Raw genomic sequence first — 123,362 nt, forward strand, 5'->3', positions numbered from 1 at the left:
TGAGGTTGGATTTGATTATTGTTCTAGGCACCGATCGTCATGACGCCTTGATGTGTTGTGCTAGGGAGTTGTTGGGCGAACTCCAGGTGAGTGGGCAGTTGTTCTCTATTTATACCTATATACTATTGATTTTCCCAGAAATTGAATTTATATGAAAGTATGTTTTAAAAATGCCATGCATGCATATTGTGAATTATATGAATTGATAATTGATGCATATATATATGTGAATTGGTGTTGTGGACGCACAGGTGAGTATCAGGTGAGTTTTATGTTATTCATGTGAATCATTGATGATGTGAATTGTGTTGAGAGCTCATAACATGCACCCCTGGTGTTAGTGCTTGTATTATTCACCCGCACCGCACGCTCACCTTGGATCCAAGTAGGTGCATGTCGTACAGACCATGAGAGGGTTCCGACATGCTAGTCGTACAGACCACTAGAGGTGGTTCCGACTAGTAGGTGACCTTAGATTATGTGCACAGATGATTGATGAGAGAAGCACTAGAGCGTATTATTACACCATTCTTGTCGTATAGACTACTTCAAGTAGTTCCGACTTATGTACAGAATAGCGTCGTACAGGTCACCTTGGTGACTCCGGTTGGATTGGATATTGAGCTATAGAATTAACCGTACAGGACCAACTGCAGGGTTTCCGATTGATTCCTTATGTCACCTGTTATATTGATGCATCCATATTCTGTTTTTGACATTGTAGCATGGCATACTTTCTAGTTTTGATAAAGATTGATGATTTGAGATATTTGAAGGTTTATGTTATTATGTTATTTTCTAGGAAAGTATACAGGTTTTACAGCGAGGGGTTAGAAATGTTTTAAATGAAATGTTTTCGAAAAACTTTGTTTTACTGACCCACTCAATTTTGTTTTGCGCCCCTCCAGGTTCTAGATAGCAGAGCTTTGGTGGCGACGAGGAATCCAACGGTGTTCTGACAGAATTCACAAAAGTAGGACTCAGCCTCGGGTGTTTCATCTTAGTAATTGTATTTTTTAAAGCTTCCGAACTGTGTAAATGGTTACGTCACTCTCACGTGACGGCCAACATGCCCTCCTTCGGGATGGGGTGTGTCATATATGATGGATAAATTGGAAAGCATCTGTGTGAGAATGGCATACCGGCGTGCATGATAAGGTGATATTTTTTGTTTGGCGTTAAGGTTGATGTGTAGTGCGGTACTTTATGAGTTTTGTTAAAAGTATTTTACAAAAAAGTTTTAGAGCTTGACGAATGGTGAACTTCGAATGGTTTGAATCCTATTGAGAGTACATAGGCAGTCTAATAAGGAGGTTAGATGCAGCCATAAAGTAAACGAAAAATTACTTTGAAATTTGATTCTCGTGTTGTGATTTGCCATATCCCGGAGGCGAGGTATGTAAGATGTACGAGTATTTGGTGACGTCACATGTCGATCCTAAACGTATGTCGAGATCGGGGCGTGACATGCCCAAGTTAGGTTTGTATCATTTTCTTGACAATTTAACAATTATTAACAATATGAAAGAAATAAAAGATCTTGTATATGCTTATAAGTAGTTTAACTACTTATTATATCATCAATTAGTTTTATAGTGATCTTAATTTCTTTATGGTAGATTGTTCCATGTATGAAGCTCCACATCACTTAATTTATGTTATCCACATGTTAGACTTAAAAATTCATCATAAATGAAGAAGCGTGTTAAGAGCATACATAAATCCCTCATAAAATTTGCTAATTAATATTATGGTGATACCTCAATAATATTATATCATATGATACATTATGCCACGTTAATATCATAATATGAATTAACATTCAAAATCTAATAAAATACTGTAGGAAATTTTAATACGCCAGTACGTACAAGCCTATATCCTGTTCCACTAACAAATATAACAATCATTAAATGACAAGTGTCATAACCTTGCCCTTCCATACTCTTATCACCTACCAGGAACACTTTCCACAAACGTGTTTTCAGGCTTATATCCAATTTAATTCATTTTCTTTCAGTCTAGTTTCCTATATTAGCTAGGAAAACCTACACCTTCATCCAACAAAAAGCAATTTAACTTTGTAAGAAAATTTCCATGGGGAGGACTGGATTGTTTGATCTTGAAAGGCACTTCGCCTTCTATGGAGCATATCACAGCAACCCGGTTAACGTTTTGCTACACACTTTCTTAGTATGGCCATTAATCTTCACTCTTGATGTTCTTCTCAACTTCACACCACCTCTCTATAATTTCCCATCTGGGTTAAACTATCACGGTTTCGAATTGAATGTCGGGTTGGTTTTGACTTTGATGTATGCTATCGTTTGTGTCAAATTGGACAAGAAAGCTGGGTCCTTGGCAGCTTTGCTATTGTTTCTCACCAGGGTTGGAGCCAGTGTTCATGGGCTGGGTTTTGCTAAGTCATGGAAGCTTGTTCTTGCTGTTCAGGCTTTCTGCTGGCCTGCACTGCTCATAGGCCATGGCGTTTTTGAGAAACGAATACCAGGTCTTGCAGACAGCTTTTTTGAAGGATTTATGGAGCCGTACTATGTGTTGCTTGAGTTTCTTCAATCAGCCTTTGGCTATGAACCCTATCCAGGGTTTAATAAGAGCGTGAAAGAAAAGATTGAAGCTGATATCAAATCGTGGAAGGTGATCAAGAATCAAAAGAAACTCTCCTGATTAGCCTAATGAAATGTAGTGAAATGGAGCCGGAGGCCCTTTCTCTCTCGCACAGAAACCACCCCAAATTCCCTGCTCTTCACCCGACTCCTTCCTTTAGTTGGGGTCACCTCCTTGACCTTCCCCCTTTCCTTCTCCTCTCCAGCCCGCTACCCCCTCCCTTAATTCCTCCTCCTTCCTCCCTTCTTATCTGCCCCCCTTCCTCTTATTTCTTTCCAGCCCCACTCCTTTCCGTCCCCTCTCTTTAGTTTTTCCGGTAATCCTCCTTTATGTCTAGTTTTCTTGAGTTTGTCTCAACCTTGCTGGGCTTGTTTCAGATATGGGCTTTTATGCCCCTTTCTTCATCCATTGCTTCTCCTCATCGCCAGTCCTCCACCACCGACCTTGACTACTTGGCCCATCGCGTGTCTTCCATCGGTGGCACACTTTGGAGTTTGATTGTTGTTAAAGTACTTTTAGCACTATTTGATATGATCATGAGAGCGCTTTTTGCATGGGGCTCGTTCACTTCCTTTTTCCGTTTATCCAACTTGTTCGTGGAATCTTCTTCTTGAGGGTCATGGAGGATTGGCGATGACAGTGCAGCTGTTGTGGTGGAGGCAGCAGCCTTCTAGGTCTAGGGCTTTGGTTGTTGTGGGCTTGCTATTTTTGAGCATTTGTGTTGTATTTCTTTTTAGGCTATGCTTGTTTATGGACTGCTTTTGGGCTTTTTATTTTTGTCAAGTACATCTAATTTGCACCAATTATGCTTTATTAACTTTACGAATGTACTCTTTTGGTGTTAATATGTTTCAACGCTACTTGAAATTTTAATTCTCTTGCCAGATATTGCTCGGTTTCTTGGGATATTTACTTTCAATTTTTAATAAAAAAAAATACAAGAAGACCGCTTATTTAGACCATATAGACACCTAATATGTTAAACGACACGTGCCTAACAACTAATTAATTCACTAAAATTGTTTTAATTTTTTGGACGAAGATTTATTAAATGTTCATATAAAGTTGCATGTTGTACAATTCATAAGTTAATTCATCAAAAAAGCAAGCTGCTGAAGATGGATTGCATAATTGAATCTACCTTCCTCTTTTGTTTTTTGTGCAAACGTATGCATAATTGCCATTAGAAAGTGACCAATTAAATTAATAAATATAATAATAGAAAAAGTTATTAAAGTGTTTTTAATTAAGCATGAGTGTCATTCAGAGACTTCTTTTTTTTTTACCAAGACGTGACCAATTAAATTAATTAATGGGCTATTATACAAAATAATCCTTGAGGTTTGTATGATCAATAGAAATTGTCCTTATAATTTAAAATCAATAGAAATTGTTCTTTAGATTGTCCACCATCCATGAATTTGGTCATTCCGTTCAGTGGCAGAGCCAGGATTTCGGGTTAGGAGGGGCCTCTCACAAATATTAAAAAAAAATTAAATCGATAGTAGTTACAAAACTGTTAACCAAAACATCATAGTATGTATAAAGTAACCAAAATTCAAAATAACATAGCATTGATAATATTACATATTCCCAATAATTAAAATAATTATCCTCGACGAGTTTTCATATTTTGAAACCGTTGCATGATAGCCTCGTCCTCTATACTATTAAAAATATCATTTTCAATATAAGCAACCAAACAATCGTTCATCAACAAATCACTCATTCGATTGCGTAAGGTGTTCTTAACAATGTTCATAGCAGAAAAGACTCGCTCTACACTTGCTGTTGCAACCGGTAAGATGAGTGCCAGTGTCAAAAGCAAGTACACTAACGGGTAAGTATGATCTTTCTTGGTTCCAACCATCTTTTGTGCAAGATCACTAATTCCTTTCAAATCTGCAAACTCACTATTAGAGGTCATGTCCTAAATATAATTCTCAAGCTGTTCTTTGAGTAATTCAAGATCGTGCTCTGAAAAATCACTTGAGACGCATCAATTTTTCTTTGTCAAAGGCAGAGAAAGAATTACTTGGACTTAAACATGCCACACAAAGAAGTAGTTCAGTATTCTTCTCAGTAAATCGATCATTTAACTCAGTGAGTTGTTTATCTATGACATCGGTGAATAAATCAACTAGATAATGGTGCACGTTTGTGATGGGATGAGCTTTTCGTTTTGGTCGCTCTCCACTCGTAAAAATATCATCCATGCTAGGAATTTTAATACGATTCTTGTCACGAAAGGATGAAACTTCATCAAATAAGGATTCCCAACCACTTTCTCGCATCCTTTGCAATCTTCCTTTGCATATATTGACCAAGTTCATTGCATTCACAATATCTTAATCATTCTTTTGCAATGTCTGTGATAAATCGTTTGTGATCCCCAAAACCTTTTTCATCAAGTGTAGACCAAAAATAAAGTAAGTGTAGACCAAAAATAAAGTTGAAAGATTGAAAAAAAGTCAATAGAACCTTTGCTTCAAATTTTTGTTCAGAACTTGTTCCATCTTTTCTTACAATCTCAAGCACTTCTATCGTTGATGAGAACATGTGAGCCAAGCTGATTAAACAATTATAGTGAGAGCTCCATCACATGTCACTAGCCCGCTTAAGAGTAGTTTCTTGATTCAAATCTTGTCCACTTGAAAGCTCGTTATTTTCTAGTGCTTCCAAAACTACATGAGCATGTTTCTCTCTAAGAATATCACGACGCTTAGAAGATGCCACCATAACATTCACCATAGAAGAAACCATAGTAAAGAGATCTCCAATTTCTGAATTTTTTTTTTTTTTTTGCCACTACTACTAGAGCTAATTGAAGTTGATGAGCAAAACAATGAACATAAAAGGCAGACTCATTCTCATTTAAAATTAGTGCTTTAAGGCCATTGAACTCACCTTGCATATTACTTGCCCCATCATAGCCTTGCCCACGCAATTTTGATATGCTCAATCCATGTCTAGAAAAGAAATCATCAATGGCGAACTTGAGTGAGGAAGCTTTAGTATCTGCAACATGCTCAATACCTACAAAGCGCTCTATCACATGACCCTTATCCACAAAGCGCAATACAATGGCCATTTGCTCATTTGAAGACTTGTCTCGTGATTCATCAACAAGAATGGAAAATAAAGAATCATTAATATCACTAGTGATTGCACTGATGATTTCATATGAAATAGCACTTGAGATGTCCTTCTGAATATCAGGTGATGTCAATTTCAAATTTTCAGGAGCATTTTCTAGTGTGACAGCCTTTATACCCTCATTATAATGACGTAGCCATCGTAGAATTTCAAGAAAGTTTCCTTGGTTGAGTGAATTTTCAGATTCATCATGCCCACGAAATGGAAGACCTTGTTGTAAGAGCATTCTACTAACACCAACTGATGCACCTAATCGAGTTCGATAATCAATTCGATCTTGGTCAGTTTGTTTTGAGATAACTGTTTCAATATGTTGCTTTTGGTTTAATAAGGCTTCACAGTTTCTCCAAGCATTATTATGAGAACTATTAGGTCCTCCAACATGAATTTCTAGTTTCTTCTTGCACTTCCAATTCTTGAATCCGACTCCAACAAAAGTATCCCCACCAGATTGATCTCCAATATCAGGTTTGAAGAGATAACAACATAAACAATAGGCAGCATCATGTGATGTGCTATACTCCAACCAATTAGGAAACTGAGTAAACCAAGCAGGATTGAACCTTCTAGGCTTTGTCCCAAAATTTGTGTAGGGAAATGTATGGTTTTTTGGCTGACAAGGTTTATTTTGGAGATCGGCTCTTCGAACTTGGTCTTGAACATTAGGATGATAACTCAAAATCGGTCTACGCAATCCAGGATCATATTGGAGAGTTTCCGAGTTAATTTTCATAGAATCCACGCAAGTTTGTTTTGAACTACTTTCATTGTTCTTTGGACTCTTTGGAGACGGTTCTAATATCTCAAGTTGTGTTTTTCTTTTGAAATATCTTTCCATAACTGAAAAGTTAAAAAACATAGATTGACTAACTTTAAATTAAAAGAAATATGAACATATATGCTAATTTTACAAACTAAAACAAATTAGGCAATAGTTAAGAGAAATTGCAAGACATCAATTTAATCATAATTTATAAACAAAAAATTGTAACAGCAATTGAGAGTAAAATACATACTTTGGGTTGTTGACCAATTAACTAAACTTCAATGTCTTTTTTGGATGGAATGATGGAATAATGGAATTCTTTAATCTGCAAAAATAAAATATTATTTGTTAAATTAATTTACAATTGTAGATAACAACATATATGAATTAATTGAAAATGACAACTTTGGAGATTCGAAGTTTATATCTTTGAGGATCATGGAAATTGAATTATTGAAGACTAATAGACTGATAGAAGACTGATTGAAGACTGTGACATGTTATAGATGAGAGAAACAGCAAGGTTGTGTACTACGGGAGGGATCTGACGGATGAGAAAGCCCAATTCGATCAACGTGATCATAAAAATTACATGATGAACGGCAAAGAACTGAAAGCCAATGCTGCTTCATGCAGGGGCCTCTTTAAAGTTCATGACTCTTTCTCTTTAAAGTTCATGTACTGTTCCTGACTATTTTTTTTTCAGACTAGCAACAGTCGGCTAGGGCTAGAAACTTAAAGAGTAAAAAAATACTAATTTTTAGTATTGGGAAAAGGAATGGAAGTGTTGGAAGTTGGAATAGGTAGGCTTTAGGGTTAGATTAGATTACATAAAAATCCTTAAAATATTTAAAGAGGGCCGGATATTTTGTCTAGAAAATTGGAATGGTTTAAGTGAAAGAGTCATGAAAAAGTGATAAAAATAATTAAAATAATAAGTAGTACTATTTTTTTTTTATAAACAAAAGCAGGATAGACCTAGGACTACTGTGGTCCTATGGTCCCTCAGCCTCTGCTTCCGTTAAAAACTCTTTAGGCAATTTTCAAAGCTTCGTAACTCAATCGATTTTTAACTAAATTCAACCCATAATATATCAAAATGAAGATAAGAAAGTGTAGAATAAGATTATACCTATTTGGAAGCCCAATGATTGCCGGAGATAGCCGAAAAATAGCCTAAAAGGTGACTGGTCTGAGGGAAAACTGGAAAACTGGAAAACTCGTAGGAAACTGGGTAAACTTTAAACATTCATAACTTCTTCAATACTCAACGAAATTGAGTGATTCAAAAGAAAAAACCATACTTCTTGACGAGACGAATAGGATGATATCTTTCTTAACTACTAACTCGCCGTGGTTTGGCCAGAAAACTGCTCGTAAGTGGCTAACGCAAAAATAGTTAGCCACTTTCGAGTCGTTGTCCAACCAAATCTCGGCGAGTTAGTCTTCAAAAAATATACCATGCTCTTCATCTCATCGATAAGTATGATTTTTTTTTAATCACTCGATTTCGTTGAGTATTGAAGAAGTTATGAACGTTTAAAGTTTACCTAGTTTCCAGCGAGTTTTCCAGTTTTCCCGGACCTGTCACCTTTCAGGCTATTTTCTGGCTATCTCTGGTAATCAGTGGGCTTCCAAATGGTATAATATTGTTCTACACTTTCTTATCTTCATTTTGATATATTATGAGTCGAATTTGGTTAAGAATCAACTGAGTTACAAAGCTTTGAAAATTGCCCAAAGAGTTTTTAACGGAATGACCAAAATCATGGATGATGAACAATCTCGGAGACCATTTCTATTGATTTTAAATCTCAGGAACCATTTCTATTGATCATGCAATTCTCAGGGACTATTTTGTATAATAAGCCTTAATTAATATAATAATAGAAATAAAGTTTTTTTAATTAAGCATGAATGTTGTTTGTAACATACTTGACTAATCCTGAAACTACCAAGCACCGGTCAACGTTATACCGTCAAGGACCCAGAAGAGTTTCCCTCCAACCAAGAGGCCAATCACAACACAACACAACACAACACATGCCAACACCAAGAGGCCAATCACAAAGCGACACGTGTCAACATCAAAGGCCAATTACAGCATGACACGTGTCACGGCCAAAACAAAGCTATAAACTCTCTTCTATAAAAAGAGATCATTCTCCCACAATAATCCTGAATGTCATTTGTACTAAATCATTCACTAGTACTCACTAAATGAGAGCTTGAACTTATGTACTTGTGTAACCCTTCACAATTAATGAGAACTCTTCTACTCCGTGGACGTAGCCAATCTGGGTGAACCACGTACATCTTATGTTTGCTTCCCTGTCTCTATCCATTTACATACTTATCCACACTAGTGACCAAAGCAATCTAGTGAAGGTCACAAACTTAACACTTTCTGTTGTACCAAAGTCCTCGCCGATTTTGTGCATCAACATTTGGCGCCGTTTATGGGAAACGCACTTATTCCTACTCTCTTCAGTTTTGTCAAGCTGGTTTCCACCATTGATACACTCTCTTTTAACCAAGCATCCCTCTCTAACATGGGGAACGAAAGAAGCTATAGCACACAGAACGACACCCCAATCGCGCCTGCTCTATGAGGCTAGGCATTCAAACACACGAGCTCATCATCTTCGTGGAAGTCAACCATCAACTAGGTGCCCCCCAACATGGAGGGTCATCTGCCTTCAACATGGATATTCTTGACGAGGAGTGAGCTATTCATCGAAATGTCGATCAACATGAGACTTCTCTCAATCCAGCTGCTTCGACCTGAAGTATGAGAAGTGGAGGAAGACACCTTCTTGCAGAATGAATGGAATGATCAAGAGCCGGTTACCATGATTGTCGAGACTTCCTAAGATATCGACGAAAAAAATCTATCCACATAGGCTCAAGGATCGAAGACCCAAGAGTCATCGAAGAGCTCGGTCCTCTACCACAACGTAGGCGAACGCCTAATCCAAGAAAGGAACCACATGCCTTGGAAGGACAAGAAGGTGAAGGAGACTCGGGGGACTTCGAAACGGCACGTCTAGAAAGCCAGTACGGTGAATCTAAGAACAAGCCACATGCCTTTAACCAAACTCTCATACTTCCAAGGGATGAGGAAAACTTACGAATGAGAGTTCTAATGATGCCTGACTCTATTCAGGACCCTCTTATCCTGCATCTCCTCAAAGAGGTGAACAGGCTAAAGGTCGAGCGTTATGTCTAAATCCCTGACTGGATCAACCAAGGCTCGACCCTCTCACAAGGAGGATCCTCGACACCCCCTTCAAGCGAAGACAAAACAAAAGCTTGGTTTACAACTCTATACTGGAAGGGAAGACCCGATTGAACACGTTAACCTCTTTAAGTCCACCATGGCATATCGGATGCACACCGACAAATAGCAATGTCTTCTCTTCCCTTCCACCCTCTCTGGATGAGCTCTAAACTGGTATTGTCGTCTTCCACCTGAGACAGTAGACTCATTTAAGGAACTAAGAAAATTGTTTGTCTCTCAACACATCTTCCAGACTGATCGCTTACATTCTACAGATAACTTATACACTATTCGCCAGAAGCCGGACGAGTCACTACGAGAGTATGCCGGTTGCTTCAGCCATTGCGCTGAAGCAGATGACAAGACCGCTCTCAAAGCCTTCACGACAGACCTACATGGTTGTTTCTTCAAGTACATGATCAATGCCAACACTTGGAAGACTTACTCTAAGGTGATGGCACAGGCTTACAACCACGCATTCGCCGAAGCAAAGACATACCAAAAGAACCCCCATATGGTTAACCCCTATCAACAAGTGGGAAGTGGAAGTTAAGTTTTACCAAGTGAGGAGATCTTGGCCATTCAGACACCCATTGCATCATCTTCTGCCTCATTTAGCTACTCGTTAAGTCACCAAATGTATTTGTCTCTTGGTAAGAGGAAGAATTTTTACTCTCAGCAAGCCCATTACAACAAGAGGGATAAAAATTCATATCAAGACAACCAGAGGTGAACGTACCGTCGACTATTATGACTATGGGGCCAAGCCTCACTCTTTCAAAGTGGAAGACTAGGTACTGAAAGAAATGTTATTATAAAAAGGCATACACATTACAAATGTTTTGACCCTCAACCGCTTAAGATCTTTTGTCACACAAGCCATTCGGCAAATATTTAAAGAATAGGGAATTCAGACAACTTCTTCTGAGTCTTTTGCATTCCTAGTACTGGAACACTTGGTCTACGCTGATCTACCTTTATACTCCAACTCAGAACTTCAACTTTCGTACTTTGACACAAAGTATGTGATACTAAGTGTTACAACCAACATGGTTCACATATCGAAAGCATGGATCCCTTCATGCATAGCAAAACATTCATAAGGATCACTCATGTCAATCAACATAAACATCATACATTCCAACACATTCATACATAAACATTATACATTCCAACACATCCATACATAAGCCAATTGTGCTTCAAAAGGGTTCAACATACTTTGTGTCATTCAACACTTGCTACAATGTACCTCGACACCTTGCCATTATTCTCACCAACTAGGTGATAAAGGAATTCACCTTCGTGCCACCAACCAAATGATGAAATGTACAACTCGTACTCTAATATTATTTGGCAACTTGCCACTCTTATCACCAACTAGGTGAAGAAGGAACTCATCTTCGTGCCACCAACCAGGTGATGAAATGTGATGAAAGGTGATGAAGGAACTTACCTTCGTACCATCAACCAAGTGATGAAAGCAACTCACCATTCATTCCACCAACTAGAAGACGAGTAGTACAACTTGTACATGTGAACTCCTAGCATTCACAAATAATCAAAAACCCTCAAGCTTTACAACTCAACTAGGGGAGCACTCATGCCTAACAAAAGTTATAGTCACCAACAAAGTCTTATTGCAAGCCTACAACAACTTCAGTGTATGGTATACGAAAATCAAACTCTTCTGCCCTCTTGCATCTGCTTTAGACATTTATCTTCTGTAACAATGCAAACACTACAACTCGTAGAAAGCTTCACACACTCTTGATCAAGACTGTTCAAAGCAAATTCAATTTATATGGTTCATCCAAACCTTCGACTACTACAAGGTGTGGCTTGCGTCACAATCTCTTGCTCAACAATGAGGAAGCAAAATTTGTATATGTTGTCTCTCCCACATTTTCAAATTTCTAGTTTACTCAAAAAAAACAAAAAAAAAAGAAATTGGGAAATTCAACAACTTCAACAAATGAAGGGCAACTACAATTCTCAAAAGCTTCACACACTCTTGATCAAGATAGTGTGAAGCAAAATCAATTCATGGTACCCAACAAAGCTTCAACCTTAAAGCTTCACCACAAAAGCTTCACCAACAAAAGCTTCAACAAATGGAAGGCAACTACAATTCTTAAAAGCTTCACACACTCTTGATCAAGATAGTGTGAAGCAAAATCAGTTCATGGTACCCAACAAAGCTTCACCACAAAAGCTTCAACAAATGGAGGGCAACTACAATTCTCAAAAGCTTCACACACTCTTGATCAAGATACTGTGAAGCAAAATCAATTCATGATACCCAACAAAGCTTCAACTTCAAAGCTTTATCTACAAAGCTTCAACACAAAAGCATCACCACAAAAGCTTCAACAAATGAAGGGCAACTACAAATGCCAAAAGCTTCACACACTCTAATCAAGATAGTGTGAAGCAACATCAATTCATGGTACCCAACAAAAGCTTCAACTCCAAAGTTTCACCTACAAAGCTTCAACACAAAAGTTTCACCTACAAAGCTTCAACTCCAAAGCTTCACCTACAAAAGCTTCAACATCAAAGCTTCACCTACAAAACTTCACCTACAAAGCTTCAACACCAAAGCTTCACCTACAAAGCTTCAACATCAAAGCTTCACCTACAAAGCTTCAATTCCAAAGCTTCACCTACAAAAGCTTCAACTCCAAAGTTTCACCTACAAAGCTTCAACATCAAAGCTTCACCTACAAAAGCTTCAACTCCAAAGCTTCACCTACAAAGCTTCAACATAAAAGCTTCAACATAAAAGCTTCAACTTCAAAGCTTCACCTACAAAGTTTCACCTACAAAGCTTTAACTCCAAAGCTTCACCTACAAAAGCTTCAACTCCAAAGCTTCACCTACAAAAGCTTCAACTCCAAAGTTTCACCTACAAAGCTTCAACACAAAAGCTTCACCTACAAAGCTTCAACTCCAAAGCTTCACCTACAAAAGCTTCAACACCAAAGCTTCACCTACAAAGCTTCAACACCAAAGCTTCACCCATAAAAGCTTAAAAAAGTATATATATATTTTCGAAAATTCGAAAACTCGAAAGAAAAAAAAAATGAGAGCCTAAGCCTCCCCTTCTATGTGCCTAACAACTTTCATAACAAATGTACATGAAATAGGAGTTTTGAGCTACCACTTAGAAAGGAAAATTGTGAAGTTTTGTTACCTTGGAAACTTGGCTACTAGCAAGACACCTCCTTCATCAACTCCCTCGACCGGAGACTTGGGGGACTCCTACCATATGCTACTACACCTCGGTACTTGGAAGTTTCACGATTACTCAGTGACTTGGATCTTTTAAGTCTCCAACCGAGAAGTTTTCCTCACTCGAGAAATTAAGAGAGCACTACCTCAACCTACATGCATCACTCACAAAGCTTCAACATACAAGTTTCTTGGTGTATTTAACACAATACGTTGAAATGAGGTAAGGATTATTTATTGATCTCTCCGATAAGTTACAAATATACACATATACATGAATCAAAATAAACAAACAAAAGGGAGCCTTCACAAATGTTGCTCATGAGAGGTCTCAGCAGTCGGCAAAGCCCCAGAAAGAAGAGGCACCAGAGGGTGATCATTTAGAGCCTCAGTACTGGGTAGAACCCTAGAAGGAAGACGCACCGAAAGTTGATCATTTGGAGCTTCATTACGTGGTACAGCCTCAAAAGATGAAGGCAATAAATGCCTTTGGAACAAACCCATAAACCTCTGATGATAAAGTAAAATCTGACCATCAGATTCTTGCAACTGGTCAAGCTTCCTCTTTATGTTTATAACATAGTCATGTGCTAGCCTATGCAACTGTTTATTCTCATGCTTGGGCCCTCTGATCTCCTGTTTGAGACTTATCACTTCAGCCGCCAATGATTCAACTTGGCGAGTTTGAGCAAATAGGCGTTGGGCTATATTAGACACAGAACCTGCACACTGAACACTAAGAGCCAGATAATCCTTAACAGCCAACTCATCAGACCGTTTGGAAAGTAGTTTGTTATCTCTAGGAGTGAGAAGATTCCTGGCCACCACCTCAACAATAATATCATTATTCATCAAAGAGTCCCCAATGGTAAGAGGACTAGTAGGGGATAAGAAGGATTGGCACCATATGTTGTCTTGAGGAGACATTGCTGCCTCTTCACCAAAGTTCAAGTCAAAACGACGGTCGGATGGGCCAAACATTTTAAAAAATGATGAAGCAAAAATGAGTCCATTAAATCTCTGAAGTACAAAAATTAAGGGAAAATTCCTACAAGCAATAACTCTATGAACGTACTTCTTGCACACAATTGGTGCCCCTATAAAAGAAAGGGCAACACAGCCGCTTGTTCAAAAATCGAAGAGACACCACTTTCCGGATTTCGAGAAGCGAATTTTCCTGAGTAAAATCTGTTGACAATCTCCACACGCAACATCAGCTCCTCGGGTACCACATATAATTTTGCCAAAGATCTCTGACAAAGTTTAGACATATAAATTTTGAAGGTCCAACTACCCTACATTTACCCACAAGGGTAAAAGAACATCACCACTGCTTGATAACTGGAAAGTCCCTATGTGTGTCAACCTCCATGCTCCGTGGCAAGGCAGACTGGCAAAAATGCCTAACATTTACTCACATCGAGAAAACACTCCCAACAGGATTACTTGCTCAAAATCAAAGAGGCACCACTCCCCGAATCTCGAGAGCCAAACTCCCACCAGGATTGCTTTCTCAAAAATCGAAGAGGCACCACTCTCTAAATCTCGAAAGCCAAATCCCCAATAGGATTGCTTGTTCAAAAACTGAAGAGGCACAGTTCTCCGAACTTCGAGAGCCAGATTTCCTTGGATAAATTATCTGTAATCTTCACACCAACATCAGCTTTCCAAATACCACAGACCACTTTTTCAAAGTACTCTAACAAAGTTAAAACACGTGAAACTTACAGCTCCTACTACATTGCCATGACCAAGAAGGGTAAAGAAATAGCATTACTACTTGTTAGGGAAACTCCTATATAAGTCGACCTACATCCTCCACGGACAGGAAGATTTGCAAAAATGCTCAACCCTTCCTCATATCTGAGAGGGAACTCCCAACGAAGCCTCTCAAAATACTCAGCTTTCTTCATCCCAATAATACCTCTGCAAACCAGCCATACCAGAGCAAGAGTATCTCATATCATCAGGATCAAAAGCAAGAGTATTTCATATCATGTTTTTCCCCTGTCTTTTCCTTTGCCTTTGTTCTTACCTGCAAGACAATGAGAAAGAGAGCAATCAGTCAACACTTGGAATCAAGCTTCCAGTCAGGAACTGACTGCATGGAACCCCTTGCCTGATTACTTACCTGGCATTGCTCTCGAGTACTCATCTTCAACATCTTGTGCTTCCAGAAAAGATACCACATCTGCCTGAGGAACAGATAGGGCAAGTGAGAAGGATACAAGAAAGCATGTGGAGATAAGCACAACAGAACACATGCCGATTCATCTATTACTTTATCAACAGCAAAAGTATTCCATATCATCAAGGTCGAATGCACTCTTGATTTGATAGACTTGTTTTGACCCTCAAATTCTTAAGTCGGCATTATACTCTGGAGGAAACCAGAAAACCCTTCAGCCTAGTTCAAGAATAAGCCTGTGGAAAGTTACTTCTTCAAAAGTAAAAGTATTTCATATCATCTCTTCTACATGTCCTTTTCTTTGTCCTTGTTAATGTCTACAGAACAAGGAGAAGGAGAACAATCAGCCGGAACACAAGATCAAACTTTCGATCTGAGATTGACTGCTTGGAACTCTGATTGCTTACTTTGTCTGTCACCTCTTTTAGCAGATTTCCTCCCTTCGAGACTTGGGGGACTCCTACTATAGGGTTTGTATCACGTTTGACCAAGCCCGAAACTACAAGTAAGCTTCAAGTGAAATTGATACATTACCTTGTGCATCTCCATCGGTTAAAGATATCACCCTTGGATTGAGGAAAAGTACTTCCAGAAAAGATGACACATCTACTTATGAGACAGATAAGGCAAGTGAAAACGATACCACACTTCAGTACTTAGAAGTCTTGTGATTACTCAGGGGCTTGGATCTTGCAAGTCCCCAACCGAGGAGCTTCCCTCACTCGGGAACTTAAGGGAGCACTGTTTGTACCATACTTGACCAATCCAGAAACTACCAAGCACCGGTCAACGTTATACCGTCAAGGACCCAGAAGAGTTTCCCTCCAACCAGGAGGCCAATCACAGTGCAACACGTGTCAACACCAAAAGGCCAATTACAGGGCGACACGTGTCAACATCAAAGACCAATCACAGCATGACACGTGTCAAGGCCAAAACAAAGCTAGAAACTCTCTTCTATAAAAAGAGATCATTCTCCCATAATAATCCCGAATGTCATTTGTACTAAATCATTCACTAGTACTCACTAAATGAGAGTTTGAACCTATGTACTTGTGTAAACCCTTCACAATTAATGAGAACTCCTCTACTCCGTGGACGTAGCCAATCTAGATGAACCACGTACATCTTTTGTTTGCTTCCCTGTCTCTATCCATTTACATACTTATCCACACTAGTGACCAGAGCAATCTAGCGAATGTCACAAACATAACACTTTCTGTTGTACCAAAGTCCTTGCCGATTTTGTGCATCAACAAATGTTATTCAAAAACTATTTTTACCATGACTAATACAGTAATATTAGTATTAGAGAGTGACCAATTAAATGAATTAATATAATATAATAGAAAAACTTACAAAAGTTGTTCTAATTAAGCAGGAGAAGGGTCATTCTTTTACTAAAGTAAAAGGTACATCATTTCACCAAAAATGTAGGAAGAAGCTTCGTTAAGCAGGAACATAAACTTCAATTGGTCAACACCATCAAGGGTGTTGGTAATTTTCTTCATCTCCTTCACATTGTCTTGCTTTTCTTGCTTCAGTCGAAGGCCGTTATCTCATCACCAAAGACACAGGCAAAAGCTCTCATAAGCTGGAAGAACAGCTTTGCTTCACCACCACCTGCTCTCAATTCATGGTCTCTTACAAACCTCAACAACCTCTACAACTGGACTGCCATTCTTTGCTACCACAACACCAAAACAGTTGCCGAAGTAGACCTGTCCAACTTCAACGTCGCATCGACGCTAAGCCGATTCAACTTCACGGTATTTCTCAATCTCACCCGCTTCAACCTCAATGACAACAGATTCACAGGGCCGATACCATTTGCCATCGGCAACATCACCAAGCTCACAATCTTGGACTTTGGCAACAACTTTTTTGCATAAGAAATATCTGCAGAGATTGGCAAGTTAGCTGACCTGGAGTATCTAAGTTTCTTCAGCAACAATCTCAACGGTAGAATTCCTTATCAGCTAAGCAATCTCAAAAAGGTAAAGTGTTTGCTCTTTGGAGGAAACTACTTGAGAATTCTTGACAGCTCCAAGTTTTCAAGCATGCCTTCATTGACGTACCTCGACCTTTTTCTAAACTTTGTAGTCTCAGAATTCCCAGCGTTCATAGTTAAATGTTCAAACTTGGTGTTCTTGGACTTGTCTGAAAATTATTTTAGTGGCCAAATTCCAGAACTTCTATTTACAAATCTAGGGAAGCTTGAGTATCTCAATCTCACTAGTAACGTATTCCACGAACCATTGCCATCAAACCTTCCCAACCTTAAGCGCCTTCATGTAGGATAGAACCTATTCAGTGGCCAAATTCCTGATGATATTGGTTTAATGTCCGGACTTCAACATATTGACCTATCTCAAAATTCCCTTGAAGGGAAAATTCCATCGTCAATAGGCCAACTCAGGCAACTTCAATACCTTGATGTTGGTGAGAATAACTTAAAACTCTTCAATCCTCTTTGAGCTTGGTTTTTGTACCAACCTCGCCTATTTGGTCCTGGCTTCAAATTCCCTCGCCGGGAAACTGCCTCTCTCTTTGTCCAATCTGAACAACATTGTTCAATTGAGTTTAAGTAATAATCTATTCACTGGTCCAGTCCAGCCTTCTCTAATCTCCAATTGGACTGAAATTGTCGATTTCCAACTTCAATCTAATAACTTCAGTGGGAATATCCCAGCAGAAATCGGTCTCTTGACAAAACTCATAATCCTTTATCTCTACCAAAATAATTTCTTTGTAGCAGTTCCCCCGGAGATTGGAAACTTGAAAGATTTGATCGATTTGGATTTATCAGAAAACCAGCTATCGGGGCCAATTCCTATTACCTTTTGGAATCTTACAAATCTCCAAAGCTTGCAGCTCTTCAACAACAATCTCAACGGGACAATCTCCCCAGAGATTGGAAACATGAAGTCATTGGTTACCTTTGATGTCAACACAAACCAATTGCTGGGGGAACTACCACATAACATTTCTTTCCTCCGTAACTTGGAGGCTTTTTCTGTGTTCTCCAACAATTTATCAGGAAGCATTCCGAGTGATTTCGGGATGTACAGTCCTAAGTTGACATATGTTTGCTTCTCCAACAACAGATTCTCCGGAGAACTGCCACAGGAGTTGTGCAGTGGATTTGCTTTGCAAGTTTTCACAGTGAACAATAATAGTCTCATAGAATCTTTGCCCGAGTGCTTGAGGAATTGTTCGGCATTGTCTAGAGTCAGGTTTGATGGGAACCAATATACCGGGAACATTACAAATGCATTTGGAGTTCATCCCAGTCTCGAATTCATTGCTCTTTCCGACAATTAGTTTGTTGGTACACTCACACCATAGTGGGGAAAATGCATAAGCATCACGAATATGCTTATGGGTAGAAATAAAATTTCGGGTTCAATCCCACCTGAGCTCGGACAAATGACACAACTGCAGTTCCTAAACTTGAGCCAGAACCACATGACTGGAGAAATACCGGCACAGATTGGTAACCTACTCTTGAGTTACAACTTGGACCTTAGCAGCAATTCTTTCTCCGGAGAGAAACCTTCAGACTTGGAACAGCTCGCATATTTAAAGGTTCTCAATGTCTCACACAACCATCTCTCAGGGGAAATCCCCGCAACAGTTCTAAAAATGGTTAGTGTAGATACGTATGACTTTTCTTATAACAACTTGATAGGTCCAATCCCAAGTTGTGTCATTCTCCTAAAGGCAACAGCCAATTCTTTTGTTGGAAACTCTGGATTGATAAAAGATATGAAGCGACTAACCAGTGCATGCAAGTCCTCCAAAAAAACACCATTATCGTAATTGTTGCATTCCTATCATCGTTTGGTCTCGAAGTGGCTGCAACTGGATTTGCTTTCTTTCTTATGCATCGCAGAAGATCCAAGTACCATCCCAATGAAATACAAATTACTCAGAACTAAGAGAGTTTTGAGTCAACTATATTGCAAGAGGAACTGAAATTTACATTTAGGGAAGTTGTGAAGGCCGTAGAGGATTTTCATGAGAAGTACTGCATTGGAAAAGAAGGGTTTGGAAAGGTATACAAGGCAGAGTTGGAATCAGGCCAAGTTTTTGCAGCTAAGAGACTTAACATGTCAGACTCTAATGACATTCTAGCAATCAATCTCCAAAGTTTTCAGAATGAAATTCGAACTTTGAAAAATCTCTGGCATCACAATATCATCAGGCTATATGGATTTTTTTCAAGGAGGGGCTGCATATTCTTGCTTTATGAACATCTGGAGAAAGGCAGCTTGGGAAAAGCATTGCATGGGGTTAAAGGGGTTAATGAACTTGGCTGGGCAATGAGGATCAAAATTGTGCAAGGACTTGCCCATGCACTCTCTTACATGCACCATGACTGCTCTCCACCAATTGTGCACCTGTGGTGTAACTGTCAACAATGTATTGGTAGAGCAGGATTTCGAGCCCCGACTCTCAGATTTTGGAACAGCAAGATTGTTGAGTACTGATTCATCTAATTAGACCAACGTTGCTAGCTCAATTGGGTACATGGCACCAGGTAATGTAACAATCTAAGTTTTGCAATTGTTTTCGTTTGGTGACTGAGATAGGTTGAGACGATTTTCTATTTACAGTCCCCGACATGTCATCCTGCATTGAAAGAATCAATATCATTGCAACATGTTCAAACAGCTAATTTTCTTCGATTTTTCTTTATGTGCAAAACTTGCATTCACTATGCGAGTCACTGATGAGTGTGATGTATATAGTTTTGGAGTGCTAGCACTAGAAGTCTTGATGGGAAGGCACCCAGGGGATATGCTAGAGTCCCGGCTACTAGAATCATCAAAATCGTTAAACGACAATGCAGAATTGTTTTTGAAGGATTTGTTGGACCGATGGCTGGAGCCTCCAACGAATGAATTGGCAAAGGTGGCGGTGCTGGTGATGAGTTTAGCCATGGCTTGTATACGTACAAGTCCTGGGTCTCGACCCACAATGCTTTTTCTGTCTCAAAAGCTATCAGCTCAGAGACTGCCTTGCCTTTCTGAACCGTTTGGTACGATAACCATCAACAAACTAATGGGGTTACACAAGTAGAAGAAAGAGTTCAAATGGTTTGAGAATTTTATATGTTTAAGAGAAACTTAGTAATCCCGTATCAATACTTTGTTTGATGAAATATATCTTGTGAGTGTGGTTTCCACACGTAGTTCCTAAACTCTACACTTTTCAACCATACACAACCATAAAAGAAAAGGCTAACACTCGACTCCATGGTGTGTTTCGTTGGTCAGTATACGAAGGCAAGCCCTGAGTCTCGAGTTCGATCAACAGTGCTTTTCGTTGCACAGAAACTGGCAACTCAACCCCTGCATTGCCTGCCTGAACCATTTGGTTTGCTGAGCTAAAAAGGTCGTACCCAGTGCACAAGGCTCCCGCTTTACGCAGGGTCTGGGAGAGATGAATGTCGGCTAGCCTTACCCCCATTTATGGAAAGGCTGCTCCCAAATTTGGTTTGCTGAGCTAATGGAATAAAATTAGGTTGAACTATAAACTTTGTATTAAGCTGATTTTTTCCAAAAGTTTAAAAATGTCGCAAGTTCGAATTCTCTACCCCGCGAATAAAAGAACACATTCATCAATCAGGCAACGCACATGATCAAAGTCAATGCTTATGTAATAGAAATCCTAAAAGAAAACGTATTAGTTTATATAATTAGTTAATTGAGATTTTCCTCCTTTTGTACAGCATGAAGATTACGGCATATAATTTGATTTTTTTTTTCTTATTTGTTATCAGAGATACTAAATAGTAGGAAAAAACTAAATAACAAGGCAAAAAGAAGATTTTATTTTCTGAATTTTATTGGTAAATTTGTTAATATCTGCTAACTAAATTGTTAATTTGGGACGTGAGATTTGGACCTTGAGCCCAAGTAAAAACGAGTGCTCCATCCAGCCCACTCTTAAGAAAAATGCGGGAGCCAACAGATCTATTTGGCGGGAAGCAACGGGTCACGCCGGTGTCAGCTCATCTTTCCCGCCATAGAATCCCCCATAAATACCTAAAACCCCCAAAATTCCCCACTGCTTCTTCTTCTCCTCCTCTGTGACTACGACCCCTCAAGATCTCACCTTTTCGATTCCGAATCCCGCATTTCTCTTTATCTCGGCAATGAGTTCCTCGCAAACCCTCAGATCCAGGACACCCAGAAGCCGGGAAAAGAAAGCCCTAAACCCAAATCCCCCAAAAGTCTCAGGCAACGATGCACTGAGCACCCAGACCCCTCAGAAGCCCGAAACACTCAACCGCCGTGCTCGAAACGCCAACTTTGCACTCTCCATAGGAGACATCAGAAGGGCGGCCGCCAAAAGCGTCGGCGAGTCGACCCAGAAGCAACGGACGGACCAGATCGATCATCGGGGGGAGGAAACCCCGAAGAAGACTCGTGTCAGCCGCCAGGAGAAGCTACCCGAAAAGTAAGGCTTCAAATTTTGGTTGTGGCATATCTGTTTGTGATTTTGGTCCTCCATTTCTGGGTGGATTTTGATTTGTGGGTTGGCTAATTTATGTGCTTATTTATTTATTTATGCAGATTTGAGATCTTGGGTGAGTTTTTCAATGGCTTGGACACTTCGATTCGGTTGTTGCGGTTGAGGGGATTAAAGCCCAGTTTCAGCAACATTTGTCCCCAAATCGAGTGTTTAACGGATAGGTATTGTCTTTTGTTTGGTTGCTGAGAAAATGAAATTGATCGTTTTTATCTCGATTTTCAGTAGATTCACATATGCTATTGCTTAAAGAAATTTTCTTTTTTATTTGAGTGTTTGGTTGCTGGGAAAATGAAATTAGGCTATTGTAAAAGATGGTCTTGTTTTTTATCTCAATTTTTAGGGGATTCACATATGGTTTTTTTTTTTCAATTCTTTTTAATTGACTGTTTGGTTGCTGAGAAAATGAAATTAGGCTAATTATAGAAATTGATCCTTTTTTTCTAATCGATTTATAGGAGGTTTACACACGGTCACTTGGCTCAGCTGAAGTTTGTTTTACCTGAGGCGATTGAGATAAAGAAAGTGCTTATTAAGGATGAGAGGACCAGTTGTCTAAAGCCGGATCTTCATGTCACCATCAATGCTGATGCATTGGAGAGCGATGGCAAGTCGAAACCTGAAGGTGGAGGGAGTATGCATTTGAGGAAGGCATTTCGTAAACGGCTTGCTGATCTTTCAAAATACCATCCTGAGGTATCCTCAAAACTCAGTTTCTGATATAGAATTACTAATATGTTTAATTTGTTGAGTGTTCTTTGTAATTTTTGTGTTAAAGATGTTCTTTGTAATTTTAAACGATGGTAATCTGGGAAATTATTGGTGTTCAAGGTTTTCTCCTTATCAATTTAACAATCTATTTCTTGAGCTACTTTCTGAATAACATGTGGTCTAACAATGCTTAATATGTTTTCAGGATTATGACATTCCAGAAGAAATTCTCCCCCAACCATTTGGTCGTACGAAGCAAGATATGCTATCAGACACGGTCAAGCTTCCCTTGTCATCGTCTCTTGGTGAAGTATTGACTGATGCAAAAAGCTGCCTTCAGGGTGATGATATTTCAGAACCAAAACTCCATACTGCTTGTGCTTCATCGTGTGGCCAAGTGCCTTTAACTCCAACTAAAGCCATGGACGCCGTAGAAAATCATGATGATTTGCCCACAAAAAGTGCTAGCATTCAATCGACTCCAGCAAAGCTTGCTTCAACTCCAGCCAGGTTGAGGACTGAAACGCCTGCATTGCAGCCTCCAAGGCGATGCTATATGAGCCCAGATCATAATTCTACTAGCTCACCGAATAAGTTGGTTAGGCGTCCTCCACGCACCAGGTCCTTGAAATTCGACACGCCTGTGAAGAATAAAAATGTTGAGGATGAATTTCCTGATAGGAGTGACGGATCAAACGATAATGACATTCACGATATTCTTCCAGACGATCTTTTGCAATCGGTATGTCTATCTTGAAATCTTCGTTCTTGTTTCCTCATTGAGCACGTCTTATATATCTGAATCTTGGTTTGGTTCTTTTACCATTAATTATGGAATCATGTGTTGCAAACAAACATGACAAACACATGATCAGAAAGCTTTCTGAAAAGTGGCTTATGCTAAAATGGTGTAGCTTATTTTAACGAACTTTCCAGCCCGAAATGTGTTTTTGTGCGCCCCCATTTTGTTTGAAATAGATGCATTTAATTGTGCATAAACTAGTCCCAAAAGTTATTAAGAACCATGTCATAATTGAAACATTTACACGGTTGGACTCGAAGATAATCAACTGTAAATTCTGAGACGTATCCATATATCTTTATGCAGCTTAGAGAGAAGGAGAAAAAGGCAATAGAGGAGCGAGATCCGGCCATCTCCCAAGCAAAGAGGCGGCAACAGATGATTTCCAGCCTACCTAAGCTCTTCAACTCGATTCATTTTCTACTACAGTCCATGAACCGTTCTGTTATCACAAAAGAGGAGCTTGTGCACAAGATCATTTGGACCAATTTCGATATTGTTGACAGAAGTAAGTCACTAACCAAAAGCAGATACTATTTCTCCGAAGGCTTATGGCGAACCTAACTCTTTTCTTGTTCTTTCTGCAGAGGAAGTTCAAGAGCAGCTAAACTTGTTGCTAGAGCTGGTTCCCGATTGGATTTCTGAGAAGAAGATAGCATCTGAAGCTGATTTGCTAATGATCCAGTAAGTTTCTTCATATTTACAAGCAGAAATTATGTGCGTTCTAGTGGAAATGCATTCATCTTCTGTTGAAAAGATTAAAAACCTGATAGACTTGTCTAACTTCATTACTCACGTCTCTTGCAGCATTAATAAGATGTCGAATCCTGAGTCAATACGTGCACGGCTTGAAGTGGCAAGGTGAGCTAAGAGCTGGGGTATGCAAGGTTTTTTGATAATTTAGTTGTTCGTGTAAAGGGCATCTGGGTAGCCTAAGCATGTAATTAGAATCAAGGGTTCTTCCGGTAAAGTTATTCAACGTGATTGTATGAATATTTATTACTATGATTGCCTTTTTCTGCTTGCGGCGTTGTTCGAATAAATGCTAAAATTTTCTGCAAGCTACATAATATGCTGCATCACAACCTGATTGATTGTGGAAGTTTTCAATAGTCATCCCGAAGAGGCTTCTCTTTCTCTTTAGCAACGACGTTGGTGACATCAAATGTCGGCAAATGCAGTGGTTGAAGAAAAGAGAAATCGTGCAGGTGGAGCCTCACATATCTTCGTCGGCAAATGCTCTGCTTTTTGCAACCCAGAGTTCCCAATCAGAAGAATCTCCTCCTCAAAAAAGTGCCAACGCCACCGGTTACCGACCGTTCAACCACGAAGGCGGCCTAGACCCACATTATCCGCCTAAACCCTAACCCATACTACCAATAGCTTGAATGCAACAAGCTTAATAAACTCAAAAAGAAAAGAAAAAAAAATTGAGTAATCCAAACAGAAACATAAACCACCATCAACATTACCCACAGTGGAAAACAAGATAGCAACATCAAATTCCTAGCATATCACAACTGAATAAAACTAAAGCAGCACTGGGAAGAACTATCATCAATACCGACAGTGATTAGTATGTTCAATAGAAACCATGAGAGAGAGAGAGGATGGAGTGGAAAGGGGAAGAGGAGACTCCAAAATTATCAAGCGCGCACAATATAAGCAACCTAGATATTAAATTCTGAAACTTTCAAGAAGAATTTACTACTACTAGAATGTATTGGCACTTCTAGCAGAACTAGTGCTGCCAACTACCACCAAGAATCAAGCAATCCAACCAGTCCCAGGACACTTCAACTCTTTTCGTGCATAAGCTCTCAGACTGGGGAATAGATCGCATGCATGAGGGATTCCTGTGAAAGAAATTTCAAAATCTCTTGATTCTTTGATGTTAGGCCTGCCTGGACTGAGAACCACCGTAACCACCGGCGGCCTGTGAAGGGTCAGATCTCCACGATGCATTAGAGTACCCTGAATTACCATTGGTGTCGCCATAGCCACTCCCCATGTAACCACCACGAGCCCCTTGTTGCTCTCCACCGCTAGCACTACCACCAGAGTTGCTTGTTGGAGTACTCCCACCATACCCACCAGGATAAGAAGAGTAACTGCCGCCATAATTTCCATAGCCATAACCTTGATTTCCATAACCAGAAACCCCACTTGGGGATTGACCCCTAGGAGCAGGAGCACCACTTCCACCGGGGGTACTCCAAGGAGCTGCAGCCCCATAGCCAGTCGCACCATACCCAGGAGTTTGGTTGCTCCAAGCACTTTTCAAGGCACCAGGCACCCCACTAACATAGCCAACATTGGGGGCATTTGGATTCCCATACGATCCTGCAGGACCACCAAAACCAGTATTGGCACTTCCATAACCTCCATAACCAACCCCTGTATTTGCTGCTCCATAACCATAACCTGGTGCACCATAGCCAGAATATGGAGGGAAACCGCCTGCTGTAGTTTGAAGCTGCACATATCTATTGCCATCAACCCGACCATCAAATGCGTTTGTACTGGTCCCAGAGTTACTGTAACCTTGATATCCCCCACCACGGCCCCCACCACCAGGATTTGCATCTTTAGGTAGCGCTCGCTTTACCTCTACAAGTTTACCATTCAACTCATGGTAGTTCTTTTGTAGTACTCTATCAACTGCATCTTCAGTGTCAAATGTTATGAAACCAAAACCACGAGGTCGTTGAGTATTTTGGTCATACATTATTACTACATCTGTCACGGTACCATAATTTTCAAAGAATTGACGAAATCCATCTTCTGTCAGTGTAGAAGGCAATCCACCAACAAATATTTTCTTGGTCCTAAAATTTCCTCCCCCTCCAGAGCTCCTGGTGGTATTAAAGTTTCCACTTCTATTGGATGTCTGCTGTTCTTCTCTTGATAAAGCCCTTTTTGCCTCAACCTGTGTAATCAAAGTGGAACCTTTAACAAACAAAGGGACAAACAGATGTACAGATAAGGCAAAGATATACAATAAAGTAGCATATATGCTTGTTCATAAGGGGCAAGGAAGAACCCAATAAAGTAGCACAAATCAGCTCAAAAATTTTAGTAAGAACACAATAAAGTAGCGCTTAAACCTCTAATAATCTACAAGTAAATCACTTTGAGATTTAAAGTTAAACGTCATATTTGGAAATCTTACAATTGAAAACCATGTCAAGAATGAAAGATATTCAACCTCCCCACATGTCCAATTTTACAAAGTTTCCAACATATACCATCAAACCATGCCTAGAAGAATACACTCATCCATTTAAATCAACGGTAAGTTGGTGTTGTCAAGCATCATACTTTTCAGGTAAATTACTGACATTACATGTGACGACTTATCATGTGTTTCCCTGAAGGACATTACGTGTATAAATGTGCATCAATGAGCATCCAGAACACAGATGCAGATAATAATACAAAATCCCCATTGAAAATCAGAAAAATGTGCAACCTTGTCGACCAAAATAGTGGGTTGCAAACATTACGTCTTATAAAATATGTCATGTAAACAAAATCATTTCTAACGGACTAGATAATCGAAGGCAATTATGTTCTCTCCCTAATGAACTTGGTGTTCATCAGCCAAAGAAATCTATGCACTCAATAAGATAACCGCACTGCAAGTACATTGTATAAAAATCACCACATGGAGCTTAAAAACCAACAAAATTACAAGCCAAAATAACCGATTCCGGAGTCCCTCCCGGATAGCAGATGCAATCCCAACTTAAAATCAGCATTACCCAGTACGCATTGCAACCCCAAGAATGCAAGAACACTCAAAAGAAGCTAAAGAACATATAAGCAACAACAACCCATGAAAAGTAACATCAAAATTAGCCAAACCCACAACACATTTTGGCACGATATCGAAATCCCGGAACGCAAAAATCTCAAAACCAAATAAAGAAACCAAGTAAAATTAGCGGCGAAAGTGAAATGCAGGGTAAAATTGGTAGAGGGGAAAAGTGTTGAGTGTGACTGACCAGTCGGCCGTCAATGGTGTGCTTGTCGTTGAGGACCCGGTCGAGCAGAGAGGGGTCGGAGAAGACGACGAAGCCAAAGCCTCTGGGACGGCCGGTGACCTTGTCACGCATGATGACGGTCTGGGTGACGTCACCGTACTGGTTGAAGTAGTCGGCTAGCTTGTCCTCGTTGGTGTCCCATGCCAGTCCTCCTATGAACAGCTTGCCTTCGTCCGAGTCCATCTCTAGAGAGAGGGAGAGATAGAGAGAGAAAGAGAGAGGGGGGAGGACGAAGGACGAAGGAGGAGGGAAGGGCTGCTGCCTAGGGTTTGTTTCAAAACGACACCGAATTGAGAACGTGGGAAGTGGAATGTCACTACGAGGGTGCCCTGTAATTTGTACAAATATATTGAGTGGGGAAAAGAATTCAACATGGGGTGGTGGCGCAGTTGGCTAGCGCGTAGGTCTCATAGCTTCTGAGTGATCCTGAGGTCGAGAGTTCGAGCCTCTCTCACCCCAAAAACCCTTTCTTTTTTTTTTCGTAGACTTGTGAAGTAGTATGTTTGTTAGGTTGGTTGGAAATCGAACTGTGGCCAAACTAAAACAACTACCAAATCACGTATTGAACTATCGGCAGTGCAGGAGAAACACATTTTGTCTTGCATCAGAAAAACTTGGTGGTGTCCGTCCCCCCTTGGAAGTTCAACTCAATTTCTTAACGCCGTGTTTTTCAGAGAAACAAATTTTGTAGCGGATGCTATAACTAACTTTCAGACATGGCGGAGTGGATGGAACTTATGCATGATTTCAAGCCCACTTAGTAAAAACACAATCCATAATTTCAAGCAAGTCTCTTTGATTAAACCAAATATTACAACAGGCAAGCATCACACAGAAAACAAAGTCATAATTCACAAAAGAATTAAAAGAATAGACATCACCATCAACGGACGATAACAATCACAAACCAATCTTGTTTCCGTAATTAAGAAAAAGAATCTCATCAATCATATTCAGCAGCACCTCCTTTGTTCAAAGCTCTTTCCAACCTTGTCTCGAATGGGGTACAATGCCAATTCACTCTCCCGTCAAGACCTAATCGAAGGAGCCTCACAAATACCTATCTGTATTTGCTGGTTGAGTTTGGTATTCCTTTGAAAGATGAGGCACCCAAACTCTTAGCAGCGGGAGGAGGAGCTCTGTGATTCCAGTATGTTCCAACAGACCCTATTATGGCCATCTCGTCAGGGCTTCTACTCGGTGACTTCCTTGGTGAAGATGAGGCTGGAAATTGTCTGAGCTCTTCAACAGTTAATGCACCTAAAATTGGTCTATCTTGATGGCTTCTTGCTGAGTTTGATCCATGGGAAGTGCTTTTCTCAGGCGTGAAGGTGTCTAAAGCAGTTGTGCTGGCCTTGTTAACTGGCGTATGTTCTGATGAAACCAACCAGTTCGAGAGGCTAGCATCAACTGCCAATTCTTGGTTGGGATTCTTTGATTGCTTCTTGTCTTGATCAGCTTTTGTTTTAAAGCTCAAACTTGGCTCTGAACTGAACGAAATCCGAGGTTCTTGATCCTGTGTGAAATTCTCTTTCTGAGGTTTCATCAGTGGTGTCCCTTTGGCTTTGACAGCTTTCCATTGTGTAAGATTCTCAACTGGGTTTAGCACCGAATGAACATAACCACTCCTATCGCGCGCATTGTGGTTCAACCCACCTGGTTTCATCGGCATTGGACTATCAAAATCCTCAGTCATTAATCGAGGAGTAGAAACCCCTCTATTTGATTCTACAATTTCATCTTCATACTCTAGTTCCCCATCATCGTCATCATAATCATCCTCATCTTCATCATCCAGATCACTGTACTCATCATAGTCTAACGCTTCGTCTTCATCATCGCTATCCCTGCAATTTTGGTACCGATGGTTAGGAGGGTATGACCCTGAGCTGGAAGTGACCGAACTATCTTCAGAGGAAGACTTAGATTGGCACGGTTTTTCCAAATTCTTCCCCTCCTCCTCCTTCCCATTCTCTTTACTATCCAACAAAGGATCCGTAGCTTCGTTGGTCGAAACATGCTCGTAGGTCTTAACATTCGAATCAAAAGTAACTTTCTTTCGAGTACTGAAGCTCAGTTGCTCCACTGGCTTATCCCTACAGACCATAAACTCATAACTTCAATTCGATGTCAAAAACCCCAAAAAAATGAAGCGTAATTCAAAAACCAAACAGATGCAATTACATTCAAAGAAAACAGTTGAGTGATAAACAAAAAATTAAGAGGCAATTGAACCCAAAAAAAAAAAAAAAAAAACCATGAGATCCAATCGCTCACCGGACTTCTTCCAATGCCGGGCTAATAGGTTTTTCCTCAACCTCCGGTGCAGAAGAGAGAGCAGATTTCACAGGCTCGAAACTTGTATGTCTCTGTCAAAAACAAAGACTAATTGAGAAGAAACACAAACAAAAATCTTGAACTTCAACACTTTTTCCGGAATTAAACAATTAAATGAAATCGAATAAAAAAACAAAAAACCCCACTAAACTAAGCCTAAATTCATCAAAAAAAAAAAAATGTATCGGTTTTACTCAGAACTCACTGGTCTGTTTACAAACTAGAACCCCAGAAATGAAACAGTAAGGAATCAATTTTCTTTCCTAGAATTTTCTCGGGAACCAAACAGAGTGAAACGCAAACTTACATGGTCTCGGTGGTGAACCCTGTACCTCAGATTCCTCCTGCGCTTTTTGTCTTTGGAAGAACCAAAACATTCAAGAAAGCAACCCATGATTTTTCTCTCTTTCCTTCCTCTGGGTCTCTCAAAGATTGCGTCTTTCTGCAAAAGAAGAAGGATTTGGGTTCTGGGTTTTCATAATTTCAAATCTCCATCTTTCCCACTAAAGAGAGAGTCAGAGAGAGGGCCGTTGGGGTTGGAAAGTAAAGAACTAGGGGAGAAGGGAAAGGGACAAACGGTCATAAACTTTCGATGGATCTGGGGCTTTTTTGGAGGGACCAGATCATCTGCCTGTTTCTTTAACGTGCACCCCTGAGATTTCTTGGACTGCTGGATTTAAAAGTCTTGGACAGTCTTGTAGGGAGAAAAACATGCAGACGATCCAAATTCTTTATGTAGGGTGGCCCCCTCCCCCAGGTTCTTTAATTTTCGAGAAAAGGGAAGTGACCGTTAGGGGATTTCGTCTGTGAATGATTACCCAGCCTGGAAAAAACTTGGGGTTTTTTATTTCACATAATCTGTACCGTTCATCGCTGAAACGTTGGTTGACTGTGGGTCCTACATCTCCAAGTATGACCAAATAGTTTAGTAAAATTAGAGTGACTGACTTGCAAAAGGTTTCAATTCCTTTTGTCTTTTTGTTTTGTTTAAGACCATCTCCAATCCTTGGTCGACATGCCCACATGGATGAGGCCATGCTGGTTTGTCTGTTTGGTGCATCGCTCACGCGCGCACGTCGCAACCCCTCGTCTAGCGTTCAAGCACCGAGTTTCACTCTTACTGGTGGGGCCCACACCATTTTCTGGGCTAAATATGGCAGGAATCTGACATTTTTTCAAGTTTTAGGTTCTAACTTCAAATTAGAACTAGGCTTGGAATGGATTGGGGGGAATAGAAGGGAAATTATAGATTTTAAACCATGGGTTGGAGTTGGTCTAATAACCAAAAGAATTTGGTAAACCAATTTTTTCATGAGTTGGAAGTTGCAAGATTACACAAGGGCTGTGAAGTTTAGAACTGACCACTCCTCTTCATTGAGGTAAAATCCCAATGACGTATCTTAGTCATTTCCAATTTTGATTAACGAACTCTCGTTATACGCTTTGTCATAATCTATAATCTTTTATTTTCGTAATGACCATTTTAAAGAAGTGTAAAATGAGGTCTTCCAAAAACATTGTTCAAATTGCAACGATCCGACATATTTCTAAGCTTTATCAGCAACAAAATCAATAACGTAGTTAGTAAATCGGGTACAAATAGTTTCATTTTCTAGCAAAAAGCCTTAGTGATCAACGCTAGCATTGCGTTAATTGCAGGTTTCTTGCCAAAAGCGGCCGTAAAGAGCAGACCAACCTCGCCGTGGATGCTATGTCCGGTGACACAATGCTAGTAGAGCAACATTTGTACCAAAGAGGAACACTTTCTTTCAAACAATGCACAACCCTAGACAGAAGCATAGGACCCAATTTTGAGATCCCTCCGGCGTGTGCTGATAAGCCTCGTGGTCTAGGATCGTTTCTCCGTTCCATGGATCCGGCACTACACAAAGAACCCTGGAGGGTTCACATTGCTGATAAGCCTTGTGTTGCAAGTTTTGATCACGATCACAGCTTGGTTGGCTGGAAGAAAGAGACTGAGTGTCATAAGAGAACAACTATTTGGGAAAAGGGACACACTTTCCCTCACAATTTGCTGGGAATTGCTGATTCCTTTGTCTGCAGAAGAATACAAATCTTTAAAGGCATCTGAATCACTTTCGTAGAGACATCGGAGAAAATGCCGTAGAGAATGCATAAAACTAGCTACAAACTGAAATCTACATTTGGGACGTCAACATCTTATCAAACAGGTCCCTATCCAAGCACAATACTACTAATACAATGTACCACAGACTATTGCATTGCATGTTTTGTCAACAGACAAAAGGCTGTAACTTGCATCTCGCAATTGATTCCAAGAGCCATGTGTGACCGATGATTTGTGATCCAATTTTTGCAGCTATATCCTGGGCCTCATTTGACCGTTGCCAAAGGATCGAAACTTCTTCCCCCAACTTACATCCTTCTGGTGGGTCGAGGTTGTACACAACTAGCGTCCTTGAAGCAGTCTGTTCAAGACAACTTCGTTCCAGCACTTCTTCTGAGCTGTTGAAAACTGTGCCTCCTGCTGCAATGATCAAATCTTGAAGATCTTCCTTTCTATCCAGTACAAAATCACCAGCAAAATAGAAACTCAAACCATTAAAGAGCTTTGGATCCTGCAAAGGAAATAATCCAATAACTAAGATCAAGTAGTCACCAAAGAGTTGCATAATTGAATCCAAAACTAAAAGGAAGGTGCTCGAAGTTGACCATATAGCGTTAAGCATGGTAATGGAGAAGCACATAATGACATTATTTAAGTTTAATTCATACAATCTGACTTTGCACCCTCTATTTCCTTTTCCTAATCTGAACATTATAATTTGAAAATGCATAAACTGCCAACTGACTTCTTGATGAAATGATTGTCTTATATTTATGACATGGTATCGTAAATAAAAAAAAGATTATCGGGCAGACATTTTAGTTGGACAGATGTATCAATGAAGGTGGTCATGCACAAATTATTCATCAGAGGAACTTACGTTGTTTGTTGCCCGAAGCCTGCCAGTTTTTGGGCCATCACAGCATCCGTAGTTATCAAGACTAACTTCATATGGTTCTTCATTCACATGATCTGTGGCTTCCATGCATGCTTTTACCCCTACACCCATCAATAAACAGAAAACAAAGGAAAGACAGGTTAAGTGATAAAAATCAATTATTAAAACAACTCAGTTAAAAAAGTGTATTTTTTTTTTCAAACACTGGACGTAATTTAGTCAAATAGTCATTCGTAAAAATGTAATTGAAGCAACAAGAATATCTGGGTATAGCTTACAGTCAATTTTCAGAATCCATCTTCCAGCCAAAATGGCCATGCAAGTTTTGAATGTCCTCACATATGCACCATCCCCATCCAGGGCTGCAATCACATGTGTAACATCTGGTCTCCAGGTCTTGGACACAGTTGCACCAATCTTCTCGGCAAACTTGATTAAAAGAAGCTGCACCATTCAGAGAAAATATATAAGTTTCTGATACAGCAAGGGAGACCTCTAGATCTATGCCCAAAACCCAGCCTTAGTTCTACAGTCCATCTCAACAATATTCTCGTAAATGTTATTCATCATGAGATAGCCTTTACGCACTACAACCAGCATAGTTTCTTAATTAAATCACAGATTACCATATTCCTCAATTCTTGTTTACATGCAGATATATATAGAGAAAGTGAAAACAAATTAATAATTTGACCACAACCAGGTCAACAAAAGCCAAGTAAAGGAAGGATCAATATTATTGGAGAGATATTGTCTACGATTATCCAAAGACAACTCTCCAAGTCTAAATAACACGAAACCAAGTGACTAATAAGAGGAGAAATTCTTTTCAAATTAACCTTCTCTTCAGAAGACAAACCGGATGGGCACATGATCCATTGATTCACTTTATCTAGAACTTCCACACTGTTAGATGGCGGACACATTCTGTGGATAAAAGGTCATACCCAGTGCACAAAGCTCCCGCTTTACGCAGGGTCTGGGAGAGGTGAATGTCGGCTAGCCTTACCCCCATTTTATGGAAGGATCAATATTATTGGAGAGATATTGTCTACGATTATCCAAAGACAACTCTCCAAGTCTAAATAACACGAAACCAAGTGACTAATAAGAGGAGAAATTCTTTTCAAATTAACCTTCTCTTCAGAAGACAAACCGGATGGGCACATGATCCATTGATTCACTTTATCTAGAACTTCCACACTGTTAGATGGCGGACACATTCTGTGGATAATGAGGGAAAATCAGACATCAAATTAAACCTTGAAAGAAAGAAGTAATATCCAACTGCAATATTACTGAGAAAAAAATATACTTTCCAAGCCTTGTCTTTGTACAAACAATAGTGAATAAATCTTGAAGAGCCAAGAGTTAAATATAGGGACCAAAACACAGGAAAACTGCTTCAATAAGAGAATGATGTCTTACTTGGGCTTCCCATAATTTGACTTCTCACTGGGAAATTTAGTTGAACAATGAGCTGGACAGAGCAGCAGAAAGTTTTCCTGTACAATGTTCAAAAGGACAGCGTTAACTATTACTTAAGGCTTAACTGACATTGGCCACCAAAACAAAATATATTAAATAATCTAAAAGGCTGTAATAAACAAAAGCACACGAGAAACAAATTGATTACAAATATATGCTACTACTTGTAAAAGAAGAGAATAGATACCTTGTCCCAACGACATTTAGAAATTTCAATCGCACAGGTAACATGATAGCTTCTCCGGCAGGACTTCACAAAGCATCCCAAAGCTGCTCCCTTTAGCCCACATTTGGTGCATTTTAGCTTCGCACCCCTTAACACTTCTGCCTTCAATCTCTTTACATTTTCACCTTCAAAATACACTTGCGGTGCCCTGCATTTCAAAATCCATAATATATTTATCTAGTAGCACATAGGTGACTAACAACAAATAGGTCAAAGTAAAATAATAATCATGTTATTGAATAGGCAAAAGTGAAATAACAATAATGTTCCTACAGAATCAGCCCAAAAATACCAAAAACAGAAAGTAATGTAGGTTCCATAATACTGCACTTTATATTGAATAACAAATTCGATGAAAACAACTAGTTGAAAAAGTTATTATTGCTAAAATAGTAACTTAATGCCATTGACTGTGATGGGCTGAAATATATTATTAAGTCAAAAGGTCAGTATAGAGGAATTTTTGTCTTTATTTATATAAATTTGTTTCATTTTATATGCACAGGAAACATAGCATACATTACACTCGTCTTTGAAAATACAAATATTTTCCGTATATTGAAAAGTACACAGAAAATCAAGAGTATCTTCAGAAACAAAATATTCATACATGTACTATACATATTGCTAACTATGCTAGACCAAAAGTATCATCATTACTGCTTGAACATACCAATCAATGCATATTTTGTGAACATGTATAACATTTGAAGCATTTGCCTCATCTCCCTCTACCATTCTCTCTTTAGAATAATGCAACATTGGCCCTGTAACCTGAAATATTTCATCAATTCAATTTAGCCATATGTTACAAACTTACCATGTTACAAAAAGACACAAAGACTAACATATCAAAAGAGCAACTAACCACTGAGATTGTGGAAGACTGGCAAAATGCACAAATTGTTCTCTTTGTGAATGATTCATTAGGAGCTGTACTGAACTTATATTCGAGCTCAGAATAAGTTTCTGAAACTGGCTCATACTTTATTTTCTTTCTTAAATGACCATCAATTTCAGTTGCACAACTATCATGCCTTTTCTGCCCTACTCTACTATCATCAATGTTGCTGATCGATCTCCTGACCAAAGAATTTTCTGAAATCTGAAGAAAGCAGAACATAAGAAAAAATATACAAATAATCTCATTATAAGACAGTAACACAATATATGGTATTAGTAAATTTCGAAACTATTAAAACCTTACTTGCTCACAGCGCCGACCACAGCTATCATTATCTGAACATTTGGCATCACCAAATGAAGGAGGACTGTTGGGCAATGACTGTGCTGCATGATTCATATCTCTTTCTACAGTCATGCACTCTTCGAGTCCACCAGCTCTTATATGAGAACTCGGTAGTTGTGAATTGGGATTTCCCAATCCACTTCTAGCAAAATCCAATACCTTGCCATTAGCATCTATTGGCATGCTACAGTTTTTTACTTTGCCATTCTTGCCAACTCCATCAGCAACAGAACGATTTAGACTACAAGGAGCCCAAACTCGTTCATGAGCACTCGACGAATAGATGGAATGTCCACTGTTTGAATTACCGCCTTGGTCATTGTCAAATGGTTCTTTAGCAATTGTGCCAGCAAAACTGATATTAGGCGAAATGGGGTTTTGTTCCAAAATGGTTCTAACATCTGCATTGATCAAATCAATCCACACAAAAAGATAAAACATTAGTGTCCGCATAGAGCTTAAACACCAAATTAACTTCCAAATAAGTGTGTTTACATATTAAGTTTGTACCAGAAGAAACGGGCTGCAACAAATTGGTGCAGAAAGACGCATCCAAGCTTTTATAGATGGCTACTATGTTTTCCATGAATGGCACAGGCCTGAGATCTGTCAGTCCACAAAACCATTGCATCAGAAATAAAATTCATTAGCTTTAATTACTTGTTTCCATAATAAACTGCTTTGGGAGTTTCTAAATTAATTTCCGAGCAATAACCCCCACCAAAAACGACTATTTCAGGCTGAAATAAAACTAAGTTTCTCTTCGCAAAAAAAAAAAATTTAAAAAAAAAAAAAAAAAAAACTAGCTTTCAATCATTAAACCCTAATCAAAGGCGGCCAAAGATATACCTCGATCCGCAACCTCAGCTTTACAAACAGGGCAACTCGAACTGGGTATGCAGGAACTGCAACCAATTCAAAATCCCAGTACAGATAAAACGCTAAAGTAAGAATCTTGAGAGAGAAAACGATCAAGTTATTAGGAGTAAAAAAAATAAGAGGAGAGAGAGAGAGAAGACGCACTTGCAGAAAATGTGATTGCATGGAAGTAATGTCGGCCGATTAAGCAAATTCAAGCTGAAATCACCAATAAAAACACAGAAAACGATAACCCATTTCCTATAAACCACGTTTGCTTCAAATAAATCAAAATAAAATTCGAAAACGTGAAAATTTGAGGAAAAAAAAGTGAAATGAAATTTAGGGAATCGAATCGAACCAGAGCGGGCACTTGAGCTCGAGGCCCAGTTTCTGAAAATGAAGAACCCACGGGTTCATCGTCGACCTGGTACTGCTACTGTCGCTGCACTTAGGGTTAGGGTTAGGGTCCGCCATTGAAACGAAGGTTCGGAAACTCAGAGAGCGTTGCATAGAAAACTCTAAAGTGAGCCCTTCAGAAGGAGCTTGGAGTATTTATGAGATGTCGTTTCAGGTGGTGTGATGGAGTGGCGGAGGACACGTGGACGGTGTTGATTTGTTAGGGGAAGAGGGAATGGGCGGGGTATAGATTTGAGTCAAACGCTGACCTTTCAAAGCTCGCGCGCTTTTCCAGATTTGGTTTTTAAAGACTCCCGCCTGCGCTGGGAATTGGATCCTCTCCGAGTCAAGAGTACATTTTTGCTCATCATCATTTAGTGTGATATATGATCATTATCTTATTTATAATTATTAAATGAGTTTAAATTTTGAAATTTGTGCTTATTCACTACACGAATCTCGAAATTCAAACTCATCTAACTGTAATTAATAGGATGGTGAGCATACACCACACTAAATGGTAATGAGCAAAAATGCTTCCTCGAGGCAAACCTTGGGAATCCTCCTGACCCAATAACACAGACGGTTAGATTTTGATCAAACGGTTATAATTATTATAATTTTTAGAGAGGTCTCTTTGTTTGTAGCTGTTTGATCAAAATTCAACTGCTTGTATTAATAGGTTAGGAGGATCTCGAGGGTTTTTCTCGAAGAGAATCCAATTCCCCTGCGTTGTTTGATATTACCAACATTTTGACCTTTTCGTTTACTAGTCAATTGTCACCGAGATATATACTTCTCGCGAGATGAATGGAATTGAATCAGAATTGATATGTATGATTGTTTTTCATCATTATAGTAAAACTTCTCGTGCAACAGTCATTCATACAAGACTAATGATGATGTAATATTATTTTATGAGTTAAAAAACGTTGCAATCGAAATTTTTTTTTCTTTATCATATTTTAAAAAATATTTATTCGATTTAAATTAATCAAATTAACCGTTCATCATAATAATGATTGCAATTTATGATCATGACTAAACAATTTTCAAATTAAATAAGTATTTATGTAGATCTTTAAATAATAATAATTTGTATATAAAATAATTGCCTCATCATCATTTAAAAAATAAATGATTTTTTGCATGTAAGAAGTTCAGTATTACTATATAAGATGAGAGATTTCTTTTCAAAACGCTTTTTTATACAACAATATTAACACTAAATGTGAATAAATAAAATAATATCGAATTTATCATTACAAACTTGGATCATTGTATATTTGCAAAAGCACTTTTCGCCAAAAGCGGTCAGTTCTACATGCACATTCTAGATCAGGAGCACGACGTCGTTTGGGGTAAGAAACAGGGTGAAGCAGAAAGAAAGGGCCAATAGGCAAAAGGAGCTTTCAACTCCCAAACTCCCCAAATCCAATAAAACGACGGAGAGTTGCGATTTCCCTCTTTCCAAACCTTCAAACGGCAATGAGAGCACCGTCTTACAACCACCACGTCACGGCGTTTCTTCTCCTCCTCCTCCTTCTTCCTCCACTCTTCCATGGCGTCGGAGGAGACTGGAGCGGCGACTACTCCAAACTCTCCGGTATTATAATCCCCGGCTTGGCCTCCACGCAGCTCCGCGCCTGGTCGATCCTCGACTGCCCTTACTCTCCTCTCGATTTCAACCCTCTCGATTTGGTCTGGCTCGACACAACCAAAGTCCGTCTCTCTCTCTCTCTCTCTCTCTCTCTCTCTCTCTCTGCTTTTGATTTTCCGAAAGCTCCGGTTTCTTCAAATTTCTGATGATTCTTGTGCGTTGCAGCTTCTCTCCGCCGTGAACTGCTGGCTGAAATGTATGCTTCTCGACCAGTACAACCAAACGGATCACCCGCAATGCAAGTCCCGGCCCGATAGCGGCCTTTCGGCCATCACGGAGCTCGATCCTGGCTACATAACAGGCAAATGCATTTCTGAATCATATTTTCAAGCTCGTTGCTTTGTTTATTTTCTTAATCTTTTCGGAACAGGTCCGCTTTCTTCGGTGTGGAAAGAATGGGTGAAATGGTGTATTGAATTCGGAATCGAGGCAAATGCAATCATTGCTGTGCCGTACGACTGGAGGCTGTCGCCGTCTAAGCTCGAGGAGCGAGACCTTTACTTTCACAAGCTAAAGTTTGTATTTTTATCTGAAGTTCATGCTGTTTTTACTACTTATTTTATGTTCTTCTATGAATTCTTCGTTTCGTTACTTCCACATTGATACAATAACCAGAAGTGTTAGTGTCAAATGATGTTCATATGCTAACTTGTTAATTATGCTTGGACTTTTCATCATGTGAAAAAAAAAAAAATTAAAAATGCAGATTAACATTTGAAACGGCACTGAAACTTCGAGGAGGGCCCTCGGTAGTGTTTGCCCATTCGCTAGGGAATCATGTCTTCCGCTACTTTTTGGAATGGTTAAAGCTGGAAATTGCACCAAAACATTATATCCAATGGCTGGATGAGCACATTCATGCCTATTTTGCCGTTGGTACGGTTGGTTTGCATCAAAATCTGTTTACTTTGAAAGTTTTGTTGCTTAGAATGATGTGTTATATTTATCTAGTTTGTTTTGTTGACTTTGTTCCAGGAGCTCCACTTCTTGGTGCAGTCGAGGCAGTCAAAGGAACACTTTCTGGATTAACATTTGGCCTTCCTATTTCTGAGGTACCCTTTTTTGCTCGTTGATAAACATCCTCAAAAATAGTTTGTTTATTTTTCTTTTTTCTTTACTCCTCCAAGATGGAATTGTAGCTTTTGTTTTACTTTTTATTTAAGTATTTGCTAATGGCTTATGGAAAAAATTGAACAAACCAATTGTTGTTTTTTCAGTCATTACGCTTCAGATATGTAAATACATGTAAGAATTCCCAAAATTATATCATCTTGATCATGCTCTGTAAACTCAAAGGGAAATAAATGCATATGACAATCAGTTAAAATCACTTTTCATGCCGATCTTGTTTGGAAATGGTGGATATTCATGATAATTTCTTTTAGATGCAGTTTCATGTTGTAACATGGTTCATGTTATATATGTTTCCGATTATCAGGGCACAGCTCGGTTGATGGTCAATTCATTTGCTTCCACGTTATGGATGTTGCCATTTTCAAAGTATTGCAGGGCAGATAATACATACTGGAAACATTTCTCTGCGGATATCAGGGACAAGAGTGGTCATCATAATTATCACTGTGATGACAGGGAATTTCACTTTAACTTTTCTGGATGGCCAACAAATATTATCAATATTGAAATTCCTTCAATCCCTGGTAAAATTTTGATCATGATGCATTTTTTTTGGTTGCGATGTTGTTTTTCATAGGTACTCTATGTTGACAGGATTTGGAGCGTATCCATCAGTTACAGAAATAGCTGAGGCTAACTTGTCTAGCATAGAATGTGGACTTCCTACCCAATTGTCTTTCTCTGCTCGCGAAATATCAGATGGGACCTTTTTCAACGCAATAGAGGATTATGACCCGGACATGAAGAGGATTTTGCATCAATTAAAGAAGTGAGTAGTTTGATATATAATCATAATGAAGTATCATTTTGCTTGCTTGTTTTTCTGACATTGGATGCCTTTGTGTAACAACTTTTGTTGTTCGTGTTGCTGGGTCGAAACTTAATCCTTTACAACTTCTAGACTTCAGTTTCTTTGTGTTAGTGGCATGAATTTCAAGTTGTCTTCAATAGTTTCATTGATTAGTTAACTTAGTGTTCCAGTACCTAGGGTAGGCAACACCATTAAATTCCATTGGCAAAGGACACCTTTTGCCACACAATATGTAGTTCTTTTTCATTGTATATCCTTATTTTCTTTTCCAATATTTTACCGGGTAGACATCAAAGATTACGCTATCTTGACTGTAGTTCCCGGGTTCTGTATGGATAAATGATCTCTGTTATGCATGTTGCCCCTTAACTTTCTGCTTCTATTAAAATAAAATTAAAAAAATTAAAAAAAAAGTTTTGACCTTTTTGCAAGCATATAAAATGTTGTTGTCTGTCTCAGCTTTCCAACTGCACTGTTTTTTCAGGTTATATCATGATGATCCAGTTTTAAATCCGCTTTCACCATGGGACAGGCCACCTCTAAAAAATATATTTTGTATCTACGGAACAGACTTGAAAACTGAGGTATATTTTCCATGTCATAGTGAATAGTATATTTCTTTTTGTCATGACTGAAGCAACTTCACATAATTGGCGTTCTTGTTTGTTTTTTGTTGTTGGTTTCCTATCAAAGTAGTGAATTTGGAAATATAACGTTTGTGTGCTTTGTTTCATAGTATTTTCCATGCTTGAAAGAATTATATTTTATTATTACCAAGTCATATTTGCTTATAAGATGCACTTGCTGCTACTCTTCAGATTCATTATTCAATAGGTTTTAACAACAATAAGAAAAGCTGCTAGATTCTATTCATCCTAAGATATCTTTTTCTTATGACTAGGGATATGTTGGTGCCTGTTCTACATTTAGCTGGTAACGGTGTTGTGGTGAATGATAGTTTTGGTATCTTGGCATGGAAAAACAGGTTGGTTACTATTTTGCACCAAGTGGCAAGCCCTACCCTGATAATTGGATCATTACCGATGTGATTTATGAGCTTGAAGGTTCCTTGTTCTCAAGGTAAGTTTCCTCCTTATTTTATTATTTCCATACTACACACAAGTACACCTGGTACATCTATGTCACTTGAATAAATTTACTGCAAACGCATCATCAAATGTGATATGTACTTAACTGGTAGATCTCTTTCTCCTTCTGTATGGGTCTATGTGGTAAAACATCACGAGGTGTTGACTTTATCGCATAAGCGAAGCACATGGAGATCAACATATTATTATTTCTCTATCTGTCAATTACCTAATTATTGTACAAATGGTGTTTTGAAAAATGGCATACGTTCAGAGTGTTACATTCCTATATGAAAACTCTACAGTTGATAATTCCATATTCTTTTAGGTCAGGGAATCTTGTCGATGGAAATGCAGGAGCTTCAAGCGGGGATGAGACTGTGAGTTAAAACTTCTTTAATGGTTCAAGTTAGATTCTCCTGCTTCATTATTGTTTTCTTAGTCTGGTTTTGGAATAGCATACTCAGCATTTTGGAAACACGATATTTAACAGGTCCCGTACCATTCTCTTTCTTGGTGCAAGAATTGGCTTGGACCAAAAGTAAACATAACTAGAGCTCCTCAGGTATTTGTCTCTCCTTTGAGTTTATTGCATATGAGTTTGTCTGAAATAACTCATTTCATTTGTCTGTTTAGGAAAAGAAAATGAGAATATTCATCAGTAAGTTTGATGTGCCTCTTCACCGGTAAAGTGGCCTTGTATGTGAGTTTTTATTATTCGTTTTCTCAATGTTGTAGTCGGAGCATGATGGTTCTGATGTGCAAGTGGAGTCGAACGTGGAACATCATCATGAAGAAGATATATTGCCCAACATGACAAGGTTGCCAAGGGTCAAGTACATAACTTTCTATGAAGATTCTGAAAGTATACCGGGAAAAAGGACGGCAGTCTGGGAGATAGATAAAGGTTTCCAGTTTCCACTCTCTTGTAATTATTCTATGATTATTTGTTGCATATAAATAAGAGTTCTTGTTTAATTTACCATCTTTGGTAACACTATCTTAATGTAGCGAATCATAGGAACATTGTTAGATCCCCGGTTTTAATGAGAGAGTTGTGGCTTCAAATGTGGCATGATATCCATCCCGATGCGAAATCAACATTTGTTACTAAAGGTGAATGCTTCTTCTCTTCTTCGCCTTCTGTCTCCTCCTCCCTTCGAGCAGTGTTGCTGTCTTTCTGACTTATAAAATCTGCAACAGCCAAGCGTGGACCTTTGAGGGATGAGGACTGTTATTGGGATTATGGAAAAGCTCGATGTGCATGGACAGATTACTGTGAATATAGGTTTGTTGTTTTATAAACTCACAAGTCTTTTCCAAAAGTTTAAGTTTTCCTTTTCACCCCTTAATTTTCAAGCTTGATGATGCAGATACCTTTTCGGAGATGTCCATTTAGGACAGAGCTGTAGGTTGAAGAATTCTTCAGCAGATCTTCTTTCGCATTATTTGTAGATTAGGAGGTATCTCTTTCTTCTTTATCTTCTCTCTAAAAGATTAGTTCTGCATAAGTCACACTATACCCCTGTATCATTGTTGTCCTACAATTTTAACGTCGAATGTATTATTTACTATAACCTTAACTATTCTGATGATATTTTCAAGATTGGAGGCGCATACCGTTCACATATGAGTGGTCTCATTTGTCTCCCGAAAAACTCTCAACAGTAGAGCAATTCCCTTTTGTATCAAGCAAAGTCGGGACTGCATCTCAGATCTCCAGAAGGCTTGATGATTTTGTTGGTAGAACCTAACTCGGCGCCTCAGCTTTGTCTTCAGTCGATTTTTGCAGCTGGAGGACTGCACTGCTGAATCTAATTTGCTCGCCGCTCAGCGCTCCCAAACTCTCTCACGCTGTATACTTTTATTTTGTGCTCAACCTAGTCTGTTATGAGATTCTTGCCAATAAATGTGTTTTGTTTACTCGTATTACTACTAAATCACGTACGGATAAAGACGTTTGGAACTAGAGTATGTCGATCTTCGAGATCCACTGAACTAGGTGATAACATTTGCATTTACAGAATACAATGTCATTCTTCTGCATTTTGTATGTACGTGTTGGAAAATTTTCTCGAAATGTGATGGTTTGGGGGCGGATTTTGTACCTTTAAATCCATAAACGTTATCTTGAAGCCTTTCAAGTAACTAGAAATCCTTGTTGAACATTTGCTTAGTTGAGAAGAACTCAAGCGAAGAAAACTCATTCTCTTCTGCCGTATTTCGTTTAACTTCGAGTATTCCGAACGATACTTTCATGACATCCCGGAGAAAAACAAGGACGGGTTCAAAGTTCAAACAGCAATGGTATGCAAAATTCTACATTTGTGTCACAAGCCACAGGAAACAGAACAATAATCCAGTTTTACATTTGTATCAATCACCCCTACAAGGAAAACGCTTATATAACAAAGATGTGTGGTTCATGGATGAAAGAAAATTAGAAAAATAGGGGGGTAAAAAGGAAGAAATAAATCTAAAGATGCCGGATCTTCCGAAAGATTTCAGCTATCTGCCCCTTTTGATCTCGAAGGAGTATTGAAGTTCCATATGGCATCTCCTGTCATCGTCTTCAAACTGCATAAAATTGAAACGGAGAAGAAACATCAATACATATTTTGTTGTACTACTGAAACCCTAGTGATATTTCGACTGATGTCACCACTGCAGAATTAAGAGATCTCAGAATAGGCACATCTCCTCCTTCTAGTCGAAACGTGAATGAACAAGCCGTTGATTGTTAATCGAAATATAAAAGAAAGAACAAGGTTTGATATTATTTACACAGTTTTCAATCTCAAATTGAGCTCGCTGCACGAAAATGCGCTTTGCTGAATAAACACATGTACTAACTGCCACGCACCTTAAGCTTTGCTGCATATATGCCCCTTGCAAGCAACCCAGATGGAGTGGTCTCCTCTTCCAAAGTGTGCACATATGGTTCTTTGTTAGGAGCAAACGTACCCAACATTCCTTTGCTCTGATCGACTGACAAATAAGAGAGTAAAAAAAATTGGTATAACAGTTAGCATACAAGATGATAAAACCTAATCCCAGGTGGTGCAAATGAGCATTCTATGCTTGACTAGTCTTACCTCCTTCTACATTAGCATGTTGTTAACATATTTCAGTAGTATAATTACGTTACTGCCTTTAAGGTTTAGCCAAAAGTTTCATATGCTTTCAACCGTCTCTATTGCGCTTAAACTTCTAGACAAGATGATAACACACTATTAACTACCTTGAAGTCCTCCCTTCCACACTGTGTTGGAGTAGATAAGGCCAGAAACAATGTTGTGCAGAACGCTAAATGTTAGCTTAAGGCGATATTGAGATCCCTCTTGCAATGTAAACAGGACACGGTTGATCTGATTTTCTGCAACAGGTAAAGGAGTAGTGATTTCCCCAAAGTCATCAGAGATGATTCCGATGGAGTGAAATTTGACTTCAGGTTCCATTTGGCCTAATCAAAGTCCAAACAAAAGACTCTTAGAAAAAACATCAGACAACAGATTCAAAAACCACAACAAAGTAGCTGTGGAATAAAGAAACGAGTATCAAAGAAACACGAAAAACAAACCATTCAAATCGCTTTCCATTTCCAAGCAACCGAGCAGTTTCTCTTTCCACCTCCTTAAGCTTTCATCATCCTGTCCAGCCAAGTAGCTTCAAACTTGAATTGGTAAACTCCAAACACTTGGATTTTCCATTTCACACAAACTAACTAATTGATCTAATTGGATTGGACATAACTGAGATTAAAAATTCAAAAAATGCTTGGGCAATGGCAGGGGTCACACATTCAGAAAGCTAAGAAAATGAGATCAGAAAAAAGTAAAGACCATTTTCTTTTCTTTTTCTGCATTTTCTGAGATACCAAACACAACCATCATTTGAGTTCCAAGAAAATTCCCAAAGAACCCATTACGCATATTCAATCAAACAATAATACAAACCCAAATTCTTTACCAAAAGAGAGAAGAATCAAGAGAGTACCTTGTCTTTCTCAATCTGTTCCTTGAGAGAAACCAAAGGCCCAGGAACAAAACCAGCAGCAGCAGCAACCTCATTACTCTTATCATCTTCTTCCTCTTCTTCTCCCCCAGCATCACAAAAAGCACTCAGCTTTTCAGCCATTTCCTTCTGCTTTTCTTGTCTTCCTCTTCCATGATCACTTAGAGCCCCAGCTGATGAAAACCCACCTGACGATGATGCCCCTGCTTCATCTGCCCTCTTCCCTCCCTCCATCTCTCTCTCTCTCTCTCTCTCTCTCTCCCCCCCCCCTGTCCCCAGACTGAGACACACAGGGAGCGGCAGTCAAAAGAGTAAACAATGACAGAAAAAAGGAAGGGATTATGATTGAAATGGGGGCAATAAATACGTATAAAGTCGTATATACTGTCTGTTCACTGGACCGATTTACACAGACAAACCTCCAACAAGAGAGAGCTGCTAAATTCATGTTGTCTTATATAAAAAGCTAGAAAATTAAAATATTATTTTTTTACCCACTATTATTCCTAAAATAACCATATATATATAATTAAAGATAAATTTCTCTTAAAAAAGAATATAAACAAATACTATTACTCTCATCTAAAAGCCAAAAAAAAAAAAAAAAAGCCGTTTCCTTTCCAAATTCCAATTGGGGTGGGAATGAAGAATTCTGGGTTTTCGTTCTTTGCTTTTCCCCTTTTGTTTTCTTTTTCATATGCATTTTTCATTTTTGCCACATATGTTGGAGATTCTCTTGCTTTGTTGCACATTTTTACTTTCTGGGTTCGTTCTAGTTGTTTTATTTTATTTCAATTACATGTCAATGCCTTTTTGTATTGTCATAAACTCATTAAAAAACAAATTTACTGTATGACAGCAGTATGCAACAAGTGAAACTTACTTCAACTTCAATTCTAACTTAACACATGTGGATTCCAAAGGAAAACTCATTAAAAAAACAAATTTACCCTAACCTAATGAAAACGAATTCCAGGAATTCTTATAGGAAAACGTGAAACAAATTGCACCCTAACCTAATGCAAATTCAAATAAATAGTCACAGAGCTGTGCTTCAATTGTATGATGTTGACAAATCAAGACGATCCACATAAAATAATCTTTTACCTCTTCGACGGAAACATAATCATCTACTTCTTCCATAGAAAAGTCATCTTCTAAGTTCATTTTTTTTGCTTTATATGAAATGAAAGGAAATGGGAATGATAAGTTAGGGTTTAAGAGAGACAGTTTCTAAACATAGCGTGAGAGTTATCACATCCCAACTTTTCTTTTTTCTTTTTTATATAAAAAAAAAGTAATGCAAAAGGGGGTAACTAAGGTCCTTATTAGTCATTTTACAAATGGACAAATTTGTAATTAAAAATTTCATAAAAATGTGTGTGGGAAGATAAGACATTGGGGTGGGAATAACAACTCTCTCCAACAAAAAGAAACATATCTACGTAATGTCCTCTTTACCCACCTAAGTTAGGGCACTATTTGTCACATCCGGACCTGGGCTCGACTCTCCTGTAATACGATATTGTCCGCTTTGGGCTCCGACCACATCCTTACGGTTTTGTTTATGGGAACTCACACGAGCAGAACTTCTCAGTGGGTCACCCATCCTGGGAACGCTCTGGCCCATTCTCGTTTAACTTCGGACTTCCTACGAAACTCGAAGCTAGTGAGCTCCCAAAATATCTCGTGCCAAAGGAGATGAGTATGTACATATAAGGCATAGAGGATCCACTCCCCTAGACGACGTGGGATCTAACACTATTGGCTTTTGACCGTTTTATTTGTGTTTTCAATTAAATCTAAAGAAAACTAATGAAAATGGCTTGAAAACTTTGAGTTTTAATGATAAGGACAAAATAAAAGGTAAAGTGAATAGTACCAAGATTGACTTTTTAGTGTAAAAATATGGTTTTTCGTTAAAGTGAACAGTACCGGGTCGTTTTCATTAAAGTTCCCTTAAATCTATTTCGCAATATTTTTCTCGTGCAAGTCTGATGATTATTTTGGAGTGTCAATCATAACACTTTCATCAACAAAACTGCACACTACGCTTTATTCTTCTTCTCCCAATCCCAAAAAAAAAAAAAAAAAAAAAAAAAAAACTTTGTAATCGAACTACTGCTAGTGTAAAGTCAATATATGTGTGATGTGCTTTTCTTTCATTGTTTATCTTTTGACATATCATGCGTTTTACAACACATAAAGAATAAAAAATGAACGAATCCCTCATTAAAATCAATTATCTAACATTTGAACAACTAGGTATCATTACAAAGGAAAAACTTTTACCCGCTACATGAGCAATCTCTATTCGTAACTTTCTTGGATTCCAAATAAGTAAGATGCGATGAAACTGAGTTGAAAAGAGAAATGAGTTGGCTGGCATATACCAAAAATAAGAAAAAAGAGATTTGTGTTTAATGGGCTTCTGAGAAAGAACTGACCTACAATACCGAACAGGATGAGGCAACCGTTAGGCCTTGAATTCTATAGTTGGGTTAATCTACTAATCCGGCTTTTAGCCTCTTTTTGGTCCAGTTAATAGAATGAGGATCCTCTTTGTGAACATTCCAGATATCCTTCAATCATGTATGTTCATCGTGCAGCCAGTTTTCGTCAGGTACTATTTATGTTCAATTTTAAATATAAAAAAATTTAAGGTAATCTCTGACCGCACGATATACAATGAAATGACATGATTGGAGGATCTCCAGGACCCTCACAAAAAAGATCCGAAAAGGATCCTCATTCCAGTTAATAATATTTGTTACATATACAATAATATTTATATGAAGAAGGAGAGGTTTTGGGCTAAGAAAATAAGGCTAAATAGCCAAAATGGTCGCTGAGATTTGCATAACTCATCACTTTGGTCCCTAACATTTCAAATCGATAAAAGTGGTCACTGAGATTGTCCACCATCCATCATTTTGGTCATTCCGTTAAGTGTCCCGGAGTTCTTGGCCGGAAGTTTGGTCAATTTTCAAAGTTTCGTAACTCAATCGTTTCTTAACCAAATTCAACTCATAATATATCAAAATAAAGATAGGAAAGAGTAGAACAAGATTATACCTATTTGGAAGCCCAATGGCGGCCGGAGATGGCAGTAAAATAGCCTCAAAGTTGACTGGTCCGAGGGAAAACTGGAAAACTCACCGAAAACTGGAGAAACTTTAAACGTTCATAACTTCTTCAATACTCAACAAAATCAAGTGATTCAAAAACGAAAATCATACTTCTCGATGAGAGGAAGAGAATGGTACCTTGAAGAAGCCTAAATCACCGTGGTTTGGCCGGAAAACATCTTGAAAGTGCTAACTTGAGACCAAAACAGCCACTTTCGAGTCGTTTTCCGGCCAAACCACAACGATTTAGCCATCGAAAAAGGTATCATTCTCTTCATCTCGTCGAGAAGTATGATTTTCATTTTTGAATCACTTGATTGCGTTGAGTATTGAAGAAGTTATGAACGTTTAAAATTTACCCAGTTTCTGGCGAGTTTTCCAGTTTTCCTTCGGACCAGTCAACTTTGAGGCTATTTTCCTGCTATCTCCGGCAGTCATTGGGCTTCCAAATAGGTATAATCGTATTCTACACTTTCCTATCTTCATTTTGATATATTATGGGTTGAATTTGGTTAAGAAATGATTGAGTTACGAAGCTTTGAAAATTGCCCAAACTTCCAGCCAAGAGTTCCGGGACACTTAACGGAGTTTTTAACGGAATGACCAAAGTGATGGATGGTGGACAATCTCAGGGACCGCTTTTATCGATTTGAAATGTTAGGGACCAAAGTGATGAGTTATGCAAATCTCAATGACCATTTTGGCTATTTAGCTAGAAAATAATGTACACAATCATAATAATTTAGTTTTGAACTCGCCACTCTCTATAAGAGTTAAATTTAATATCTCTCACTCGCAAGCAGAGACGAATACTGCTACAAATGATGTATTTATGTATAAATTAGACAACCTAATTCTTTAACACTTGCAAATTTTTAGTGGTGAATCAAGTATTGAACCACAAAATGAACAAGCATATTTATCTTATCTTATTAATTTGGTTACAATTATAGAACATAATTAACAGTTTGGAGTGTTCCTCTTTTTTGTTTTTTTTTTGTTTTTTGTTTTTTTTTGAAAGCTGGGGCATATATATTTCAAATTGGATAAAACTCCATGGGAACCAATACAAAAAGGCTGGGAAGCAAAACACCAGCAAATGAGACAAAAAACAAAGGGCTGGGAAAGACTCCAGCACATGACAGCATTAGTTACAACTTTCAGACAGTAGGACATCAAGAATGTGATAGAACGCCACTTCAACCTTTAGTCAAATGCAAGATATACTAACAAGAACACTAATACAATCAAATATTCATTCATCATTTGCATCCGCACACGTCTCAGCTTATATAGCTGGTTGCAAGCTAAAGAAATCCAACTCAACAATTGACACTTGGCTAACTAAGTGATGCCACTTGGCATCCTAACAGAATGACATCAAGTGGTTCCGCGAACTTTGAGCAATCACATGAAGAGGAGAGGGCGTAACGTGCAAAATGGTGAGCAGCTAACCCATGTTAAGTTGGCGATAAGCATGGGCAAGTTCGTTAACAATAAGCAAACCTTAATATTTTGGCCTAACTTTTGAAAGAATGTATGCTCACAAATGATTCACAATGCATGGATTAACTTAAACCATTCCTACAATTATCACCCATCGTACGTACGTAATCTCTTTCTTATCTTAGTTAAGTTGCCTAATAAATACATGATTAGGATAAGGCAGTAGTTACATACCTAATCAAATATTTTTAGGCTTTAGCTCCATACCATGATGTGTGATCAAGAAGATTAAACTCAAAGATAACCATTTTAGTACGTTTTCTGAGAGTAATTACTGATGATTTGTAGCCTAATAGGCTAATACACAATACACTTGGCAGCCGTATGTGGGATGCTAAAATAAAATGAACAACCCAAAAAAACCCTATGTGGGAAAATCTTTTGCATCAGTTAATGACCTAATCTTAGTGATTTTGCATGCCTTCCCAATAAACTATAACTAAAACTAAGTTAAAATTTTTATAGATATCGGAAATACAAGTTATGTAGTGTATACCAATCTACACGTTCTAAATTCTAATCATGACATAGTTGATATCTTTAGAGTATATTCATAAAATATAAAAATAAATAAAAATTTACTGAATTAAATTATTATAATTTGAGTTAAATAATAACATCACATGTTCTTATTCCGGATACATTGAAGAATTCTTCCTTGAAGAAGAGAAAAGGTCACAAGGGTTTTCTTGGACACTAGCTAAGAACAAACTTTGAAGGTCAAAAGTAGAAAAAAGAAGTGCCAAAATTTTGTTGCAGGTGTGTTTTCTATTACAAATTAATCCAAACCTATCCCTCAACATTCCAACAAGTCGGTAAACATCTGACGACAACTCGGGTTTTTGTGAGGCTATCATTGCTTAAAGGAGGCAGATTGTCTGCCCTGTTATGGTGCTATTTTCATCTTCTTTTATTTGTGCGGTCACGGTTAAGTTACGTCAATATTTTATATTTTTATTGTTTTTGTTTATTATCTCTATTAATATAAAATGTTGATGTGGCTTAATTGTGACCGCACAAATAAGAAGAAATAAGAAGAGCGTCATAACAGTAGGGCAAACAATCTACCTCCTTGCTTAAACCGCATGCTTCTGCACATTCAATCAGGACACGTAGACACCATGAACAAAAGTGTTCTCCTTTAGGAGAGAAACTTTTATATATATATATATATATATATATATATAGATATATGACAAATTCACCATCACGTGCCTCAATTTAATACTACATTATCATGTGAAAAAAAAAAAACTCGTATATAACAATGTATTATTGAATATAGAACATGAAGTTACATTGAACTCTTCATGTGAATCTTTCTTCTCTTTTACAATTATAGCTGCTAAACCCGTAAAACTTTTGGATAAAAACCAAAACAGCAGGGCAGAAAACCCTATAACAAATACAATGAACCAAATTTTCTTCGATGTCGTGAACAACCAAACATACCGGCAATCTAATCAATCCCCCTGGAGGCTAGTGCATGATATAAATGTGGATGCTTCACCTGTTAAGAGTTGTCCTACATCGGTGAGGGATAATGTTTGCTATGTGCTTATATAATCTTGGGCTACTTCTCATATTGCTAATTGGTTTTATATTGGAACCCCAATTTCATCATGGTATCAGACCGGATTGTCCTCATGTGAAGCCAAACGGCCACACGCGCTCCACGTCACCTAGTTGTTGTCAACGTGTAGGCTTGAAAATCCACCACACGTGCGGGAGCATGTTGAGAGTTGTCCCACATCGGTGAGGGACAATGTTTGCTATGTGCTTATATAATCTTGGGCTACTTCTCATATTGCCAATTGGTTTTATGGAGGAACTCCAATTTCATCATCACCTTTATTTTATTAAATTAATGTTTCATTTGGCTATATCTTATTCTTTACGTGACCCTTAAGCCAATTCAAAGCTCTAGAAATAAAGCACAAGATTTACACTTTTTATAATCGAAAATGTATTTTCTCATCATTTCGTGGTGTGTTCAAAATTCAAATAAACACGCAAGGTGTAAGCACATATGCATTTGAAAAGTGGATAACGTACGTTTGCATGGTGACATGCATGAGCCGTCCCTTTGAGATAGCAAAGGGTTATACCATGCCATGATCTAGAAAGAAAACATACACGATAGAAATATATTTGAATTCAAAAAAACTATTTGGACCATTCCGAGCAAGTCTATCTAAATAGCAATAGCATCACTCTATATTATTGCAGTTCTTATTAAGAGTGTGTATAATATTGTACTTGTATCCAAAACAACAATCCTGGCTATTTTTACATATTCAATATAAAGTTCCAATACGATCACTGATTGATTAATTGGTATCAAGTACAATACTTCTGCATCTCTCTTAAAAAACATCAACAATGCATTACGTGTTGTAGATTGTTATCAGAGTCGGCCCTGGCCCAGTGTCACCAGGGCGACCGCTTGAGGTCCAAAAAAACGAGTGGCACCAAAAAAAAATTAAGTTGGTTCATATATGTATAAGGTTTTGTTTTATTCTTGATATATAGTAAACGCTCATATTAAATAGCAATATGTTTTAGATGACAGGGTGGTTTTATTTGGTTTTTCCGTGCCCACCTAGGTTTAATTCCCTCTCTCAACATAAAGGGGTAGTTTCCCTTCTATTTTATTCATGTCTACTTTAAATAACAAACAAACATTAATTAGCTTATTAAATGTGGCATTTTCAGTAGTCGTTTTTTGTTTTCAGTTTGAATTAACTCGCAAAATCATGTTCAAGTTTGTCTAAATATAAATTTAGGTTTTTTATATTTGTTGATAATCTTTTCATGGTTAAGTAATAAACTTGTGATCATTATCTTTTTATTGAACGAAGTATTGTTGACAATCCAAAAATATCATCCTACACTTCTTTGTATAATTTTTTCCTTATGATTTTATATATTTGGAATGAACCGCAACTTTTCATGAGCGCTCGAAAAACAAAAACATAGTTGAATTACTATGTGCCCTTTGGTAGTAGCAATTTGTTGTTTTCATTTGTTGCTTACATATAGAAATTAGAGATCTTAAATATGAAAAATTCATTTCAAAAGTTTCATAATGTGCAAGTAGCTTGTAGATCAGTTAGTTAAAAGTGTTCAGCTTGTCACTCAATGACTCGTTTTCAAATTTCCTCACCGTATTTCTGATGAGTTTAGTGTAAATTACCCTATCATTTGTCAAAAAAGTCATAATGTGAAAAAGGTCTATTTTCTTTAATATTCAATGTACAACATACAAATACTAAGATAAATAATTATTTTATGTGAAGTTATGTTAGGGCATATTTTTCAATGTCGCCTAGGGCCTCATAAAACTCAGGATAGGCCTTGATTGTTATATATGGTACTAAACAAAAGTTTCCAAAATACAAAGTTTAAAAAGATTCAAGTGGAATTTTGAAGAATTTTAAAAGTATTATAAATTTTGATAACCCCTCGAGTTGATTAATTGCGGGGGATGTGGTCATCATGACCGCTATGGTAGTTCATGGAGCAACCTACTTGTTCCCCCACTTATGATTGACGCATTTTTACTGTATGAACATCATAATCAGAACCGTTCGTTCTCTTTGTCATCATCGAAAGATCATATATGCAAAAACTCATTAAATTGAGAGATTTTTTTAGCCATTCATATGTATCATACAAATAGACGGTTCATCATAAGGATGCTACTTGTTACCAAAAACATTGATTGGTTTGACATATATGGATGGGTAAACAATCTCCAAATGGAATATTTTTTTTAGATATGATATTTCGATGATGATAAAGAGAATGAACGGGTCAAATAATAATGTTCATATGGTGAAGATGCGTAAATCATAAGTGAAGGGACAAGTTGGTTCCCTATGGAGGACACAAGCATTATTCGTTTTTAGGTGTATTCAATTAGAATTGTAAATGAATCTATAAAAGTTCAGGAATATTCAGTCAGAATGTTAAACAAGCTTATAGAACTCCATACAAATTCAGGTGTATTAATCAATTAAAATTTTAAAGGATTTTATAAAAGTCAACAGAAATCTGAGTGTATTCAAAGAAGATTTTGAAAAAGTCTAAGAAAGTTAGAGTGTATTGATCAGTAATAATTTGATTTTAAAGAATTTTAAAATGATACATTTTAGTAAATTTGAAGGAATTTCATAGAGTATTTAACCCTTAATAAATCATACTTCTGTAAAGTCCATTAAAAAACTCCATCAACTTTCATAAATTGAAACATTTTTAAATCCATAAAAGTTGAACCGAATCTATTTTCATATATTATTTTATACATGCAACGACTTACGTTGTAACATAAGGGATGCAATGCATGGCGCAGAAAGTCATAGAGTCGGCAAAGACATCATTTCGTCTGAATCTCTCATGTCCGAGAACCCATACCTCAAGAGCCCAAGACGACACAATACACAACAATCACCGTCAATACCCTTCTCTTCCGCTGCCTATAAATACCAATGGAAATCCCACGACATTCTCACCAAATCATCATCACTTGAACACACCAATCCTTACACTTCTAGCTACAATTCTAAGTTTCCATTTTCCAACATCCCATCACATTGTTCAAAAATATCATCAGCCTCGAGTTAGGGTTTATTATCCTTCGTGACCCTCCTTTTAGTATTTGGTTCTTTTTGAAAGACGATTTGTTAGGTGTTTCTAGGCCTCTAGCCATCTTGTATCTCACCAAAAAAAAATATATTACCAGCTGTTTACACCAAATTAAATAGTAAAAAGAAAGCATCAATGGCTTTAAAAACACAGTTGTTGTGGTCATTTGTTGTTGTTTTTGTTGTTTCCTTCAGTACAACTTCATGTTCTGGTAGTAGTTTCCAGGAGGTCAACGCGCTTCATAGTTACGTTGACCATGTTGATGATAAAGAGTCCGGCTATAATTCTAGGGCTTATCCTTCATACACGGACACCATAGAAGGTTTAAAGGTCATGGAATTGATCAGGCCAAGAACTCAGCTCTTCAGTTCAAGGAAGCTCAACACAATCACCGGTGGGATAGCAACATCATCAGCTCCGGCCAAAACCATTAGCGTCGACGATTTTGGAGCTAAAGGGAATGGTGCTGATGACACACAGGTAAACAACAGATGATGGACTCATAGGCTTAATAATATTAGAATATTAGAATATTCATATGGTGATGCTAACTATAACAACATTTCTGGTCACATTTCTGTTTTATGAAAGATGTGTCCATAATGTTTGGTACAAATTAATAGTACTATTATTATTTGGACCGAACTCATTATTATTTATTGAGTAAATGTGATACAAATAACATTACTTAAGCGTTTAATTTGGTTGAACCAAAAGTTTAAAGTTTATGTATGAATATAATATTGTTTAATTTTTTGTATGTGTTGGTTTAGGCATTTGTGAAGGCATGGAAGGCAGCTTGTTCTTCCAGTGGAGCTATGGTTCTTGTGGTACCACAGAAGAACTATCTTGTTAGGCCGATTGAATTCTCAGGCCCATGCAAATCTCAACTTACACTGCAGGTAATAATTAATTCGGATCATCTATGTAATTATCTTTAAATGTAATTCCGGACTATAAACTTTGACGATTATATAATAATTAATATTGCTTAATATTTGGAAAAATTCAGATTTATGGAACCATAGAAGCATCAGAAGACCGATCAATCTACAAAGACATAGACCACTGGCTCATCTTTGACAATGTCCAAAACTTGCTAGTTGTTGGTCCTGGAACCATCAATGGCAATGGAAACATCTGGTGGAAAAACTCATGCAAAATAAAACCTCAGGTACGTTCTAATTAAACAAATAATTAGCTCTCACTAATACTAACCCTGTACTAATTACAATCTCTTTCATTGATTTACAGCCCCCTTGCGGTACATACGCCCCCACGGTACGTGTACATACGTACTCTAATCTGAATATGTATGTGCATTTTAATTAATTAAGCACCATTATTTCTGGAACTAATTAAAATTTGTACATGTAATGTGCAGGCTGTGACCTTCAACAGGTGCAATAACTTGGTGGTGAAGAATCTGAATATCCAAGACGCACAACAAATCCATGTCATATTCCAAAACTGCATCAACGTTCAAGCTTCCTGTCTCACGGTAACTGCACCAGAGGACAGCCCTAATACGGACGGAATTCATGTGACAAATACCCAGAACATCACTATCTCGAGCTCGGTTATAGGAACAGGTGTGACAAATAGTTCATGATGCTTTCAAAAGTCATCATTTTGGTCTCTCGCGTTTGATAAATACATATGATCGATCAAACACATTAAGATAAAAAAACTAAACCATATTATGCATAAAATTAACAATCTTATGGTTTCTAATTTGTATTGTGAAGGTGATGACTGTATTTCTATTGTGAGTGGGTCCCAAAGAGTTCAAGCCACAGACATTACTTGTGGACCAGGCCATGGAATCAGGTAATTTCCAACCCTAGTCTCCAAATTGTTCGACAAATCATCCTAAATTCCTCTTGTCAACATATTATTAATGTTTTTTATGTCAAGAAAAGTGCGGGATGACTTTTTATAGTGTCAATAACAGCTGATTAGTAAATATACCAATATATATTAACGGCTGTTTTAATTTTGTGATCAGTATTGGTAGCTTGGGAGAAGACGGCTCAGAAGATCATGTTTCAGGAGTATTTGTGAATGGAGCTAAGCTTTCAGGAACCTCCAATGGACTCCGGATCAAGACGTGGAAGGGAGGCTCAGGCAGTGCAACCAACATTGTTTTCCAGAATGTGCAAATGAACGATGTCACCAACCCCATCATCATCGACCAGAACTACTGTGACCACAAAACCAAAGATTGCAAACAACAGGTAATTAATTAATTTAACTAGTTCTTACGCGTTTCGTTAATTAGTCCCCAGACAAACCTTAATCACTTCTTGATCGTTTATTTCGTTATGGCAGAAATCGGCGGTCCAAGTGAAAAATGTGTTGTACCAAAACATAAGAGGAACGAGTGCTTCCGGCGACGCGATAACGTTGAACTGCAGCCAAAGTGTTCCTTGTCAGGGGATCGTGCTGCAAAGTGTTCAACTGCAGAATGGAAGAGCTGAATGCAACAATGTTCAGCCTGCTTACAAAGGAGTTGTCTCCCCTAGATGTTAAAACCTAGGGTTCATAATTATGGGCATTGTGAAATAGATTATGCAATTCTTGTACCAATTAGCACATAAATAATTGTTTGTTTGTAATATTTATGTTTAATTTGGCATTGTACATAAACATATTCATAAATAAAAAGATGCAACTTTTATAGACTCGGAGTTACAAATGACAATTTCATCGAGTAACAGAACGACCATTTCTACATTGTTGGAAGAAGTCCCGAGTTCAAATATTATGAACAACAGATGTGGTAAAAACATAGAAAACAAAAAAAAAAGTTCCAAGTCGTCTTGGCCCGACTAGCCTAACCCCAGCAAACCTCTCCCCGAAATATAGCCTTCCAACCAAGGTTTCTCCAGAGACTCCATAAGGCTCGAACCAAAGATGATATGAAAATTAGGTATATTAAAGAATATACGAAAAGTTACAACTATAGTATTAAGACAGCATTGGGAAAAGAAATCTTTTTGCGTGCCAAAGTGTATAAAATCGTTACTATATTTCGGTTGCGGCCGGGATTCCTTATATCTATATTTGTATCCGGCCGTATGACAGAGCCTGAGAATGGTTAACTCAACCAAATCCGAGATCGGATTTTCATTTTCATCATCTAAGAGGAAGTATGTGGATGGGGGAGAAGTTTGAAGTTGACAGAAATGAAAGGTTTGCACAAATGTAGGTGTGGCTATCTGAAGGGTTCAACGGGAGCAGACTCTTCGAGAGAGAGTGCAGCCTTAAAACATTCAGCAGCCTCTAATGAAGAAGATGGCGTACCCTGAGATTTGTACAGTAGACCAAGGTTATACCACGCAGAATGGTTCGTTCTATCAATACTTAGTGCATGCATCAGAAGGCTTCGGACAACTGTGTGAGAGTGGTGTGAGCTATCGCCAAGACGTCTGAGGACAGCAGCCATAGAGATCAAGCTTGGTACATGGGAGGGGTCGATATCCAGAGCTTCTGAATAGGCTCTTAGAGATTCTTTATAGAGGCATTTCTTTTCATAAAGTAAACCTGCAAAATCCACGAAGTTCTACATGATTAGCACAACACAGCAGCAGAAGTTTCCGCAAACACAAATGTGCATAAATCCATCTATTTCTTTCTCAATTGTTAATGCTTTAAAACCAAGATAACAAATTATTTAGTGAGGGATCTAATCCTTCCTAGACAAGGAAAATAGAGCACTGTGATACATCAAGAAATTGATTGGAAGAAAAAAGAACACAAACCCGGTGATTGTCTGAATTTACCTGTGGCGTGGCATCTGTTGGCAGAGAAAGCACGTCTGCCTTTAGATTTGGAAAGACAAGCCCCCGCGTCACGCCATTGTGAGAGATTTATATAAAAATATGCCAGATCATTCCATATTTCCAAGTCCAACCTTCCAGGTAAATTTCCGGTACTCTGTCATTAACAAAAACAAAAGAAGATTAAATGCAGCGGAACAATATTATCTGAAATCTTATCAATGCAAGCTAAGGCTAAGCTAACAAAAACTGTGTTTAGAAAACAGATGCATAATTATCCCAACGTTAATGTCAGTGTATCAAAAGAAAACAACTTCATGACCAGACACTCGCATCCTAATCTGAGGACAAGATTTATACACCTACTTCTCCTATTCCTTTCAATGAAAACAAAAGCTTCATCAAAATTTGTAACATGAATATGATATTTCAACTTAATCTTTATTCCCTTTCCTGCTCTCATCACATCAAGGTCCCAGCATCCTAACTGGTTATAAAACCCTTAAAACTATCATATGGTCAGAGATTCACGAGTAGTAATGACACAATCAGAATAATTTCAGTATCGAAAGTAAATGAAAAAAAAATATTCACTCCCCAAACCGTCGTAGAGATAAAAAAGGGAAACCCTATCTTTCATATAGTTTGACTCCAAACGCGTAAAGTAATCAAACAATGTACCTCTGGGGGCTTCTTCCCGTAACCAAAGCTTTTATTCTGAACTTGAACAAAAGCGAGAAGCTGAGTATAGGTTGCAATTGCATTTTTGAACTGACCCTGCGCAATTTGAAGTTTGGCTTTGGTTCTCAGTAGTTCTCCTTGTTCCCATTTCCCTGTCTGATCCAAAGCAGCCTCTATGATCGTTTCAGCATCCACAAACCGTTTCTGAGCTGATAGTATTCTGCTCAACAATAACCAACCTCTAATATTACAACCACCTTCCAGCTTTAGCATTTTCTTTGCACAATCAAGTGCAGCATCCAACTTTCTCTGCTCGGCATATTCCAGGCTGAGATGATAAAGAGCAATAGGGTCACTCATTGTCATTCTCCCAGCAGTTTCCAAGGCCTGAAGTGCCTCATCCTGTCTTGTCACTCTCTCAAAATCAGCAACTGCTGATTTAGAATGCACAGAAAGTGATATGCCCAACAAACAAGTGGCGGTACATTTCAAATGATCACATTTACCATCCAAACTTTCAAGGGCTCTGCGAGCAAATCCTACCCCTTCTTCTGCATGACTGGGACTGGGATTTTCCCCACATATCTTCGATGCCAATAACAAAGCTGGAAAACACATTGGATCCTCGCTCTTACTCAACAATTTCCTCAGTAGATCTAAGGCAGCTGAATCCTCGCCTGCTCCATAGTAGCAGAGAGCTAGTTTGTAAAATATTTCTTTCCTATCCATAAACCCAGGGAGTAGTTCTTCAACTTGATTAGCTAAAGCCATGGTATCCCCTGCTACAGACAGAGCAAAAGAAAGATGGTCCAAGATTGATGGATCCCACTGAATTCTTCGAAGAGAAGCTTTTCTAAGTAGTATCATTAGCAGAAGAATAGCTTCTTCTAAACTGTTTTTGGGTACAAATGAACTGTCCATTTGGAAGCGTAGGTTTGGGGGGCTTCCTTCACACCCACTATACAGAAGCAAAACAGCGAAGTCCTTCTGAATCTTTGCAGTAGTTTCTACCTCGAGGTTCCAGTGATGGAGTAGAGCCTGTCGGTAAGACAAGATAGCTTCATGCGGACAATCAGACAATTTCCACAATTCTGGGAGCAACTCGACACTCTTGCTTATGATCTCCTGCAATTTACAGTCAGCGCCAAAGTTTTGAGGCAAGCCATCTGGAAGTGAAGATTCAACAATGTCCAGAACAACTTTGCAAGACTGAGCAGCTTCTGCAAGAATAATTAAAAATATACATAAGCCATGCAATGATGGCCTAATTATCAACTTAAGTTCACAGATTCCATCGTTCATTTTACCCGTCCTAAGTAGAACATTCAAGATAATGTTGAAGCATAACAGAACATCATTTGAACTGAATTGGTAACAACTAACAACGTTACAAAATGTCTGAAAAAAAAGATTTATGCTCTTACAAAATAAATACATACTGATTTTCAAAATGACCAAAATTTAAACACCTCACATGTGAGCGGGTTAAAATTAAATACATCCTCACAGCAACCAAGATTCTGCAAACAAGAATGAAAAATCTGTAAATCAGCTTAATACCTTTAAACCTCCCAAGAGCTTCCAATGATTTTGCTTTGAGATATATTGCTTCCAGAAGTAAAGTGACGGCATTCATAGACAGTGGCGGGGTAGAAAAACTTTGAGAGCGCCTTTTACGACGCTCACCTCCTCTGGCAAGGGTGATTTTTATCTTCGGAGTCAATGCACCAATATCTATTCCTTCAAATACATGTAAAGCAGCTTCTATGTTTCCTTTTTGATATTCGTATCTTCCTAATAGCGCTCTTGCTTCCTGAAAATTCAAATTTTAGCTTTAAGATAAACAAACAACTTCCAAGGTCACCATTAAAAAGGTTTGCATAACCACAGATAGGCAGGTTCTAGAGTAAACACACCTCATAGTTCAAACAACCACTCTCACGCAGAGATGATTCAGCTTCTTCTATATTGCCAGTATGTGGTTTCTTTGTAGCCTCCCCAGCTCGCGACGAAGACTCACTTAATTTATCATCCTTGGTTGCCAGGGATTCATTTTCCCAAGGAACCATTTCATCCGCCGCTCTTAATTGCTCTCCCGAACGGAAACACTTCATTACCTTTCCAAATTCCCACGAAGGTTTACCCCTCCTCCTCGTTTCACTACTACTCCTCCTCATAACGCTTCACTTTGCTCCAAAATCTTCAACCACCAAAACCACCACCAACAGTAACTCAGAAACTTTTATACGCAAAATCGAAACATGCCCGTTACAACAGTTAACTTATAACTATTTTTTTAGTACACAATTATCTATTAGATCATGATCAAATTCAGATAACCATCAATCACGCAATAAAACACTAAACCTTGAACTTTCGCGCATAATTATGAGAATCACAACTAACTAATACTGCATATAACCACATTTCCAACAGTGGAAAAAATAATATATGTTTACAAATCAAAATTAACAGAAAGAAAACACATAAATTCAGCAAAAATCAATACCAAGACCCTCACTTTATCGCTCGCCATACAAAAATACCAATCAAAGCAAAACCCCCATTAAATCCCACTTCAAAAATTCCAACAGCCTCGTCCAATTCCTGCCACCACCCACAAAAAACCTCAAAAAGCACCATCCAAAATCCGAAAATTCAAGATAAATTGCAAACACCACAGCAAAAACGACAACCCCAAACCCTAGAAACCGATTGAACAACCTTGAATTATATAAAACCCCAATCAAAAAAGCAATCAATTAACCAATCAAGCAATCACCTTTTGTTTTTGCAAAGCAGAAAAGCAGAGGAGGCCAACGCATTAATCATCATACTACAACAATTTTTTCTTTCCAATTCCCTGTCTACCCTCCTGATCGCTTGCTTCGGAGTGTGATTTGGGGAGACGAGGGCATTGTATGTTTTGAATTGGAAGCGTGAGGTTGAAGATTGAAGATTCTGCTGAGGGGTTAAGAAATTGAGGGATTTGGAATAAAGAAATTAAAAAAAAAGTTGGGGGTTTTGGGAAATTGGGAAATTCTTCGTCCTTTCGGGACCCGCCGGTGTAGAATCTATCTTACTTTTTACCAAGGTGGTTGAGGTTCGTTGTTCACCACGTGGAAAAAACGGCTCCCGGAGTTGGCTTCACTCATTGTCTTTAACTCGTATTGTCGAACGTATATTTAACGTACCATCCGCAATGTGATAATCGTGTTTGGAGGTAAGGGTCCATTTGGTGGGTCGGATATAATTGAGTTTTCAGAATAGAAATAAATTTGCAGAGACTTATGAGAGAGGATTTTGACCGATAAGTTAGATAACTTATTCTATTATGAATTTATAAACTATCGTGTTTGATCATGTCTATATCATATTTTAATCTAACAAACAACAAATTGAACTCAAGTACATTTTAATCGTCACAACCTATATCACACAGCCCACCAGATGGCGCCTAAATCTCACATAAGGAAGTCAAACCCTGCTTAATAATTTAATTACGAATTTTTATTTTGAAATTGAACTTTTCAATTAAAATGTTTTTTTTTTTTTTTTGAAATGAAATTCAATTAATTTACTCTCTAAAAATAGGAGTTGCACTTCAATTTAGTCATTTCGTTACATTTTCGTTATTTATTTTGTTAGTGCGTGTTGATGTGGCATAGTGTGGAACCCACAAGTTAAGAGATTTCTAAGGTGCTCGGAACATGGTCGGAAGTGTAATAATTCAATTGGTTGTAAACTTGAAAAAAGAAATTTCAATCAATTATGTTATTACACTTTAATGTACCCAACCGTGTTCTTGTACACGAAAAAAAAATTCTCCACAAGTTTAAAAATATGATGCCAACTAGATTATACAAAAATAGTTATATATTTTATATTTTTTTATTCTAAATCTACAAAAACAAAATTTAAAAAAGAAAAAGAAAAATAAGAAGTTGTTGAAGCAATGGAGGCGCAATGAAGTTACATCCAATTCAAATCAAATTGACACATTCTTCAAAAAAAAAAGGGGTGTGCTATCCACACACCCCAAATTACTTCTAACACACTCTTGTTAATTTATATCCGTTGATCTTCTTCAATTCATCCGATCCGACGGTCGAAAATTAGAATGGTGTGTGAGAAGTAAAATGGGGTGTGTGGATATCACATCCCAAAAAAAAATATAAAAGCAACAGCATCTCACTAGCTACAAGAAGCAGCAGTGCAACACCGAATATGTTGAGGAGGAGAGCTTAGAGAGAGACACGGTGGCCGATTCGGGGAAGGAAGAAGATGAGCTCAAACTTTCTGTTTGTTTTTAATTTTTGTACAAATATTTGGTAAGACGCAAGAGTAGCACTTTTGTTTTATTTTAAATAATTTTTTTACTTGTGGGCCCCACATGTAGCCACATTAACACACTATCAGAGTAAATACGGTGAAGGACGAACCAAATTGATGTGCAGCACCTATTTTTTAGGGATTAAATTGATCTATTTTCAATTTCATAGATAATTTTGATTATTAAAATGTTCAATTTCAGTGATCAAAGGTTATAAAAATATGTGTAATTAATTATAAGCACTGTTTTAAACATGGAGTAGGATTCTCTTTCCTTTTTTTTTCCCTCCCCTCTTATTTAAACAGTCACGGTTAAGCCATGTCAATATCTTATATTATTTTTTTATAGAAAGAGAAAGACAAAATAAAAAATGTGAGAGATGGGGATGGAAAGAAATGAAAAGATGATGGGAGAGAATCCTAGTTCTTTAAACATCTCTGTCTAACGATGCATAGGCCCCACTTAGGCTAGGGGGCTTGTTACTATCCTAATTAATCTTTAAGCATTTGAAAATTAAGAAATGATGCCTAGACTTACTTAGATGCACGCATACCTCGCTTAGGCACCTGTCTAGGTCACGGCTCTCACTTAGACAAAACATAAATAACTTTTATTTTGTATTTTATTTTCTTTATTGAATTGTGAGAGACTTGTTAAATACTTGGATGAACATTTATTATATGTTTGTTCCCATGTTTTCAATTTTTTCTAATACTTTGTATTCTATATGTCATTCTACATAGCAATTTACCCATCCCAATACAATTGTATAATTTTTGTAAGTATAAATAGACACTTATTTATACTATATATTAAATTTACTTAAATCCGTATAGACCTCGTCTAGCCACCTAGGTGCTAGGCCTCAACCCGAAGGTAGACTAACTTCTTTAAAAACCTTGATTATAGACTTATTCTTCTATTACCAATTAATTTTAAGTTAGAAGTCGCAATATAATATTGTATGAGAATAAACGATATATGTGTTGAATCTAACCACCACGTGCCCTTACAACACCTAATATATGTTATCGACATGTTGAAATAATGTAACAAGTGAGGAAGTTTGTTGATTGTATGAATTCCATCAACTTGAAAACAATATATGTAACATCCCATATACTTACAAATAAGTAGTAATCAGCTCAAATTCGAATTTTCAACAACGACACGTAGTGTTTGTTCCAAATTATATTATTTTGAATAGGGTTACATCCTAATGACGACTTAACACTAATTTGACTTCTCAAGCACTATCAACTTCTTCTTCTTTTCTTTTTCTTTTTTTAATTTGAGCAAGCAATTGTGGTTTGCTACACCTTAATCTAAGAGGCGGGAATGCCTTATTAACCGAGGGTTTGGAGTGTGTTTAACCTCAACACGAGATGGTAATGAATCTATAGCCTCTTTGACTTAAATCTCTATACAACCAATGTCGTGCTTAATTACAAGTCCACCCTATAGTATAAACTTAAGACTATGGTTTTTTTAATTTTAAACCAAACTTATTTTCAATCATTCGCTAAATGAAAAATTTATGGAAACTAACTGCTTTTTAGTCTATTTATACTTTTTCTCTCAAATGTGTTGAAAAGATGTTATAAGTTCGAAACTTCTCGTCCTTTTTTTTTATTAAAAAAAGTTCAAGTCAATAAATTAAAATAAATTCCTATTTACAATTACAGAATAACCTAACCATTCATTATTTGTGTTACCATGTCATATTTATTAATTTCAATTCATGTATGTTAATGTATCCCAAGTTCTAAGTCAAATAATACTTTTATGTGAAACTTTCTTAATGAATAATGTGAACATTTAGTACTACGGCCTACTGGTATTCCTCTTCACTTGTAAGTGAAAGATCTTAGATTCGATTTTCACCAAATGCGAATTTGAATCACATTATTATTAGTCCGTTGTGAGGCATATCCCACTCCTACACCTCCTTAGTATAGATAGTATCGTTTGTTAAAAAAAGAAAAAAAGAAATTGCCTTAGCTCGCTGGTTCAAATCTAGTAGGTCAGATAAGTTTCGGTACATATAATTTTTTTGCATGTAGTCAAGTATTCTAGTGGATTAGGTGTTGGCTATTTACTCATGCATCCCAGATTTGAAACTCCTCATTTTTCTTAAATTATTATAATAGTTTCGAACTTTTCTCCCACCCTAATAATACTAAAATTTTAAATAGAAAAAAAAACCTAATCATATTCCAAGTTGGACTAGCCCATTTCACAATTTTATATAAAAGCCACCAAAGGTGTGTTAAGTAAGCATGGAATTGTGTGAGGCAAGAGAAAAAAGTCTAAACTTTAAGAGTGCATTGCACTTACAAAAAGTCATAGCAAAGTTTATTTTCTTCCGCAACAAGTCTACACCTAAGATTTTGTTACAAGTGAGATCAAAGGGGATTCGAAATCCGATCTTGTGTATAGAGGTAAATACTATCTACTCTTAGAGCTCGATACTTTCGTTGTAAAGATCAGATTTAATTGGACTTAACTACGTTATCCATGTCATTTTATCGTATTCAGTTATAGTATCACTAATAAAAATCAAAGGGGATTCGAACTCCGATCTTGTATAAAGAGACAAATACTATCTACTATTTGAGTTCGGCACCCTCATTGTAAGAGTCAGATTTAATCGGACTTAACTACGCTATTCAACTATTTTATTGTATCCAATTATAGTATCACTAATAATAAATATTTTTCTCAATGGGATGTAAATCCTTTGCCACATCGGATCCGGTTAGTGAAAACATTTATAGACAAAATGAAATATAGTTTGGTGGTGTGGCACGCAAACTTACATTATTGGGGCTAAACAGGATTCTAATCTAAACTTGGTTTCTGACCTGCCAACCCCTAACCTCCATATAAACCTAGGGGCACTTTCGTCATTCTATCCATCCAGGCATTCTCGTAGTTTCGCTGGAAAATCATGGGCAATCTTTCAACTCCACATCTATAAATATAGAGAACCCACCCCCTCCTTCCACTCCGCTCTATTCCATTTGTTTCCTCTCCTCTCCTCTCCTCTCTCTCTCTCTCTCTCTCTCTCTCTCCCACTCTCTCGCTCTCTTCCCTGCGACAATCTTTCTCCAGATTCCGGCCACTTTCCGTACGGCCTCACCTCTCCAACCCAAATCTTTTCTTCTTTTTCTTCCTTTTAATTTATAATTTTAATTTATTTATTTGGTGGGTCCTGAATTTTTCCTAATTTCCTCTTTTATCCCAGAGTCAGTTTCCTTTTTACTGTGAAGTTACCGTTTACCCCCCTTGATCCTGACGTTTTGGTTTTTACTCGCCAAACATTTTTATTTTCAATCGCATTTATTATCCTTTCATTTTTTTCTTCCTTGGGTTTTTGGTGCGCGTTTTTCATGAACTGCTGCTGCACACGTGGCATGCACCCGGATTGCCATCATCATGAACACCAAAACGATGCGTTTGCCACCTCGTCGGATTTCGACGACCAATGCGTCAAATAATACCAACAACAACAACAACAACAAGCGCAAGGAGAAGGAGAGTGGCTTCGACGCGCTCCAGAAGACCAAGACGCTCAAGCCGGCCCCACCGCACCAAGCCAAGCCGTCCCAGCTGGCCCCACCGCCCGGTCAGCTCCTGGCTGGCTATCTGGCGCACGAGTTCCTCACCAAGGGCACCCTCCTCGGGCAGCCGTGGGACCCGTCCCGAGCCGAGCCGGCTCCTTCGGGCGTCAGCAAGATCGAAGCCGAGCCGAAGTTGGAGAACTTGGAGAGATACGTGGAAGTCGCTGATTTGCTGAAGACGGAAGGGGCCCACTTGGCTGGCATTGTGAACCCAACTCAGCTCGCTCGGATTTTACAGTTGTGAGGGAAGGTAGAGCTTTGTGGGGGCACGCGTCGAGTGCAAGGTTAAAATATCCATCTGGCATTTTTGGCTCCAATATGGAAAATAGGATTTTTGTAGGGGGGCAAAATGCAAAAAGAAAATTGTTATGTAGTTGCAGGGGCTTCTTTTATGTAGGCATTACCTTATGAATGGTGTATCTCTCTCTCTCTTGTCATCCAAATGTATGATAAAATTTCTTATCAATTTCACAAAAGAAATGGGAAATTTTACTAGAATTTAATGTGTTGATTTTTCAAGCAATACAATTAATGATGCAGAAAAACGTTCATTTCGTACCAACATTTTTTTGTAGAAAGACATGAGGTGGTAAAGAATTCAGAAAAATCTCCTTAACATTTTCTGGTTGATGTAAGTAGGCATAATTTTGTAGTCTAAAGTTAGCATGATCTTAATTTTCTCCCTACCATCGTATCATTATTACATTATGGAAAATGGTTTACACATTATTTTTTTTTTATCCCTTGCTCTTCTCTTCTTTCTAGCCACACAAAATCGAATAAGTCAACGGGTGAAATTAAGGTGAATTAAGCAACATAAACACGCTAAGGACTGCCGAGAAAAAGAATAGCGTGAAATCATTTTTCGTAACATTTATATTCAAACAAAATGAATTGTTATTGACTATTCGAAATTTTAATTGTGCACTCCTCATAAAAATATAAAAACCCTTTTTAGCTTTCAAGGGCCTACATCGTCATAATACTTGAGGTTTGGTCCTGCAACCTAAGGATCAAGGCGGTCCCGAGCCCTTTCTCCTCTCCAAATTTCGCCTTTTTAAGGCTCCCTCCTCGTCTATATTTCCGCTGATCTGACACCTCAAATAGTTATACACAAGCGTCATCTTTGCGATATTTATAAATATATAAATTTACCTTAACAATAACAAAATCCAAGATTAGAGACCCCACACCTAAAACAACATTTGCATCCAAACGCTTGGAAGTAAATTAATCGGACACCGTATACTAATCCATCAAACAATAGTTCCAACAACAATATTAGCCGCCCAGGTTGCATGTACTGTAGATTAAAATATAAACCGATAATACAAGGAATGAAAGAGTAATGCTACACTTATCTCATATTTGTATCATCTTTTTAAGAGAAGTCGGACCACCAACATACGTGGATCTTATCTCTACTAAAAAGATTATACAAATATGTGATACGAGTAACATTTTTGTTAATGGAAAGTGATTTTCACATACTTGATTTCTCCTCCTACACACACCCGTTTGTTTCTAACGGTTTGATTAAATAAATTAAAAGAGAACCAAGGACATAAATAAACCAAAGTTTGTAGAAGAAACACAATAGTGCGAGAATCACTTACCAACGTTAATTTATTTGTAGTTGTGTTATACTTGCTATTATCGTTCTTTTGTTCTTCTTGTCTTACATATGAAAAGATTCCAACGTATTATATACTACTTATGTAATTGGTGTATGGACGTGATAGCTACATACGTATATTTAACATGCTGTAGTTGCTATAATTATTGTAATTATTATTCTAAGGAATTGTTATTAGCATTCTAAAACTCTTATTTGACACTCCAAACAATTAAAAAGAAAAATACATTTATGAGGAGTGTGGTGTAGAATAAAATGTTTAGAATGTTAATAACAATTCCTATTATTATATATACAATAATTAGGTTTCTGTAGGTTTTGTATCAAGTTTTTAACTTATTTTTGCATAGTCCAGCAAGAAATAAGATTTTGAACTCTTTTGTTAAGGGTAGTGATATCGACACATTCATTTTTATTTCTCACAAATCTATCTCAATTTTTGATCGTCAGTTCGAATGAATTTGAGAAGATCAATGACAAAAAATTAACAAGAGTATGTGAGAGATAAAAATAAGTATGTGAATAGTACTATCATTCCCAAACTATATCCTTCTGTATAGGCAGACATGAAATAAGACATGTGGTCTAATATATTAGGGCATGTTTGGTGGGCTGGTTGTGATAGGTTGTGACAAATTAAAATAGACTTGAATCCAGTTCTTTATTTGTTGTGTCAAAATATGAGATATATAGAACTTGACATGATGGGTTATGAATTCACAATAGAGTGAGTTATTTAACATATCCTTATATATGGATTACAAGTGACACGCCGCCATCCCGATGTCCTGAGGATATCGGGATTTGGGTGATGTGACAACAAATCATGTCCTACATGATCCTACCAATCTAACCAGATCTTTAAGGCTCAATCTCATTTAGCCCACCAAACGAGCTCTTAGTGGATTGAGTGTTAGATTTCTACTCACGCACTCCGGTTTCAAAACTCGTCACTCAACTAAATTATCATAATTGTCTTGAACTCTCACATCTTCCTCAATAATAATAAATTTAAAAAAAAAATGAAATATGAACAAAATATTATGTATCAATTTGGGAACATCTTTTTTTGGAAACCAGGAACTTCATTACAGGGCTAAAAAGCCAAATAGGTACACGAAAGCTTACCGAGAGGCAAACACCAAGAAAGACAGACCAAGACGAAAGCAATGAAAAGGGATACATCTAGATGACGCTTCAACCAAGTGAAAGCATCACCCCAAACACCGCCACAGCAAAATTAATGCGGACACGGAAGAATATTTCCCCATCTTGTCAATTTGTGATGTCTTCATCTCTTGTTTTGTCATTATTTGAGAGGAAAAAATATCTTTACAATATAAAGTCGCTTCTTTAGGATTTTGATTCCATCCATGGATTCGGAATCCTAGGGATTCTCACATATTAATTATTCGTCGTACATCGTGCGATCAGAAATAATTTGATTTTTTATATTTAAAATTAAACACAAATAGTACTTGACAAAAACTGTCCGCACGATGTACGATGGACGACAAGTATGTGGAAATCCCTAAGATCCCCACAAAATGGATGTGGAGAAGATCCTCTTCCTCGTTATATGGCCTGAGTTTTTTTTAGTCAATTCTGAAAAAAAAATATAATTGATTCACTTTAAATTTTTAGGTAGTCAATTTTTTTTATTTTTTTATTTTTGTTATATTAGATGTTAGATTAGCTTCCAATAGATTCAAACTCATACCGTCACATAAAAGCTCAACTTTTTTCCACCACTATGATAAAGAATCACTTGCGACAGGTAGTCTTGATCATCTTCCCTTGAGGTCTATATTGTCCCGTAGAATCGCTCACAGCCTAGACCCAATTGAATAAACCTTCTATGTATTCACTTCCCCTAAAAATATTGAGGAATCCTCCCAACATCAATTTGACTTGGGGCAAATTCGTCAACACATCCCCCGTCAAATTTTCGAAAGATAATAAGCGTAGCACCACGGAAAGATGTTTTATAATTTGCTTAATCCTTAGCTTGCCATGAATCCTAATATGAAACAAAAAATGGGAAAAAAACATCCTCATAACTTTAGAAATTTGATAAAACCTAATGTTGGAAATTGACTTTAAAAGCTTATATGTCACGGCTTAGCGGTAAGGCTTGTTCGTGATACCATTCTCTTTTTACTAAATTTGCATTCTTCAATTAGATCAATTCACTTCGTCCTCTGGTACACTCAAAATGGCTCAAATTTCTCTAGAAGTCTAGCTTCCTCACTTGCTCTAAATTTTTCTTTCACGTCATCATTGAAAGAAAAATAACTCACGCCAAGTCGCAAACTGAGAAGTTCTTCCTCACTTGAAAGTTTGGAGGAGCACTATTTGTATCATAGGTGATCAATCACCAAACTACAAAGTCTTTGCTACCTGCTAAGGCGAGTCTACCGAAGCACACATGCCGAATCCCTCACTAAACACTTAAGCTCCAAGCCAACCATTATCAAGTGACCCGATAATCCCTGCGGAAAGTTGACTGAATTTTGTACACAACAAGATCATGACTTCTGTACGTTAAAAATGATCTCAAGTCGTTATTTAACAAACAAAAAAGAGTCGTTTTCGTTTTAATCCATTTTAACAATTGATGACCATTTAGTAATATACTAGTAATTGTGCCCGCGCGTTGCTGCGGGTTTTAAAAGTGTATGCATAAAATTTGCAGAAAGTTTTACAAACATGTATGTGAATTCATCGTATTTACAGGAAGGAATAAAAATATAGAAATAACAGATGGTACAGCTTTGTTTTGGTAATGGAGCAATTGTAAGAAACAATGTATTTGTAATCCAAAGGTTAAATTTGTGTTGTAGGGTGTAAAAATATGTTGATTCAAATGTGAGTTTGGGAAGGTTGTTAAGTGTGTAAATTGACAGTTATCACGGATGAAAGTGTTTAGGTATTTAATATTTAACTAAGGGTAGAAATAATATTGTTCTTGTTAATAAGTTAAACAGCTGACAAATAATTTTATCAAAGCAAATAAAAGATGGTGCTAGAATGGTGTACCTTGAAATGAATGATGATTGGAGGCAATGCTTTACACAAAAACTGGTTATGCTATAAAATAACAATAAGCAGGAACAAATTTGTATGTATCAAATTGTTTTCAGAACTGGAACGTTAGGAATCAAACACTGCACGAAAGTAATAAGAAATATAAATCTAGGCTAACAATATGCTTTAGCATTTTTCTTTAGGAACCTCATATATCAAAAGTAATATTTAGCAAATAGTAATTGTATAGTTTCAGTCTTATCACTAATGTAATCATGTTGGTTTCTAATCGAAAATCTTATACAGATGCATCTTTGGAAAAAAAAAATTGATCTATAACTAAAGCATTGTTTAATTAAATTGAATAATAATATTGTTAATAGAAGGAGACGGTACACAAAAATGGATCAGATACTTTAGTTCGCTGTTTCTGTATAGTACAGAGGTATAAGTTGCTTAGTTATTTCAACTTGCATAATTCGGACAAACGATCATCATTTCCATTTTTCCTTCTCAGAAGAATCAACTGTTACGAATTTGTAGGTAAAAACTTTCTTGTATTGGCTTAGTCATAATACATGGCTAATGACTGTGCTGATCACTGAGGGGTTTAAAATGGATGACTAAAAGTATAAACAAAGATGTTCCCACCAAAGATGTACTTGTCTCACATGCTTTAGCTAAATGAAAGAAGACTTTAGAAACAGAGGAATTGTTAAATGGAGCCAATAACCAATAAAAATGATATATGGATAAATTTAACAATTTCTCTATTACCAAATGTTTTTTGGATGAATTAAGCCATGTGAACAGGGTAAATCTGTAATGGGAATGTCTTGGCTAATACTTTTAGATATTGAAGTAAACCCCTCAGTGATCAGGGAAGGGATTAGTCATGTATTCTAGACTAAGTCAAAATAAGACAGTCATTATCTAGATTGGTAACAGCTAGTTCCCCTAAGAAAAAATGTCAGTAAAGATTGAATGTAAACCTGAAATATTAAGTAAAAAAGGGAATAAAGCTTGAATTATTGGTACATACCGAGAAGCCTTCAGTTGTAATTTGGGATACAGGGTGGGGAAGGATGAATTATAAACATTAAGTAAATGCAGGGACTTATACCTCAATTGGATTTTCAGATTAATTTTCTTTCGGAAAAAGGTGAACCTACAAAAGTAAATTAAATTTGTGATTAAGAATAAATGAATACTGCATCTAGGCAACTGTTCTTTATGATTTGATATAACAAAAATGACAAATCAACAGTGAACTCCTTAGAATATGAAACCGAATAAAAATTCAAACATAACAAAAAGTTTGAAAACCATGTGATGAAAAGATTTAAAATTTCTGAAACCTTTTGAGACTTACACTGTGGTCTGCAGTTTTTTCATCCCCAATGGAGGTTACCACGAAGGAACAGCACAGAGCAGGTCCTATGGAAGCTCCTAGACAATTGGTAAAAGATCATTGCCTACAAATCTGAAAATAGAACAATTCGATCAAATAAAAAAATACATATAGATATGTTTGTTATATAGAACCTGTAAAAATGGTGCAAGTTTATATAATAGAACCAATGGGAGGTCAACAGTTCATCAAATACGAAAATCAAATACCGATATTGTAGTTTAATGGAAAACCTGAAAAACACAAATAGACGCTAGAACAACATTGTGACAGAGTGAATGCAGAAATGGATATATTATTTGAGATGTTTTATTTTAAATAAATGAAAAACCAATTAAAACTGAATTAACATGTGGTTTTCATACGGAATAAACAATGGCCTTTGTGTGATGCTTGCAAAGAATCTCTTTTCATCCTGCATATACAAAAAGAAGACAGTGATTATGTTTAGCACTAATCAGAAAATTATAGATAAATAGCATTGTACATGTTTTTCAATCATAGCTTGAGAACAATCTCATTCGATAACTACATTTATAAAGCATACATAAGTTATAAAAATTAACAAAAGCATATTAAACTAATAACCAAGGACACAAAAATTTTAGATAAAACTCAAAGGCAAATAATCCAAGCTTCTTATTTCATATTAGGACTGCCACCCCGCTGTTTATTGATTGAGCAAGCAGGAACAGATTTCATCTAAAATTTTGTAAATTATGATAACAGTGGAGTCACAAATTTAATATGAATTTTATATAACAACTGATAAAATTGTGTATTTTCTTTTCTTTCATTCTTTTATCAACCAAAGAAATCATGAATTGGTCAAATAGAAAACAAAAACGATAATTCAAATTGATACCAAAACAATAATCATTCCAAAACTGTATGAATCCAAACCTGTATCTGCCTATTTCATCCTAAAATGTCAGGGAATTCCACAACAGCTCAGCTTGATTTTGCCTACGCACCACTGAATTGGTAAATTATCGCAAATTACATAACTCCAATTCAGTGTTGATATTATTCCATACACAATAATTTACCAATTCATTACACACATCACATGTTGCAAGGATTGAATTTCACGATAATTGCTTAAAAAATTAGAAACTTATTCTATTGCTAACTAAACAAATTAGAACACCACAGAGAATAAGCATATGTCCTGACGTACAAAACACCACTGCTATCAATAAAAGAAAAGTCGATTCACCAACAGAACTCAATAATAAACAAAGCTGTTAAAACATTAAGAATAATGGAATTAAAACATGCATTAATCGATTAGTTCCCTGCTTTATTTAAATAGGAAATCCATATACAATTAGGAAGGAATGAAAGCAGGGAATACATACCCAAACCAACAGTAGCCTTCGAACTCCTGTTAAATCTCAGATTTATCAGCGGAGTAAACCAAACGCAAAAGCCGACAAAGCCTCGACAAACTGCCAAAACTCAGCATAAAATCAAACTGTTTGGGTTTCGTTCAAATCAATGCAAATTCGAAATAACAACTCTCATATAAGGGTTGCAGAACTTACCTGAGTTAAATAAATTTCTTTTTACGATGATCTGAACAAAGATCGCACCCATACCACACCAAAAATTGGTCGGAAAGCCGATGACAAATGGGGAGAAACGATTTACAGAGATGCAGAACTTGTCTCAAAACAGAGAACCCAAACAAACTCCCCAAAAAAAAGAACACGACGATCTTTGCGATGAATATTTTGCAAAACGAAAAACACAGGATTTCAGACGAAATGAAGGCGAGACCAAGATGGAGAGAAGCAGAGATTGCCGACAGACAAAAGGCAAAGCAAATGGTAAACCAACGAAAACCTATTCGACGCATCAACTGAACTTGAGAGTTCTCCGGGAAGAAAACCGGCGTGGATAATCGGCGATAGAAAGATCGAACGTTGGACATTTGATAAGAAGAAGAAAACTCGAGAGAAGCAGAAAAGAAAGAAGAAGAGTGCGACCCGTCAATTCCTTTTCCACGATGACCAACACGTGGACATCAGGGGTAAAAATGTAAATTCAATGTTCAAAACAGAGAAAAAGCTTGAGAATCAGCAGCAGCCAAGGGCATTTTTGCCACTTTACTGTCCGTGAACAGTACCACGTCGTTGGGGGTTTTAGTATAGGTATAATTCCTCTTCATTTATAAAAGACGTCTTAGATTTGATTCTCATCAAAAACGAATCTAAATCATAATATTGCTAACTCATTGTAAGGCTTAACTCACTTTCGTACTCCTTAAAGTATATAATATCAGTTTGTTAAAAAAGAAAAAAAAAACAAAACAAAACAGCGGAGGTGTCGTATAGACAGGTGAAAGTGGTTATACGGAAAAGCGCGGTTTTCCTTGACAGTTGAGTTGGGTGAGGCATTTCCACAAACACTTGGGCTGCTCACTGAAAACCGCCAACAAAATGCTGCGCCTTCAAACTTGTCTCCCGCCGATACTACATATTTCCCCTCTGCACCGCACCCGCACTCTAAACTCTCTTCCTTGCTACGCTACTTCGAGAAAACCCGATTCGGAGCCCGACCTCAAAGCTCGCTCCAATCCGAAACCGAAATCTCGGCGCCCAAAGACCGAAACTTCTGAAGACGAGGGTGACGAGCCAGGCGAGACGTTTCCAGCGACGATTCCGAGAAAACCCCGGCGTGGGCGCAGAAGCGAAGCTGCGGCGGTTGAAGATTACGTGCGGGAGTCACTCGATCGGACGTTTGCGTCGATCAGAGAGCAGAACCCCGAAATTGTTGAGAAGAAAGATGGAGTAATGAAGAGGAAAGTGGACGATGATGGGGAGGATGATGAGGATGAGGGTTTTGGAAGTGAGAAGAGCATGGTGGTTGAGGAGGAGAGCAAGGATTGGCCGTTGGATGCCGATGTGGGGTGGGGGATTCGGGCTTCAGAGTACTTCGAGAACCACCCGATTCGCAACGTAGTGGGCGAAAATGGGGTTGAGATTGATTGGGAAGGCGAGGTTGAAGACAATTGGGTGAAGGAGATCAATTGCTTGGAGTGGGAGAGCTTTGCTTTTCACCCAAGTCCTCTTCTTGTTCTTGTTTTTGAGAGGTACAACAGAGCAAGCGAGAATTGGAAGGCGTTGAAAGAGCTCGAAAAGGCGGTCAAGGTCTATTGGAATGCCAAAGATCGATTGCCTCCTCGGGTATGCGTGTTATCGAACTCGTTAATTTCCTATGTTGCAATGATTTAATTGATGAATGTTGTTAAATTTAGTAACTTTACCTCCACTTTGTGTTTTTGTATGGATGAATGCTGTTAAAGATGGTAACTTTACCTTCAATTTGTGTTTTTGCGTTCGACAGTCGGTTAAGATTGACATCAACATTGAGAGAGATTTGGCTTATGCTCTTAAAGTTAGAGACTGTCCTCAGATTTTGTTTGTACGAGGAAACAGGATCTTGTACAGAGAGAAAGGTTGGAAACGGATTCATGGGTTTCAATCAGTTTTTGTTAGTTGTTTGCGAATTACTATCTTTTCTTGGTGCTAAGCTTGATTTTGTTTTTGCAGATATTCGGACTGCAGAAGAATTGGTTCCGATGATCGCGCATTTCTACTACAATGCAAAGAGGCCATCCTGGATTGATGTGAATGAGTTATCTTCGCCTTACTAATGGCATTCTGGTACCTAAAATTTGCACCGACTAATATTTGTTTTTTTTTTGTTTATACTTGATTACGAGCTCAGCCTTGATGACTTTATTATCGGTCATAATGATTTTTGGCCTCCTGCATCAGATTATGCGCTGGTGAGATCATTGGTTTACTTAGAAGTTTGAAGCATGGAGCACGATCAAAAGTAGGTTGCATTCGCAGGTAAAAGCTGTTGATCCCTTGGATATTGCTCTTGAATGACTGTTAATTAGGTAACAAATTATCGTTATATATGTTTGATATCTTTCTTTATCTACACTGATATAATAAATTTCATATTTCTGTCATTCGGAACGTAATTGATATCACTCCTATAGTGTCAACGGTTATGCGAGATGCTAAATTCACACAATAAAAAGGACTAGGTACAGAGATGGAACCCATTGGCTGTAATTTTGTTGCATTATTGACTCATAAACTTCTTGACCAATTTTAGAATCTAATATCATATACATGAAAACAATTATTCACGGATTGTAAAATTCACACGAGGCAAGGCATTGAAGGCACTCTATCAATAGGCGTAGAATTAGCGACTGATAAGATACAAAAAATTATAGTAGAAAAGCTACATTTTCGTCAAGGAATGGAAAAGCTTCATACCACAACATGTTGATTCCTCCTTGTCCTCCTCCTGGCAAGTGCAGGTCCCTATATAATTTCTTACCATTCACTTCTATTATCGTACGGTAGTTGATATATACATGCGGATGCACGATGGGACTCATATTATCATACGATAGTTGATATATGCATGCGAATGTGCAGCGGGATATCCTTAAACACTTTCTTTGTGTCACATTTCTTTTATACTAGTTGTAATGTAGGGCAATATTGAAGCACATTTTATTCACGTTTTAGCTCATATGACTCTCATGTATGAAACTAATTATGCTACATGCGTGCTTTGTTTCCATTACGGCAGTTCACAACGGGAGTATGCGAAGAATCAGGTGAGCGTCGTATGTGTGTGTATCATCATAGGACTCCGTACTAACGAGGAAAACTGCAATGGCGGTTGCTAGAAGAAGTTCAAAGGTTGTGGAATCTGCGGTGTTGATAACGAGCTAGTTTGCTGGTGCGTCTGGTTGCTATGGAAATGATAAAAGATTAAGCATGTATGGGAAGTGTATAAGATGCAGCAAACACAATAAACTCATTCCCCTTTATGTAACTCTTGCAATGGCTTTTGCATTATTGTAATCCAACCAACCACAACTGAAACTTATATAATATCGATAAATGTTTGTTCATTTGGTCTAGTGACATCTAGTTTATAAATTATATATATGTCGCAGTAGTTCTGAGGCCTCGTTTGTGAGCCCGCCAATGAAACATTGGACTTTGAGTATTGATCAACAAGGCTGGTTGAATTCCAGGGTCTTGCTAAGAGCATCTTCAATAGGAATGTCAAAAATATATTCAAATATTTCATTCGATGGTTGATGTGGATATATTCAAATATTTCATTTGATGGTTTATGTGGCAATGTCAGATTTTTTTTTTCCTCCAACCCATGTCTTTTTTGTGTGTTTTAAAAGACATTTGTAGGACCTATTTTTTAAAAGAAATCAATTAAAATAAATTTTCAAGATCTATAATTGGCGCATTAATAGGACTTAAACAATAAAATAACTAAAAAAATTTAATTGGCAGCAGCGAAAGTCCATGTCAAATTTGGTAGCAGAAAATTCATATGTCAATTCAAGTAGGATTGGCATATCAGTTGGAACTTCTTTCTATGTTCAAACGGCAAATCCCTCATTGGCTTGTGTATGCGAGTCTTGTGTCAGTAGTTTTATCCTCATACTAGCCTTCATGCATGCGCTCAATCACGTGCAGAAGACATTTTTTTGAATCATGGCGTGCTACGCGTGACTTACACATTTTAGATGTATTTATATGCATAGATTGACAAAAAGGAAATTCAAATATTTGAAGTAAATGAATAATTTTAGATCATGCTAGAAGAAACCTCTTATAAACCAATTAAAGCAGCTAAATTCACATAATAAAATCGGTCTCTATAGACTTTACATTAAGAATAGAGAAAATAATACTTAATAAACAATTGATTGAATCACATTATTATTAGCCTATTGTGAGGCTAAGTCTACCCCCTATTCCTTAGTGTAAATAATATTGTTTGTTTAAAAATAAAAAAAAACAATCATTTGACAACTAATTTAATCACATTATTATCCATGTACAAAAGACATTTTTTTATAACCAGCATTACACGCCTCTTAAGATGTTTTGGAATCCCAGGATAGGTGACCAACTGGGAAGTTCTGCTCGCGTGAGTTCCCAAAAACAAAACCGTGAGGGCGTGGTCGGGGCCCAAAGCGGACAATATCGTGCTACGGTGGAGTCAAGCCCGGGATGTGGTGGACCCCGGGTCGGGATGTGACAATTTGGTATCAGGGATAATCCCTGGCCAGAAGTGTGCCGACGAGGACATTGGGCCTCTAAAGGAGGTGGATTGTAACATCCCACATCGTCCAGGGGAGTGGATCCTGTAAGCCTTATATGTATATTCTCATTTCTACCTAGCCTTATATGTATATTCTCATTTCTACCTAACACAAGGCCTTTTGGGAGCTCATTGGCTTCGAGTTCCGTAAGAACTCCTAAGTTAAGCGAGTTCGCGCGAGAGCAATCACAGGATGAATGACCCACTGGGAAGTTCTCGTGTGAGTTCCTAGAAACAAAACCATGAGGGCATGGTCGGGGCCCAAAGCGTACAATATCGTGCTACGGTGGAGTCAAACCTGGGATGTGGTGGGGGCTCGGGCTGGGATATGATATCTTTTGAATGTGTTTAAAGATAAAAAAAAATCATATTTAATAAACAACTGCTTGAATCACATTATTGCTAGTCCATTGTGAGGTTAAGCCTACTTCCTTCCCCTTAGTGTAGATAATATCATTTGTTAAAAAACAACAATCATTTGACAACTTATTTAATCACATTATTATTCGCGTACGAAAGATTTTTTTATAACCGGTATTACACGTCTCTTACAATGTTTTGAACGTGTTTAAAAATAAAGAAATTGAATCACATTATTGCTAGACTATTGTGAGACACTAATTATAAAAAAAAAATTAAAAAGCACAAAAAAATTAATTATTAAAAAAGCACTATTAAAATGACAAAAATGCCCCTACTTTATTTGATGCATTATTTTGGGATACCTTTGATGTGTTTTGTCTTGGGTCATTTTTGTTGAAGCTTGATAACGCTAAAATCACTATTCACCTTTTGTATTCTCTTTATATATAGAAGAAGATTTGGGACAATCATCTATTACACATGAACGGTTTTTTTTTAATTAAAATACAAATTTTTATTTTTAATACAACTATATATATTTACATTAAGGGTGAAAAGATTTGTGTTAATTAATTTACAAATTGACATTCACTAATTTTCTTGTTTGGATTCATAAATATAGAAATTTAGAATTTTTGCGTGAAAAAAAAACTTAGAATTTTGGGATCTCCAATTCCCAAGTTTAAATTTCATGTAAATATGTGTTATTTCATAACAAATTCTGCATTCAATTCCATTATTCTTTTATATTAATCAAATAAGAAAATTCACAAATTCTAAAAAATAAAATCCCGTCATTTTAAAATTCCTTAATAATCTTAAATTTCTTCATCCAAACATAATGTTAATCAACACATTTAATAGCATTACCCTACCAAAAAATATGAGAAGAAAAAGAAAAGTACCAAAAAACGGGGTCAAAAGCATTTGTTTTAAATTTTAAATTGAAAAAATAGAAGAAAAAAACGTACTGTGATCCCTTTCGCGTTCTCAATTCTCAGACCTAATCGCCTCTGCGTCCGGCAAACGCTTTCTCTCTCTATCTCTCTACTCGTTGTTTGAATTTTGGGTTTGAGAGCTTGCAACAATGGTGAGAGGATTACTGAAGCAGCTGACCTTCCGCTCTCTCTCCGTCGCCGGAAAATGGCAGCAGCAACAGCTCCGCCGCCTCAACATCCACGAGTATCAGGTATCTCTCTCACACTCTCTCTGTCTTTTCATATTTCACTCGCACTTACAGTGACAACCAAACTCTCATATCTAGCAGTCGCCGATCTGTTTCTGTTTTAATCCCCCATAAACACTGGTAAATTAAAAAAGACACTATTTTTTTTCCCCATTTTGCGATAATATTTATTTGTTTGATTTCGATAGTTCATATAATTTTGCAAAGCTAACAGTACTGATCAGTGAAAAAAAATAGAACTTTAAAGTGTGCTATATTTTATATGATGTATGTATAAATGCCAAATCCATGAAGTGGTTGGGTTGGATTGTATGTGTGTGAGAATGTTGTTTGAAGTTTGATGATGAATGCCATTCGTTTTTGGTTGAGACCAGGGGGCTGAATTGATGAGCAAATACGGGGTCAATGTCCCAAAAGGTGTTGCGGCTGGTTCCGTCGATGAAGTCAAAAAGGCAATTCAGGATGTATTCCCCAAGGAAAGTGAGGTAATCATTGGAGATCATAGTCCTTTCATATTCAAATTTATGAATCCCCAGCTTGCAATTGGTAAATAAAACAGTGAAAGTTCGAAATTTGTTTCTCGTTATATCTTATTTTCTAAGAAAATTACCATAGTGGCCTAAAAGTAGAAATGCTAACTTGAGTTTTTGTGCAGTTGGTGGTTAAAAGCCAAGTCTTGGCTGGTGGAAGAGGCTTGGGAACGTTTAAAAATGGTCTCAAGGGCGGTGTTCACATTGTCCCGACTAACCAAGCTGAAGATATCGCTGGTATTAAAAACCATCATTGCTAAATATGATTGCATTTTCCTGGCTTTATCTTTTTCTTTTCCTTCAAGATTTGGTTTCACATTCATTAACCATTGATTGACCATATCAACATGGGCTTTCGTACAAATAACTAGCACTCCCTGGGTTGTTATGTTTCATTTGCACTCCTGATTGGCCCTCAAGCAATGCATGCATGTTAGGTTACAATAATTCTGTGATAGTGTTTTTGTACAATTAGTGTTCTATATTATTCAGGCAGTTGCAGCTTATAAAGATGTGGTTCTGCTTTGTCCTTTTGTGATGCTTATTTATCTCCGTTTTATACTTCTCATGCAGGCAAGATGCTTGGGCAAATTCTTGTTACCAAACAAACAGGTCCTCAGGGAAAAATTGTCAGCAAGGTTGGCATAGCAATTTGTTTCAAGTTGTCCATTCATATTAACTTGTGGCAATTATTCCTGTACAATGGTTCCCGAGCTTTCACTTTTTTATTAAAACTTGGAATCTTTGTTGCTCCAAACTTTCATTTTTACTTTATGTGAAATGATGCTTGGTGCTAAGAATTCCCAAGCCTCAATACTTTTTTGAACTCGTACATCATAACTTCATTTTTTACTTAGGTGGTCTCTTTCCTTTGCTTGTGCAGGTTTATTTGTGCCAAAAGTTGTCACTTGTCAATGAGATGTACTTTTCTATCATTCTGGATCGCAAATCGGCTGGCCCAGTATGTTTCAAACTCAGTTCTTTGTGTTTGCTGCAAATTACTAATTATGTTTTCCTATATCTTTGGTAACATAAGTTTTCGTCAAGGTTGAGCTTGCTAAACTAAAGATGTTTAATATTTATTCCAATTTCCAGCTTATAATTGCCTGTGCAAAGGGTGGAACCAGCATTGAAGACCTTGCTGAGAAATTCCCCGATCAGATAATTAAGGTAGTCATCCTCATTCTTAGTTTGATGCTTTAGCACTACTCTTTCCTTTTCTATATAGTTATTTAACTAGTTTATCGTTGTTTTTTTGGTTTTTGTTGTTGATAGGTACCTATCGATGTTTTCACCGGAATTACAGATGAAGATGCTGCAAAGGTTGTTGATGGTTTGGCTCCAAAAGGGGCTGATAGGAATAGTTCAATCGATCAAGTGAAAAAATTATATAAGCTATTCAGTGAGACTGACTGTACATTGCTGGAAGTGAGTATAAACTTCTTGGTTCTAGTAATGTTACTATTTAAGCTTCCCAGTTCCAATATTCCATTTCACGTATTTGTCTGACCTTTGATTTTGGACAGATCAATCCACTTGCAGAGACTGCTGATAACCAGTTAGTAGCTGCTGATGCCAAGTTGAACTTTGACGACAATGCTGCTTATCGTCAGAAAGAGATATTTGCTCTACGTGATCCATCGCAGGAGGATCCCCGAGAGGTCTGTTTATGCTGTCCTTTTCAATGGATAATTATCTTTGTGTTCGCGACCCCATTTAAAGCTGATTATTATTATCATCTTATGTAAGTTCCGTTGCCACTTATCATCCCATCTTCGTCTGTGTACGAATTTTGTTGGCATTATTCATCTTTGATTTATATGTATATGCAGTATGTGCATTTCAAATGTTATCAGAAGTTTCTCGCAATCTTTTGCCAATTTGTAGTGGAATTTACTATTTCTAAATTTCTAATCATGATCTGGGTTGGTCACTTTCGTACACGCCCTCGTAAAATCCGGGTCAGCTTTTAATTGGTATTCCTGATCCCCACCTGTATTAGGTGTGGATGAAGGTGGGGGCTAATTAACAGGGATAACTAAAGTTCCCATATTGTCTGATGGAAGATAATATTTCATAAATCATTATGAAGCCCAAATGCCACCCATGAGTTTGTATGTAGGAGATGTTTTGTCTAGGTAGTTATAGGTGATCCCATACATGTACAACAGTGCACCCTGTGTTTACTTATTTTTGTCCCCTCTCTTTTACCTTGCCACAGGTGGCTGCTGCCAAAGCAGATTTGAATTATATTGGCTTAGATGGGGAGATTGGTTGCATGGTGAATGGTGCAGGATTAGCTATGGCTACAATGGATATCATTAAATTACATGGCGGAACTCCTGCCAATTTTCTCGATGTAGGCGGAAATGCTTCGGAAAACCAGGTAATGATGTAGTTATAGGATTTGATGAACTGCTTGTCGGACCTTTCTTTTCCCCACTGATGTCATCAGGTCTCTTTCTAAACAGTTTTATTCTCGTATTTGGTATGAGGATCTATTTTATGTCCAACTTTGGTACGCCTTTGGGTTTTAGATGGTTTACTAGATTGTGAAGTGGTACATGCACATCGGATTGCGATTTGATATTTGGAATATTAGATTGCATTGTTCTTTTTATTGTTAAAGAAAATGACAATTCCTTAAAGCCCTTACGAAACCCGAATTGCTTTTCTTTCTTTAATTCTAGATTATGTGAAACAGGTTGTTGAGGCATTTAAGATTTTGACTTCTGATGAGAAGGTGAAGGCGATTTTGGTCAATATCTTTGGTGGAATAATGAAATGTGATGTGATTGCAAGTGGAATTGTCAATGCGGCTAAACAGGTCAGCAATGCTGTTCCGGGGATTTATCCCCATCAAATTAATTACCATGTTTTGGGACAGTCATTCCTGGTTGTTCCATTTTACTTGATCTTTGTTTCACTTCCAAGTGAAATATCATTTTGAATTACCCTTAAGAAGAGATTGAATAACTACTGCGGGGAGATACAATCTGGCACTTCCTACGAGGGAAGGACTGGAAATTTTTCTTGTTAATTGAGCTCATAAACTGAAAAAGTTTAACAGCTTTGTGTAATTGTATGGCCTCAATCTTGTTTTGTTGAAGCATTAACATTTGTTCATCCTTGTTCAAGGTTAAACTAGAAGTGCCAGTGGTTGTTCGTCTTGAAGGTACCAATGTCGACCAAGGAAGGACGATTCTCAAGGTACCATTTAGAAACTAAAACTATCGGTTCTAGGTATGAAAAAACCATCGAAGATAAAATGGAATGTTTACTGTCTTTTAATGGCTGTGCAGGAAAGTGGAATGGCACTAATTACAGCCGAAGATTTGGACGATGCTGCTGATAAAGCGGTTAAAGCACTGAAGAAATAGATCCTTCAATTCTCTTCCGAGTTACATTTCGATATGATTCTTACGCGACACTGATGGGCGGCTCTGCTTGGTGTTTATATGTGAAATTACATAAAACACCACCTGTGCGTAGTTTTAGCAAAAAATTGAAATTGTTTGAAGAGAAGTTCTGAGGCTGTTTCTGTCAACAAGGAATTTTCAATAATACAGCTTTCTTCAAATTTATTCACCTATGCACCGGAGTTTGAATCCCCCTTCTTGTAGTATAGATTAACTTTGAGCAAAACAACCGCTCGATTTTTATTCTAGAGGTGCAAATATTATGCGTTGAGATTTATTTTTCGGGGCTTCTATAAGCACCAAGAAAATATAATTACTAAGATATATATTTTTGTTTCTCCAAAGATTGTGCAATCCTCTTGGAAATGCAATAAGCAGTGGATTCAATGGTGATCATTGGATTCACACCAACTGCAGTTGGAAGCAAACTTCCGTCGCAAACAAACAGCCCTTTTGCCTCCCAACTCTCACCATTTTCATCAACTCCTCCTTCCTCCTCAGTAGCCCCCATTCTGCAACTCCCCATCTGATGAGCTGATGAGTAAGTTGTCCACAGCTCCTCCCTCGCACTCGGCCCTGCAGCGGCAACAACCGTGTCCAAAAACACCTCCAAATCCTCCTCTTCAACCCCCTTGCATTTTATCCTCTGCCCATCGTTCCGATAGGTCCCCACTTCAACAGCTCCTGCTGCAATCAGGATCCTCAGAGTCTGCCTTAGCCCTACTTGAAGATTTTCTTTGTCCAATTGGTCTAATGTGTAGTGGATCCTCCCTTCTCGCTTAACCGCCCCTGAACCGCGGTCTCTCACTAGTGCAAACAGGTTAGCTGTTCTTGCATACTTCTCCATCGTGTCCTTCATGTCAAGCCTTGAAGTCCATGGAAACAATGTGGAAAACGTGGCCGGCCCTACCGCAGCAGTCTCAATGATCGTGCGCACGTTCGCAGTCCCAGAAACCACTTTGTGGAGTGAAGTGATGATCCCTCCCTCGTAACTTTTGCCTTTAAACTCCGGTTCGTGTTCCGGAAAGTATCCCCAAGCCAGCAGAACAGGGTGAAGGTGGAGGTTCCGGCCAATATTCCGATTCTTAAGTCCACTGGAGATCAGTAAAGGAGGAGTCAAGAGAGACCCACATGCTGAAATTGTCACGTTTGCCTCGATTTGCAGCTTCCTTTTTATGTTCTTGCTCAGAGATGTCGCTTGCACCCCAAGGCATTGCTTTCGTATACCTCCTTCATTGTCATTCTCAAGTATAAACTTCTCAGCTTTGCATCCTGTTAAAATCACGGCACCAAATTTCACAGCATCGACTAGCCAAGTCGAATCAGTCCCTTTCTTGTCCCCTGTCGGACAACCATAATTGCAAAATCCGCAGTAATGATCCGCGGACGAGTTCCTTGGAACTGCATCAACTTTCAGACCAAGATTTTCGCACCCTTTTCGCAGAATTTGATTTGGGAAATTTTCTTCGGTGCAACTCTCCGTGACACCGATCCTCTTACACACAATATCCATGGCAGATTTGTAATCCTCGCTTGCATAAAGCGGAATCTTATGATCCACAGACCAGTCACGAAGAACATTATCTGGCGTTTTGATAGATGCTGACCAATTTACAGCAGAGCCTCCTCCAACTGTTGAACCGGCTAAAATCATTACCATCCCATCAACCGATGACAGAATTCCACCCGATTCGTATAACTCATTCATCGAAGGGCCTTCTAGAGAAGAGTAATCTTTCGGCACGAAGTAGTTCCCTTTCTCAAGAACGACCACTTTTTGGCCAGATTGAGCAAGAACTGCCGCTGCAACTCCTCCTCCACAACCGGAACCAACAATGACAACATCACATTTGATCTTGTGGATGTTGTTTACTGCATCGTCCGCGAGATCGAGGCCTTTCTTCGTGAGAGATTCAACGAGGGTAGAATCGCTTTCGTAAGCGGTTTCTATGATTCCCTTTTCAAGAGGTCTCTCCTTTGGAGTTTTGATCAACTTTTCTTTCCTGTCTAATTCGTATCCAATCGCTTTCCATGCCGGGTTTCTTGAATTCTCATCAACCTGCAAACCAACGGGCAAGAGTCAGAACGGAAACTTCAATTCCCAATGGGAGAGTGAGATAGATGGAACAAGGGTCAATATATTTTTCTAGCTTCACATCTTTTTATCAGAGTGCACTAGTATGAATATTTTTTTCTTTTTGGGAGCCAAAATGGTCATTTATGATTGGCATAATTCATCACTTTGGTTCAGATTTAAAATCGATTGAACTAGTACATGAGTTTGTACACCTTTACTCATTTTGGTCATTCCGTGAAAAATCTCCATTCAATAAGGATCAAAATGATAAAAATACCCTCAATTTTTGTCTAATCATTTTGGCCCATTGTTTATTAAATTGATTTTTGTCATTTTAGTCATTATTTAACAGAGATTTTTCACAAAATAACCAAAATAATTGACGTCAAATCGTAGGAACCAAATCAGAAGACCATTTTGGCTAAAATGTCTTTTTATTTTTTGCCCGAGTATGATTTTGTTATAACAAAAAGAGAGATGCTACTAAACTAGTACCTAGTAGAAGATCATGCGCATATTATATATTTTAATCGCATAAATATCTAATTATTGAGAAAGACAACCTTATTTAAAATATAACTTTTTTTGTATGTATAGTATGTTTAAGCATGAACTATAGGAGTATTAAGCTAATGAGTCATACAATGAAGCTCTGGGAGAGAGTCATTGAGCATAGATTGAGGCAAGAGACACGGGTTTCGGACAACCAATTCGGGTTCATGCCAGGGCGCTCAACCATGGAGGCAATCTATCTCTTACGAAGATTGATGGAAAGATATAGAGATGGGAAAAATGATTTACACATGGTCTTTATAGATTTGGAAAAAGCGTATGATAGGGTCCCAAGAGACATTCTTTGGAGGATTTTAGAGAAGAAAGGAGTACGAGTAGCATATATCCAAGCTATACAGGATATGTATGAAGGAGCAAAGACTGCCGTAAGAACTCATGAAGGACAAACCGAAAGCTTTCCCATAACTGTAGGATTACATCAAGGCTCATCCTTAAGTCCTTACATTTTTGCGTTGGTAATGGATGAGTTAACAGGACATATTCAAGATGATATTCCTTGGTGTATGCTTTTCGCAGACGATATAGTGTTGATAGATGAAACTCAGGAAGGGGTAAATGCAAAGCTTAACCTTTGGAGAGAAGTGTTAGAATCTAAAGGTCTTCGCCTAAGCCGATCAAAGACAGAATATATGGAGTGCAAGTTCAGTGCAAATGGAGGTCAAAACGAGTTAGGGGTGAGGATCGGAGATCAAGAAATACCAAAGAGCGACCGTTTTCGTTACCTAGGATCTATCTTGCAAAAGAACGGAGAATTAGATGGAGATCTCAACCATAGAATACAAGATGGATGGATGAAGTGGAAGAGTGCATCCGGCGTGTTGTGTGACCGCCGTATGCCACTGAAACTCAAGGGAAAATTTTATAGGACGGCAATAAGGCCGGCAATGCTGTATGGCACAAAATGTTGGGCGGTGAAGTATCAACACGTACACAAAATGGGTGTAGCGGAGATGAGGATGCTTCGTTGGATGTGTGGGCACACGAGAAAGGATAAGATTAGGAATGAGGATATCCGGGGTAAAGTAGGAGTAGCCGAAATTGAAGGAAAGATGAGAGAAAATCGGTTACGGTGGTTTGGACATGTGCAAAGAAGGCCTACTGACGCTCCGATTAGAAGATGCGACCATGGGACAGAGGTTCAGGGCCGAAGGGGTAGAGGAAGACCTAGGAAAACTTTGGAAGAGACACTAAGAAAAGACTTAGAGTACTTGGATCTAACGGAGGACATGACACAGGACAGAACACAATGGCGTTCTAAGATTCATATAGCCGATCCCACTCAGTGACTTGGATTTTCCAAGTCTCCAACCGAGAAGTTTTCCTCACTCGGGAAATTAAGGGAACACTACCTCAACCTACATGCTCCACTCACAAAGCTTCAACATACAAGCTTCAACAAAAGAAAATTCAAAGAACTTAGCGAAGAAGGCTTTGGTGTATTTAACACAATACGTTGAAATGAAGGAAAGCTGATTTATTGATATCCCCGATCAGTTACAAATATGTACATATACTTGAGTCAAAATAAACAAACAAGAGGGAGCCTTCACAAAGGTTGCTTAGAAGAAGTCTCAGCAGTCGGTAGAGCCCCAGAAAGAGAAGGCACCGGAGGGGGATCATTCGGAGCCTCAGTACTGGACAGAACCCTAGAAGGAGGAGGCATCAGAGGTTGATCATTTGGAGCTTCATTACGCGGTTCAGCCCCAGAAGACGAAGGCAATAAATGCCTTTGGAACAAACCCACAAATCTCTGATGATCAAGTAAAACCTGACCATCAGATTCCTTCATCTGGTCAAGCTTCCTCTTCATGTTTGTAGCATAGTCATGTGCGAGCCGGTGCAACTGTTTATTCTCATGCTTGAGCCCTCTAATCTCCTGTTTGAGACTCATCACTTCAGCCGCCAATGATTCAACTTGGCGGGTTCGAGCAAATAGGCGTTGGGCCATATTAGACATAGAACCTGCACACTGAACACTTAGAGCCAGAGAATCCTTAACAGCCAACTCATCGGACCGTTTGGAAAGTAGTCTGTTATCTTTGGGAGTGAGAAGGTTCCTGGCCACTACCGCAGCGGTCATATCATTCTTCATCACGGAATCCCCAACGGTAAGAGGACCAGTAGGGGAGACGAAGGATGGGCGCCATATGTTGTCTGGAGAAGGCGGGGCTACCTCTTCAACAAGGTTCAAGTCAAAACGACGGTCGGAGGGGCCAGACATTTTCAAAGGTGTTGAAGAGAGAAGAGGTCGGACAAATCAAGATCTTAGAAGTGCAAGAATGGAGCTTCTACTGGTGGATATTCAAGTGTGCTTTGGAACTTAATGTCAGCCCCTATAAAAATCTACACTCGACGAAGCTTCAGAAATCGAAGAGGCGCCTGCTCAGAAATCGAAGAGGCGTTTGCTTTCTCAAAAGCTGGGCTGCTCAGAGACCACGAGGGTCGATCTCAGAAATTGAAGAGGCATTGGCTTTCTCAAAAGCTGGGCTGCTCAAAGACCACGAAGGCCGATCTCAGAAATCGAAGAGGCTTGCTTTCTCAAAAGTTGGGCTGCTCAGAGACCACGAGGGCCGATCTTAGAAATCGAAGAGGCACCTACTTTTCCAGCCTCGTCAGCACCTGTCACACGCACACTCAGCTTTGCGGAAATTATGGGCATTCTGTCGAAGATTTCTGGCGAAGTAGAAAGCACATGAATCGTACTGTTCAATCACCCACTTCCCACACGCAACAGTAGCTCATGGGTACCACAGATAACTTTGCCAAAGTTCTCTGACAAAGTTGAGACACGTGAAGCTTGCAGCTCCCACTACATCGCTCTGACCAAGAAGGGTAAAAGAATAGCAAAGAAACAACACTACCAAAGTTTAGACACATAAATTTTGAAGGTCTAGCTACCATATTATTACCCACAAGGGTAAAGGAACAGTACCACTGCTAGATAATTGGAAAGTCCCGGTGTGTCAACCTCTGTACTTCGTGGCAAGGTAGACTAGCAAACATGCCCAACCTTTACTCACATTCGAGAAAACACTCCCAACAAGATTGCTTGCTCCAAAATCGAAGAGGCACCGCCCTCCGAATCTCGAGAGCCAGACTCTCAACATGATTATTTTCTCAAAAATCGAAGAGAGGGTAAAGGAACAGTACCACTGCTGGATAATTGGAAAGTCCCGGTGTGTCAACCTCTGTGCTTCGTGGCAAGGTAGACTAGCTAACATGCCCAACCTTTACTCACATTCGAGAAAACACTCCTAACAAGATTGCTTGCTCCAAAATCGAAGAGGCACCGCCCTCCGAATCTCGAGAGCCAGACTCTCAACATGATTACTTTCTCAAAAATCGAAGAGAGGGTAAAGGAACAGTACCACTGCTGGATAATTGGAAAGTCCCTGTGTGTCAACCTCTGTGCTTCGTGGCAAGGTAGACTAGCAAACATGCCCAACCTTTACTCACATTCGAGAAAACACTCCCAACAAGATTGCTTGCCCCAAAATCGAAGAGGCACCGTCCTCCGAATCTCGAGAGCCAGACTCCCAACATGATTACTTTCTCAAAAATCGAAGAGACACCGCTCTCCGAATCTCGAGAGCCAGACCCCCAGCATGATTGCTTTCTAAAAAATCGAAGAGGCATCGTTCTCCGAATCTAGAGAGCCAGATCCCCGACAGGATTGCTTGTTCGAAAACCGAAGAGGCACCACTTTCCCAACTTCAAGAGCTGGATCTCCTTGGATAAAGCTTGTCTGTAATCTTCACACGCAACATCAGCTTTCCAGATACCACAGACCACTTTTTCAAAGTGCTCTGACAGAGTTAAAACATGTGAAGCTGACAGCTCCCACTACCGTGCTATGACCAAGCAGGGTAAAGGAATAGCATTATTACTTGATGTTAGGGAGACTCCTATATATGTCGACCTCCATCCCCAACGGACAGGCAGACCTGCAAAAATGCTCAACCCTTCCTCTTATCTGAGAGGGCACTCCCAACGAAGCCTTTCGAAATTTTCAACTTTCTTTCCCCCCGATAATACCTCTGTAAACAAGCTATACTAGAGCAAGAATATCTCATATCATCAGGGTTAAAAGTAAGAGTATCCCATATCATGCTTTTTACCTGTCTTTTCCTTTGGCCTTGTTCTTACCTGCAAGACAAGGAGAAAGAGAGCAATCAGTCAGCACTTGGAATCAAGCTTCCAGCCAGGAACTGACTGCCTGGAATTACTTACCTGGCATTGCTCTCGAGTACTCATCTTCAACATCTTAGGCTTCCAGGGAAGATACCACATCTGCCTGAGGAACAGCTAGGGCAAGTGAGAAGGATACAAGGAAGCATGTGGAAACAAGCGTAACAGCACACGTGCCGATACATCCACTACTCTGTCAAAAGCAAAAGTATCCCATATCAGCAGGGTCGAACGTACTCTAGATTTGATGGACTTGTTTTGACCCTCAAATTCTTCAGTCGGCCTTATACTCTGGAGGAAACCAGAAAACCCTCCAGCCCAGTTCAAGAATAAGCCTGTGGAAAGTTACTTCTTCAAAAGCAAAAGTATCCCATATCATCTCTTCTCATTTTTCTTCTCTTTATCCTTTATGCTGCCTGCAAGATAGGGAGAATGTGAACAATCGGCCGGAGCTCTGATTGCTTACCTTGTCTGTCACCTCTTTCAGCAGATACCCTAACTCGGCGACTTGGGGGACTCCTACTACATGGTTTGTATCGCGCTTGACCAAGCCTGAAACTACAAGTAAGCTTCAAGTGAAATTGATACATTACCTTGTACATCTCCACCAGTTACAGATACCACCCCTGGATGGAGGAAGAGTACTTCCAGAGAAGATGCCACATCTACCTATGAGACAGATAAGGCAAGTCAAGACGATACCACACTCCGGTACTTAAGTTTCGTGGTTACGAGATCATTCTCCCACAATATTTCCTAATGTCATTTGTACTAAATCATTCACTTGTACTCACTAAAGGAGAGCTTGAACCTATGTACTTGTGTAAACCCTTCACAATTAATGAGAACTCCTCTATTCCGTGGACGTAGCCAATCTGGGTGAACCACGTACATCTTGTGTTTGCTTTCCTATCTCTATCCATTTATATACTTATCCACACTAATGACCGGAGCAATCTAGCGAAGATCACAAAAAGTGACCGTTTTCGCTACCTAGGATCTATCTTGCAAGAGAACGGAGAATTAGATGGAGATCTCAACAGAAGAATAAAAACTTGGATCTAACGGAGGACATGACACAAAACCGAGTGCAATGGCGTTCTAGGATTCATATAGCCGACCCCATTTAGTGGGAAAAGGCTTTGTTGTTGTTGTTGTTGTTGTTGTATAGTATGTTTAAGCATATACATAAAATTAAAAAATTAAAAGAACTTTGCAGATCAGACATGCAGATACTTTAAATCGTCTCACATTATCGTTACAAGAGACCAACAGAAATGTAGTAAAGTCCGCACTTGAATTAAAAAATGGACTGCAATCCCTACTCGTTTGGCCTAAGTAATTATTTAAAAAATCATTTTCGTGTGTTAACAAACTAAAGAAGCAGAAGTTGAGTCAAAGGAGGGAGTATGAAAGTATATAAGTTAACAATATTGTCCATTTTCTTCGGCTTATATTCAAAGCCACGAGGGACGAAACCAACAGATAACATAAAGTAGCTAAATTATCACCTGTCAATTCCCCAAAATATTGGCAAATGATAAAGGTTAAAACTCACATGCTGGACAAGAGGTAGTATGTTGAGGATAGAAACTTACCTGTAGCCGAGCATTGGTATCTCAAACTATTAACCCACGGCATTGTCATTAATTTAAAATGTTTTATTAGCTAAAGTAGTACCGAAATTCGCACAACTCCTTAGATGAATCTCTAAAATTTAAAATCAATAGAACTGGTCTTTGAGTTTGTTCACTCTCAATCATTTTGGTCATTTCGTGAAAAATATCCGTTAAATAAGGATAAAACAAAAAAAATTACCCTTAGTTTTTGTAAAATCATTTTGATTTCAAATCTCCGGTATAAGTAAATTTTTACTGCAGTTATAAATAATTAGATGTAATGCAGCATTACCCTGGAGAAGAAGGTGTAGAAGCAGAACATCTTGACCACCATGAACATCAATCTGATTGTGATGACAAGCTTTTGCCTCGACCATTTCTTGAGGACTTGTTCTCTTTTGTCCAATGACATTTCAGAGAATTTGTGAATGAATGGCCATTTCCAGTCAAAGCAACATTTCCCACAGAGCAAAAATGTTCCTAATCTCAATGACAGCATCTTCAGAAATACCCTCACTCCACCCACCACTTCTGGTAGACTCCTCTTCACCATCAATTCTGCTACCTGTTTTACCAAACATTGAACCAATTAATTGTGAAAAATACTTGGCTTCGTATTTCTCGTCATAAAGAAAATTACAGTTTTATGTGTGTGCATAAATGTGTTTTGTTTTGTGTGATTTTAATGAGAAAATACTTGGCTCCGTATTTCTCATCACAAAAAAAATTACAGTTTTATGTGTGTGCATAAATGTGTTTTTTTTGTGTGATTTTAACGAGAAAAATACTTGGCTCATTATCTTATCTTGAATGTAGAAATCCCTACATCTACATGCATGCCCGATTTCAATTTGGCATGTATACATAATTATTCTTTTTGGGTTTTGATGAGTTATTGGTACATGTGTCGTCAATCTATGATTTGCAAAACGAAAAATGACTCATTTTAATTAAAGAAGTAGTCAAGCAATATCTTCTTTTTTATTTGTCAAAGGTATTAGATTAAATGTTAGATTAGTCACCGGTGGAGTTTGAACCTACGCCGTCATGCAATGACTCAACACCTTTCCATTACTGTAGTAATGGGCCACTTGTGTCGAACAATATCTTTTGAATGAGTTAATGTTGCATACACATCATTCTGTAATTTATAAATAAAGAAATAATAATTCCTTACAAAAGAGTGTTTATTAATTTTGACCCAAGAAAAGAAAAACATAACAAGAAGTGTTGATAGGAACTCTCTCAAAGTGAAACTATTCATGAACTTCCTATCAGCTCATAATTTAATATTAATTTTCGTATCATTATTATAAAATAATATATAAAAAACATAAAGTCGTAAAGAATCTATGCATGTGGGTCACTTATGAGAGAGTTACATATTTCCCACATAACAAATTGAATATTTCACAAAAGAGAATGCTAGCCCATCATGCGTGTGTATAATGTTTTTGGCAAATTGACTCGCCCACGACGTATATCTGGCTTCAATTGATAGTGCTTCTTAGACCATCTTCAAATGAGATGTCAAATTATAAGAGTTAAATTACAATTGATGGTTGATGTGGCATTCCGAAACCTTATGTCAAATTTTGTATTTTTCCAACCAAATTATCAAATGTTATTTTATTATTTAAATAAAGTTTTAAACGGTTATAATTATTAAAAAATTGTGGAAACAAAATTTTTATTCATTGAAATGTTAGTGAAATAAGGGACCGCCATTAAAATAAATTAAAAACAAAATTTGATATTGATGTTAAATTTGACTTCAAATCACAAAGCTTTTTAAATCCAATCAGCAACTAATACTTTGGTTGAAGAGACTTTTAATGTCCAATATACACAAGACATTTCACCTAAAATTTTGACATCTCCTTTAAACATACTCTTAAGTTTCACTGTTAAAATAACTTAAGAAAAATACAATTTAAAAATATATTCTTATTCTCTTGCTCTTCCTCACCCTTTTACATTCCTAATGAAACCAGAAGCACTGTAATTAAAAGCCAGATACACGTGGTGGGCGAGTCACGCTAGCATTCTTCTTTCAGGAATTAAAAAAAAGAAGATAAATTAAAAGAATTATAATTAGCATCCTAAAAATCTTATTTGACATTTGAAAGTTTCTGTAATTAGAAAGAAAATACATTTGTGAGGAGCGTAGAATGAAATTTTAGGAGTGTTAATACCAGTTTCTTAAATTAAAGCTTTCCTTTCCTATGAACTTGAATAGAAAACAGTGAAAGAGATAAGGAACTGACCTCATCTGGGATGGGAGGCTGAGAGGTAGAAGCTGTGTAGGAGGAGGAGGAGGAATGAAGGGGGTGGTGCTCATCTGGGATGTCCTCCGGTGAGAGAGGAGGTAAAAGAGCTTCACATATGGCAGCCAATGATTGGATTTGAGCTGAAGAGAAACCATGGCTGAATTTGCTTTCCCTCCATCCTCCTCTCAACAATGGATGACAACTGTTCTCTCCCCCCTCCATCTCTCTGTCTCTCTCTCTCTCTCCCTCTCAGTGATAAGATTACTTTGGTGTTATTTTTAATGTTTTCCGCTTCATATTATATATGTATATATAAAGAGAGAGCATGTGACGTGTGGAAACAATGAAATAAGAATTTTTTTTGGGAATTATTATTATAAAAATTTAATTTTATATTTCTTATAAGTGTATTTTTCTTTCTAATTATAGAAAGTTTGAAGTGCAAGATAAAAATTTTAGAGTGCCAATAACAATTTCTTATTTTTTATCAAACATAAGCTTTGTTAATGGAAGAAAATGTACAAGAGATCAACTTAAAAATAATAATATAGAGACTAAATTTGTAGATTAAATTTTAAAACTAAAAGGACATGGAAGTTGATTATTGGTTTATTACTTATGCGTTGATAAATATGCTCATTTTTATTGGTGACACATCATTTAATTTATAAATTTCATCTATAAATTTAGTATCTCTAGTATTATCCTAAATTTAAATAAAAATTGGTAGTAGGCAGAGTGGACAAAAAGTTTTAAGCAAAACACATAATAGTCTAATTAGACTGTATCGTTTGACACAAGTCATCATTGCCAAAACCACTATGCATATTGCAATTAATATCCTATATATTAAAACTCAATTTTTGGGGCCACTATTGATAACCAATGGCCGGACGATTTTGCCCTTCGGTCTTTGCTATGTTTGCCTTGCTGTTTTCTCTTTGCTGCAGTGAAAAGTTGATTTTGCCCATTTGATCCACGCTTCCGTCATCCTTGATATGTCCCCTTTCTTTTGGGTTTAACCCTCTAATTCTGCTGTCATTAGATGGTTGGGAAATAAATTTAATACGACCGAGGTATGTTTTATAACTGTTGTCTTTCAGCTTTTGTTATGTATTTTTGTTGATTTGGACGAAGCTCTAATAATTTTGTTTTGGATTAGTTGTGGTCCTCTGTCAGGATTTTCATGGCTAAGAGGGTATTTTGCGTTTTCATTTCTCGGTTGGTCGATCACTGATTTGCGAACAGCTCCAGTGGTCCTGTTATTTTTTCGGTATGTTTTTTCTCCTTTGGTTTTTTCCCGGTTTGAGCACTCATTCATGAATGTTGAATTAAAATGTGTTTATAGTTTTTCGGGAGAGATTAGAAAAGTTATTCGAATTTGGGAAAATTTAATGTTGGTTAAAATTTGTTTATAATTTTTGGGAAGGAATGAGAGGACCTGTTGAGGCATGTGTTGTGATTAGTTTTTATTCATATTTTTAACAAATTGGGCATGAATTGGTAGGTTAACTAGGGGTGTTTATTATTTGAATCGGTTTCGTTTGTCTTTCTATGGTTCTAAATATTTTGTACAGGTTGTTTGGCCATTATTTGTGCCTCTTGATTCTGTTGTGTTTGCCTAGGCTTCAACATGAAATATGTTTGGTTGGGAAAGGATTGGTGAGATAAAAAATTATTAATAGATTATGCAAGTTGTTTCAATGGGAGATGAAAGTGTCTTTCCTTTTAGGTGATGGCATAGTTTTCGTTTGTTTAATTCTTCTGGTTGTTTCATTTGTTGTTCTAATATGAGGTTAAAATGCTTATACAAATACTTAACAACTTATGTAATAGATTGGATTGGTTAGATTATATAGAAAATGGATCCTCTCTAGATCTCTTCCACCTAAGCCTCATGATCCACAAATCCAGGCCATTGAAATTTGATCTAACGGCTACAAACAGGGGGCCTCATTAAAAGTTATAATAACTTTAGGCGTTTTATCAAATTTCAAGGGCCTGGATTTGTGGGTCATGATGATTAGGTGGAAGGGATCCGGAGAGGATCCCTTTCTGATTATATATATAGTTGTACTCATTTTTTATTTCTTTTTGTTCGTATATTTATGAGGAAATTAGAAGCAAGTTCAAAGGTCTTGCCCTTTTTTCTTTTCTCAATATCTTTGATTCTATATCAAATTTTCTTCATAATTAATTCTCCTTTGTGAATGTTGATATTGCAGTTAAAAATCACACAAAGATCAAATAAGTAAAAATTATGGGTAAATTACACTTTCATACCTCAAGTTTGGGGTCTATTTCAATTCTTTACAACATCTTCAAAACATTTCACTTTCATACCTTAAGTACTATTTTATTTCAAAATAATACATCCGTTACATTTTCCATCAATTGATCTGTTAAGTGCTGACGTGGCTGCAACATTTGTGCCACGTGGAAAAACAGTTTTTTAATTTTTTTTTTAAAAGCTTGAATTTTCTCAAAAAAAGAAAAAGAAAAAAGGAAACCCATCCCATCTCCCCGCAACCACCCCCCACAAACCCAGAACCCTTTATCCCCACCCACACTCGCCTAGCTCGTCTTCCCCTTCCTCTCGACGACCCACCTGAGCCAGAACCCCGACCCTCCTTCCGCCCGCACCCCCCACGACCTTCCCCCCACCCAAGAGACCTCACCCTTCTTTCCTCCCCCCCCCCCCCGCGACTCAACTCCATGCGTCCGACCTCGCCCAAAACCCAGATCCCGACCCGGGCGACCCACCTTGCCCAGAACCCGACCCCTACCATCTGCAACACCCACCCTCTTCTCCCTCCCCCAAGTCAGTCGGCTTCAACAACAAGGTATGCATTTAATTTTGTCTTTCAAATTTTGAATTTTTTGGGTGCTTGGTTGGTGGTGGTCTGGATGGAGTTAGGTTTGCTAAGGGTGGGGGTGAAGAGGAGAAAGGACTCGGGGAAGGTGGGGGTGGGGTGGGGGTTTGTTGGGAGGTGAAGAGAGTGGAGGAGAGGGAGGTGGGTCCGGGGGGGAGATGGGGGTTTAAGGTTTTTGGGTTTGTTTGCGGGGGTGGGGGGTTGCGGGGAGATTGGTTTCGGTTTTTTTTTAAATTCTTTTTTCAGGTGGTTTTTTTAATTAAAAATTTATTATTTTTGCCATATGGTGTGCCATGTTGGCAGCCACGTCAGCACTTAACGGATCAATGGATAAAAAATGTAACGGATGTATTATTTTGAAATAAAATAGTACTTGAGGTATAAAAGTGAAATGTTTTGAAGATGTTGTAAGGAATTGAAATAGATCCCAAACCTGAGGTATGAAAGGGTAATTTACCCAAAAATTATTCATGAGCTTTATAACCACTTTTTATAATTTAAGCAGTCTGTTTTGGGTTCTTTTTCATTAGGTCATTAGCTACTGATTAATGGAGAAACGAGGACCATGCCACTGATTGTGGTTTCTTTTTCTAATTTTCAAATTTTGGGGTTTTGCAGGAAGTGTTAATATGCTGATTTTCTGGGATTTTTTTTATCTTTGTAGGATTTTTGGTCTTTATAATGGGTACGTGTTGTTTTTAATGTTTTGATTCTAGTGTGTTCTGTTCTTCATTGCTTCGTGATTCTAATTTTTCACACACAGCAAGTGGAGATGGATGTTTGAATAAAAAGAAGAGTTTGGCCAGGTAATTCAGTTTTCCAATAACTGGCATTTGGTTTTTTTAAATATTTATGCAGGGAGAAATGAGTTATATACTTTGAGTTCCTTACATTCTCATTACATGTTACCCAATTTAAAATTGTGACTCACATGAAAGTGGATATCGACAAGATTTGTGTTTTTAAATTGTAGTGTCATGTTGGCATTATTGCTTATATAAGAATGCAAGTGTTGTAAAATTGACTGTGGGTGCAGTGGAATAAATGAAACAAGACACAAAATTTACGAGGTTCCTCTACAGTCAGTGTGACTGGAGTACGTCCTCGGGGCAGCAGTGGTGCTTTCATTATAATTTGAAATAATAGGAGTACAAAGATAACTCTCTCTATTATCTCCTCTCATCTTCCTCTTCTTCCTCTCTTCCTCTTCTTTCCTCTCTCTCTCTCTCTCTTCCTCTCTTTCTTTCTTTCTTTTCATTCCCATCTTTCCCGTGAACTCACCTCACTTCATCTCCTCTTCTTCCTTTATATAAACAAAAGAAAGCACTATTCACTTTACAAATTTTCCACAAATGAATAGTGAAAATACTGTGCATAAATAGTAACAAACTATTCATGTGGACCATCCACATAATATTTACAACAGTCCCCCTTGGATGGCCACAAGTCTTCGATTGACTCGTTAGAATCTTGATCTGTCTTGGATGCTCCCCCTGATGAGTATCTCCCCCTGATTTCAAATCATTTAGGTTGATCGTTGATCGTTCTGCTTTAGTCTCTTAGTAAGAAGAGTTGCTGAAAGAGTTGCTTTACTTGTTGTTAACTTTCCACAGGCTTTTTCTTGAACTGGGCTGGAGGACCTTCTGCTAGACTTGATCCAAATGTCTGAATTTACTCATTTTATCTAGAGCGGAATTTGATTCAAGAGTAGTGAACACTTGATCTTGAATCGGACTTGTGATTTCTTCAAGGACCTTCGAGGCTTGATCTTGAATGAAATTGGACCATGAGGAGCTTCATGTGGCAAGTGATCTTCAGTTTTGTCAGGGATGAATCAGCACGCGTTTGTTGCGCTTGTCTCCACATGCTTCAATGTATCATTTTCACTTTCCTTACTTGCTCCCCTTGCTTAAGTAGTATTTTCCCCGCTTTTCCCCCATGCATGTGTGGCATCTTTTTCGGCAGTATTTGCCCTCTGATGCCGGAGTGGAGTGCAACCCTTGCATTTGGATGGTTCATCACTTCTTGGTGACTGGAGACCCAACTCCAACCGTTGAAGATGACTACTCGAGAGCAATACTAGGTAAGCAATCAGGAAAGGTTCCAGGCAGTCGGTTCCTTACCGGGAGTTTGAGTGGAGGTTCCGACATATTGCTTTCTTTATCCTTGTCTTTGCAGGCAAGAACAAGGACAAAGGAAATGACAGGGAGATTGCATGATATGAGATAATCTTGCTCTGGTCCCTAAAGATATGTGATAATCTTGCTCTGGTGTGACATGTTTGAAGAGGTATTCTCGGAGAGGAAGAAAACTGAGTATTTCGAGATGCTATGTTGAAGATGCATTCTCGGAGATGAGGAAGAGTTAGGTATTCTTGCAGTGTTGCGGGTCTGCCTTGTTATGGACAACAGATGTCGACATATATAGAGATTTCTCAATAGCAAGTGGTGATGCTGTGCTTTTACTCTTGTCAGCAACTGTGGTGTAAATAGAACAGTAAGATTTACGCGTTTTCAACTTTGTCAGAGATCTTTGACAAAGTTGCACGCGATATCTGAAAAGCTGAGATTACGCCTGAAAAATGCCAACGAATTTTATTCAGGAAAATCTGGCTTTTGAAATTCGGAGAGCGGTGCCTCATCGATCATTGAACAAGTGGCTCTGCTGCCTCTTCTTTTATAGAGACATCAATTGTGTTCAAGAGTATGCTCAGAAAGTTGCTGCTTGTAGAAATTTCCCCTATCTTGCACCTTTGAAATTTTATTTGACCTCTGTTTTTGCTTCATCATTTCTGAAAAATGACTTGCCCATCTAACATTTGCTTAGATTTGAGTCTTAGGAGTGATACAGACGAGCAGCGTCAGGATAATATATGGCGCCCGTCCTTCTTATCTTCTAATGGTCCTCTTACGGTTGGGGACTCTGTGATGAAGAATAACATAACCGCTACTGTGGTAGTTAGGAATCTTTTCACTCCAAGGGATAACAAGATCCTTTCAGAACGGTCTGAAGAGTCGGCCGTTCAAGACTCCTTGGCTCTTAATGTTCAGTGTGCTGGCTCTGTGTCCAATATGGGCCAACGCCTACTTGCTCAAACTCGCCAAGTTGAATCATTGATGGCGGAAGTGGCAAGTCTTAAACAAGAGATCAGAGGGCTCAAGCACAAGAATAGGGTGTTACACGTGCTTGCAAATAGTTACTCTACGAGCATGAAAAGAAAGCTTGTTCAACTGCAGGAATCTGAAAGTCGGATTCAAAGTGATCACCAGAGGTTCGTTGCTAGATTCCGAAAGCAACTGATGCCTTCCCCTTCTGGTGTTTTGCTAAGTACTGGGGTGCCACATGATCAATCTCCAGTGCCTCCTCCTTCTGGGGTACTTCCGAGTACTGAGGCTTCACATGAGCAACCTTTGTGAAGGCTCCATCCTGTTTGTTTGTTTTAACTCATGTGTATGTATATATCTGTAATTTCTTGGAGATATTAATAAATAAGCTTTATTTCATTCAATGTATTGTGCCAAATACAATAAAGCATATACTTCACTAAGATATGGTACTTCTGGACCAAATATTAATTTATCTTTACCCTCACGAAGATAAATGATTATTCTTAGTGTCTTCATCATATGAGTATTCAACTCATAATCTTCAATCCATATGGTTCTTTTAATATCATAAATATCATGGATAAGATTCGTGTTGGTAGATTGTTCGATCTGCAGCTCGAGACAATAATTCCTTCAACACTTTATAATTTTTCTAGACTCTTCATGAGTCCCAATTTAATATCATCATCTCTTCAAGAGTTCTAATTTAATGTCATTGACTCTTGCAAGAGATTTTAGTATGTTGCAACAATATCATAATGATAGTACTCACTAAGGCAATTTATATCATCCATTAGTATTGAGTACATATTTTATGTTTTACCCTTCAGAGGCTTACTTCAAGCAATTTGAATCCTTCAAGGGTTTTCTACACTTCATGATACATTTTCCTTTGGAATTTATACAGAGCAATTTGCTCCCATGTATACTTGAGGGATTTACTTATGGAGATATAATGTGGGCGACTCACAACCCTTCGTATATAATTCTCCATTCATATGAACTCGTTTACAACCTTGTGTCATATCATGTAAGTGTATTACACTGTATTACAAATGCCCATATATAACCTCATTGGTTCAACATCTTTTGGCTATTTTTATTGTATTCAAATATATATAGGTTCATTTGCCCACGTTCTTACAAAATTGTAATGGAATTGTCTTTCTCCATTTTGGCCAATAATTTTTCTTTTGTCGACGAACAAAAGAACGTGACTCAATATTAACACAGCTCATTGATGAATTTAGTAGCTACTTGTAAAAACCAAAATTACCATTGGTTATCATCAATCCGTGATCCCATATTCTCATGTGCATGCGCATGCATAAAAGCTTTTCATTTCTTTGGATATCCATTGCCTCTTCAAGGGCATGATGCTATCTCTTCCAGGATAGTCAAAATTTAGAGAATGTGGATCATAACCTCATCTTGAGCGTTATAGAGCTTGGATTTTAATCTCCACTTCCGGGAGTTGAGTCATTGGAACCTATATGTCTATTATGCTCCATGTATGAGACATCAACATTCCCAAGTCTGTGGATTGTCCTATCTGGGACGTGTATCCATGCGGCGACTGTCATGCTTCTGGCATGCAACAGTTATGCTTCGGGAATGCAATAGTTCAGTAGTGCCATATTATTCTTCTTTCGAATAACTGAACCTTTTGAGTCTAAAAATCTGCCACGTTTCAGGCGTGCAACAGATAAATCATTTACTGTCTCATTATTTTATCCAACAGAGACATCAATTCTTGTAGGCACATTTGCAGTAAGTATATATGATTTCATCACTTTCATTGCATCATTCATTTATTCATATTTCATTTTCTCATTGATTGCTTCGTGAATCAAAATAAGACAAATTCTCTTCGTTCTTCTGGAACGGTCTTTTCTCATCATTCTTTTGGAATGATATTTTCTCATCATTCTTCTGGAACGATATCATTTTCTCCCCCTAATGGCAGGAAAATTGTCTTATCAAAATGACAGTCCGCAAACCAAGCGGTAAATATATCCCCAGTCAAGGGTTCTAAATATTGAATGATAGATGATGTTCAACATCAATGCCCATTTCAGTACGTTGTGGCAGTGCAATAGGCACATAGATAACATAACCAAAAACTCATAAATGTATAATGTTTGGCTAGTTCCCAAACACGAGTTGTACTGAGCAATATTGATGGTTGGAAACTGGTCTCATCCGAACTTAATAATGCGTCATGTAAAATGACATGTCCCCATGTAGAAAACTGGTAATTTCGTTTTCATGAGCAGAGCTCGGGTAATCAATTTCATCCGCTTAATAAATGCTTCTGCTAAACCATTTTAAGTATGGACATAAGGAACTTCTGGTCCTTATTAAATAGTCTATGGACTGAGACTTTTATGACCTTTATTATAATTAAGTTGAGGCACTGTGGCACTTCAAACTTAAGGTACTTATCAAGAAACTTCATGTTCGATCTTGAGGATCTAGGGACTTCATGTTTGATCTTTTTGCATGATGGAACTTCGGGTCCTATCATTTTATGTGATGAGGATCAAGAAACTGCAGGTTCTGATCTAATCAAGGAACTCTGGGTCCTTGTTATACTCATCGTAACAAAAGATAAGTACAATAAATAAATTAAAGCAATAGGCGGTAATTCTAGCCATAGTAAATAAATTGAACAATAAATAAATTAAAGCTTGTGACAAGGGCTTTAATTCAGCACCATTCACATAAATCAAAACTTAAAGCAGTAGGCGGTAAAACCGTCCATGATAAATAAATTGCTTTAAAGTAAATAGAACTTGTGACATGGGCTTTAAACCAACATCATGCACATAAATATCGAAGCTTTAAAGCAAAGGTGACATGGGCTTTAAACCAACACCATGCACATAAATAAATATATACATATTTTCTTCTTTCGTTTCAGATGGTGTAACACCATCCAAAAAACTTTACCTTTATTTTATTTTTATTATTTTCTTATTCAATCACATTCTACACCATTCCAAAAAAAACATTGCCTTTTTCTTTCATTTTACATGGTGCAACGCACCTTTCCAAATCATTGGCCCCATTTCCCCTTTTCTTTGTCTATCTCTACCAGTCTCGAAACCCAGTACCAGCTGGGTTGTTGTGGGGGTTACACAAAACCAATTCAATCCAAAAAGGCTACCAGAGACTGGCGTTGTTCTTGCATGGCCTAAAGAACATGGCATCGCAAAGCAAGAACCTCTCCATAGAGACATAGATGACAGTGAGGTTGACGAAGGCACAAGAGAGGGAGGCCTGTGTGGAGTCAGTCATGCCATCACCATCTCAGACAACTGAGGATTCATGGAGGTCCTCGAGATCCATTGAGAACAACACGATTTGGGTTTCCAAGTCTAATGAGATTCTTCTGGATTTCTGGAAACCAGTTGTCAGGTACGAGTTTTCTTATCTCGTGACGACTTCAGGTCGTTGGAAATTTCAATTCGCACCGGAATTCGGTGGGGCGCTTCTGGCGCGGTGGGAGAAATGAAAAATGGACATACCTTTGCTTGTTTTGCTGCACCTTTGTTTGTCTGTAAGATCTCTCCATCTTTCTTGTCCACGAGAGAAAAATAGATTGCAGGTCTAGCAGGGATAAGGATTAGCACATCAATAGTTAGAGTGATAAAAGAAAAAGTGATAAAAGAAAGGTTGATGGATTTTTGTGACAAGATGATCTTCCCTGTTTGACATGTCTGGCTTGCCGTCTCTACTCTGTGAGATTTTAGTTGACCGAGGTAAGAGGTAGATAATGCTTTACCAGATTTATGATGTTGTGCTTTCCACTGACATGAGAGCTTTTCGTGCTGATAACGTGTTGTAAAATTGACTGTGGGTGCAGTGGAATAAATGAAACAAGACACAAAATTTACGAGGTTCCTCTACAGTCAGTGTGACTGGAGTACGTCCTCGGGGCAGCAGTGGTGCTTTCATTATAATTTGAAATAATAGGAGTACAAAGATAACTCTCTCTATTATCTCCTCTCATCTTCCTCTTCTTCCTCTTCTTTCCTCTCTCTCTCTCTCTTCCTCTCTTTCTTTCTTTCTTTTCATTCCCATCTTTCCCGTGAACTCACCTCACTTCATCTCCTCTTCTTCCTTTATATAAACAAAAGAAAGCACTATTCACTTTACAAATTTTCCACAAATAAATAGTGAAAATACTGTGCATAAATAGTAACAAACTATTCATGTGGACCATATTATATGATATTATTTTACATATAATATGTTTAGACTGAAAGAGATGATTTTAAAGTGTTATTTACAAAAGAGATTGTACTATTTACAACCAGCTCAAATCACACTAATAGTCTGCTCTTTGAGCAAGTTTTTGATAAACCTGAACAGTAAAATGGACAAATCAATAGGTTGTAGGAGATGAATGAAATTTCAAATAGATTTACCATGAATGAATTAATGAAGAATCGACAGTAATACTAAACATGGTAGTCATACAGATTAGGAAGTCATCCATCTATAAGCCAATCCTTATAAGTTCATTCACTTGCACTATTCTTCTAGTGTTTGATAAAGAAAACGAAGTTCCTATAAGTACTCCCCCATATAAGTAATAAAATCATTTTAAAGGAATCCCAATTTTCTCCACATTAAAGAAAACCATAAAAGCATTACTAATGACTATATCTGCAAACCAAATCTCTTTTTTTGTACCTGCTAAAGTACACATATGAATATCAAAATGAAAACCTCAAATTATTATAGTATTCCATTTCTATCTTAATTTTTGAAAAAGAAAACACAATGGAAGAAAAAAAATCGAAAATTTTATCTTAATTTCAAATTTTGTTGGTTTTTTATTCAGGTTGAACCAAAAACTCTCCAAGATGCTAGTTCTCTTAAAGACAGTTTTGAGGTAAATTTTAATTACATTTATTCCACATAGTGTACATTCTGAATACCTCTTCGACAAAATTTATGATCTAGGAAGCCCCTCGATAACTTTTGGCTTAGAAATGTCGCTCAACATGTTTATTCAAGATTAGACAAATCAATCAACAAAATGACATCATCGTCAATGATTGATAGCTTTGGCAAGGATCTAGATCAAATCTGGTTCACAAGATATGATCATACTATAAATCACATATATGACAAATCAAAAGGTAACGATTTTTACACTCCTGTTGTCTATTTTATTTAATCTCCTCTAATTTGTTCAATCCAAAAAAAAAAGTTTTTGGTCTATCTTATTTTCTTTTTATTCAATTTTCTTTTCTATGAATAATATTAGTAAGACCACTTTGGTGGGCAAAATTCGATCATATAGGCATGGTTGCTCACAAGGCAAAAGATTTGTTCTTCGCTTTATGATTTCTAAGCTTTTAGATTAGAAATGTTAGCTTCAACACCTTGGTATTTGATCAAGTACAAGATTGGGATAATGACACTTGTAAAATCTGGGGTAGTGTTTGGACCTAAAATTACACCATCGGTCCGAACGATCGAGATTATTGAATGAGTAGAGTTCTAGACCTTCGTGGAGTTGTTAAGCTGGTTGTTTGTTCGATCAAGGAGACAGAATTACACTTCAAGCGGGTTTTACGACTCACGCGGCAAACAATTTGTGATAATGGCGGATAAGGATTTGCAATTGATTTGCAAATGGTGCATGGATAAGACGGCATGGAAAATGGAGCCTTGTTAATGGTCTCCATGTGGGAGATTATTTGAAATGGTGCCGTGCAATAATGAACTGTCAGATGAAGGGGTTTTGTTTTGGTTGTGTGTAGATGGAGGAAAGCATGTGGTAAAGCCACATCACCAAAGCAAAGCAAAAAGTGTAAGAGGAAGGTGTTTTGCAATTGATTGTTTCTGATGCGGATCAACTTCAGGAATTAGAGTTGCAATTAAACTCTACAACATTATCTAACCGTGCAAGCCAAATACTTCAACCCTATAAATGCCCTGCGCAAACTCTCTCAACAACTTTGAGATTTTTATTTTCTCTTTTCGCTGACACATCTTCCGTTGGCATCAACAGGACTGTGAAAGCAACCGGTGATATCTTAAGTCGACATAGATAGCTCTATCGCCGTAGAATCAGCCGATCTTGCAGCATCTTCCGTTGGCATCAACAGCATTGCGGCGAGGGTGGTTGGTTACCTATCTAAGTCTCGGTCAAGAAGGATTTCCGAATCCTTATTGATCGAGGTCATCTCATTAGCCTTCTCGGCGAAGTGAGGTGTTACAGCTTACTGAGCTCAGCTCATTGCACGCCGAGTTATTTTATGATTGGATACTCTCAAGTGGGATTTAGAGTTCGGCATTCAGATGGCCGAACCACGTTCACTATTAAGACTTATATTCGCTTTGAGTATTTGTGCCCTTACACTTTGGTGTCGATTCGGCGTGAGTTTACTCTGACGAATAACATCACTATGACCGAATCCGATGACAGCGATTCGTGAACTTCGTAAGAATAGTAGCCTTGTCTTCAGGTTCGAGAACCCAAGAGGCCGAGACGTGTTCCTTCCTCGGTCGCAATCGCAAGACGCAGAAGTCAGATGCGCACCCAACGCAACATCAATAAATTTACTCCTCGGCCGACGAGTTGGCACGCCCCGCATTCATCGAAGGACGTAGTTAGCTTATAGATTACTCGGCCTGCGCGCCACGTAGGCTTGGTAGTTTTTAGGGTCAACAGGTAGTAATAAGTAACTTTGAAAATATGGTATTTTTGCTGAAACCCATAACGATGGACGCATAGGTTATACATGCAGATTGTCACATTATATTAGTTCTCTATTGATTTGTGTAAGGTAGTCTTAACTCTTCGTCTATGTCCAATTTTTTATTTTAGTGTTACAGAGGAGCTTATTTGTTGGAGATTCGAAGTGTAAAACTTAGCACCACGACATCGCTGGAAGCGGTAATTGCTAATCAGGTTTCCACTCTTTTTTCCACATACTTTGGTTCAAAAGCAATATCATTTGAATGATGAAACATTTTGTGAGTGCATATAGAAATGTCAAGTTTAGTTGAATGCTAGCAAGTGGTTTCCGTTTCCATTCTTTTGCAGCTGTCAAATTTAGAACCTCAGCCTCTGCCCTATGCTTACAAGAAGAAGGGGACTGACCTGAAACACCAAGATCATAGCCAAAGAGAGCCTCCTGGAGCTGCAACAATGCAGGCAAAGACAAAATACCCAACTCTCTCCCCAGTATGTCTGTTAGGCAGTAGAACTAATGACTAGCTGAAGAAATGATGGGCTACAATATATAGAGAGAGAAGAGGACAATTCTCTGTCGAAGTAACATGATCAGAGCATAATCATGATATCTTCTCTCACCACTTACATGTGCTTCGCCATTGATATATTTTTTGCATCCAATTTTCCTTTCTTCTCTGTAAAATGCTCAAATTTGCATCCAATGTTGTATCATTCATTATATAGTTTCACAAAGATCGTGCATAATTCTTGCTAAATTCGGTTTGGTTTTCTTTTGTTTAGGAATAAAGTGAGCGAATCACAGTTCAACCAAGTTTTGAATGATGAATTGAGCCAGATCATTGAGGTCCCTTTGTCAAGTTCAGTTTTCTTTCTCTTTTTTTTTAAACATTTGTAATACTCATTTCTTGACTCAAATATTGCTTATGAAGTGAATGAATTTGTATAATCTTAAATATAATTTTCGATCCCGCAACAACACTTGAGCACTGTTGCTAGTTCTTAACTAGTTGTTGATTTTTTTTTTTTAAATCTATTGTGAGTTTGAGTGTTTGATTTATACGGAGTTTGCAATTTGTTCTAGACCAAATTTTTATTTAAAAAAAAATCATTAAATAGGTAGAAATATTATAGATTTTTTTTAAATAATCAAATAGCTGGGAATATTAATTGTAAACCAAATAATTAGGTTGGTGTTGCAATCCTAAATTTATTAGGATTCTGATTGCGTGTAAAGTTCTAGTCGAATATTATGTGGTGTATTATATTTTTTAGAAGGGCAAAAGACTGTTTACTACCCTCATGTTTCGTGATTTTCAACATTTAGTACATCAAGTTTTTTTCGTTCCAGAGTCGTACCTAGAGTGTAAATTTTGGGACAGTCTTGTACATCCGTTAGTCAAACTGTTAAATCTCCCGTTAACTGTGACGTGGCGCCCATGTGGACAATGACTGAGCGCCACGTGTCATCTATGTGGAAATTTAAAAAATATATATATATATATATATATTTAAAAATAAAAAATAAAAAATAACCCACTACCCATTCGTCTTCCCCACCCGACATCCCTCCATCGCCTCCACCCCTCACCAACATACACCCTTCCCCTTCCCTGATACCCACCCTACCACCAAGCCTTTTCTCCTTCCCAAAAAACCCAGCCCCATCTGTCCTCCTCAACTCGCTCCATCTCACTCAGAAATGAAAACCCAGTTCGAGTACGAGTTCCAGATCCGCGATGCAGGGACCCCACATGGTACGCCTCCATTTCCAGACCTTTAATTCTTTGAAAATGGATTGGAATGATGCTCAATTGGAATGATGCTCCATTTCCATACCTTTAATTCTTTGAAAATGGGTTTGTGGCTTTGACCGACTTTAGAGCTGCAAAAATCCCCATGGTTATGGAGTTTTTGATTTGGGTCGATACATAAAGCTTGTTATTGAAGGAGGATAGAAGAGGGAGGCCGACATTTGGGGTTTTTTGTCCTACCTCGTCATCTGCACCTCTGCCGTCCATGTCCTCTCTGCCCACATCACTGATCACCTCCACCACCGAGTAATTTCCCATCCCTCTCTTTGCCTCTCTCTCCATTTTGATTCATAGATTTACCATTTTTTTTAGGAAATTCAAGCGGCTTTGACATTTGGGCTCTTGACTGCAATCAAGGTTTGGATTTTTTCAACTTCAACGTTTTCCCCAAATCCCACCCTCCCATAACTCACCCTTTCATCTTCCCCAAATCCCACCATCCCAGTTCCCCTTCGTCTTCCCCACCCTCCACCCCTTCCACGGCTCCACTCCTCCATCCCCTCCACCCCTACCCACCGACACCCTTCCTTTCCCTGATACCCACACAGCAGAACCCATTTCATCCCCCAATTTTATCAAGACACCCACCACCCAATTTTATCAAGCTCCGCCATTTCCGACACCAATCTCACCACACACACCTGAACCCTCCGGTGTTTGAGTCCGACGGCGCCAACCTCTCCCTCCCTCCTCTTCCCCCGTCGTCCGCTCAGGAGACCTCCTCAGCGCCAACCTAGAAGAAGAACAAAAAGAAAAACCTAGAAGAAAAAGAAGAAAAAGGAAGAGGAAGAAGAAAAAAAAAAAAATTGAAACTGCAACCCAGAAGAAAAAGAAGGAAAAAAAAATCTGGAACCCAGTTCGTCCCCCCGCCCCCCCCCCGGGCGAGGAATAAGAAGAAAAAAAAAAGTAGATGATTTTTTTTTCAAAAACTTTTGGCGGGAAAAAATGTAGGTACATGGTTGTGGGAAAAAAAATTGGGCGGGAAAATGTTTTTTTGAACCCCTAAAAAAAAAAATCCATGTGGACCCACGTGGTGCCCAGTTATTGTCCACATGGGCGTCACGTCATCACTTAATTGGAAACTTAATAGTTTGACTAACGGATGTATGAGACTATCCCAAAATTTACACTTTAGATATAACTCTGGAATTAAAAACAATTGATGTACTAAATGTTGAAAAACACGAAATATGAGGGTAGTAAACCGTCTTTTGCCCCTTTTAGAAAGTTTTCTGCAAAGGATTCCCTTTTTTTTATTACCAAATAATATTGTACTAAGGAGGTAGTGGGACGGGCTAAGTTTCATAATAAGTTAGTATAATGTGGTTAAAATTCGTATTTAATGAAAATCAAACGTAAAATCTCTCACTTACAAATGAAAAGGAAAATCACTAGAATGTATTACTAAAGGTTAGTTTGGTATTCCTGTGCTTTTTAAAAAAACTAATATGTTATGTTGTGAGTATAAACAGCTGTAAAATAAAGTTTTTGAGTATTTGGTAAACTTTTTTTTGTAAAAGTGCTTCTAATAAAAAAAAATAGTGTTTGAGTGTTTGATAAACTTTCATATAAATTGCTTTGAATATGTTAAATGATTAAAAATGATATGATATTTTATGTGATATAATAATTGTCAACGACAATAATGTAGGAGCAAAGATTATAATTTTGTAAAACATGCACTGGTATTTGTCATTTGAAAATTTCATTAAATGTGTAACAATCCGTCTCTAATTTTACAATTTTATTAATTATAAAAGAGTGAATAGACATAAATACCCCTAGTGGCAAGATTGTTGACCTTTGTTGATGGTTATTTCGTTACCCGTATGAGCTATTATTTTATCTTATTCTCAAAGTAATCGATGGTACAAACGCGTGGACACAAACAAAATCGAATTTGAAGCTACAATGAAGATTTTATGGAACTACGAATCCGAAAAAACTTTTATAAAAATTACTATTTTATATTTTATATTATTATTCTAATAATTCTGAATTGATATTTTAAATATTTTACTAATTTATTTTCTTCCCGTGGGGCCCACAACAACATAAACTCTCCTCTCACCTCTTGACACTTATCACTCATCCCCTAACTCTTTGGGATACTCTATCTCTAACTCTCCCTTCTCTCTCTTACTTTTAACTTTCTCGCTCTATTCTTTTCTCTCCTCTGCAATGTGAGGACCACCGAGGCCGGCCTCCCCACTCCGGCGAGGTCGACGACCCATCAAGCTAACACCCTTATCTCTCCCCTACAACCGAGTTTCATCACCACCATCGAACCAAGACGCCTAGACCCGTGACCTTCATGTATTCTGGCGAGTACCTCGTGAATTTCAGTGTAAGCAAGCCTCGAAAGACCCCCAAGATCTTCGTAGATCATGTTTAGGAATACGATTAGGATGCTTTTGAGATGTTTTAGTGTTGTTGGACACAGAAATACCTCAGGGGAAACTTCTCCAGTTTTCCAGCGAAGGACCCGTGTGTTTGCAGGCTATTTCCGGCCGACTCCGGCCGCGACTCGGCCTCTTTTTGGTACGAATCTCTTCTCCTCAATCTAAGCTTAATTTACGTGGGTGTAGAACATCAATTTTGGTTAAGAATCGAGCTCGAACGGAGCTCGGGAAGTTTATCGGCCAAACTCGGCCAGTTCGGCCTTCTTCTTCGATGGGTCTGGCCAACCCGCGAGTCCTAAACGGGTCAAACCGACCCGGGAAAACAAAAAAAGAAAAACAAAAAAGAAGGCTTAAGCCCAAACCTTTGGCCCAAGCCCGGCCCAATTCCGAAATGAGTTCATAATATTCTAAGAATATTCTCTGAAATATTCTTTAAAATATATTTAGAAATATTCTTTAGGTTGATTTTTTGGAATATTCTCTGGTACTCACCTCAGGGTCACGAAAACGCTGGCTCAGTATGGCATACAGTGAGGTGCTGATTTATTGTTAGACTGTTTGATAGTGGATAAATGCAGAGAGACTATTTGTGTTGATTTCAAATGTCAGGAACTAAAATAAAGAGTTATGTCAATCTTATGAAAAATTTTGGCTAAAAAACCAAAATAATTTCCCTCCTAAAAAAAACCACTAAATGAAATATTATATGAGCTCTTCGAGTACAAAGCATGTTAGCTTCTACTGAAAATTCGTAACCCAATCCATCTTTGCATCTCAACAGCTCTCTGCGAGTACAGAGTCGGACCAAAGCGACAGTAAAATTGAGTGGCATTGGATTAAATTCAACCAAACACCACGGTGATCAAGAATTTTGATCGTAAAATGCTGTGCAAATATCCTAACATCGGTATTCCAGTTATCACGCAACTCAATCTGCGGCTTCTTCGCACTAGTTTGGTATTAATGTGCTTTGAAAAAAAAATTGTTCTGCTGTGCTGTAAGAATAAGTAGTTGTGAAATAAAGCAGCTGAGTGTTTGGTAAACTTTTTTGTAAAAAAAAAACAGTATTATAGTGTTTGATGAACTTTTATGTAAAACAGATGTGAAAAAAAGCTAGTTTTTCAAAGTTGAGTTTTGCAGCTTTGTGTTTTTGGTTTTTTTTCACCCAAAACAATGAAAAAAAACTGAAGCTGAATGTTTCCCATACATAAAAAAGCTTCCAGTTTTTCTTTATAGCCACTTTTCTTAGAATCACCTCAGCACCAAACTAGGGCTTCGCCATGACTCTTCATGATCATTCAGTTCTGTAATACATATAGTTTTATACGGTGCCTATATTTATGGATAATTTGATAAGTACATCGAAAACGAGTAATTGATGCCTTCTCTGCTTGATGTCCATTGGCGATACTAGGCAAATCAGAGTAAACATGAGAGAAGTCTAAGCGAGAGGGGAGCAAAGATCTTTGTCTACCCTATCCTCTTGGCATTTATTAAGAAGGTGGAGCTGGCGTCGCAAGTGCAAAACCTGTGCCATGCCAGTAGGTAACGTTATAAAATCTTGGAAATAAAAGTCGGGCGCAGATTCAAATTATCTGATCAAAGACAAATTAACTTGAAAAATTAGCTGAAAACTACAAAACATTTCAGCTTACCTCTTCTTGAAGCAAAGTAGGAAGATTTACAGTGGAAACAAGGTTAGATATTTCTTTCGAAAGCTTCTCGTCTTTGATCCCAGACCATGTACCTGGGGGCAAGGCCAGTAGAAGTGCTGTTACAATGTCATTGCTAGCTGGATGCATCCCAATTGCACAAGAACATCCTGAATTTGTTTTTGACGAAGGAACAAGCATGTCCATCCTCTCCTCGGCTCCACCATTTACCACCATCCCACTCACAACCATGACTGGCTTGTCACCATTAGCCTTCAAGCATTTCACACATGTTTCCTGACAACAATACACCCCCGAGAAGGCAGACTTCCCCGACAAAATTTGTGCACCTTGGCAGCAAACACTCGCAGCAATGTTGCGCAAGTTTTCTTCGTGACCAGAATATAAGTTTCCGCAGCATGAATGTGCTGAAGATAATAATTCTGCCACATGTTTAAAAAGGCCAGTGTCCTGGACTTGTCTCAGTACCTCCCCCTGCAGATAAATACTCGGGTATTTAAATTACAAACTAGAAAATAGTAAAAAAAATGGGACGATTTGATGCAGGAAAAGGGAAAACGACGAAACTGAAGGCCTGGATCACCTTGACAGCAAGCCTAGCTTTTTCCTCAGGGCTTAAGCTTTGGCAACCATCTTCTCGTCTCCGAACTTCTGCAACCCACTTGATGAATTGCCCAAAATAGGATGGGAGCGACATGAAAACAACAGAGAGAACTTCTTGAATGTCTTTCACCTCCTCTGATTTTAGAAGAAGAGGAACATCATCCATTAAGTATTTCGCAACACCGGCCCAACTCTCATGTTTGCAGCTCTGCAAGAAATATCACAGAAAAATAGATGAATATCTTCAACGATCATAAAATAAGTAAGCAACCCAAGATTTGTGACAACTCCAGCACACAAACATAAATTATTTTGTCAAACACAAACACACAAACATATGAGAGAGACGGCTTGCAATAATGACATACAACAAATCAAAACACACCATATAGGTAGAAGTGATATTAACGAAGACAGGAAAAAATATATAAACAAATTAATAAGCCACGGAGAAAGGGAAAAAGACATGCACATTCAGACAACCAGAATGAAACCCGACCGAACTGTGTATGGGGGAGTTCGGTTTGGGTTTTGAAGCCATTAAATTGACGAATTCAATCATACCAGGGTATAAAGTTGACCTGGTTCCCTGTGCGGCCTAGATATAAGCATGAACCTGGGCACGTTTGAGAAATAAGAATGTTATTGAAATTCAACGCATTTCATATTCTAGCAAAAAATAATAGAAATGGATTTCAACATGCACATCTGATATAATTTGCAATAGGTAATATTCACTAGCATGCATGAATACCTACCCTCTGCGTTGTCCAGTAGAGGGATCAACATTATTCATGGCGTCCCAAAGAATTTTGAGGGGCACCCAATGAGGAGGATACTTAAAACGTGCAACGTCCAGAATAAGCGCCATGTCTCTTCCAGCATGATATCCACCAATTGGTGAAAAATGACCAGTACCTGTCTGCAATAAACAAATTCATTTGTACTTCAATACCTGATCAAATTTCAAAGAATTGGGGAGTGTGACGCGGGGCCATATAAGCAGAATCATCAAGTGAGATAATCATCAGGAGTTGCATTAACAAGTTCCCCAATAAGCTGTGTATAATAATAAGGCTGCAAAATACTAAGCATTTCCACAGGTAACTAAAACTTATCAATGGTTCCGCCAAAGAAAGTGTAGAGTAGTATAGTAATAATAACCTGTTTGAGAGCTGATCTATCATATGATGAGATCACATGAGAATCATCAGATGTAGAACATCTCAACACATATTTACGAAACTCATCAATTGTACTATGATTTGTGCGGAAGGCTTCAACTTTTGCTCCAGCACAGTGAGCCAAGCAGACAAGCTTCCCAAATGAGATCCCTCTTACTTTAACAGTCTCCAAAGGCTCGCAGCAGTCTAACATAGATTCATCAAACCATCTCCAGGGTCCTGTGATAAAGAACTCAGTTTATAAATTATAATACATGTAAATTATAGGATCAAACTCGACAGAAATCGCTAAACAGAAGCTTTTATTACATTCAAGGCATTTGCAAACTAGGATGGAGTCAACAATGAGAGGCAACAACTACTATGCACTGTATACACCGTAAAGAATACCAAGGAAAAACATCACAATATTAAAGTGTCTGACTTGTAAGAGCTAACCAAGAACAAATTCTTAAATCCCCCAAAGCTATTAGTCTAAGACAGTTTGATCCTCAACAACTCAGATTATAACGACCAGGACAATTTTGAAATCAAATGCAGTAAGAAGTTATCCAATAGAACTTAAATATACGCGATTAACAAGATAGCCAGCATAACGAAACTTGACCTGTCGATGAATTTTAAGGAGCCATTCACTAGCTGGATCAACAAAATGATACCTTCAATCCTATTAGCTATAAAGCTTAAACTTTACCTTTCCATTTCCTTCCGGGATCAATAGCAAGGGCATTCAAAACCATGGACAGGCTCGCCAATCCACAATAAGCGGGCTCTGATTGCGTCTGAAAAGAAGAAATCAACCTATAGAAGTTTTCCATAGTCCCACTCTGAATGGCTTCAAGAAAAAGCTCCTGCAATTCGAAAACCATCAAATTTAGTAACCAAAAAACAATGGTTCTGAACAGCAACACATCACAAGCACAAAAATCACTCACTCCCAAGAAAAACACCATATAATTTGACTTATGAATAATTTGCAACATTCCCAAAAACACAGGCGGCAAACAAATGTTGGGTCATACTCATACATAAACTGAACTAAAAAATTTAACCCCAAAACAAAAATTGGGGAAAAAGACAAATTCACATTGTATTATAAAAAGGGTATCTATAGAAAAATTAAAGTTTCAAGCTTTAATGCTAAATGTTAAGACTCACAAAAAAAAAAAAAAATGGTAGAAATAAAAGATAATAAATCTGAAGAAAAAGTAAGTGACGGAGTGAGGAAGCTGCATATAAAGGTTGTACCTTTCCCTGTAAGGAAGCAAATTCGACTGCAGGAGGAGAAGGAAGGATTCGTCTGTACAGCCCCGCCATAGCCATTTTTCTTAATTAATTTTTTTTGTTTTTTCTAAAAATTATACAAATAAAACCCAAGAAAATAATTTGGGAAAAAAATCTGATCTGGTTAGGACTGAGAAAATTGAAGTGTCCAAGTCAAAGGGTTTCGGGTTTATGGTTCGGGTCGGCGTCGTTTCGGTGGGACAACTCTCTGTTGCGTTCGATTAGGAAAGGCAAAGGGAACCCGCGTAATTAACTATTTCAAAACGCCAGGGTTTTAAAGTCTTCCAATCAACAATTCAAACGGCAGGGATAAGATTGTCGTTTCGTTGGAAGGGGGTTGCTGCTGCAAACTTGATAAACCCTACGACGCAGTAGAGAATACGTAATGTGATTTTATTTACATTGATTAAAATTAATATGCTCATTAAGTCAAAGGAATTACTTGACGTCTAATAGATTTTAAGGGATTAGGATTATTTCCCTTCCTTTTTCTATCTCCTTTCATCCCCTTTTCTCACACTCTCTGTTTTATCTTTCTCTTTCTATACAAAAATTAATATAAGATGTTGACGTGACTTAGCCATGACCGTTCAAATAGGAGAGGAGGGAATGGGAGGAAAAAAAAGAGGGGAGAGAATCCTTCTCTGATTTTGAGATCTTTGGTTGATGTAATCTCTATTAAAAAGAGTAGGGGGATGGAGTTAAGAAAGTTAAGAACAAATGGATGATTCTGTTTGTTATCTTATTTGAAATTTTTTATCATTTCTTAAGAACAATTCTTGAAAACAATTTTCTTTAAGACTCAAATACTTGATTGGTTTGCGATTTAAAAATTTTAAATCTTACAACTTAAACTAGACAAAGAGATCTAAAAATAAGGGATCACAAGAGAGGGAGAAAGAGGAGAGATGAGGAAAGAAAGTAAGATATGAAATGATTGAAGGAAAGAGAAAGAAATGAGAGGATCGGACGAGATAGTGAGGAAGAGGAGTGAAAGAAAGAACCGAGAGAATAAAAAGAGCGGATTAGATGAGAGACGAAAAAGGTAAAAAAAAAAAACAAGAGGAAAGAGAGAGATAGATTGGAGTGAGAGGAGAGGAGAGGAGGGAGACAAAAGAAAAGAGTGAGTTTAAGTTTAAAAACTCTAAACACTCACTTTTTATGTTTTTAGATAATAAACAATATTTTTTAGTTAGTCTTGAGTTCAGTTTTTGAAAATAATTTTATCAAACAAGTTTTCAAGGTCTAAAACTTGAAAATTGTTTTTTAGTTTAAAAAGTTGGATTCAAGTAGAGTACCAAACATGTCCTTAATTTTTTGGTGTAACTAGAAATGGAAAATAGCAAAAAGTTTAAGTTGTAAAATAAATTGTGGATTTTTCTATTAGCACTATATGTATTATTGAATACTAATAAAAACATTAATGTGTTTTAATCAAGGTATTAAAAGGCGAGAAAAACTTGTGTGGGGTTTGGCTTGCCACTGGACCATGTTGAGTGGCACTACACCGCTATTCATTACTTGACACGTGTTAAACCAAATTAATAAAAGACTCTCCTTATTAAGTTTAATTAAAAATTAAATTACTACATAATTAATTAGGTAGTTAATTAAAATTGAATAAAAAGAAACTTTATTTACTCAAGCACACCTCCAGAACTCCTTCCTCTCTTTCCCGTCCCCACCAACCCACCCCCATCATCTAAATCAACCCATACCCAGAAATATACATCTTCTTCATCTTCAACTCATAAAACCTAGTAAAACCTTGTTGTTTACCCTCCAATCATCAAATTTAATTTTTAATTAAACTTAATAAGGAGAGTCCTTTATTATTTTGGTTTAACATATGGCAAGTACTGAATGGTGGTGTAATGCCACTCAGCATGATCTAGTGACAAGTCAAGCGTCACACAAGTTTTCCTCTTAAAAGGCGCTACTCAGACGGCGGACAGAGATCGAGTGCCTATATGTCAACTTGTACTTAAAAAAAATGCTAATTGCAAAAATAGAATGACATATAGATTATAAAGTTTTAAAACGTAATAAAAACATGGAGAACAAGCCTATAATGAGCCTTCATCCAAGTATTTGACAAGTCTCTTACAATTTATTGAAAAAATAAATGCAAAATAAAAGTTATCTATTTTCTGTCTAAGTGAGAGTTGCAACCTATAGGGTCTAGGCATGTGCTTAAGCAAGTCTACGCATCCTTCTTAATTTCAAACGGTTAGGGACTAATCAGGGAGGTGGCCAGCCGCTTAGCATCTAAGCGGGGCTAGGCATGGATTATTAGAACATTAGTTTTAACACACAAACACTAATTAATGTGTTTCATCTCATACTTATACTGAAGTTCTTAATTATGAAAGGTCATTATAATAATGAACCTAAACCCTAATGTGGTTTAACACAAAAACCCTAACGTGTTTTAACACAAAAACACAAAAAAAAAAAAAAACAAACAAACATAAAAACCTACTAATTAACCCGATTTGTTTCGAAACAAGCTATTATGCTTGTGGAGGAAGAAATTGAACAGAAAACCTCTATCAATGCTAAACATTCTTAACCATAGCGAGAGCTACATGATATGTCGAAGCATGCATAACGCAAATGACAATCACGAAAACATGATTTGTGCAAGAAATAAAATTAATTAAGGCACACTGACCTTGCCCTCAGAAGAGTAAAACTCGATGGCGGGAGGAGATGGAAGAGGTCGTTTGTAAAACCCATCATGGAAATTTGTTGGCTTTTCTTGTCGTTTAATCCCACCATTCTGTTTGTTCTGTGAAGAATATTGCCACCGTTTACTGTGACAAAATCATTAGAAATAGAGAGGAGAGAAAGGGAGGAAGAAAAAGTGCTTTTTGCGATCACTTGGTTGTGGAGTTTGTTGTATATGGACTTTTCCCACCACTGATGCTTAAACTGCACCATGTTTTAAACATTGTTGGTGTGGTTGTGGTCAATGAGGTAAACAAAATTAATGGAAAGTGACTTGTAGCTCAGTTGATTAAGTTCTGTATTCGAATTTCCATCCCGATAGCTTAATGTAGGTATCCTCTCATTTTTTTTTAAAAAGGTAAACAATATAAATGTAAGTTGTATGCAAATCTCCGTTTTATTAGAGGATGGGACATAAATAGGAAAAAAAATGTACGTTTTTGTTTTTTATATAAACAAAATGAAGCATCTGATGTTTTCGTCAAAGCAGTCTATTTTTTTATTTTTTTTGGGTCAGAAAGACTCACAAAAGCATTTTAACCTTCCTAACCACCATTGTACGATGCACCAGCGCCAGAAATCAAATACAGGACATTACCGTTTGAAACATTGAAGATTGATTGTGGTCAACGAATACAATATAGGGAAAGAATGTGGAAAGAATTGTTTACTCCTAATTTTTCTTCCTTGTACACTTACCTTAGCTTCTGTTCTTATCCGTTTGATAAAGATCCCATGGTCATAATTTAATATTTAAAGTTAAAATTGATATATAATTTTTTCTTTTACATGTAAGTTTCCTATATGTTTCCCTTCTTTTTTTTTTTTTAAGTCTCAATATTCTCCGGCAATTATTCAGCAGCCATGGATGAGATGGAGAGATGGAGATTGAGACGGGCGATATTTAAGGGTGAGAATCAAACTCAAGATGTCGAGTACTTAACTAAATAAGCTACAAGTCCATTGGTTAAATTGAATACTTGAATTTAGGCGAATCGTTATGTCTCTGGCCCATTGGGGCCAAGCTCGTCTAAGCTTAATTGTATTTTAACCGGTTGGTTGATCCGTTATTGTCATCAAGTTTCTCGTTCCCCAAATCAAAACATATGATTCTTGTTCTTGAGTAGGCCGAATATTTCTGGTACTATGGTTCGAGAAGGTTGCCTTGGCCTCGTACTCTTTGAAACATACCAAGCCATCGCAAGAGCCGACAATGTCGATGCACATTGTTTAGGTTAATATTTAAAATTGGGCTGCAAGTATGTGGAAGCCCAAAGATGCTGATTAAAAGTAAACTTGCCCAAAGCCCAACATCAAGTCCAGAGACAAGTTGGCGCCTTCCCATTAATGCATAGGCCATGTGCCTATGATTTTAATGTTAAGTGATAGGGACTAACTCACAATCAGCCAAAAAGCACGTTTCAATTGCAATACAAGTAAAAAACTGATGACTCACTACCCTTCAAGTGCTTTCAGGCAAGAGCAAAGTCATTGCAGTCGGGCTAACCTGCCTATAAAAGGAGGAAGATGCCTCAGAGATAAGGACATTCAACCAATCAAACAAACAAACATACAAACTCTGCTCTCAAGCCAGATTTGCATCCAAAAGCTATAATCAGCCCATATCTCAGTCTTTTTCAGGATATCTCCCTCATAAAAGTCATCTTTTGTCTAGTTTAGAAGCTCTGCTATCACCCCTAATGGCGTAGTATCGATTCACTTGTGTAAACTTGTTTACCATCCATTCTTTTTTAGCATATAAACTATGTAAACTCATAAATAAGTGATTGCAAAAAGTTCAACCTTGCCCGACAAGGTGAAATCTTGCTTAAAGTTCTTTGTGTGTTATCTAAGATAATAGATCTACTGCTTAATGTATTTTCCATCATGTATTCAAGTTATATCCATCTATTTTCCTACTTTAAGAGTCTCATTTGCATTTGGATCTAGTCAGTTTAATGAATATACTTTCATTTAAAACCAATCAAGAACCAAACAAATGACTTAAGGGATCTTGACTCCCTTCATTCGAATATACAAGACTATGAACTGAAAATCCTTGTTCGCAAGGCAAGAAAAAGAACTTAATGTGGACTTAACCCATCCACGACAATCCTTTGATGACAAGAAGTCCGAGTAACTTGGGGTGCAAGTAATCGACTAAACACAATCTTGTTCTACATTTGCTATGCTGAGATAGCAGTGGCACGCCTAGCACTTGGTTAGTTTTGATTGCGAGCCTCAAGGCCTACACCTAAGGCCCCACAAAGGCACTTTTCAAAACTAACTCTATCCTCCTCTTGCAGCATATCAACAAGTAAAAGCCCAACTACATATCCAAAGTACCAATCCCTTGGGGAGCTGTGCTGAGAGCTGAAGAGCCCTCTTCGGAGAAATCTTCGCCCGAACACACATACGTTTGCACCAACTTGGTAAATTATAACTACGTATAGGCTGCACTCTGCCGCTTCCGGTTTGGCTACTACAACCCATAACAAGCACTTCTGGTTTTGAAGTTCAACAATGCTGCCAACTGCATGGATTGGAAATGTTTGGTTGAGAAAATTCATTTTTTTTGTCTTTAATTTCTCTGAATGCGTCATCGGAGCAGCAGTTCAACTTCGATTGGTTGTCCGCCATGTTAAGTCGCTGAGTACGTTTACCAAAATCAAATAGGTAATGTAAGGAAACTGAAAATCGCAGAAAAAAAAATATAACTGAAACCCTAACGTTACAATAAGAACTGAAAAATCTAATTAAATTATTGATAATAAATAAATAAAATATGATAATTGAAACCCTAATCCATGGCAGTTTAGATGACCAAGATATGGAACAAAAATAAAAACGACTGTTTACTGTTTTTCGTTTCGGGTTCTATCTCTTTCTTTGTTTCTTAAAATTTTATTGCAGAAAAAGATAAACAAGTTCAGAACTTATTGCTTATAGATAAGTAATTGTAAAAATCTTGTTTATTAATTAGCATATATGCAATCTTGGAATAATATGACCATGTCCCAAATTAATTCAACACCTTCAGTAAAAGCATATAATAATGTTGATTAGATTGAAATACCAACGCATTAACGCCATTCTGATAAACAAGTTATTATCCATTGTCTAGCCATTTTGTTTAAGAAAAATTAATTAAAAGGGTTTGAAAACTTTGAGTTTTAATCAAAAGAATAAAAATGTGTTGTAA

General features: G+C 37.8%; 18 protein-coding genes, 1 long non-coding RNA gene and 1 other non-coding gene across 29 annotated transcripts; 11 read left to right on the top strand and 9 right to left on the bottom strand.

The window, feature by feature from the left end:
* The first annotated feature begins 2,097 nt into the window (after positions 1 to 2,097).
* On the top strand, positions 2,098 to 3,239 carry LOC114827440 (2-hydroxy-palmitic acid dioxygenase MPO1-like). Its single transcript, XM_070806321.1, has 2 exons — positions 2,098 to 2,655; positions 3,003 to 3,239. The coding sequence occupies exons 1-2, from the start codon at positions 2,098 to 2,100 to the stop codon at positions 3,237 to 3,239; spliced, it is 795 nt and encodes a 264-aa protein (XP_070662422.1).
* Positions 3,240 to 4,234: 995 nt separating this feature from the next.
* LOC103444377 (uncharacterized) lies at positions 4,235 to 6,619 on the bottom strand. The gene is made up of 2 exons (XM_070806322.1): positions 5,533 to 6,619; positions 4,235 to 4,527 (listed from the first exon to the last, which is right to left on the bottom strand). The coding sequence occupies exons 1-2, from the start codon at positions 6,617 to 6,619 to the stop codon at positions 4,235 to 4,237; spliced, it is 1,380 nt and encodes a 459-aa protein (XP_070662423.1).
* A 10,972-nt stretch (positions 6,620 to 17,591) lies between these two features.
* On the top strand, positions 17,592 to 18,573 carry LOC139188665 (probable leucine-rich repeat receptor-like protein kinase At1g35710). The gene is made up of 2 exons (XM_070806323.1): positions 17,592 to 17,691; positions 17,861 to 18,573. Exons 1-2 carry the CDS (start codon positions 17,592 to 17,594, stop codon positions 18,571 to 18,573), a joined length of 813 nt encoding a protein of 270 aa, XP_070662424.1.
* Positions 18,574 to 18,624: 51 nt separating this feature from the next.
* LOC139188666 (MDIS1-interacting receptor like kinase 2-like) lies at positions 18,625 to 19,742 on the top strand. Its single transcript, XM_070806324.1, has 2 exons — positions 18,625 to 19,067; positions 19,241 to 19,742. Exons 1-2 carry the CDS (start codon positions 18,625 to 18,627, stop codon positions 19,740 to 19,742), a joined length of 945 nt encoding a protein of 314 aa, XP_070662425.1.
* Positions 19,743 to 21,236: 1,494 nt separating this feature from the next.
* LOC103445594 (CDT1-like protein a, chloroplastic) lies at positions 21,237 to 24,325 on the top strand. The gene is made up of 7 exons (XM_008384603.4): positions 21,237 to 21,717; positions 21,834 to 21,953; positions 22,248 to 22,485; positions 22,706 to 23,242; positions 23,609 to 23,810; positions 23,890 to 23,986; positions 24,110 to 24,325. Exons 1-7 carry the CDS (start codon positions 21,413 to 21,415, stop codon positions 24,165 to 24,167), a joined length of 1,557 nt encoding a protein of 518 aa, XP_008382825.3. The 5' UTR covers positions 21,237 to 21,412; the 3' UTR covers positions 24,168 to 24,325.
* A 423-nt stretch (positions 24,326 to 24,748) lies between these two features.
* On the bottom strand, positions 24,749 to 27,663 carry LOC103445592 (heterogeneous nuclear ribonucleoprotein 1-like). The gene is made up of 2 exons (XM_029109961.2): positions 27,310 to 27,663; positions 24,749 to 26,231 (listed from the first exon to the last, which is right to left on the bottom strand). Exons 1-2 carry the CDS (start codon positions 27,529 to 27,531, stop codon positions 25,197 to 25,199), a joined length of 1,257 nt encoding a protein of 418 aa, XP_028965794.2. The 5' UTR covers positions 27,532 to 27,663; the 3' UTR covers positions 24,749 to 25,196.
* A 59-nt stretch (positions 27,664 to 27,722) lies between these two features.
* On the top strand, positions 27,723 to 27,807 carry TRNAM-CAU (transfer RNA methionine (anticodon CAU)). The gene is given in 2 exon segments: positions 27,723 to 27,760; positions 27,772 to 27,807. It is a non-coding gene; the product is annotated as a tRNA-Met (tRNA).
* A 317-nt stretch (positions 27,808 to 28,124) lies between these two features.
* On the bottom strand, positions 28,125 to 30,354 carry LOC103445591 (uncharacterized). Its single transcript, XM_008384602.4, has 3 exons — positions 29,993 to 30,354; positions 29,626 to 29,717; positions 28,125 to 29,444 (listed from the first exon to the last, which is right to left on the bottom strand). Exons 1-3 carry the CDS (start codon positions 30,077 to 30,079, stop codon positions 28,409 to 28,411), a joined length of 1,215 nt encoding a protein of 404 aa, XP_008382824.2. The 5' UTR covers positions 30,080 to 30,354; the 3' UTR covers positions 28,125 to 28,408.
* An 837-nt stretch (positions 30,355 to 31,191) lies between these two features.
* Positions 31,192 to 37,099, bottom strand: LOC103445590 (BRCA1-associated RING domain protein 1). Of its 2 annotated transcripts, XM_070807328.1 has the most exons (14): positions 36,855 to 37,099; positions 36,659 to 36,712; positions 36,485 to 36,540; positions 36,146 to 36,241; positions 35,594 to 36,036; positions 35,255 to 35,491; positions 35,060 to 35,160; positions 34,348 to 34,534; positions 34,101 to 34,177; positions 33,809 to 33,896; positions 32,951 to 33,116; positions 32,655 to 32,773; positions 31,915 to 32,285; positions 31,663 to 31,743 (listed from the first exon to the last, which is right to left on the bottom strand). In XM_070807328.1, the coding sequence occupies exons 1-13, from the start codon at positions 37,004 to 37,006 to the stop codon at positions 31,941 to 31,943; spliced, it is 2,121 nt and encodes a 706-aa protein (XP_070663429.1). In that variant the 5' UTR covers positions 37,007 to 37,099; the 3' UTR covers positions 31,663 to 31,743; positions 31,915 to 31,940. The 2 variants fall into 2 exon arrangements, with proteins under 2 accessions (XP_008382823.4, XP_070663429.1); XM_008384601.4 differs by having other exon boundaries at positions 31,192 to 32,285.
* A 1,136-nt stretch (positions 37,100 to 38,235) lies between these two features.
* Positions 38,236 to 43,631, top strand: LOC103445589 (phospholipid--sterol O-acyltransferase-like). 2 transcript variants are annotated; one of them, XR_011572564.1, is made up of 16 exons: positions 38,236 to 38,614; positions 38,718 to 38,853; positions 38,923 to 39,067; positions 39,259 to 39,428; positions 39,528 to 39,604; positions 39,991 to 40,210; positions 40,281 to 40,455; positions 40,982 to 41,081; positions 41,483 to 41,577; positions 41,914 to 41,965; positions 42,079 to 42,150; positions 42,324 to 42,492; positions 42,607 to 42,701; positions 42,789 to 42,873; positions 42,959 to 43,048; positions 43,191 to 43,631. XR_011572564.1 is itself a non-coding variant. In XM_008384600.4 (16 exons), exons 1-15 carry the CDS (start codon positions 38,381 to 38,383, stop codon positions 43,038 to 43,040), a joined length of 1,917 nt encoding a protein of 638 aa, XP_008382822.3. In that variant the 5' UTR covers positions 38,236 to 38,380; the 3' UTR covers positions 43,041 to 43,048; positions 43,191 to 43,631. The 2 variants fall into 2 exon arrangements, 1 of the variants encoding a protein (XP_008382822.3); XM_008384600.4 differs by having other exon boundaries at positions 42,597 to 42,701.
* Positions 43,632 to 43,871: 240 nt separating this feature from the next.
* On the bottom strand, positions 43,872 to 46,036 carry LOC103445588 (rho GDP-dissociation inhibitor 1-like). The gene is made up of 5 exons (XM_008384598.4): positions 45,582 to 46,036; positions 45,166 to 45,235; positions 44,827 to 45,048; positions 44,449 to 44,573; positions 43,872 to 44,162 (listed from the first exon to the last, which is right to left on the bottom strand). The coding sequence occupies exons 1-5, from the start codon at positions 45,831 to 45,833 to the stop codon at positions 44,094 to 44,096; spliced, it is 738 nt and encodes a 245-aa protein (XP_008382820.3). The 5' UTR covers positions 45,834 to 46,036; the 3' UTR covers positions 43,872 to 44,093.
* An 8,837-nt stretch (positions 46,037 to 54,873) lies between these two features.
* On the top strand, positions 54,874 to 57,412 carry PG1 (polygalacturonase). The gene is given in 8 exon segments (NM_001293928.1): positions 54,874 to 55,360; positions 55,654 to 55,782; positions 55,893 to 56,054; positions 56,135 to 56,161; positions 56,265 to 56,472; positions 56,629 to 56,710; positions 56,889 to 57,117; positions 57,212 to 57,412. Coding segments are annotated over 8 exon segments (1,383 nt in total). The 5' UTR covers positions 54,874 to 55,015.
* Positions 57,413 to 57,477: 65 nt separating this feature from the next.
* LOC103445596 (protein NPGR2) lies at positions 57,478 to 62,502 on the bottom strand. Its single transcript, XM_008384605.4, has 6 exons — positions 62,126 to 62,502; positions 61,260 to 61,543; positions 60,904 to 61,156; positions 59,344 to 60,563; positions 58,666 to 58,819; positions 57,478 to 58,426 (listed from the first exon to the last, which is right to left on the bottom strand). Exons 2-6 carry the CDS (start codon positions 61,518 to 61,520, stop codon positions 58,098 to 58,100), a joined length of 2,217 nt encoding a protein of 738 aa, XP_008382827.3. The 5' UTR covers positions 61,521 to 61,543; positions 62,126 to 62,502; the 3' UTR covers positions 57,478 to 58,097.
* Positions 62,503 to 66,691: 4,189 nt separating this feature from the next.
* On the top strand, positions 66,692 to 67,797 carry LOC103445599 (uncharacterized). The gene has a single exon (XM_008384608.3). The coding sequence runs from the start codon at positions 67,115 to 67,117 to the stop codon at positions 67,541 to 67,543; it is 429 nt and encodes a 142-aa protein (XP_008382830.3). The 5' UTR covers positions 66,692 to 67,114; the 3' UTR covers positions 67,544 to 67,797.
* Positions 67,798 to 71,729: 3,932 nt separating this feature from the next.
* On the bottom strand, positions 71,730 to 75,358 carry LOC103424718 (uncharacterized). 8 transcript variants are annotated; one of them, XR_011572138.1, is made up of 6 exons: positions 74,921 to 75,334; positions 74,735 to 74,824; positions 73,739 to 73,788; positions 73,335 to 73,445; positions 73,086 to 73,130; positions 71,850 to 72,025 (listed from the first exon to the last, which is right to left on the bottom strand). XR_011572138.1 is itself a non-coding variant. In XM_070806694.1 (4 exons), the coding sequence occupies exons 1-4, from the start codon at positions 74,970 to 74,972 to the stop codon at positions 71,939 to 71,941; spliced, it is 306 nt and encodes a 101-aa protein (XP_070662795.1). In that variant the 5' UTR covers positions 74,973 to 75,334; the 3' UTR covers positions 71,730 to 71,938. The 8 variants fall into 8 exon arrangements, 2 of the variants coding, with proteins under 2 accessions (XP_070662795.1, XP_070662796.1); XR_011572136.1 differs by lacking the exon at positions 71,850 to 72,025 and adding an exon at positions 74,277 to 74,349 and having other exon boundaries at positions 72,963 to 73,130; positions 74,921 to 75,339; XR_011572137.1 differs by lacking the exon at positions 71,850 to 72,025 and adding an exon at positions 74,277 to 74,339 and having other exon boundaries at positions 72,963 to 73,130.
* Positions 75,359 to 75,551: 193 nt separating this feature from the next.
* On the top strand, positions 75,552 to 78,327 carry LOC103412245 (thioredoxin-like fold domain-containing protein MRL7, chloroplastic). The gene is made up of 5 exons (XM_008350838.4): positions 75,552 to 76,564; positions 76,725 to 76,836; positions 76,931 to 77,044; positions 77,159 to 77,236; positions 78,000 to 78,327. The coding sequence occupies exons 1-3, from the start codon at positions 75,818 to 75,820 to the stop codon at positions 77,032 to 77,034; spliced, it is 963 nt and encodes a 320-aa protein (XP_008349060.3). The 5' UTR covers positions 75,552 to 75,817; the 3' UTR covers positions 77,035 to 77,044; positions 77,159 to 77,236; positions 78,000 to 78,327.
* A 2,483-nt stretch (positions 78,328 to 80,810) lies between these two features.
* On the top strand, positions 80,811 to 85,218 carry LOC103445597 (succinate--CoA ligase [ADP-forming] subunit beta, mitochondrial). The gene is made up of 12 exons (XM_008384606.4): positions 80,811 to 81,099; positions 81,471 to 81,581; positions 81,752 to 81,863; positions 82,200 to 82,264; positions 82,510 to 82,587; positions 82,722 to 82,796; positions 82,902 to 83,054; positions 83,153 to 83,287; positions 83,848 to 84,012; positions 84,331 to 84,453; positions 84,765 to 84,836; positions 84,929 to 85,218. Exons 1-12 carry the CDS (start codon positions 80,998 to 81,000, stop codon positions 85,004 to 85,006), a joined length of 1,269 nt encoding a protein of 422 aa, XP_008382828.3. The 5' UTR covers positions 80,811 to 80,997; the 3' UTR covers positions 85,007 to 85,218.
* On the bottom strand, positions 85,181 to 96,055 carry LOC103445660 (long-chain-alcohol oxidase FAO2). The gene is made up of 3 exons (XM_029109963.2): positions 95,770 to 96,055; positions 93,795 to 94,067; positions 85,181 to 87,104 (listed from the first exon to the last, which is right to left on the bottom strand). Exons 1-3 carry the CDS (start codon positions 95,992 to 95,994, stop codon positions 85,362 to 85,364), a joined length of 2,241 nt encoding a protein of 746 aa, XP_028965796.2. The 5' UTR covers positions 95,995 to 96,055; the 3' UTR covers positions 85,181 to 85,361.
* A 16,312-nt stretch (positions 96,056 to 112,367) lies between these two features.
* On the top strand, positions 112,368 to 113,812 carry LOC114827689 (uncharacterized). The gene is made up of 2 exons (XR_011571723.1): positions 112,368 to 112,825; positions 113,468 to 113,812. It is a non-coding gene; the product is annotated as an uncharacterized lncRNA (long non-coding RNA).
* Positions 113,813 to 113,883: 71 nt separating this feature from the next.
* Positions 113,884 to 117,677, bottom strand: LOC103445605 (glutathione gamma-glutamylcysteinyltransferase 1-like). The gene is made up of 8 exons (XM_008384615.4): positions 117,395 to 117,677; positions 116,841 to 116,997; positions 116,127 to 116,365; positions 115,721 to 115,884; positions 115,527 to 115,578; positions 114,943 to 115,170; positions 114,342 to 114,833; positions 113,884 to 114,214 (listed from the first exon to the last, which is right to left on the bottom strand). The coding sequence occupies exons 1-8, from the start codon at positions 117,467 to 117,469 to the stop codon at positions 114,128 to 114,130; spliced, it is 1,494 nt and encodes a 497-aa protein (XP_008382837.3). The 5' UTR covers positions 117,470 to 117,677; the 3' UTR covers positions 113,884 to 114,127.
* Between the last annotated feature and the right edge of the window lie 5,685 nt (positions 117,678 to 123,362).

This window comes from Malus domestica, chromosome 10, assembly GCF_042453785.1.
Source record: "Malus domestica chromosome 10, GDT2T_hap1".
Taxonomy (NCBI): Eukaryota; Viridiplantae; Streptophyta; class Magnoliopsida; order Rosales; family Rosaceae; genus Malus; species Malus domestica.

What these genes read in the sequence shown, in the direction of transcription:
- LOC114827440 (XM_070806321.1), top strand. Translation starts at nt 2,098, where the DNA reads ATGGGGAGGACTGGATTGTTTGATCTTGAAAGGCACTTCGCCTTCTAT. An exon ending in CTGATATCAAATCGTGGAAG is followed by an intron (nt 2,656 to 3,002) that starts GTGATCAAGAAT and finishes GGCTTGTTTCAG; the next exon opens with ATATGGGCTTTTATGCCCCT.
- LOC103444377 (XM_070806322.1), bottom strand. Translation starts at nt 6,619, where the DNA reads ATGGAAAGATATTTCAAAAGAAAAACACAACTTGAGATATTAGAACCG. An exon ending in TGGGGCAAGTAATATGCAAG is followed by an intron (nt 4,528 to 5,532) that starts GTGAGTTCAATG and finishes GTGAGTTTGCAG; the next exon opens with ATTTGAAAGGAATTAGTGAT.
- LOC139188665 (XM_070806323.1), top strand. Translation starts at nt 17,592, where the DNA reads ATGTCCGGACTTCAACATATTGACCTATCTCAAAATTCCCTTGAAGGG. An exon ending in ACTTCAATACCTTGATGTTG is followed by an intron (nt 17,692 to 17,860) that starts GTGAGAATAACT and finishes TCACTGGTCCAG; the next exon opens with TCCAGCCTTCTCTAATCTCC.
- LOC139188666 (XM_070806324.1), top strand. Translation starts at nt 18,625, where the DNA reads ATGCTTATGGGTAGAAATAAAATTTCGGGTTCAATCCCACCTGAGCTC. An exon ending in TCCAAAAAAACACCATTATC is followed by an intron (nt 19,068 to 19,240) that starts GTAATTGTTGCA and finishes ATTTACATTTAG; the next exon opens with GGAAGTTGTGAAGGCCGTAG.
- LOC103445594 (XM_008384603.4), top strand. Translation starts at nt 21,413, where the DNA reads ATGAGTTCCTCGCAAACCCTCAGATCCAGGACACCCAGAAGCCGGGAA. An exon ending in CAGACGATCTTTTGCAATCG is followed by an intron (nt 23,243 to 23,608) that starts GTATGTCTATCT and finishes ATCTTTATGCAG; the next exon opens with CTTAGAGAGAAGGAGAAAAA. An exon ending in TTTCGATATTGTTGACAGAA is followed by an intron (nt 23,811 to 23,889) that starts GTAAGTCACTAA and finishes TTCTTTCTGCAG; the next exon opens with AGGAAGTTCAAGAGCAGCTA.
- LOC103445592 (XM_029109961.2), bottom strand. Translation starts at nt 27,531, where the DNA reads ATGGACTCGGACGAAGGCAAGCTGTTCATAGGAGGACTGGCATGGGAC. An exon ending in ACACCATTGACGGCCGACTG is followed by an intron (nt 26,232 to 27,309) that starts GTCAGTCACACT and finishes TTGATTACACAG; the next exon opens with GTTGAGGCAAAAAGGGCTTT.
- LOC103445591 (XM_008384602.4), bottom strand. Translation starts at nt 30,079, where the DNA reads ATGGGTTGCTTTCTTGAATGTTTTGGTTCTTCCAAAGACAAAAAGCGC. An exon ending in GGGTTCACCACCGAGACCAT is followed by an intron (nt 29,718 to 29,992) that starts GTAAGTTTGCGT and finishes TGTTTTTGACAG; the next exon opens with AGACATACAAGTTTCGAGCC. An exon ending in CCGGCATTGGAAGAAGTCCG is followed by an intron (nt 29,445 to 29,625) that starts GTGAGCGATTGG and finishes TATGGTCTGTAG; the next exon opens with GGATAAGCCAGTGGAGCAAC.
- LOC103445590 (XM_008384601.4), bottom strand. Translation starts at nt 37,006, where the DNA reads ATGCAACGCTCTCTGAGTTTCCGAACCTTCGTTTCAATGGCGGACCCT. An exon ending in AGTCTTCCACAATCTCAGTG is followed by an intron (nt 35,161 to 35,254) that starts GTTAGTTGCTCT and finishes GAAATATTTCAG; the next exon opens with GTTACAGGGCCAATGTTGCA. An exon ending in CTAAATGTCGTTGGGACAAG is followed by an intron (nt 34,178 to 34,347) that starts GTATCTATTCTC and finishes AACATTGTACAG; the next exon opens with GAAAACTTTCTGCTGCTCTG.
- LOC103445589 (XM_008384600.4), top strand. Translation starts at nt 38,381, where the DNA reads ATGAGAGCACCGTCTTACAACCACCACGTCACGGCGTTTCTTCTCCTC. An exon ending in CGATCCTGGCTACATAACAG is followed by an intron (nt 38,854 to 38,922) that starts GCAAATGCATTT and finishes TTTTCGGAACAG; the next exon opens with GTCCGCTTTCTTCGGTGTGG. An exon ending in TGAAATTCCTTCAATCCCTG is followed by an intron (nt 40,211 to 40,280) that starts GTAAAATTTTGA and finishes CTATGTTGACAG; the next exon opens with GATTTGGAGCGTATCCATCA.
- LOC103445588 (XM_008384598.4), bottom strand. Translation starts at nt 45,833, where the DNA reads ATGGAGGGAGGGAAGAGGGCAGATGAAGCAGGGGCATCATCGTCAGGT. An exon ending in AATGGAAAGCGATTTGAATG is followed by an intron (nt 45,049 to 45,165) that starts GTTTGTTTTTCG and finishes GACTTTGATTAG; the next exon opens with GCCAAATGGAACCTGAAGTC. An exon ending in TATATGCAGCAAAGCTTAAG is followed by an intron (nt 44,163 to 44,448) that starts GTGCGTGGCAGT and finishes AATTTTATGCAG; the next exon opens with TTTGAAGACGATGACAGGAG.
- LOC103445596 (XM_008384605.4), bottom strand. Translation starts at nt 61,520, where the DNA reads ATGAGGAGGAGTAGTAGTGAAACGAGGAGGAGGGGTAAACCTTCGTGG. An exon ending in GTGGTTGTTTGAACTATGAG is followed by an intron (nt 61,157 to 61,259) that starts GTGTGTTTACTC and finishes TTGAATTTTCAG; the next exon opens with GAAGCAAGAGCGCTATTAGG. An exon ending in CAACAGATGCCACGCCACAG is followed by an intron (nt 58,427 to 58,665) that starts GTAAATTCAGAC and finishes TGGATTTTGCAG; the next exon opens with GTTTACTTTATGAAAAGAAA.
- LOC103445599 (XM_008384608.3), top strand. Translation starts at nt 67,115, where the DNA reads ATGAACACCAAAACGATGCGTTTGCCACCTCGTCGGATTTCGACGACC.
- LOC103424718 (XM_070806694.1), bottom strand. Translation starts at nt 74,972, where the DNA reads ATGGGTGCGATCTTTGTTCAGATCATCGTAAAAAGAAATTTATTTAAC. An exon ending in AAGAAATTTATTTAACTCAG is followed by an intron (nt 74,825 to 74,920) that starts GTAAGTTCTGCA and finishes GAGTTTTGGCAG; the next exon opens with TTTGTCGAGGCTTTGTCGGC. An exon ending in AAAAAACTGCAGACCACAGT is followed by an intron (nt 72,026 to 73,334) that starts GTAAGTCTCAAA and finishes GTTATTTTATAG; the next exon opens with CATAACCAGTTTTTGTGTAA.
- LOC103412245 (XM_008350838.4), top strand. Translation starts at nt 75,818, where the DNA reads ATGCTGCGCCTTCAAACTTGTCTCCCGCCGATACTACATATTTCCCCT. An exon ending in AAGATCGATTGCCTCCTCGG is followed by an intron (nt 76,565 to 76,724) that starts GTATGCGTGTTA and finishes TGCGTTCGACAG; the next exon opens with TCGGTTAAGATTGACATCAA. An exon ending in GATCTTGTACAGAGAGAAAG is followed by an intron (nt 76,837 to 76,930) that starts GTTGGAAACGGA and finishes TTGTTTTTGCAG; the next exon opens with ATATTCGGACTGCAGAAGAA.
- LOC103445597 (XM_008384606.4), top strand. Translation starts at nt 80,998, where the DNA reads ATGGTGAGAGGATTACTGAAGCAGCTGACCTTCCGCTCTCTCTCCGTC. An exon ending in CTGACTGTACATTGCTGGAA is followed by an intron (nt 83,055 to 83,152) that starts GTGAGTATAAAC and finishes GATTTTGGACAG; the next exon opens with ATCAATCCACTTGCAGAGAC. An exon ending in AAGGAAGGACGATTCTCAAG is followed by an intron (nt 84,837 to 84,928) that starts GTACCATTTAGA and finishes ATGGCTGTGCAG; the next exon opens with GAAAGTGGAATGGCACTAAT.
- LOC103445660 (XM_029109963.2), bottom strand. Translation starts at nt 95,994, where the DNA reads ATGGAGGGGGGAGAGAACAGTTGTCATCCATTGTTGAGAGGAGGATGG. An exon ending in AGCCTCCCATCCCAGATGAG is followed by an intron (nt 94,068 to 95,769) that starts GTCAGTTCCTTA and finishes TTGGTAAAACAG; the next exon opens with GTAGCAGAATTGATGGTGAA. An exon ending in TCTACACCTTCTTCTCCAGG is followed by an intron (nt 87,105 to 93,794) that starts GTAATGCTGCAT and finishes GTTGGTTTGCAG; the next exon opens with GTTGATGAGAATTCAAGAAA.
- LOC103445605 (XM_008384615.4), bottom strand. Translation starts at nt 117,469, where the DNA reads ATGGCTATGGCGGGGCTGTACAGACGAATCCTTCCTTCTCCTCCTGCA. An exon ending in CAGGTCAACTTTATACCCTG is followed by an intron (nt 115,171 to 115,526) that starts GTATGATTGAAT and finishes TATTTCTTGCAG; the next exon opens with AGCTGCAAACATGAGAGTTG. An exon ending in AAGCTAGGCTTGCTGTCAAG is followed by an intron (nt 114,834 to 114,942) that starts GTGATCCAGGCC and finishes ATTTATCTGCAG; the next exon opens with GGGGAGGTACTGAGACAAGT.